A 144,179-nucleotide genomic window follows, 5' to 3' on the forward strand; every position below is an offset into this window, starting at 1 on the left:
ATCTTGCTTTTCCCAACTATGAATACAGAATGACAAATACACTTTAGTCTCTTATACATGGGCCAGTTCACCTGTACTATGTCAACATAATCAAAAGGACTAAGGATGAACTATTAAAAATTGCACTCTGCTACAACACCAAAACATGGATTCCATCTAATAGTTTTGAGTTATTTAATAATAACATTGAAGTGATTCTGGGGAGTGGAGATAGCCAGACACAAGGCAACAAGTTTATTTTACTGGCCTGAAGGTAAACGTAAAACCCCAGTAGCCTTATCCATTATAATGGAGAGAGCATCTGGGCAGCAAGGATTTCTCCGTGGGTATGCATGAGGAAGTCTCCCTGTTATGAAAATCACCTATTTCATAAGTGTCCTTTCCAGAGGAGGAGTAGGATTTGAAACAAAATCCAAGCACTTCCTTGCCTCCTTCCACCCGCACCTCACCGCCCCCACCCCTCACCGCTTTCTTTCAGAGCACTTTCCTCCACAAGCAAAAATCTGAATAGTCACTTTTTCCCTCTGAGGAATGTACACATAGATCTGATAAAGAAAAGTTCAGACTACTGAAATTTGCACCCATAAATTACGTTTCAGACAAGAAAGCATTGCCCAAGCCATGCTGAAAATGTCTCCTTAAATGTTCCTTCCTCCTAAGCAAGAGCAGTCTAGTTCATTCAAGGTGACTCATTGAAATATATATCGAAGGCCAAGTGTCGTTCCACTATTATTTATTATCTGAACATAGTCCCCAAACAGAACAGGAAAGCCACAATCCTAAACTCGAGAAGTTTGAAGTGCACTCACGACAGATCTGTTCTGCTGTTTCTGAGAGGTAAATTTACTCCAGAAGCTTTAAAATCTTAATTCTCAGGTGTAACATAAAAACAAACCAACTCCTGAAGAGCAGTTACCGGTTCCACATACCAGCTGTCTGCTAAAGTTAAGGATGTTGGATGTTTTCTGCACCAATATGAAGCAATTAGGCTCGATTGAGGTTTAATGATTCTCCAAATGCCTTTTTTTGTTCTGTTCCTTTGTCCTGAGGGTTCTTCCTATCACATCGGACCCAACCGAGGGCGGATGATAAAGTGCACATCTTTGATTGGGAGGTTTGAATAAGAATTCACTCCTAACAGCTTTTTCCCCTGAAGGAAATAATACTATGAAATACATAAATAAAGAAGCAAACAATTAAGAAACTAACTGTCCTATTTCCTTGATGAAAACAGAATTGTCTTTTTTTTCCCCCTCCCTTTTCTTATTTTATTTTATTTTGCTGCTTTTCTATGGGCTTCTTCCCCCAGACAGCTCCTCCTGGGCAGGGGGGCAGTTCAGTCTATGGAAGGTTTCAAATGCTGATGTTTAAATGTTTTCAACGAATATGTTAATTACAATGGACAAGCCTTTAGCACTCTGCTGAAACAGCAGCCTGAACATTGTGTATTTAGCAGATCCTATAAGGTGATGACAGCTCACAAGGAGTTGATAAACGCCATTCCTCAGGAAGATAAATGTAAACCAATCCTCAAATCTCCGACAATGCATTCACAAATCAAATTATTTTGCAATAACATTTTAAATTTAAGGGACTGTGACTTTTTAAAAGCAGCAATAGAACTTGGGCTTGGCTTTTTTTTATAAGCATTGAGAAAAACATGACAGAAAATGCAAAAGTCAAAACAAAAGAAGGTTAGGAGGAAGACATTAATATTCTCTACTTGTATGGGTCTCAGCTCCCTGCTGCGATGACTTCGCTTGCTCATCGTAATAACTGACCCCCAGCAAACCCAGAACTGCAGAGCAAGTCCCTATCTTTTTCAAAGTAATAACAACCTTAAAAGATTTGAAGCAGCAGATGCATTTCAGAGCTTATCTAGCTAGGGGGCTGCAGCAAAACTACTGTGTGGACACTCACACCAATGTGGAGCCTTTGTTTTGCTGGGACTTCCTAGCCCAGAGGCTCCACAGCGGGCTGTAGGATTTGGGCAGCCACTAAGCTTATAGGTGTCAGACCTTGTTCATCAGAAAAGGTTCCTTAACAAACACAGGAACCAGAAGAGGAATAATTGAGCTCAACATTCCCTTCCACTGGAGAAGCAGCTGAGCAGGAGTGTGAATATTCTCTCACTTTCCAGGTGCACAGTCACTAGGGAGCTGGTGACAATATAGATCAGATTTTTCTTGCACAGATATGCATATCACAGAGTTCCCACACAAATCTGTGGTCCTCAGGGACAATGCTTGGAGGACTTAGTACTCGAAACCATTTTAGAAGTCTGACACAGGACCACAATTCTGCTTAAAGATGTTTCAGGGGCATTATACTCTTTTTACAAATAGATTGTGATATAACATTATGGCGGTTTGTGGGGTTGGGATTTTGTTGTTGTTTTGGTTTGTTTGTTTGTTTGAAGGAATGAGACAACCAGCAGACTAGAACAAGTCTTAGTGGTTTTAACTTTCTGTGGAAACCTCAGCCTTTGCCATGAGAATGCTAGGTGTAATTCTCTGTTAACTTTAGAAAGCAACCTATGTGGGAGCCATGAAATGGAAGCTGCTGACATGCACACCACTAAAAAAAAAAATAAAAAAGAGAAGGGCCATAACCCATGCTGCTTTCTTTTTGAATGTAACTGCATGTAAAAGCCAAACAAAAGCTCAGCACGGCCTTGGAAGATGCTTGGCCGGTTGTGCTATGTAATACTGTTGGCACATACAGATTTATTTTTGTTCTGTTTTTTCCTTCCTTCTCAGTGTTCATACACTAAAGGACTCAGCTTCTTTCACATACCTGAAACACATAAAATAAATGTTTTCTGTACACATATAACGTGGGTCAGTGAAGGATCAAGAAGTTAAGGGTCTCCACTGAAGCTCTGCTTTGTGAATCCTGAAGTTCAGTTCAGTGATGTTTTTTGGGCACTGGTTCTAAAAGAATAATCCTTTGGATGGAATCTTTCCAGAATACCTCCCTTAGCTAAAAAGCCACGCCATAAACAAAAATGGGCTGCATCTTGAGAACACTGTTCTCAAATGTAAGGATAATTGTGGTTTGGGATAAGCAAGGAACCACTTCTGCGCTGGGATATCAGAAACTGAAACTGTGAATAAGCAACACATGTAATAGAGACCCAAGACACACATAAGTGTGCCTCAAGTCATGACAACACAGTACTTTGTTAGAGCTTTGATGAAATCAAAGAAATTGCACCACTGGTATGTCTGGCACACTGCGAGGACACATACTAAATCTGCTTTGTAAACCTCCTACTGGTACAGAAACACTGGGACGTTCCACTTGCATATACAATACACCATCACACAGTTGCATGAAACATTGTCAAGTTCGTGCCTGGCTATTATTTCTTCTGGTGCTAAAAAAAGATAAATAAATCAGGGGAGCTGCATCTATCTCTCAGAGCCTACTGGGAAAGGACGTGTAGGTGCATGAAGCTGTAAGGCTGGCAGTGCTTTGAACAGGCACTGCCTGCTGCTATCCCAGCGTATTAAAGAAAACCTGCTATAATCCAGTTGCAGGGTCCCTGAATGCTTTTACTGCTGGAGTTCTGTCCCAAGTAGCAGCTAAAATACACTTTTTTATTGATTCCCCAAAATTGGCAATTACTGATAAGTGCATTAATAAGCTTATAGAAGTGCTCATGCAACCGTCTCATGAGGCTCCTACAGCAAAAATTCTGTCTTAATTGATAAACTTAATGTATTATATCTGTTGATCAAGCAGAGCCACGTCTAAGGCAGAAAATTCTCATTCTGATTTCAAGAAGGTGCATGTGATGAGAAAACCACTGGCTCTACATAGTTCAAAATTCTTTCATACCAATTGTCCCACTTGTTTGGCTCTAGTGGAAGTTTGAAATAGGTACCATGCTCAAGGATTTGATTGGTACAAATTTCAGACATATATTGTGTGAAGCCATTTGGAGAGATTCAATGCTTTGTTTTTTTTAATCAGCATCTTAATGACTCATTTGGCGTGCTCACAGGCAACCTCACACAAAAATGCCTCGAGCAAGGACTTACAGAAAAAATGGTTGGGGTATGTGTCAATGGCTGCAGAATGGGCAGCTTTACAATTTGTTAAAAGCTATTTGGTGTCCGTGAAAGACTTCTGACTAAGAGATACTTCCTATTATTGAAAATATTTGGGGGTATTTTCACTGGGAAAATTTGAAACATTTTGTCATCTGCTTACACAAGGGAAATTTCCTCATTGCTGCTGATGTCACGATTGGTTCAGCTGTAGGCATAAAAGGTGGGAGTCTTTGTTTAGCCACAGCTCTACTGAATTTCAGCATTTTTTTTACATCAGCTGCTTTGACCACAGGCAGCAGCAGCAGCAGCAGCAACAGCAACAGCCAGTTCCTCAAAAGGTGCTATGCAGAGATTGTTAATAAATCAGTTTTATGAAAGAAGTTACCAATGTCCACAACAGAAACACTGAAGCACAGATGACACGATTTTCTCAACTTCACAAGTTAATTAAGAATCCCAGAATAGAACAGGGTCTTAATAAATGCAATTACAAATCCTACGGACTAATCTATCTCTATTTAATTTTTTTAATTGGTATGTTCCACATGCAATTTCTCTGTTCTGAACAATGAAGAGTCTCCCAGATTCCAGCCAAATATTTTGTCCCACTCAGGGCACATAACTGCTTTCTAATTATTCACCCCATTTCTTCTTGTAATATGGCACCCAAAATATTTTCAGTTGTAAGTATCCTATTCTAGGATGATTGATTTTTTTCTCTCAACATATTAACATTTCAGACTTATGAGACTCAGAGTAAAAAACCTAATATTTATGCTCTAATACATCTCCTTTAATTGTAATGTAAGAATGGTGCTAGACAAATACCAACATAAGCATCGCAGCTGTAGATGGTACATTACTCTGCATAAAAATGTCTTATTTATTATTGTCCTGAAACTCCCACACATTAAAATATTTCCTAGCCCAACTAACCCTACAGAGACCATTTCTAGGAAAAGCTTAGTTTCTAGCTAAGAATGATATGTTACTTTTGTTTTGTGAGAGTACTGTATCTAATACTGTGGCTGTTTAGATCTTAGGTCATGGCAAGAAGAGAAAAGAAGATATTAACATATCAATGAAACACTCTCCTCAGGAGCCGTGGAGTGGGAACAATATTTGCATCTACAGTTTGTTAACAGCACAGGCAAAACTGCTAGTGAAAATTCTTAAATTAGGGTTTAATGTGATGGTCTCTGTTTTCAAAAGAGAAACAAAAAGCCACCATAAAACCCATGCGCTCAGAAGTGGCTTGTTCTGTGTCAATATCACTGTAAATCACCACCGAGGACCTGAATTTCTTTTGGTTAGGTGGAGAACAAGCTTCTGTAATAACTGCCTTGCTGCAGTCTTCTCTGGCTCCCAACTAGGAAAATTATGCAGTTAATCTAAAGTATAATTGCTTAAGATGTAGCAAATTAATTCTATTATTTAACTAAGAAATTACTACCTGATGTAGGTGCAAAAATCACCTTAATGAATAAGGCCTCACAAGAAAAGCAACTTCTCCCTAATGCTGACAAATCTAATATTTGGAATATTCGAGGATCTTGCTGAAAACAGAAGATCCTATCACTACTTGATTTGTTTTCTGACAAACATCTGTTAATAGTGTCCTATGCCTTGGAGCTTGAGAAGCTGTGTTTTCTTTTCTTGCCTTAACATACACCTGTGGCTATTTCTGATAGACATCAAACTTCTTCTGACCTTAGGAACATGTTGTGATAATGAGTTTCATGGAATATTTCTGCTTCCTTTAGCCACTTTAAACATGCCACTCAACTGTTAGGCACCTTTATTTATGAAGTACTTCTTGTTAAAAGAAGACTGAACACAGTATTCCAGATGACATCATGCCATTAACAATTTATATTTTCTTTTCTATCACACTCCTTATATGGCCTAATATTTTTTAAAAGAAAATGAAATCCTAACCAAATGTTGAACAGAGATCCCATTAAACTGTCCTCAATAATGCACAGGTCTTTTTTCACACTTGTAGAGTTCACTGGAAAAAAAAACCCAGACATTTTCTTTGGAACCACATGTTGATGGAATTGTTAGGATGTTCACTAACCTTAGTTATATTTAAGGATGATGTTAGAATGAATGCAAATATGAAGACATCAGAGTTTTTCCACAAGAGGGAATTGTTTCCTGGAGAATGCTATCTGCTTGCCCTCCATCTTCCCAAGCATTATCCTCTTCTTAAGTCAAAAAAGAGCAAAAGCTGAAGAGAGCTCAGTATTTCTGAAGTCACAGACACGTAACTAAGAAAATAAATGTGGAATTATGGAATTTGGCAGTGCCAATCATTTCTGAAAGGCATTAACTGAGTGACTTTATGGAGTGTCAAGAACTTAGCTAAAATTTTAACTTTCAGACTAAGAGTTCAGGGCCCAGAGTGTAAAGCAATAAGCACCCATAGGTTCTACAAAAGCCACCGTGGACTATAGCACTTCATAAAACTCAGTCTCCATGTTGTTTATTCCATTTATTTTTTAAAAGATTTTCTTTGCTTTAGTCCACTAACAACTAATTAAGCTGCCTCCAGATTAAGAGGCTGAGCCAAGAATTACAGGATATGCCACATGCTTTCTCAAGGCAAATATTTACAGTTGTTTGTTGAGTTTATGCCTTTGACGTCTATCTTCTACACATAGTCCATTAAAAAAATGCAACATCACAAAAATCACCACATGACATTATGTGAAAGATTTGCTTTTTGAAAAGCAAGATGTATTCAACGCCAGCTTGCAAATTGTTTTGCAGATGCTATTTCTATAATGCTGGCATGGCTCCTTTTAGCAAGGGGGGTTGGTGGTGGGGAGAGAGAGAAACATAAAAGACTTAGATCAAAGATTCTTTTTTGGTAGGCAAAGGCTTCTGGCTTCTTTTTCCTAATAGAAAAAGTTTGTGATATCAGAGGAGACCGCACATCAAGCAGGGTTATGCAGCCCAGCTTTAGCATTCTCTTTATTCGTGTTTTGTGCTTGCTGCCGCTCCTTTGTCACTGTGTTGGTGTTTTGTGGGAGCCTCTGCAGGATTTAGAGAACACGAGCAGAAAGTACTGTAGAAATAAAGATGTCTGGCAATTTGTCACTGTCCTCAATAAGACTAATCCAATGAAAGTCTTCAATGTCTTCTGGGTGCGTTCTGTGAGCAGAACACCTTTGTGCCTAATGGTGGCACGGCAAATGCATCCCTGTGCGGGAGAAAGCAAACTCCTCAGAGCACTGCCCGGTCTTTCTAAAGTCACATGCACCTCTGATTTCAACAGAACTCAGTGAGGGCTAAGGAAGAATCAGACAGTTATGGAAATAGGAATTGAAGGTTAACAGTCCTATGTATAGCATGAGGCTTTCCAGAGCACTCCTGATTGCCTCAGTTCTGCAGCCATGCAAGTTTGCACTGAAGCTCCCACTTGCTCCATGTGCAATGCCTAGAGTCCACGTGTCTGACTGAGGCAGTGAACAGATGCTTTCCCGACAGGTTGCAGACAGGCAGCGTGGCCAGATTGGGCAGTTCCCAGCATCCCTGCACTGACTCCAGGGGCTGCAGGCTGGCTGAAGGCAAGCAGCCTCACACACGAGTGTGGGTAACACTGCAGTACGGACCTCTTCCAGCTAGCTCAGCAAATGGAGCTTCTCAAGTTACTTAATATGTTTAAGTATGGACTTCAAAAGTCCCTGATGGGAAGATGATGACAATGAAGGACATCATACAAACAAATAACCTAACACTGTAAACCTGTTTGAGGGCTGGAAGAAGTGTAGAGAAGATTTTTCTCTCCCTCACCCCTATGGTTTTCAGGAATAGGTCTTTGAACTTCTGTATCTGAGCACTTATATTTTTATTACAGGAAATTAAGAACTGAATGATGTGTGATTCAACCCTAGATCCCTGGACACTAAATGAAGCCATAGTAAAACATTTTAATATGAAATCAAAACCATAAGCTTGACTTTCTCCTACTTCTGACCTCCACCCTATGCAGGGGCAAGTACATACTTAGAGCCAACAATTGCTCCTTGGTTGTATTTGGCAGGAAGTCTTTAGGCAGGTTGTGTGCTGCTTTAAATTAGAATGCTGGCCATGGAGTTACTAAGAGCAGATCTCTGTTGCATAACAGAAGGCAGCTCAGCCATAAGGTGCCTGGCCAGCGTATGCCTGTGTCATGGTAGGATATTAGTGTGGTTCTCCACTAGCACACACTGCATGTGCACTCATATGCCTGTCTGGTCTTGAAACCCAAGTCTGTGAGTCCCATTCCATTAATTTCTTTAGCCTTCTCCTACCACAATAAGATGAGACACTGAAGCAGTCTATCCTTCTGAACGATAAGTCAAGAAATGAGATTAGACAAAAGAAGGTTGCTTCATTTTTTTTTTTCTGGCTTTGAATATCACTACTTAGGAAGAACAAATGAAGACACTTGGTGTCATGCTGCTGCTAGCTGAGCTGGCAAAGAAAAACGTGTGAGAACTGTAAACGTTAGTGAAAGAACTCAAGCTAATGTTCTAATCAAGTGCAGTTAAAATCTGTAATGTCCAATAAAAGACAATCAGTGTAACTGGAAGAATGCCAAACAACTGAACAATACAAATTTGGTTTTCCAGGGAGGGCCTCTCACATTAAACTAAAAAATCAACAAAGACTGCAGCCTGACATTACAGCTAAACCAGTCCAATGGCTTATCCTACTGCAAGCTCCCTTCCCCTTCCCTCTGCCAGCTTCTCTGACTGCAGAGATCTGGTTCAGGGAGTTAAACCAGCCAAATATTAACATTTTTTTCCTGACACTCAGTCTCGTACCAACACAGGGGAGCTGCAGGAACATATATCTGTGCACAAAGGAAAATCTTATCATTACACTTGGATGTTACTGGTGAAGAGGAAAATAGAAGCACCCTGCCTGTACTCTTCCCGCTGAACTGGACTAGGATTTGCAGCAGAACAGGCCACGGCATGTGTTCAACAGCAAAACAAATGTATTGCTTTGAGCTTATAATTGAGTTGCAGTTGAAAATCTGAATAACTAATAGTAGCAGGAATATCTCACATCTGGACTTCAGAACGATTGTCCAGTGGGTCATTTACTTCTGTGTTCCTGGTCTGCCCGACCTCCATGGGAGAGTTTGGAGTCACATTAAGTAGCAGTTTTATTCCGGCAGCCAAACACAGTGTTTCTCTTGGTCTTTAGAAGTCTGAAGAAGCCACTCCAGCAGTTCTCTGGCAGATAAATTTGGTGTATGTCTGTAAACTGGGTCTCATTTATTCATTAATTAAGGCTGTAATGTAAATGCAGGGGAATGCATGTAATGGCAGGACATTAGACTAGATGACTTCCTCAGCTCCCTTCCAATTTGAGTCATCCTACAGCCTTAGGATCCCATGAGAGTGATTTTTTTCCCCTTTCTCTTTCCCTCCCCAACCTCTCCTTTGTATATAGAAACTATTCACCTGCAATCCTGGAGAAAACAGCTCTTCCACTTTCCTCATGCAAGTCAATGAGGCATACAGTGGTAAGCCTGGGAGGAGGGGGAAAGGGAAGATTTTCTTCCGATCTCTTTTTTCAGGCATGGCTAGCTAAATGGGACACCTAGCCTCTGCTCCTCACTCTTCATAGGACATCCCTCATTCTGCCCTACATGTCAGCTTTCCACTCAGGGATCTGCTCCATATTCATGTACCAGATCTTAAGGGCAGCCTTTTCCTTAGTTCTTTATTAAAATGGAAATAAGGGTAAGCAGGGATACCAGTGTTAAGCCAGTTTTATGCCACCTATATTGGAGTTAGAAAATAATAGTTCAGAACACACAGAACAAAAGCCACTGTCTGGCACTCCAAAGTGACCTAGTCAGCTGGGCACATTACACCAGAAATGTAAATACAGGTGATGCAATGACAGAGAGTGGGACAACTATCCCTTACACAAGTCAGCTCACCTAGTAACTAAAGAAAGTGTACATTACCAACATTAGCAGTCTTGGTTACTCAGAGAAGCAACACCACCAAACTTGTCAAACCTGGGTGACAAAGGCAGTCTGTACCTTTGCCCAGTGCAAGTGGGACCACAGGGTGAGAGAAAGAAATGAGGAAGACTGATTAGCACTGGAAAGTGATAACTAAAGAGAGTAGAAACAAGACATGGAGAAGTGAACTGGTACAGAAAGAGAGACAAGGAAATAGAGGAAAATAAAATAGAAAACAAAACCATGCCCTAATATCCAAAGAGTGTTTTTCTGTTACTTGAATGTGAATGAAGGGTTTGTCCTTGTTCTATGTAGTCTATGCCTTGTTTTACACTCCTGTCATCACATGTGCTGTCCAGATTGCTCAAATTTATGGTCAGAAGCTGAGAAGATGCACAGGGCAGCACCACAGGGACTGTTGGTTTTGGTGCATCACCTGCCAAAAGTCTGTTCCTGCTTTGTGACCAACAACTTAAAACATAATTAAAAAGGGCACATCTTTTGAAAGAGATGATGTTACTGCTTCAGAACCAGTGCATCCACCTGTAGTGTTTGGTTTTCCGTTCACATTTAAAAGGATGTGAAATACACAGATATAAAACTGTATTAGAACAAAGAAGCCCAAGGAGACAACTGAAAGAGGAAGTGAAAGGCTTACAGTATAAAAATAAGAATGAGACTTAGCATTTGTCTCTGACAATGTTTGCTGATACTTCCAGATTGAAATGTCATATGGAAATTGTGCCATTTCTGCCTTAGATATAAGTGGATTTATCTGTCAGATGCTTTCCTCTTATGCTCCATAGTCCACACAGAAATGAAACCAAGGACTTCTAAGCCTTCCTGGCACAAAGCCATGAAGCTAAAGCTTTACCACATTATGGGAAATCTTGGAGTAGTTTTTATGTCCATTTTAAATTAGAAGTAAAGGAAATTTGAGTATATCAGGATTTTGCCATGAAACCAAATACATCCTCTGTCAGCCAATTGTACCAAAAATGCTCTCCCCAGCCATCTAGTCAAGAAGTTCCCAAGTACAGCTCAGTTATTTTCTCTGAAGGCTCTAACTGTGTGGGACCACAAGGGCAGAATCTCATGATACTATGCTGGTTTGCATGTCTGAAACATGCCTACCACCCAAACTTCCCTCACATGTCGGAGGAAATAGTGGCAGCTACTGAGCTATGAGTACTATGTGACCATTTCATATCCAACAGAGAGAACGTGCTACATTATTTCCTTGGTGTACTGCTTTGAAATAGCTTGTGTGTTACTAGCAGAGCTGGGCTTGTGGTTAGAAATTCAGTTTAGTTAATAGTTCATGCTGTGATATCTCCTAGAAGCCCTGAACTTGAACTTAACTGATCAGAGTCATAAAGTATCCCAAATCTTTCACATTCCAGATAACTGACTTTGAGAGAAAATACAGATACCAAATGCAGATAGCAAAGAGAAGGTGAAAGATAGCAATCAGGATAGGAAACAATCTTCTCCAACTCCTAGACTCCCATGTTCACTAGATTGCCTGTGCTTGAATGGCCCAATCACCACACAACTCTCATGTCAGCACCAAGTATTTATAACCACATTCTTGTGCAAGGTGAGCAAAGTTTGGGGAGTGCTTCTCAGTTCATCATCAAAATGTCACCCCAGTTCATACTGTGTATTTGAAGCCCTGGTCCAAGTTATTTGGGTTATCAGAAGCCCATTGACCTTTCCTAAGCACCTTGAAATCCATTAGCAAGACTGAAGGACAGAATCACGAGGATTATGACAGTTGTAACATATAAGTTGCCTTTCCTTAATTTCCATGGATAAATACAGGACACAAGTGTTGATGGATTTGGTTTAATTAAAAAATATATTCTAAGAAGAGAGCTTAAGAGGTCTTGTCCTGCTTGCTGATGTTATTTCAAAATGTATATCTGAACCTGAATGCTTTGTGATAGATAAATACAAACTTAATGATGTAACAGTATCGCAACAACCAAGAAGACCAACGTGTGACAGTCAAGAAAGGCAGAGATTCTTGCCTAAACATCATAAACAGAGGGTGTTGACTTTTTTGACCTCCCTCAAAAAAGGATTTGCAACTTTCATGTTACTGAAGGGACATTCTGGCAGCGTTCAAACTGTTCTGCCACTTTGACTAAGGCAAGAAATTTCAGTAAACTTCTTCAAATGAGACAAAAGTTTTGTTACTGTTAAAAAAAACCCAAACAAACCCTAAACCAAAACAACAAACCAAAACCAAACAACCAACACCAAAAAAACCCAACCCAAACAACACCCCCAAAAAAACCCCAGCAAAACCAAAACCCCACCACAAAACATCAAAAATCCACAAAAGAATTTAAGTTGAAGGCAAAATATTTTTAGAAGTGCCTAGTTCTTGTCAAATCAAAGGCAGAATAAAGCTCCATGACCCCTCTGTTGCCGACTGCCACTTTTTAAGGCCCTTATAATTAGAAACAATAATTTCAAAAGGCACAAGAAATCCTTTGCTGATCTTTTCAGAGTCTTTTCAGTTACACGATATAAATCTCCTGAATAAATTTCCTATGTTTCACACTGTCATTATGTTGAAGCTTCTCTAAGATTATTCCTAGCAAAAAGAAAGTAGGAATTTATAATAATTGCTGTTGTTTTAATACTGATTTGTGGATTACTTATGTATTTGTTTGTTTATTTCTTCTAATATGGTCTCTCAGAGATGACTGGAATGTACAGGAGTAACCCAAGACTCAGATTCAGAGTTCAAAGATAATTTTATCATAACCCTCTCCAAAAAAAAAAGCAAGTCTGGTAATTTTTCCTAATTCCTTCTGCCACGAAATAGAAATGCTTTCTGGTTCATTGAGCAAATTGGTGGGTCTGAATTCCAGAAATTCAGATATCCTCACAAAGGCAGCATTATGACCAAACAGGTTACGTGTTCAGAATTCTGGCTGGGTGCCACTTTGTTAATAAATACAAGTGTTGAATTCAGCTGGATTTAAAGATTGTGTTCTTTGCTTGAGCAAGTCTGAAAGTGCCAGAGTTGTAAAGTTAGCATTGTGGCTTGTGCTTTGAAACTCAGAGACACCAGTGCAGATAAAAACTGTCTCTGATCCTGCAAAGAGAATCAGATGGGCAGGTCTCACACTGAGCCCAGCTGACTTCAGTGACCTAAACTGGTGTTTTGCTGTGTGGCACTATAAAAAGATTGCACAACCCATAACAAACTAAGCACTCAGATAAACTACAGAACATGTTTAATCTGGATGTTAATTTTTAATTTTTATTTCTTCAATGGAAGACAAAGCACTAAAAAAAAAAGTGATTATAGATTAGAGCTAATATTCTTTCTTGTTGGGCTATCTTTGCTCTGCTTCACTAAAAAGAATTTAATGTTCTTCAGTAAAATGTCTTATATTCCATCAACAACAGCAATCAACTAGAATGCCAACAAAACCCTCCTAAAAGTTTTTGTTTGGTGGTTTGATTTTTTCCCCCCTCCAGTTAAATTACAGCTGATTGATGGCCTTAAAAAAACTATTCTTGTGTCTTAATTAGACAAGATAACATATGGATTTGATATCATACAATGGCAGTTATCAGAACTGAACAATTCTAGGCAAAATATTTATTTTCCTATCTGCTCCAGTTCACTAAAAAAAACCCAAAAACCACCAAACAAAAACAGAAGCCTGAATGACTCAAACTATCTTTTGCTATTCAAAATTAGTCTATACTATTTACAGTTAATAACTAGACGGGTTTTTGGTGGATTTTTTTTTTTGCTGTGTGCAGAATGATTAGATCTGTTTTACAGATTAAAACCTGAGGCACAGAAAGGCATCTAACACTGCACAAAGCCAGCAGCAAACACCATCCATCTTCCTGTTGAAGCACAGGATCACACTGGTGAGAACGGTCAGATTCTTTGCAGGTGACTGCTCGCACGCATTGGCTTAAGGAGAGTGGAAGCTGGATTTTATGAGTACAGGTACACAAACACACATACTTTGTGTCTGTGCCAACACTCAAGTTTTAGCAGTACCTGTTTCTACATATGTAAGACTGTTAACAACTTGAGCTTTGTTTTTAATTTTGTTGTTGTTTTCTTTTTTTTTTTAATAAATTTAAGTGCCAAGGAAATATCATCACCTAATAGCCTAGAGGCAATTCACAGAATCATAGAATCAGTCAGAGTTGGAAGGAACCACAGGGATCATCTAATTCCAACTCCCCTGCCATGGGCAGGGGCATGCTACCCTAGATCAGGACACCCTACCCTAGATCAGGATTCCTCCTTCATTGTGCATCTTAGTTGCTTTTATATTCCCTTTCACTTTTCCTAAAACTGTGAAACTGCATTGGTGTTAGCAAGAAATTATTGTCCCTTCTCCTCCTCCTCCTCCTCCTCTCAATTCTGGTACAGTTAGACTCAGACATGAGTGAAAGCTTTGTTTCATGAGAAAGACAATTATTTGATTTGAAATGACTCAGAGAATTCTGCTCTGAATGGCTTCAGGGAAACCTGCTCATAAATTCCTTTTGTTATTAGCAAAGATAGTTTATTATTGGCATAGTGAAATAAAAAAATACATCTGGACTGTCACTGTCTGTGGAGAGATATCTGGCTCTCCCATCAGGTGCTGAATGTTCTGACCTCTGGATTAAAGCATATTCAACACAGCATAGCTCCCTGTAGAAAGCTGAACCAAATCTTTGCAACCAGAAGTAGTGAGATGCAAAGCACCTAGTGGGAAATGTAGAAAATCCCTACCCCTGAAATTACAAGGACAAGATACTGAGCATGGCCCAAAAGAATATGGTGAAAAACTCCTGTTGGGATTGTGCCTCAGTACTAAGGGTGCTAGCTTAATCCGCTATTGTTGCTGGTGTTTGTTTTTAGCCTTTTTCTCCTTCCCCACAAAAAAACCCAAACAAACCAACAAACCTGGCTGCAAAATTGCCAGTGCCCGTAGTGCTAGAACATCTGAACTGGTGATGCATCAGCCCAGAAGCAGGCAGAATTCGTCAGAGTAAAAAGAAAGATTTCTTCCTGGGCTGCAACTGAGTTTAGAACAGGATCAAGACAGTTTGAATTTTGTGTTCCAGGGACAGCTCAAGCCATTATTCACATCTCAGAGGTTCCTCACAGCCACTGAAGGATTTAATTGCAGCAGCCTAATGAAACTCTGCCGTGCCCCCTTCTTCCTAGGGTCGGGACACAGGGGGCTGGGGGAGGGGATGAGAGGTGAGGGAAGAAGAGGAAAACATAAAGATCAGAAGTACATTGCTTATCTGAACAGTTTGGTAGGTGCTTTTCCTTACATTGTGGTAGCTAATCTGGTCAAAATAATCCAAAACACCTAGTGAGAGATCACTGTTTGCACAACGAAACCTTGAAGACATTTGTTCTCCTTTTAGACACCACCCACATACATGTTTGAAGGTTTCCACACTTTTTCTCCAGTTAGGCACATTTAAAGTCACAAATGCTCTAGCTGAACTTCATCATTTACATTGCTACACGAAATCAAGCTTTTTTTTTCCCTCCAGTAAATGAAAGTGCATGTCAGCATACCTAAGCACACACTTACACACAAAATGAAAGATAAGGTTTGCAGAAGTGCATGCAGGTATTTACCGAGCTGTGTATTTTACTTCTGTATTTGTATAGCTCAGAAATAGGAACGGTGTAGCTTTAACTTGGTTATGCTTATGTTTTTTATTCAAATACTTGGGAGTTGTGTATATTACAACATTTCATCACAGACGTGCTGTAATGTTCTCTCTAAGAAGAGCAGGGAAGCATTTTTATCCATAAAAATGTCACTCATGAGAGTTGTCTCACCAAAATGTTTTATGCTTCTCAGGTAAGGATCAGTCACAAAAAAAAACCTGGTTTAATATTTAATCAGTGTCAAGGCGCTGCTGGAAGTTAATGCCTATCCAAATCAGAGATCTAATGAATTTATTTTGGCATTTAAAAATACACAGAGAAACTTCTCTTATTCTAAGATAGGGCAAGAAACTTTTATTATTTTCTTTTTACTGATAGTGTATAACACATCAGTGGACAGGGAAAAAAAACCCTGTAATGACAACTCTGTGTCTATTTTTGTTCCAAGATACACTTGAATCTACAGAGCAAAGTTCTCAGGTTGTGCTTTTTCTTTACAGGTTCACTTTCTATTGCTCTGTCTTTGCAGAAGGCAGTGGGAACTGAAAGGGGAATCAGATATTCCATGCAGCCTGGATGGAAGAATTTTGCTGTGATATAACTTGATATGGAGTTTATATGGTTAACCTTCAAAAATTTCTCACTTTCTTCCCAGTTCTTAGCCTTAATAACACTTTCAATATGAGCACCCCTATATTTCAATGCTGTAGTCAAAAGAGAACCACAAGGATCTTAACAGGCAGAAGAATGTTTGTTCCTCCTACCTCATCATCTAAGTAGTAAAATGTCCTTAGACTAGTCAAAGATGGTTTTCAGAGACGTGAAAATGTTCTGAGGTAAAAATAACTTTTGCCTTCTCTTGGCTTCAGAAGCATCAGATCAATTCAATTCACTGTGAGAAATAAGGGGTTTGCAGTGATTACACACATTGCAGACCTAAATGTCTTTTCCCAAAGTACTCCCTTAACATTAGACCAGTCTTCCAACTGCATTCTGCTTGCCTGATAATTTATTATATTTGCTTTTCACTTTCCCACTTTTTTTTTCCTGAAGTGTAGCCTACTAAACCCAGATAAAAGGAACAAAGTTATTGAATTTTTGAGAGATTTACAAAATATGAGAGATTAACCTACCAAATATTCAGTGCCTTAGCCAGCTGAGCACTGAGCTTATGTTTTTAGCTGTTCTGCTCCCTTTTTCTTCAGGAAGTGCAGAGTTTTAAAATTTGGCAGATAACAGTACACAGACTCAGGTATTTTTTAACCCAGTGATACAAAGGAAGTGGTTTTGTTGCTAACAGGTATCTTGTTTAGGATATTAAGCTAATGAAAGTTCATCACCACAGACTGCACCCCATCCGATCTGACCTCAAGCCTGAGTCACTGAATGAGGAGGTGTGTATTTATAACAATCTTTCCTAATTCTCCAATAAATCAAGAAGTGGAACTTATATAGATGGGTAGATTTAGAGGATGGAATGACAAAACATTTTTTGAAAGAGAGGTTTCAGTGCTGCTACATGCATGCAAATAACACAACAGTTCAAACTTCAAATCATGTTTAGCTTTTCTTTCTTCCAGCAATCGCTCATCGTTTTTAATAACCCAGAAAAATTAGAAGAGACACAAAACACTACACATTGACTTTCAGTTCTGAAGGCCAGTGTCTCACCAGAAGATTAGCTGCTTCTGCAGAAATAGTTGATTTTAAGGTAGTAGAGGGAAATACAAAAACATTGGTAGGTGTGTTAATCACAGCAACTGAATAATTGGACTGAATAAATACCAATCAAAGCCACTCCTACGTTTCTCAGGCATTCCTATAAAAGTCATCTATACAGTCAGTACTTTTCTAGTTATTTATCAGTGTATTTAGTGCCTTGCTACAGTGGGTGTGGTAAACACATTGTAATCTCTCAGGATAACCTGGGCACCTTGCAAAAGACACTTTCTCTCCAACCTGAAATATTCACTTTTCCCGATTAAAATGGGTAAAACAATTTACGTTGGTGGTTACAGATTAGATTGTCTGGTATGCTTCAAAAGCCTGTTTACCTGTGATTTAAAACCAGTATCTTTTGATCAAAGAGATAAGCTGTCTCCATGCTGTCTGGTGATCACTACTTTCCTAAGGCCTTTTCCCAGTTTAGTTAACTTCTTTTAGTTTTACTGGAGTATGAAAGGATGCCAGTTTCAAATTTGTCCATGTAAGTTTACATCCAATTTTGCCGGGGTCTATCATACTGCATCGGAGATAATGTTTCAGCAATGTAAGATTTAACAGCTGCTGCCAAGAGCTGCAATCACAACAAACCCCCTCATCTTCTCGTGAATGCTGCATTTGGGATTATTGCTGGTTAAATGGAGGATCTGTTGGAAATATTGAAAAGAAAATACTAAAATTCATATCTTTCTGATAAATTCAGCTTGAGACCTGCAGGGAAATTAATCAAAACTATTTTTCTTAATGACAGCATGAAGTAAAAAGGAGACGAGAGTTTGACCTGACTTCCTTTGGTGCTTGTTTATATCATTGGAGCAGAAAGAATCTCAGTGCTTGGCAGCCCACTTCCTGAAGGCAGAAAAAAAAATAACCTACATCTACTGCAAAATTGTATTGAGATCGTGAAGCTCTGATATCACAAGTCATTGATCTGGTCGAGTGTTAAAAGACAGACGTGAGACTTCCCTTTTTCAGCTACAAATTCCAGCACAGGAGACAAGAAAACAGCTATTTTCCTTGCCACTAGAATACGTTAAGCACTAAGAGAGGGAAGCCTGGGATGACATTTTTCCTTCTTGCAAGAGATCTCCTCTTTATTTCTTTCTGATAGCAACAAACACTTTGTTAAATATAGAATGCTGTAACTGAGAGACTCAGAGGGCATCAGCACTGATAAATATTTACTTGAAAATATCATCAGAGTTGAAACTTAATTGAAATGCTAAAGCTTTGTTTGCTTCCCCTGCTTCAGCACAGCTGAAACAACAAAACCAGTCAGGCAAGCTTTTTTTTTTGGTCAGGTATGTGCTGAATTACTGACAAAAACCTTTGGCGTTCTTAGAAAAGCTGCGACACCCAAGAGATTGCTTCCAGCTCCAGACAGAATGACTTCATTTAACTATCTTGGGTGCTCTTTTTGTGAGTGCCTTTCAGGCTTGGACCAAACGTGTATCTATTTTGTGAGCAGGCACAGAATTTAGTGTGAAAACACTACTGGAACACTCTTTTCCAAAACATTGGAAGGATTACAAACAGCAGTTTAAGGTTTCTACATAAGCAGTTTGTGAGTGTAAAGGGACTAGGTTTTGTTTTTGCTGTAAACCTCCCCCTTCACGTGAATGAGGACCGTGGAGATAAAAACCTGTGTTCTTTATACTCCACTCCTATTTTGTTTGTTTTCTGGCGAATATTACATTTCAGAAATTCCATGGTGGGTTGTGACATTTTGTGGAAAATTCATGTTTAGTAGCTTCAACTTCATGTTTGGGAGCTTTGGGTTTTAAGCTTTAATTTTATTATTTAAATATTTATTTTAAAACTTTTTTTTTTTTTTTTTAAAGTAGCTGTAATTGCACAAGGGCAAACTTCCACAATGTACTTTTACACCTCTTCTGCATAAGTGTCAAGTAGAAGCTGCTATCTCCATTGTACAGAAGCAAAACTCTAACACAGATCCTCAAAAACTACCTAGGCATTTATCTTTTAATCTGCTTCCCAAGCTGTAGACCTGAGTGGTTGAGCAAGCTTCCACTGAGCTCATCCACGCATAACCCATGGCTGGGCATTTAAGATCCTCCTGATGTTAGCTGGTGCTTTCCTTGGGTCTAGGCGTTCCAGGTGGAAACAGAGGTTGATGGGCAAAGACGGAAGAGATGTTTCCATATGTAAAGGAGAAGGAGCAATGCCTTAGAATAATCTGAATACAATTACTTTTTTTTCCTGCTGAGTCTAAACGTTGCTATTGTTTCCCTGTGTTATCTGAGTTAAAACTAGTGACAGCTAGTATATATTGTAATGTTATTCTTTCACTCTGGTTTCTACTGCTCCAACACTGCTTTAGCCTGAAGGAATATGGACTGGAGAAAGCTTATAGAACAAGAATCAGGAATATGAAGTCTAAATAAATGAATTACTGCCAGTATTCCCAGGCAAACTGATCCTCCAACTGAGATGAGGGGGAAGTAGACATCCAGCCTGCTGAGATACTTAAAAAAACCCAGAGCTGACCAAGTTCCACAGTGTGGGAAAAATACGTCATACTAGAATGTATTGTATATCCTGGCTTCATCTTTTAACATTTTCCCTTTAGCTCTGCAGTACTAGAAACATATATAAAAACAGCACACAGGCAGAAAAAAACAAATCAAGAAACAAGAAAGAACTCTCACCCCTGGCAGGTTGTTTTAAATTAAATACAAAGGCCTTCATGAAATGGCACAATAGTTATGAAAACTGTGACACCTTGAAAGATAGCAATCATTTGCCACACTAATGTGGGGTGTGGATGACTACAGCACAACAGAGGTTGTTCTGGCTTCTACAGCAGTTGCAGTAGGTGAGAAAATGAAGGAATTGTAGAAATACAACATTTTTTAAAAGAAGAGTTTTGTCTGAGCAGCAACCAAGCTAAATGGACTGAAGAGCATGGCATGTTCCATGGACAATGCTTATGCAGAAAAGTTTCTTTGTAAGGCTTTTCCAGTACAGATATCTCACCCACTATTTCAGAAGGAAAGAGGAGGAAAAATTCAAATGATTACTCTGTGTAAAGACTCTCTTCTGTTTCATAGAGGAAAAAAAAGTATAGCAGGATGTGGGCGACTCAAAGGTTAGCCTTTATATTAAAAAAACACATGTAAGAGATGGGGAAATAAAATCTACAGAAAACATGTGTAAAAAAATTCTGGAACTCTCATTAGAAATTTTCACCCACACAAAACCAGACAAATAGTCATGTTTTTGCCTATCTTTCAACAAGCCTTTTTTTCCATAAAGAGCTTTTTAAATGGCTGACAGCATAATAATCTCCATCATGGTAGTGTCTCTTTGATTGCTGTTCCATGAGTTCTCAGGTAAAGGATTTCAAATCAGCACAATACAGCTTTCATGGCTTCACAAGGCCATACTCAGTACAGCGCAAGACAAACCGTCAGACTTTGACCCTACAGTATGAAATCACACATTGAGCTCATTTAGGGACAAATGCAGCACCTTATTCCACATTTATTGCCACCTACGGCAATAAAGTAACAGTAAAATGATTAATGTCAGGGATAAAGGGCTTCTGTTGTGAAGTGCTGATCACACCAAGGTCTAAATGTTAGGCAGTGTCCAAAGAACATGACAGGCACAGGACCTGGATAACCAGAGGGCAGCAGAGGTGTGCAGAGGCAGAGCATGTGTCATCCACCTTTTACCCAAAACATTTGGTATATTGAGCACACTTATATTGAGCACACTTCCTACCAAAAAAAAAAGAAAATAATCTTTAATTCTCCTTATAAGGCTTCCTCTTAGGATATTCACACCTCATTCTGCAGATTTGCAGTCCTCTCTATTTCAAAATGAAACTACAAGGTTAATGCTGGGTTTGTGGCAGTTTTCCAAGAACTAACAGGTTGTGATGGAGCACCTCAGAAACTCAAGAGCAAGCCCGTAGAGCTCTGTGTCTGCAGTTATGTTCATGTGTTCAGAAAGTGGAGTAAGTGCCTTCCCATTTTGGAGAATGACTCTAGAAACCTACTGGCATTTTAATATGCATAAATTTGTTTGATCTCTGTCCTGAAGCACTTAGAATTTCTGACATGGTAGTGTAATGGTGGAAATTTCAGTTTTATGTTGCTTTTTTTCCCAAAGTAAAATTAAACCCCACACTATTTATTGGTGGAAGTTTTCACCATTCACCTAATATACCAGGGAGGTTACAACGATGTTATATAGTATGCTGAAAGAATCTTCACATGCAAGTGAAAAAAGCTGAATGCAATGGGTGGGTGAAAAGAATCACAAGTATAAACACTAGACTGCAGAGGAAGATAGCCCATCCTGATAACTGAAAGCAATTCAAACCCCACAATTTGAGGGCGCTGAACTCTGCAATCTCCAGAACAAAAACAGCATAACACTCTCTGAACACTCTGTGGCCCCAGAACAGGGAATTCTGTACTGTTTACCTATGTCCTTCTCCTACCTTCTCTTTTAAAGTATTTAGTTTGCCATTCTCAACAGAGTGAGAATCAACCTGCATAGAGCTCCTGCAAATCAATCCTCAAGCTAAATACCACTGACAATCTCATGCACCCTGTAGCACAGGATGAATTTCACTCCCACTTCTGGACTAATCGATTAGTGTGGTGCAACTGGAAGCTGAAAAGAAGTGCTAGAGCTCCTTCATGATATATAATTTGTCACCAGGGTCTTATGCTTTTGTTGCCACAAAGACGTAGCTAACAGATGCTGAGGAGGGCAGCTAGGCCTTAATGATTTATTTTTCATAATTTGAGACTCTCAGTTGTACCTTCTTTTCCCATGGTGGACATCTATTATTAATATTTACAAGCAATTCTCTAGTAAGCAGGTAAAGGCTCGTAATCAGAATCAAATTACTGTACTCCTGATGATACTTTGTGAGATGAGCTCTTTATTAGGAAACAAAAGCTTCCAGAGAGACTGTTTAATGATAAGTACATCAGTTTCTTTAATATTCTGATGGTAATTGCTAGTGAGACAATTATTTTTCTTGCCCAATGATTTTCCCCCCCTAGTGAGAATTGTTGTACTCAATGCTTAGAGCATGATAAAATTATTTATAGTTCATTAATAGACAATATTGCTTTTCTTTTCATCAAACCAGACCTGCACATTTAAATAAGGATATTAAGTCAGCAATCATGCAGTACATAGTTTTTAATATTTTTTTTAATGTCAAGGAAGGAACACTGTGAACCTGGCAAATACTACTGGATGAATTGAGGAAATCTGACTCCTAGTTACAGCTTGCTGCTCATGGTAGCGTGAGCAAGTCTCTATCTCTCAGCACATCTGCTTCGTTTCAGTTTCCCACATGTCAGACAAGGACAATTCTCCCCCATCATTGTAGGAAGCTCTGGGAATTTAGAAATGAATGTAAGTAAATGACTTGCACTCCTTTTAAACTCCTGTCAGGCAGTATTGAGGACAACAAGCAGTGATAAGGCATGAGAATATGATCATAATGATAGGACAAGCCTGGTGGCTCTGCACTCCTGTTGGCCTTCTGGTACCAGAAGGAGATCTACATCAGTGACTATAATTTTTGAATGCCTTTTGCTCGTGACATCCTTCAACCACTTCACCTTATGCAGTCTTCTTCACCTGAGTAAATCTGTTAAAAACAGAGTGACTAGAGTCCTGCACTAGATTTAGGTGGATGGAAGTAATAATCAAACTTGGCACATCAACTCCACTGTCAGCCACACTCACACTGGGTGATATTAACGAGAAGAAAGTGCTAAGCAAATTGGTGTTCAAAAAGGCAACAAGCAAATCAAGAAAGCTCTCTCATGGATAATATCAACACAGTGTGCCTCTCACTGGAGGAGGAACAGAAAGAAACATCAGCTGTATGGGTAATTTAAGGGACCTGCTTCACTTTGAAATATCAAAACAGCCTTCTCCCCTTGTTTGAGCTTTCCTTATGGCACTGCAGATTAGCATTAACCCTGCTGTATGATGAAAGGCAGCGTGCACCAAGATTTCTAAACCCTTATAATTCTTCTTAATAGAAATGTATTCATTCTGAAGTCCTTTGATTGAGTTTGGCCTGTTTGCCCCATAAAGCCCTAGTCTTATTTCAAGTCAAGCAATCGGAGTAGTGGGAAAAGCAGCCCTGATGCTGAGCAAGCAGACCGAGGCAAGTACTTTTACTGAATGTTCAATGTGGTGCCAGTAATTACTGCCAGTAATGAGGGAAAACAAGCTAACACATCCATCTGCAGTTGTATCGTAGTATCTCAGCACAGAATACTGTTTGAGTTTCCCTTCTGTATGTTTTTGCATGCTAGGTGCTGATAAAGATCTTTTCCTCTAGTTTCATGTTTGCATTGTATTCTTGTATAATGGCCAAACCTGCTTGGCTACAGATTCCTCTGTCTGTCCTGATTAATGTCCTCCTCTTTGGACCCCATGAGGGAATCTGGGAGCTTTTGGTGCTTTTTAGGCCATTTGTTGCATTATCTGGGCTGTCATTCTCTATTTCAGCTGTGGATTGCTCAAAACCCAGCAGTCTACGCTATGCATTGCTTGAGGTTTTACTTCGCTTTTCTCTTTTCCAGAGCAGCTTTTCTTTGAATTGGTACTGGAACTAACTTTAGGAGCATTCACTGTTATGAGAATATAATGTAGATATTCTAATGTCTCTTCAGTCAAGAATTTCAAGCCCCATATCTGCAGGGAACCAAGAAAAAAGCACAGCTGTTACATACTCCCTAAGATTCTGGGTTTGTGAATTCCCCGTCACCTTGTGGTAGTGAACAAGAACTCTGGATGCCTGGCAGTTTTTTAAATGAAGAGACATCTACTATGTGGCACCAAAGGTAATGAAAAGAGCATAAAATGCAGGCATTCCAGACCCAGTGTGAGGCAATGCAGGGGCAGCAAAGTCTCTCCTGGGGGACAAAATAACTACCAGAGTGCTTAGATATTCATTAATTCCTACCAACCTTAAGAAAAAAAAAAGGGGCAAAGCACAGTGCAAACCAAGTAACACCTGTCCTGTGGAGTAGTATTACTTTAGCCTGAACAACCTGGCTGTATGGGAACACTAGGCATGAAAAGGTGAATTAAATAAAGTTACTTTGATGTGACATCCCCATAGAGACTGTTGCTACAGCAACAAGACCTTTAGTTCCTCAAGTCGCTTAAAAATAAATAATACTAGTAAAAAGAGACTTTGCTTCTCCAGCCAGTCTGAAGTTTTTCAAAGAAGAAAGTTTCACCTGGAAAGAACTCAGGATGAGTGCTGCTAACGCTTGTTTGTAACACACCCAGCAGGTGTACAGCATTGCAGTAGTCTGATCACAGCCTTTTTCCTCATTCTTATTCTGAGGCAGTTTATCATCCTTTTAATTAACTGCATGTATTAAGGCTCCCACCCCCAATGCAAGAGGAAAAGTAAATAATGCATTTGGCTACAATGTACTATTTCAAATGGCTGATAGAGGAATGGGGGAGGGTGCGTGTGTGAAAAGTGAAAAGTATATTTATTACTGATGCTCGCTATTAAATTTGACAGATAGCATTTGCCTCCAACCTTTCAAGCCAGAAGTGGAACAGATGTTCATGAAAAGCCAGTTAATTTCCTGCCATTTGTGAACTGATTAGAAACTGAAACATTAGCACAGTGACACTTCTTTATTTTTAATCTTGCTCGTGTTTTGAAAGGAAAAGAACCACCAGGAGCTAAGGTCTGGTTTTCAGATAGGAATGGCAGCATATTTTGTTTCCTCTTTTAACCCAAACCCTCACTGTTACGGAAATAGAAAAAAAGCAAAACTGACACTACACTGCCAGTAGCAACCTGGTGTTGCAAACTGTCGTCGTCTTCTGCATAGCTGACGCCAGCACAGTGAGTGAATGAGGAAGAGAACGTAGCTGCCGCTCTCACCCACCTAGCTATTGTTATCGCCCAGTAAATGAACAAAGGCTCTGAAGCTGTTTTCCAACACTGCTAGTAAACAGGCAGTTAAGCTTGTGCAGGTCATTGTCAAAAACTGAGTGTTCTGCCCTGTACGGAGGAACTTTTCCAGCTTTAGTTTTCAGAAGTGTTGTTACTGAGTTGCATTCATATGAGCCTGAACGGCCTCTGCTTTAACTGTTCCCAGAACAGAAATTCAGGCCCAAACACAAATCTAATATAAGCAGGTTCAATTCAATACTGAATGCTGCCCCCAGATCTAATTCAAGGACAACTCACTTTTGTTATAAATATTTATGTACTATTATTAATCTCAGTGGGAGAACTTCGGGCATGCATTATCAGTTACTTACATACTCCAAGCCCCAAGAAAGCTGAAGCTTTTACTCTCTTGGGTCAGATGTAGCAAGTTACTCAAAAGTAAAACGGGTCAGAAACTTTCTGACAAAGAGAGGTTTTGTTGGATAATCACAATTTGCTAAGCCTGAAACATGTTATTTAAAACATGCCGGGGTTTGATGAACAGCCACCAAGGCTGGGGCAGGGTCCAGCCCCGCCAAGCCTGGCTGAGGCAGCTGCTGTCCCAGCCTGGCTGCCCGGCCGATGTCACTGCTGTTGGTGTCAATTTTCTTGGAGAGCCGGAGGGGGGCGGGGGGGCAGTGGGCTTAGAAAACTTCGTCGCCTCAGTACCCACAGCAAGTTCAGAATCAGCCAGCAAATAAAAAATGGAAAGAAATGCTTGCAAACTGGAAATCCTACTTTTCAAGCCAGCTGTACTCAAGAGCAATTAAGACAAAACAAAACAAGTTCCCTGTATTTGAAATCGAGATTTAAGAGGAAAATCAGTCAGGAAAGATTCTTCCCGCCCAGGTCAGCACAACGGGCAATATTCTATATCCCTTGCTTATGTTGTGTGTACATCTACAGTGGGAAAAGCACATGCTTTCAAGCATAAAACAGACGCTTTGCTTATCTTTGCTTATCTACAGTCTGAGCGGTGCAGCTGCCATCAGACAACTCAGTTTGCAGTAGATTCTGTCGGAGTGTGTGCACTCACACATGTGTGTGCACATGTGTGTGCATGAAGTCAGAGTCAAAACATCACAGAAATGCAAAGCTGGCATACAGTGAGAGCTGCTGGAAAAGTTTCATACTGGAAGACAAAAGCTAATGGGTTCCCCACAAAAACTTCCTTAGCTCTGCAATATTTCACCCAAGGTGTGCCTTTCTGTGTACATCTGGAAAGGTATGCAATTGTTTTTCTGACCGAGTTTCATGTTTTAGTAACAGGTGGTTGGACTAATCCTCAGAAAACAGCATGCAACACACAAAGCTTAACTCATTTTGAATACTGCTTTTACCGTACTGAATCAGCACACACCCAGCTTAAAGGTTATGAAACCTGTTGAGTGAAACTCTCCAAGTTACTTACCTCTCCCCTAATATATGAACAGTGAGGATGTTACACAAATATTCTCATCTGTGTTTTATGCTAACCCTTTAGGCCACACCTTCAGTTGGAATAAATCAGAGTAACTAAACTTATAATAGCAGGACATTTGCTTAAAAATAAAGCAAATTACTTGCTAAAGCCAGAATTTTCATTATTATCTCCCAGAACTTAGCCCTCTTCTCAAGATCTGCTAAAACATGTACAGTTCCCCTTTAAATTCCTTTCCTTACTCCACTTTCAAGTTTTCTTTACTTTTTAATTCCTTTCTTCTTCCTACTTCTACTACCACTCCTCTGCTTCCTCCGTCTTCTGGGGGAGGGGAAAGGGAAGAATAAGTGCTTTGTTGTTACTCCCCTCCCCCAGCTTGTAAAGTTTTCTTCTCATATCCCACTGGAAAATAGCATTTTTCCCAACCATTTGAAAAAATACGGTAGTTTTTAATTGACAATAAGATATTTGAAAACGAGAAGGGGGAAAAAAAAGGCAAGCTCTGTGGGGAGAAAGAATGCCTCACTTTTTTTTGTAGTTGTTGGCCACGTGATGTGCAGCTCTGCTGAGTGGGACTTCGCATCAATGTTCACATTCGTGAGCGGATCACTCCCACCCGTGAGAGTCAAACAAACTGAGATAACTGCAGTGGGAGAAGCCACTCCTGCAGCGGCTACTGCTCCGTCTTCTTCAATTACTCGCTTTGGAGGCCTTTTAGGGTTTTATTTCTCTATTCTGCAGGAATTTCCTATTCCCAGCTATTTCAGTCCCTTCCATGTTATAAAGCGATCATCAGCTGGTAAACAATTCCTACTGACAGGAAGTACCATTACTACACTTGAACACTTAATGTTCCAGACAAGGAGGAAATGCAGGGCAGCCTGCACCAACTTCCCTGCCTACTCAAAGACCATCCTAATATCAGTTTAGCATTCCAAGCAGTCTCTTCGGCATTATCTGCTTTATTCCTCCTCCAGCCTCAACTAAACCCCAAAACCTAGTCAATTGTTTGAAAGGGACAATTTATTGTCTCACATAAGGTCAGCTGCATAATGAATAATTTCACAAAGTGTGTTAAATTTAAGCACCATCGAAGACCCTGGAAATAAAATAATGCACATCATGATTGAACTTTAGAATTACACACAACTAACCACTGAAAGGAACTCTGAGCTGGCAGGGAGTGGATTGGTAAAAACAACAACAACAAAAAGCAGGCTTAATTTTCACAGTTGTTGCAATCTTTACAGAAAACTTTTTATCTAAAAAGACACCTTAATCCTTTCAAGATTTAAAAAAAAAAGTTTATTACCTTACTCGGTATATTTTAATATTCCTGCATGAACTCATTTTGTGTTAAAAAAATCCCCCCCTTCTCCCCCCGTCTCTTGCAGTGCCCATCTGTTTATAGGGTTCTATAGCTAACACTGGGGATATATGCTGTGATTCTGAGGAAACTGATCTATTTAAAAGAGGAAAAAAGTGTAGTATAACTGAAAAGTTGAATCCATGTAATTTGGTAAAGTTATGACTAAGGGAGGATATGATAACAGCCTAAAATATTTGACATGTGTAAACACTAAAGAGCAGCACGAAAAAGTGTGGGTTGAAATGAAATTAGACTGAATAGCAACACAGTCTCCTAGACTATGGAATATTTTGCTAACAGAAGTGGTGTTTGAATCACTTAAAACTAGACTGGACAAGGAACCGGAGAACATACTACATGGTTAGAGACACAGCTACATCAAAGGGTGATTTTCAGTCTATGAGTCACCGTGACAGCTGTGCCCCGCTGGGAAAATGCAGATCACAAAGCTGAGGATGAAGCACATGAGCACCACAGACAAAGCTTTCTCTGTCGAGGGGAGCTGGCTACGCAGAGGTCTTCAACGAAGAAATCAGGCAAATCCAGGGTCTGAGCATCTTTAGGACGCACTGCAAAACTCTCTCCCTTAAAAAGTCTCTCCACTAGGAGACATGCACAATACTTACAGTCCCTTCTACTCTGAAAGTGCAACCAACTGAGCAAAATGAAGTAAAGGTAAAAGAAAACATAACCCAAACACACAACCAGTGCAACTTTTCTATAAACAAAGATCTTATCCCTGAAGAACTTTGATCCTGAAATACAGAAATGACCAACACTCCAGGAAGTCCACATGGACTCTCCTTCTGTGTAATGGTGCCCACATACTAAATAACCTCAGAATAAAAATCCTTGCTCCAAAAGAAGAGTTATTCCAGAAAAAATTTAAAATACGTATTCTCTAGCAGTTGATTTTCTCATCTAAACAATCTCACAGGTCCAGAGCACAAAGAATTCTGAAATGGCAGGGAAGTAAGCAGACCATTTGCTCAAACTTATCTCATTTTTTACTTTAAAATAGGAACTTAAAAAAGTTCACATACAGGCTGTCTAGTACACACTGATGCTTAAAATCAGGATATTGAATGGAGATGAACCGAGGGATATATGTTTATACTCAGAGTCTACCTGTATGTCATGAAATCAAAGCTTGCTAGCATTGTTTTATTGTATTTCTGTTGTATAAATACAACCTACTCATCAAAGCCTCACATAATCAGTAAAGCCTGCTCTGATGATTTGTGATGTTTGTGTGCTTCAGGTAACTTTCTCTATGTTTAAACGACTAAAATGAAAGCAACTGTTCCAAACAGGCTCCGCAAAACTAAAAGCTGTAACAAAAGAAATCCTCTGTATTCATCCAAAATAATTGCAGCTGGAAATTACCCATGACCAATTTCATAATTATGAATTTCACTTTCATCTGAAAGCTAATGGGAATTTGGAAACATGCAGGGGTCATACTTATAGTCTTATAGAAACAGAACTACTCCCAGTGCACCTCCAGGAAAGCCCACCCTGCTCTAACAGTAATGGAAGTGGCCAGCTGACAGCATGGATTTGTGCAAACAATAATTCTTGTGTACCAGCAAATTCACCTAAAAATTAGAAATATATATTTAATACACTGTGGCTTTAAGTTGTACTACTCTATTCCAATCTAATTATATATATAAAAAAATTTTAGTCCTACCTCTGTTCTCAGCTACACCTAAAACCAGAAAATAAAACTACATAAAGTTTGACTGAGACACTGAATTATTTGACTTATTCCAAGTGTTAAAAAGGTCTCATATTTTTAGACTTGAAAACTCTGTATTTTGCTTCTGAGAATAGATAGCACTGTAGTCTAAACTACAAAATAAACAGACAAACCCAAATACCATGTTTTTCTCTGAAAATTAGTGTAAATGTAACCTTGTCAAACGTTTCCAGTTTTGACCTGAAGAGAATTCTGACACTTCAATGCCAAGAGTCCTGCATGTAATCAGCTCTAGTTTCCTATGGATGAATTATCCAATTTGCAGATTAAAGCAGACTTTGCCGCCTCCAGGAACACCCCTTGCTGCTGAGTGTGTGACACAGAGTACAGGCTACACTGCCTGGCCTTATTTTCTGTTTTGTAATTTATAAGTTTTAAAAGAGGAATTGAATGTATATAATTTGTACAACCTGACATCTATTCTATATAATGGGTTTTGCTTTATGTAGACATCTCCCCATATCATCCACCCTCTTCATTTCCAAAGGTAACTGAAAGTGAACCATGAGCAGCAAGCATCATTTTGTCAAATGGCTGAGAGCTAGCTGCCAGACACTGTTTGACCATTTGCTTTTTGCCTCAAGTATCTTCCTATTAAGCATAATTTCATAAAAAAGTCTTTTTTTTTGTTTGTTTTTGTGTGTGAGCCTTTCATTTAAACCAATGTTAAACGATGTGGCTGAGATTATTAAAAGCAGTGTTATGTAGGCTACAGGAAACAGCTGTGGGAGTGTTTTAAATCTCATCCTCAACCATCATTCATTTGTACTACTTTCTTCTTTGTTGGTACACTTGCTAATAGACAATAATGCTGAGGCCATGACAGCACACCACCACAACTGAAAAGCGGTATTTCTGTATGGTCTGATAGGCCTGCAGTGTTCCTGTCTCCTTTGCATAGTTTCATGTCTAATTTACATTATCTTAATGTGTGCAGTTAGTGCCAGTGTGGCAAAGCATAGCCACCTGTGCCCATAGCTGAACAGTCTTCATATGAAATCCTTAAACTGCCTTTGCAGGAAGATGAAGAAAGTGGCCCATGTCAATACATCAAATGAAAAACTGTCCAGCTTCAAAATTTCAATGTAGCTTTTAAATCAAAGATCCATAAAGCATTACCAAAGAAATAAAGCCAGGTGTACAAATGCAGAAAAGACAGACTTGAGCATTTCTGTTCTTCAGAATACTGAGGAAAGTCATCTCCCTCATGAGTACAGATGTGAAATGTATATTGGGTCAAACAGTCAGAAGGAAAAGGGTTCTTGGGACAATTCTCAAAGCTGGGGGTTGATTTGCATAATAGATCAGATAATTTGCAAGACCTGCAGTCTCTTATTTCTGTCATGCAACAGGGAACAGAAATAACAGAATGTGACTTGTGGCAAATCACGTGACAAAAACTGAACAACATGAATCTCCTCCTGGACTGCCTGCGGAAAACATTGGACAGTGTTTGTTTGTGTAAGCTATTTGATGACTCACTGTGAACAAATAGACTTGGATCAGGTGATTTAAAACCCCCAAAAGGGTTAAATTAGAATGAATACAATTATCATCAGCAAATCTTTAAGTGGATAATTTTATCTCATTCCACAAAATACTACTTCTATCCTAAGTGGCTTACCCCATGCCTAAGTTGAAGGTATTAAAGTATTTCATGATAAAATGAGCAACACTGAGCAGCAGTTTGAGTGAAGGAGGAGGAAGTTTTGAGCCTCTTGTAATTCAGGTTTGGGTCACAATTTATTCAGCCTAGTCTGCTCTTTCCAAACCCAAACTTGAGTCTCACTAACAGTAAATGTTCCTTGTGCAAGACTCTAAGTCTTCTTTTCTTATTTTTTTCCTTAAGCACAGTAATTTTCAAGCATCTTCTGCATGGAAACAAAATCAGCAGTTTCTCTTTCTATAACTACCTCTGACATAGATAGCACCAACGGCTCCTAGCACAAACAGGCAGGAGTTTTCAGATATGTTATCAGTCACTGCACACAGGCTGGGTATAGATCCCCAATTTTTCCTGGACACACCAGGTTCCAGAATTAGGCTTTCTGGCTCAATTCTTCTGTCACTTGGTAGACTTTGAAGAAGAAATAGCTCTTCCTTCTTCATAGAATAAATAATCTTGTAAAAATCCTTGGTCACTCGGTTGCAATCAACCACTCTGTACCTTGCCTAAGCGTATGCTTAGCTGTGCTTGGTAGATTGTTCACCTTTCAGTACTCTCTTTCTCCCTCTTTGTCTCCAGTTTTATCAACAAGCCTAAAATAAGCAAGTTCTCAGGGCACAGATGTGCTCTTTCTAAGAACACAGGTATCTCTTCAGAAAATCTGCATCAAGATGCTCAGAAAGCATTGCTGCATATGGGAAGTTGCATTTCACAAGCCCTCTCACGACACTGCCTCTCATGCATGCCAGTAAAACCAGGGCATAGGCCCTTGGAGGTGAGCACTGTATTTATTTAGTCTTTAAGCTTTGATAGAGTATTAGCTGCTGTGTGATCTTTATTAGAAGCAAGGAAACGCTATGTAGCTCGTCAAGAAGTGGTAGTATGTGTGGTTTTTTTTGTTTTGGTGTCTTTTTGCTGCTAGCAAGTTCTGACAGCCCTGCAAACAAACATTTGACCATATACTGTGTGTCAGTGCAGAGCATGCATTTGATCGGGCTCTTTATTTCAAGCTTGCTTTCTCTTTAGCTCTTTCCTGATCATAAGCCCACTCTATCTGAAAATGTGCCCTTCCTCACTATGCTTCTTGCTGCCTTATTAATCACAACTTCTGTTGTATCTGCTGTATATGCTTGTACTCTCCAGGTATGTGAACGCTGAGAGGGAAGCACGTAAACCAGATTTATGCTGGCTGCCCAGACTGACCCTGGTTACACTCCCTGTTTTGATATAATAAATCAATACTTGCCTTCAGAGGAAAACTGGGAATTAGCTTATCACTGAATTTTAAAACACAGCCGGGTCCCTGTCCCCAGTCAGCTGCTCATTGGTGCCATCTCAGAACTTGCTGTCAAGCTGCTTTTTATATGTCTGTCTCTGGTTTATTTGGTCTGAGATCAGTGGTCTTGAACCCAAAAGCAAGAAGGTTTCTGCCAGCCTCACTCATTTGTCCACAGCGGCCTTAAGACAAATCTCATAAGCAACTTGGGCCCCAAACAAGGCAGGAGGTAACAACTCTTCAACCTCAGCCAGGTGAACATGTACATCCATGACATTTGCACACAGGTACACGTCATCCTGCCTGCATTTGTCCTGGGCACTGCTCTATGCTTCTCTAGCACACTGATAGCTCAGAGCTCCAGCCTGTGCCGTCTCCTCCCTTCCAAGACAATGACTGACTTACAGGAACGGCACTACTGATAACATTTGCTTCACAGAAATGCATCAGGAAAGCATAAGCAGGTTATGCCACCCTTCCATAGACCAGGAAAAGCTACAGGGAAATATAATACACTTTACTAGGCCAACTGGCAAACTATTATCCTCCTTCTCTTTCCAGACTGTATTAAAAAACATAAGTAAATCTTTCAGGCTCTGGTTACTAAGCCTTTGTCCATCGTAAGACTCAAATATATGAAGGATCAGAAATATATAGCAAGCTTTCCAGGGCTGAAAACAGCAGTTGTAAGCACAAGGAACGGCAAATTATTTCCCCCCCCCCGGCCCCTCCCTCCTCCTATTATCTAAGTATCTGCCTCCTTCCAATAACTTCTCTTTTAACTTCGGAGTTGTGTTTGAAGGGTAAACTGCCAATTGTTTCAGCCGACAACTTTAAGTACTTCTCACCAAAGCACTCTCAGTGCAGTGATGGGCCTGTTAGAACCGAATAAAGAACCTGAATATTTGCCTCATTTACACAAAAACTTGATCTGGATCGATGACTCATATCTGCCTGAACCAGAACGCTGACACCAAATACCAGGAACTACACCAGTAGGAAGCATCCTTTAAAGCCAGAGTTCAGCATACACATTTTCCATTATTAAACTGAAATACACATTAGTCAGTTTTAGAAGTGTTGCACTATTTTCAGTCTCATAGTTCCTGAGACACAGACGCAAACTAGAATGTTATTGTGTAAAGTATTGTACAAAAAGATCAAGATACCTTACAAATCATAGATTCATGGAATGTCAGGGGTTGGAAGGGACCTCGAAAGATCATTTGCTCCAGCCCCACTGCCAGAGCAGGATCACCTAGAGCAAATCACACTGGAACCTGATGGTTCTTGAATATCTCCAGAGAGGAAGACTCCACAACCTCCCTGGGCAACTGTTTCACAGTGAAAAAAATTCGTCCTCAGGTTCACATGGAACCTCCTATGCCTCAACTTCCACCCACCATCCCTTGTTCTGTCCCTGGGCATCACAAAGACAATGCCTTCTCCAATTTATGGTTAAACTAGGAAGTTAAACATTTTCCCTTACGCTGGAAGGATGTAACTGCTAGTGCACGTTCTATACAGATCCTGCTGAGTGTGCTCTTAAAACCCAGGTGAATTTTCACTAGAAATAATACCAGAAATACTGGCAAATTGTTTCTCAGTTTCAGGTTAGGGCAGGGGACATGAATACTTTGGACTGGTGCAGCTTTCAGGGTAAGACTACTTCCTCTAAAAAGTGTCTGACTGTGGTGGCTTCTCTGCTGATGTTACATAGATTATATGATAAGGATCCCTGTTGTCCCAGTATCTGCAAGGCTTTCTCATTAATAACACAACTGTCTGGCCAAGGTCTGTGCATTGCAACAGGTATGACTGCACTCCTATTTAACTCATGCAGTTGTGATTGCATATGGTATTTAATGAATTATGTACATAACCTGGCAATTATCTACTTCACAAAGTGGTTAGACAGTTATCTTGACTTGTATGTGAACTGAAAACACAGAACTGACTGTACAACTGTATATACGTATGTGACAGATGTAAATCACAAATCAGTTGTCTTTGTCTGCTTGCAATTGTCAGCCACCAACTCTATTTATACTTTGTACCAGACACGCTTCAGTTACTTCTATTAGGTAACAGCTTTCCCAATTGGGTGGCAGTGTTAGGAAGGAAAGGTTTGCAGTAAAAGATTTCATAGGTCTCATGCAGAAAATTGAAAGTTGCTTTCTGAGAAGGATATATCGAGAATAAACAGGGTGGATTTGGTTCAAAGCAGTGTGGTAAAGTATACAGGTAAGCACGTTTCCTCCTCAACAGCCATCTGGCCCAGTACAGGCTTTTGTTCCGTTCTTGTCATTAGCATTGTTTTTATTTCATTCTTAATATGAACGAGGCAGTAAGAGAAGAACAATAACACATCCACAAGAGCACAAAAAGTGACTTCCGTGTTATGGTGTCACCAAATCTCTCTTGACCTTTTTGTTTCTTCTACATTTGAAAGACAAAGAGAGAATGGAGTGGGGAAGGTGCCTTTTCACATACATAAGGCACTTACTCACATTTATCCTCCCTCTTTTTAATTTAAAAGCACTTCTGTGGCACTGGCTTAACATTCATGTCACACTGTGCATAGATACAGTTGTAGACAGTTATTATTTTTTCTGTCCTAAGTACATTTGTTTCTGCAAAGCCGCAGATGAAGAAGCCAGAGCTCTCTCATTTCCCCTTTACCATCAACCCACTCCCCTTCACTGACACTTCTTCGCTTTTGTCTGCCCCACTTCCACAGTCACACACCCCACTTCACCTCTTAATCAGTGGCATCTTAGAAAATATACCAAAGGAAACCTCATCTCCAGTGATATCCTGATCAGTGCTGAGCAGGAGCTCTTCTGAGCCAAATACTAGGAATTAAACCATACACTGGCATTGCTTTATCCTTTGTGAAGGAGAGTAGGATTAACAGGAAACCTGAACAGAGATTACTGGACATGGCATCCAGCTTGAGCTGTAAAACCGGGGGGGGGGGAGGGTGGGGGGAGGGTGTGTGTGTGTAGAAATTATATATATATGAGTAAACAGAGGAAGAAGCAGGGTGGCTTGGAGGTGTGCACTGTTATCCTGTGCTCAGCACTAAGCTCTAGCTCGGATAAGCCACCATTTCGCTGAGGCTGCAGAAGCCTTATTTACCCAGAGCACTGCTGTGAAGAAATTGCTCTGAAAACATTTTGGAGGACTTTTTCATTAGCCTCCCTTCATGATCAGAAAAAGCCTTCTAAAGACAACAGATAACTTGGAACTCACTAAAATGGTGTCCCCAGTATCTCCCCCTCTAGTGACATCCCCACCCCGGCACATAACACTTACAGGAACCAGACTGCTCTCTCTCTCTCTGATCTCCATGTAAATTTTGATCCTGTAGGTTTAGGGTTTTGTTTTCTTTGTTTGTTGGTTTGTGTTGTTATTTCCCCCCACCCCGAGGTTTCTATGAATGGAATAACAGGGAAAAAATAACAACAAGGACAACAAACACCTAAAAACCACAACCAAACACAAATCTGCAAGTGCAACTGCTTGAATAGTTTTAGCAACTGAAATGTCCAAGAAACTAAGTCCAAGTGCCCTCTACTGGCATTGTAGGGAAAGATGTGGCTAGAAACTGGGTGGAGAGAGAAAAGGGTGGCAGAGCGGAGGGAAGTGATATTAAGCAACACTAAAAGGAAACTGTGTCAATAAAGTGGGTATGGTCTGAAAAGTATAATCACAAAGCAGAGCTATGAAATGGTTGGCAGGCTACGCTGTTAGTGTAATGTACGGTACACGCCAAAAAGCATATTACTGGTATGAAAGCAGTAACAAGCCAGGATGTTGAAACAACTTCTGTTTCGGGGGTGGGGAAGGGGAGATAATGCAACTCTTTTTAGTGCAAAGTAATGTCTGTACTTCTGATACAGAAGATCACTTCCCTTAATCCCTTTTTTCTTTTAAAAAAAAAAAAAGTTATGGCTTTTAAATTACACACTGGACAAATATTGAGCGAAGAAAACTTGGTTATTTAGTAGTTAATGTCTTTATGTTAAAGCAGAGAAAAGCAGTTGTGCAACAATGATATTACCACATGAATCTAGTCCTGGAAGAAATTATATCATGTGTGCCTACGGGAACTTAATCCGTGAGGTCCCAGGAATGCTGGGATTGTATGTGTGTACATGCACGCACACACACACACTGACAAAACAGTTCATGGAAAAATCTGTTTCAGACAGTCATTTTTGGATAGAACAACTCATTCTTGCCCTGTGTGTGATTTTATTGGTACCACTGCACTGACATTTAGTCAATTTACAAGATCAAGAGCAGTGTGTAATAACACGATTGTAAGGCATACAGATTTTACTGAGTTCAGCAATCCACAGGATCTTATCAATTGCCCAATAAAAGGTTAAACAAACCTAACGTTAAAGGCAAACGGATTAACTGCAGTAGAACAGCAGGGCTATGGAAGAAAAGAATTTAACAGAAATTCAAGCCACAAAACTGTTCGTTAAAAAATAGATGTAATTCTGGGAAAGTACTTTTCAATTTCTGTAATAAGAGCAGTGACTTTTTTTCAGCTTTACTGAAGAGATCATGTCAAAAATGGAGAGTCACACAGCATTCACAAGACACAAAGGCACTGGAGAGGTGAAGCCCAGAACAGGAGAGCTGGAGGGAGATGAGATTCAGCTACCGCATGAGGAAGCAACTTGGGGAAGTGACAATTTTGTCTGTTTTTCTGCCAGGAAGGCAGGGGAGGAGACTGCTCTCTACAGTCTGAATAGAACTGGACAGCATCACGATTACTCACTGGAAGCCTGATGTGATGATTGCAAACCTGTGTATGGTGTCCTTTTTCCCTTGCTATTTCCAGAAGGAGTTTCAGAAATGTCACATGCCATGTAATTCAGAAAGTAGTTGCAATATTTATTAGAGTGGGAGGGAACAACGTCCGCTCAAGATGTGCAGAAACGACAACAAGACCTACAAAATCAGGTTTATGACTTATACTTTTTCTTAAACATATGTATTATGCATTTGTTAGACAGGAACTTGAAGTAAGGATCACATCAAGATCCCAGCAACAGATCAGCCACAAAATATCAGCCTAAAACCAGCTTAAAATCTTGGTCAGCTTTCTGATATTGAACAAAAAGGAAAAAAAATTAAGTACAAAAGGTCTCCTGCTAGCCTGTTAGCTTAAGGTCTTTCGGTATGAAACACATGTTGATATTTGATTATTTCCTTTAATAGTGTCCATCTGTGGAAAGGACTGCAGTGCCAATACACATGCATGAAAGCAGTAATCTTATTTTCAAAACCAGGGATTGTTTTATCTGCTTCATCTTTAATATTTCACTGCCAAGAACAGGCAGTGCACATGGTTCTGCAGCAGCTTGTTTGCAGTCCATTTCACTGTGTACACCTCCCTTTTCACATCCTTCTTTTCCCACCTGATACATGTCTTTTACACAGTGCAATAACATTAGCTTTTATATAGTGTTCATCATCTGGCCCAAGTCTAAACCTCCTTGTGGCCGGATATTAAATCATAAACAGCTCAGGACTAGTTCTGATAATGAAAGTTAAATATCTCACCAAACATAACAGGCAAGGGGGAAAAAAAAGGAAAAAGCCTCTCTTGCCTAGGCGTGGACATATCTCACTTGAAAACCAACCACATATGAAGCAGGGCTATGGTGAGGCTGGAAACATTGTCCCCTGGAGATAGATACCAAACTTGTTTTGTGATGAAATGTCTCAGGGGTAATAGGCACTGGGGAAAATGAAATTAAACACATGTATGTAGCTGTCTTTTCACGTGTTCTTTGTATACTACTCTGGGAAGAACATGACTTGTCGCTGCACAGTTCAAGGTCTTCCATTTGACATGCAAGTTCCAGGTTGGTGAGCTCCCACAAACAGAGAGGCAGAAACAAGCCACACTTGGCTCCTTTATGAAAGATCGTGTATAAAGCCTTCATCTGTCTCACACTACATTTCCAGAAGGCTATGAGGAAAACAGCCTTCAACAAGGAAAGGTCCTGAAGGTGGCCTGTGTTGCTTTTGCAGCACCATTATCTCCCTTCCTAAGTTGGGAAGTATTTCAGTGCATTCTGTCTCTGGCATTAATGTAAGGAAGACCAATTACATTTACAAAGTACAAATAACTGTAGGAATAATCAAGCATTATCTGACTGGAGGTGTCTATTTTGAAGGTAAATATTACATTAACTTGCATAACCTGATCTTTCCAGTCAGAAATAGTACTTTTTTCTTCTATTGACTGTTAACAGCAAGATTCAAATTCAGAACGACAACTGGAATAAAGATGTTGCTTTAAATATCTGAGATGTTTGCTGGTGAAAGCAACTGGATTATTCGTATTAGTTTTAATTACCTCATCTTGCAAATTGATATAGTTCAGAATTACTTCATGTTCTTTTGTTAGTAGGGCAGAGATCAACTAAATGTAACAAGAGGAAGTCAGACATCAAAAAAAGTGCACTTAGTTTATTAAATTCAAACAGTGCATGAAGTCTGACAATAAATTTTTGATCCCCAAACCATGAAAATGTTCTTCAGAAGCAGACAGCAAATTGTCCTCAAACTCACAAATCCAGTTCCAAACTAACATCACGTTTGTCAGCTTTTGTAAGAACTAATGCTAGCGTCTCTTGAACTTGGGGGAGTAAATGAAAACTAAATGAGAAGGTTGAAAATATGCTAATAATGTCAGCTTGTGATGACCTTTACAATATCTCATTGCTAAAGAATCAGCATTCATAAAAGGTTAAGTTCTTTGAGAAGTTACAAGCTGAATACTCCAAAATTGAAGCATGCATAATCATTAGTGGCTTAGGAAATTCTTGGCAAATGTGTGTACATAAGAACAAAGATACATCTGTGAACAAAAAGCATAAGGAATACTTTCTGCAAAGCCCTAAATACTATTTCCATCCTGGAATATAGACATTTACAAGTAATTCTGCTAGTAACCGGGAGTAATTTTAGTACGATGTTTGTTTCCAAGTGCTTGAAAGCACCTACTCTTGGGTAACAGACTAGGAATAGCAACTACCAACTTTACCCTGTCTACAGCAATTATTCCCCCCTTCCCCCGGGTTTCCTGAAGCTAGGAAAGAGAGGCACAGACTTGATGGAGGGAGAGTAAATTTTTCTGAATTCTTCTACTTTCAGCATATGGTTTAGTCTCAGTTTCCTCCAAGATAGAACAATATGCTTTACAGGAGACAAAAATGACGAATGCTTATTTTTGGGTTCAGTTAAAACAAACAACTTTCTCTAAAAACACATGCTTTGTTTCAAAGTGACATTTGTTAAAAGCTTCAGTGTCCATATTATATTACATCACTGCTGGTCAGCTATCATGACTGACATGATGACATGGGACAATGAAAGAAGGCAGATTTGCCTTAACCCTCTCCACACCATGTCTCTCTGAACACACCAGAGATATTAGGTTCCTTTTGCACTCTGCAGAAGATAGACCTACAAAGTTAAGACATGTAGAGTTTTTTGCTTTTCCTTGTTAATCCAAGAAACAATATTTCCTGCTGCCTGGCCCAGGCAGGCTTTCTGATGCTCACTGGCCAAATCCACCATATTCTCTTACACCAACATACCCAATATAAGTGATGCTTGGGTGTCTCAGCGAGGCTTTAAAGCAACATGTCCCTACTTAGAAAAACACCAGTGCATTTTACAGGGAGAGGCAGTTTTAGAAAGTAAGCTCATTATTTCTATCATGAATGGTTCTATGTACCTCTGGACTTCAGTAAATGTACATTTTAGCATTACCATTCACATTTAAATAAATATTGATGGAGGTCAAAGCTGTTTATGTTCTCAGGGTTGAAGTTAGGTGTCTAAATCCACATTTAGGCTTCTAATAAAAAGATAGGAGATTGTATCTCTTCCCTGGCTTACAGGATTACCTATTACTTCTGAAAGGCCAGGTTTAATGAGGGCTCAAGCTAAGGCCTTGTCACAGCACTTCCAGACAAATCATGCCACAAACTCCAGAGAAGACTAAACCTGGGACAGTTTATCAAGGACTAGTGTCTCCTTAAAAAGCCATAAATAGACTCCACGTGACAAGCTGAGCACATACTCCAGACTGAAAGAACAAAACAATCTCACACTGGCCTGTCCGCCTGAGGGATGATTTCTAATGCATACCTCTTACTTGGTCCTGTCCAAAACTGGCCTTTCTTCTAGCAGCTCATGTGGCAGCTCTATCTCCTTCCTCAGTCCCTTTCAAATGAGCTTAAAACTTCTCAGCAACTGATAAACCAACTGGCCTGACTCACCCCACTGCAGTAATTAACCCTTGCTAGGTCTTGGTGGGACCTGCAGACCCCACCACAACAGCAGATTGATGGAGACAAAAGCCTAGTTTTCACTTGGCAGTTTTACTGGCAGGTTTGTGTGGAGGCGAGAAGATGGGAAAAGAGAGCCAAAAATGATTTTCAAGTACAGTCACAACATCGATGAAAGCCTTAGAGTAGATTTAGTCACATTGGAATTGAATTTGTGTAGCTTATGTCTCTGGCAGCGATGCTCAGCTAGCACAGTTGCAAGCACTTAGCCACAATCACCAAAATGCTTCTAGTGTGTGCCATTAGTGGGTTCTCTGGCTGCAGGCAAGTGTTTCTCTAATATCTAAGACCAAATTCTGCTCCAAGACTGGGGGATTTGAATATAAATACACCTATTTTGTATCAATAAATAAGTGCTAATAAAGTTACTTAGCTTTGATTACTGAATTTGAGGGAGATTTTCTGCTAATTTATGCTGCAGAAATTTATTACATTAGTGGCTCCACCTGCATGTTCTCCTATTTTTCTGGCAGCTGGGTGATGGGATATCTTCCAGTCATCTCAGATCACATCCAGGGATTTTAGTTTACAGAGATAAATAGACAAATATATAAAATACTCCAGCTGAAGTTACTTCTGCAAGTCTCCTACAGCAGTTCCACTGAGAATCACCCAGCAGGTATCTATTTATCTAGATCAGAGCCTGATCTCCTCAGCAATGTAGCATGATGTGCATTCATACATAACATAGTATCACCTCTAGAGTGGTGGCAACGGAAACTTATGGTCGTATATTTACTAGCAAGAGATTAAACCATGCAGAGATAGGAGTGTATGGTCTCCTGTGTAGAGAGTGAGTGAGAAGGCTTTGAGAAGGAAGAGATAGAGGGGCAGAAGCAGGCAGCAGGACATCTGTAGGCTAAATTCTTGCTGTTCCTACAAGACTTCCATTGTAGCTGCAACTACAGCTCTGCCCACTGCCCTGTTAACCCATGCTCCCTCCCAGCCCACATAGGTAGAGGCTGAAGCCAGCTGCTGGTAAAATCCCACATTTTCTTGAAAACTTTCTGTGCCTTGAAGGGAAACTCCCTAAAAGAAGCCCTCTATGACAACCTGCCTGCCAAGGAATTCTGACAGCAGTGTTTTGATTTGGGCCTTCTAAAGTGAATGAGTGATATGAAGATTTTAAGTCCTACCAAACAGACATATGTTCTTATTTCTGTCAGTCTTTTGCTCCTCAAGGGTTATATAATCTATTTGTGCAGGAGCAGGTCATTTGATAGCTATATGCCTTTCTAATACCATGAGTCAGTGGTTTGAAAAAAAAAAAAGAAAAAGAAAAAAAAATTGGTTTAGGGCAAGCTCAATTTCATAAGCAAAATTTTCACAAGCAATTCTTTTCCTCCACTTATGACAGCCACTGCCAGTGCTGTAAAGAGAAAGCTTCCTGTGATGACAGTGCCTCATCATACTGGATCTCACTTAATCAAATAATACGACTTCAGTTTATACCAAGAATCTATTTCTCTGATTGACTAGAAACTGCTGACAGGAAAAAAAAAAAAAAAAAGGAAAATAAAAAGAAGTGAAAACTCTGCAACTTAATCCTCGTTTCCCTTATGTTTTCCAAACAACTCCGATGAACTAACAGCAAACATCCTTAAAATTTGAGAAGCACTGCAGCAAAGATGAGTCTGCAAAACTGTAATCATGTTTTAAATGTCTTGAAGATTGTGTGCTGGGTCTGTCTTTATCATTTCCCATGCACTGCAATAATCATAAATGACCTTACTCTGACTCTGTGTGAAGGTAGGTGAAGGGGTAGTGTTGAACGCTGCATCACCTGCTTACAGTGGGATGTGATAAAGAGGGAATTTGGACTTTGTACCTTTCCGGTTTCAAGTCAAATTGTGACTGCTTCCTGTGTAGGAAGCTGTTTTCCTATGCGGTCTAGTGGGTGACAAATTTAATAGGAAATGATTAAGTAAAAGCAAAGAGAGCTGATAAGAGGTTTATTCTTCTTCAAGGCTTTTGATAGTTTGTTTTCAGAAAATAATATACTCTTTAAGAAATTTGTATGCATCTTCAGTCTCTGTCAAGGCTGCTGCAGAATTTCCTGTTTTTGTGTTCTCAGTGCTGCTAAACTGCTGAAGTTGCCAATAAAGACCTGGGTGTGTTATTCAGAAGAGGTGGAGCCTATAGCAAATCCAGATTTTTCAGATACTCTCAAACCAGTGTGCTGGAGCTAGACCTCCTCTGTCTCTAACCTCACAAATGGGCTCCATTCTTGCAGTCACTAACCCTTTCTGTTCATTTTCTGTCATGCTCTGTTTTCTATGTGTGAAATCATTACTTTTGTTGCATAAGTCATTTCAAAGCTGCTGTAAACATTTGCTTTTAAAAAGTTATTAAGGTAGTCTTAAAACATGTTCTAAGCCCTGGGAGCAGAGCTAGTAACGTGTAACACACAAACCCTGGAAGCAGCTTTTTGTTACTCCCTTAGCTGTCAGATCCAGGTCTCAGTGTGAGCAAATCGACCTCTCATATCATAAAATGAAGAATCTCATACTTATGAGGGGCAAGATCCTAATTAGAATCCCAGCTGGAAAACTGCTCCAGTTTAACACCAGGCTGAGGGGAGACGCACGTCTGGCTCTGTCAACTGGGAGAAAGTCTGTACCTTCTAGATATTTTCAGAGGTGTTTGTCACTTTGCAAACCTCCCAGGGAGTGACAATATAGCGTGATTGATGGATGCATGCAATTTAACAGAACAAATGCTTTCAGCAGACAGGTGGCTCAAAAGAAACTTACTATTATAGCAGGACAGTAGTGTAATTATGATATTTTTCAAGCTTCTACTCTGCAGGAGTTGGGATGCACATAAACTCCTCAGCAGTCCTCGTGCTTTGGCCAGGGCATGGGCGGCAGGTGGACCAGGCTGAGGCAGCCAGAAGCATGTGGAGCAGGCCGGGGAGCACTGCTGTGCCATGCCTGCCCACAGAAACAGCCATCGCCGTTCTGGCACCAACCTTAAAAGCAGCACTTCGTCCTCCACAGGTTGCAAGCAGTCAGGTCTCTTTCTTTCTGCACCCACTAAGTGATTCCTTATAGTTTGCAGCCATGCTGCAGCCACCGTCAGGCCCCATTCCCACACTCCCGCCGGGGAATAACCAGGTGGGGCCACAGTAGCCTCACAAACCCACTGTCCCCAGGCACCGACACGGGCCAGGCCCACTCATAGAATCACAGAGTCATTGAATCAACCAGGTTGGAAGAGACATCCAAGATCATCGAGTCCAACCTAGCACCCAGCCCTATCCCAGCAATAGAACAAGGGGACACAGTCTCAAGTTGTGCCAGGGAAAGTATGGGCTGGAAGTTAGGAGGAAGTTGTTGCCAGAGAGAGTGATTGGCATTGGAATGGGCTGCCCAGGGAGGTGGTGGAGGCACCGTCCCTGGAAGTCTTCAAGAAAAGACTGGATGAGGCACTCCTCAGCACTGCCTCAGCTTCTCTTTGTCCCCTAAAAGGCAGGGAGAAATGTGGCAACTCTGCCCTTCCCCTGTCCAGCCTGGGGACAGGGACAGGTGACCTCGGGCCAGGCAGCTCAACACGGAGACAGGCCTGGCCAGGCCTTGCTGCAGCCATGGCCTCCAGCAGGGCCCCTGAGGAGACGCCCGTTCTGAGGCACACACAGGACAACCAGTGGACAGGACCCCACCAGGCTTTGAGCATTTGTTTCAAGCAAGGGTCTGCAGGCAGTGCTTACACAAATAAATAATGGCTACGGATAGCACAAATACCTTTTCCGTGAGCGCTGGCAGTCAGCTGCGAGTTACGCACAGAGCTAGAGGGCGAGTGTGGAATGGAGGCGGAAATCGCATTGTTCTACTCGGGCTGTCCTTTGTGGGAGTCAGCACAGGGCAGCTCTGCCAGCAGCTTCTACGAAAACCTTGAAATGCAGTGGAGCTAAACATCTGGACAGCTGCCAGAGAAGAACAATTGAGCTCAGATATACTTTTGTAGGAGATAATTTGCTTTCAAGTTACAAACACCTATGGCACCCAACCTGCTGTGCGTTTGGTGGCTTCTTGAGGCTGACTCGCTGACAGCTTGTCCTGGCGACAGCAGGGTACGTGGCAGAGTCCCGGACCTCGCATGGCAATACACACTGCTACTCAGGGGGAGAGAAACATCTGTCTCTCGGGGAAAAGCACTTCTTACACAAAACCCATCAATTTAGATCCACTCCCTGGATTTTTTGTATTTAAGAGATGGCATTAGCTTCTTCTGAAAATTCATCTGAAATGCACACACGAAACACACCATAAGCAGCGCGATCTGCTTCGGCTCCCCTCAAAAGATCCTATCCGTAAACCCAGAGCTTATTTGCTGACAACAGAGCCTAAATACAATGCATTGCTTTGGCTGCTCTTTTCCTTTGTCTTGGGCTGCAGCCTCTCCCAAAGCTTTGATTTCTCAATTACTTGTTAAGCTTTACTGGGCCTGAACATAAAAGCTGTACTTTCATGTTTCTTATACGGCATGTGGAATGCGGAAGCTCAACTTAACTGTGGATGAATCTCCTAAGACCTTTCTTCCTCCTGGGGCTCCACGTGTTGCTGCTTTATGAGAAGGCTAACTCTCTTCTTCAAAGCTTGTGCTGTTTCTGTTATCAGAGAGGAATCAAACAAATCGGGGAGTTTCTGTGTGGGAGGCAGTGCCAACAGTAACCGTTATTTTATCTGCAATAATAGCTCGGTGGCATAAGGGGCATCCACAGCCAAACCTAGTGTTGTTCTTGTTTTTCTGCCAAGAGGATTTCCTGAATCCTGAAATTAGCCCTACTGCCAAGTGATACGGTCAAACCACATGGTCAGCGCTCCTAATTGCCTCGGGGACACAGACTCAGTCAATAGAGACCTGCTCCTGAGAGTGTGGACTAAGAGAGAGTTGGTCTCTTCCACAGATGGCCTGTCTAACCATAATAGAATATCTGCACTGTCTGCACTATAAAAATGTATATACAGTCTATAATACAGTTGTCCAGAGCATATCTTTACTTGAAAACTGCTTAAATGTTATTCTAATACAAAGCAATTACAGCAGTATGAAGTCGGCAAATAGCATGAAAGCTTATTCCTCATCTCTGATAACTACTCACTATGCTGACATCTGGCACTTTCATTCCATGTAACCATGGCTGTTGTCTCACTGTACGTAGTTTTACATGCCTTGATTTAATTAAAGCCGTATACTCTCATAGTGCAGACAAAGCCTAAGACTTTTTCTGCAGTGGAGTAAAGCTGGATGTAACATGCAAAATTCTTCTGCCATGCTACCAAGCATGGGGATGTACAAAAGGACACTGGTCCTAAAAGGATGTAGAAGCAGGTCATTAGGCATCAGTTTTGAAATCTGTAAGCAGTGACTCTTGATTGATATCACTTTATATGGCATCAAAGGCCCATTATGCTAGGGAGGAGAACAGAAAGTACTATTATAACTAAAGGACCTTTTGTCTGTGCTCTCCAGGCACAGAGGCTGCAGCAAGTTTTGGTCGTAAGTGGCAAGTCCACAGATTTGCAGAGGCCAGTGCAAAAACGCCACCTACCTCAGTGGCTTGTATTGAGAAACGTGGTTCTTTTCCCTTTGTCTTCTCTGACTGGTTAGAAATGTCATTCTGGGGATTTTACAGAATTCTCATCTGATTTGCAATTGTAATCTTTACTCAAATAAAGAAATAATGACAGCTATTCACTCCACAGGTAAGGATTTTATGTGTTGATTTATGCCTTAATGCCACATGACTCATCAGAAAACAGCAAATAAACTTTAAAATTAAAGCACCAAATGATTTTTTTGAAAGGATAAGCATTTGTTTATTTAATCATAAAGAGGTCAAAATATACAGTACTGTACCATTCAGATGCTAGTATGGATTAAAATGTCAGGCCCACTGTTCCCTGTCCAGGTTAGCCTAAGGTTGAATAAGCAGAAATCTTAATTTATGCAAAATTTGTTAGCTACAGTTATTAAAAGAGTCTCATGAAGTAGGGAGCTGTGTGGACAACTTTGATTTTGTTTTTCATTATGATTAATTACAAGTATAGATATAAACAAATACCGGGTGAAACAAGTTTCCTATCATCTGAAAAAGCATTAATAACAGGATTGTAGGTACAGCCTTGGAGTTAAAACTGGGGTGGAGGGGGATGGGACGACGAAGAGTGCCCCCTTGTGTTCCTATTAGAACCTTAAATAGCTTTTAATTTGTTATCCCACCTTGTCAAGACAAAAGAGAAGTTGTCTCAATCGTGTAAAGCCTCTGCATTTTAGCATTTTAATTTACATTAATAACCAAGATGAAGCATAACTTTATAACCACTGATTCTATTATACTGCAGACTTTTTGCTAATTTCAGCTCTATTGAAAACCACAAAAGGTAACTTGGATGTTTTTACATTTAAGTATAACATTTACCAAAGGAGATTTTTTTTTTCCTGTCTGCTTTAAAGCTGTCTAAAGCTGAGGATTTGTTGCTCATGCCTTGCCGCACACACTGCATTCCTTTGTCACATGCATTTCCCCCTGCCATTTAATTCACTGCCACTTTCTTACTTTACATACTCTACCCTCTATAAACTTAGAATCATCCACATGACCTTTCCTTAAATATACTACACATTGCTTGATGATCTTTAGAGTTGCTTTCTAACATCTAATGAACAAATCCTGTAAATGATATACCATAAATGATACACCAGTGTTTGCTTTAGCCTCAGGCATCTGATGACAGCCATGTAAAGGAAAATAATGAGTCATCTCTACTGCAAAGGAGCTTACAGAGAGCTGCTGATCCTTCAGCAGCCAAGAGTATTCATTACTTGGATTTCCCGGCAGGTAGGATAGACACTGGATCTGTTTGCACTTCTGCATCAGACATCCTTTTGGAACCCTGTGGAGTAACAGACAGAAATTTAGAAAAATTCTCAAATATTTCAAAGCAGTTAAGTCTGAGATTATGTGTTGAAATTTTGCTGTAAGATACTTTCTACTCATTTTGCCTCTCTGCTTTTCTTAATTCATCCTTTAATTAATATGCATGAATAAATGAGAGCCGTAACAATCCCAGAAAGCTACTGCCTGTGACTTTGCCTGAATGTGTTGGTTATTTTAATATCATTTTCCCACTCCATATGGAAAGCAATTGTCTTTAGAAACCAGACTAATGCACCAGAGATGTGTTGCTGTGTACCTGTAGTATGGTATTTTTGGCTCAACTTTCTCTAAAATTTCCCTGGTTTAAATAGTTCACTGAAACCATGCTAAGAAGTTCTTCGGCATGATTAATAGTGTATTATAGCCAGCCTTGGTCTCCTCTAAGTTAAAGGAACATTAAACACTTTCATGCATGACAGGTATTTGACAATACCAGAGTGATAAAGCTTTTTTATGCTACAAACATAATTCTGGTTTTGGAACCAGTTCAAGGCACTAATCTGGCTTAGATGAAGGAAATGCACAGATCTAGCTATACCAACTAAATTTTTGACTAGTAACTGATAAAAACTTGGCTTTACCTTAAGATGCCTTGACCTAATTGTACTGGCCTTGAAGCCATTGAAACTTCAGAATGATAACAAAATGGGTCTACAACCACTGTTTCAAAGGTCACTGTTAACACTGCATAGGCTGCCAATCCTGCTTGTAAACAGATGTCTAAACCATTACACGCTAAACAGAAAAAACAGCATGACAAAGCTAAAGGTGACTGCTGTGTGCTTTCCCTACAATAGGAACTGTGTGGAATCACATGAGAACTGTCCTTTCACACACTATGTTTCACACTGGAAACCTGACTCATCAGTTCAGGACACCACAAGACTACTTTGTGTCAGACTGGGACTATCAAAGATCTCAACTTCCTCATCCCTTTCAAGGAAGCAAAAACAGTATGATGTGTTTTTTTCTTTTTCTTTTTTTTTTTTTTTTGCTTGTTGCAGGCATTTTTTGTTTGAGTGTTTTGTTTGATTGTTTTTAAATACTGATTAGATTTCACCCTGCTGATATTCTTTTAAATTTCACCTTTGAAAATCTAAGTGTAAAAAAGAACAGCCACAGATTACAATGGACTACAAGTCCTAAACTAACTGTGATCTTGTACAACCTAGCTAGGAGCGAGGGATTTGCTGCTTTGTACAGATGTTGAGTTTGGAAGATGCTCTAGAACAGTATGATGGGTGGGTGTTTTTTTTTTACTTACATGGAGCAGCAAACAGAAGATCTAAAAAAAAACCCCAAACAAAACAACCCACCCACAAAAGTGTACTATGTTCTAATAGCCATCAAACAATGCCACACATTATAATTCCAAAATTAGCTAGCAAACCTGAAAACCTACACACCAGTGAAAAGATTTCCCACATTACAAGGGTAATGGAGCCTGTGAACTGTGGCTGTTCCTGTGTGATGATTTAAATCAGTTCTAGACTGATCTAGGAAACCAGATGATACTTTTGCCATTTCTCCTACAAAAGGTGGGAGGAAGAAGTAGAGCAGGAGCTCATTTCAGATAACTCCCATTTTGACTCATTTAGTACATTTGAAGAAGTATCTTATTTGCTTATACTACAGTCTGCCTGCTGCACCCATTTTCAAGGTGGTTGCTGATTAAAGCAGGAAACTTTGAGGGAGCTTGGCTGATAATTCTTGTTAAACTGGAATTTCCAAACCCAGTGTGAAATAAAGAACTTTGTTCCTGCCCTTTTAACGGGCAAATTCCAGCTCTGCCCTCAGATTCAGAAGCACAGGTAGCACTGGCTCACATCTTGCTCTCAGTTACTTTGCATAACCCCTTTCAGCACAGTGAAGTTCCCTATATTTGTGATAGCAAAACTGGAATATATTATTTTGGGCAGAGCACTTTAAAGTGCTCACAGAGAAATAGGATGTTTTAAAGCATGTTGGGGTTTTTTGTTGGTTTTGGGTTTTTTTCTTTTCTCCAGCTTGTACCCAGGAGAATTTCATGTCAGTATACCAGATACTCTGATCAGAATAGGTCAGAATAGTTTCCACATGCTGAGCACTCCCAGCTTCTGACAACTTAAGTATGAGTTATTCCAGCTCAGACAACAATGTCATTAATCTTTTTCCCCCCCTTTCTTTTTCTTTCTAATCTAATCTTTCTAAGACTCACTAAATACCTTTGCATTTTATATAGCTTATAAATTAATCTCTTTTACCATAGGAACAACCACGGAACCTTATCGTCTGTGCTAAAACCACACAGCCGAGCTGTAACACTGTTTGCTTGTGTAAGTGGCTCCATTTGTATTGAAAGTTTCAGCATTTGTTAGCCCAACTGGGAGCAGATGCTTGAACTGCAGTGTGTCAGCTGCATTCCTGCACTGTGACATCCTCTTACTCTGTGCCCTCTCCCAGAGGAATCAGGTTCAGGAGAGAGTGGTGTTAAAATAGCTGTTATTGAAATATCTCACCAGAATTTATGAGGAGCTTGGTGTGCACAGGTTATGTGAGCAAGCAAAGTCTGCTGGATCCCCTGTTAAATCTCCCCTGTTTCCATTTTATCAGCAGGCTTAATATTTCTGCTGAGTTGTTACCAGACATTTGAGCTGTTATCTTGAAATGGAAATTCTGGCATTGGCTTGTGTGTGATCTAATACTTCTAGATTAATGATTACACCTTCCCAGGGCTTAGTATGATCACCTAGGAGATGTGCAGGTTTGAGTTTTTTTAGTAGCATTGCAGAACTAGGTTCCTTAGGTGTGGGTAACCTTGGAGATATTTTAAAAGCGGCAGTAATTTTCTGTGAGATATTTTCCATACTCGATCTGATTGTTGTGGTTTTGCTTGCTTATTTGTTTTCTCCCCATTCAAAAGCACAACTGGCTGACCAAATCAGCTGTACTGTTCAAAAAACCAAATAAATTAAAAAGTATTTTTTGCTAAGTGCCATCTTTTGTTAAAGGGAGACAGAAACTGCTAGCCTCTGTAACTGCAACAGAAGATAAGGGACTATAGAGCCAAACTGTCTGGCATGCTACTCAAGCAAGAAGAATATCTCACAGAACATCTCTACTTCTACATTTATTCTGCATTTTTTCCCCCAAAATGGTCTTTTTACTTCTACACAATCTCCACTCTTGATCAGAAAGTTTTTCCTTGCTGTTTCAACTGAGACACTTTTCCAGCCTCTCTGTGTGTCTTTCATGAACTTGCACTTGGAAAGCATTTTTCCTCTCAAGCTTCCACTTCTTCATATCTCCCTTTCTGGAATAATTCTAAATTTGTGTTTATTGCTAAAATCGATGAAAGATTCTTTTCAAATACAGCTTGAATGAAAGTGCACTTGTCAAAAGATAAACTCTTTTCCACACAGTATCTACAGTGAGAGTTTTGACAAAGGAGGTCTCTCAGCGTTTCATTTCACCAAATATCTTCAGGCCAGAGAAACAAATGTCAATTATCTCCAGAAAGAATAGAGGTAGTTAACATTCACCCCATATCTAGATAACCTATTTTAGAAAAATGTGGCTATCTTCCTCCTCTCCAGCTGATGTAAGAGATATGTTTAAGAGTGGTTCAAGTAAGAGAACTCCTGATTTCAGTTGCTGGGGAGAGGTTGCCAATACCTACAGTGGGATACAACACCTACACACCATGCTGCTGAGCATGGATCAGATGTTACCTGCATGCACTAGTGCTGTGCAGAGAATTTGAAAGCAAAAGGGTTGAGGAAAGAGAAGTGTGCATGAACATGCATTTGATAATGTTGGCCAGGTAGTATAATTCACAGATACATATAAAACAATACCCTGACCTTTTCACATTGCATTAAACAAAAAGATTTCTTCTCATGACTCTACTGGGAACCAAGGGGAGTGGAAGCCCAGTGCAAGTTGGTAGCTAACGTCAGGGAAATTCATCTGATTTGGTAGTGGATCAGGACTTCACCTCAGAACAACAGAGTGAAACAGAAAGCAGAAGTAGCTAAACTGTTACTAACTGATATTGCAGAAAGTTGTTTTCCTTTGTTCTTAATTCCCCTTCTAATATGTGATTATTTTGGTAATGCAAATTGCCCCCTGTAGGATACATAGTAATTCTGTGAAATGTGTGCAAATTAAATGCTTCTCATGATGTGGAAAAACATCTGCCTCTGAATGAGTCATAATGCTCTGCATAGCAGCCTAACTTTGCAACCTGGTGTCCTAACAAAGCTAATTCTCAAATCTGCATTAACGTCTCAGTCTATATTGCTTGACTTTTCCTCTTTCAGGACTATTTCTTCCCTTTGAAGCAGAGAAGGGAGGGAAGGAGGAAAAGCTCTATGTCTCTCAGGGGGGCAGACTCACCAGGAAACGTTGCAGGTAACAGTCAAATCTCTTTACGTTCCTTACGTCACCCGAGATTCACAATGAAGCTCAGTTTACATCTGAGGCTTCCAAAATATGCTAAAAATGACCTTGTAGCTCTGTGTATTCATCGCTACTGTGACAGTGTGAGAAAAGCAGAACAAACTGTATCCTTCCAACTGATTTATAAAAAGTGATGGAAAACTGCCTTCTAGCAGAGGCTTTGAGAGGCAGTTAGGCAGTCCCAGGTTTAACCTGTGGTTCTGTTTTCACATATATAATACTCCGAGGAACCACTAGCTGCATCGGTAATGCCAAACCTTATAGAAACCCAGATACCTAGCACACTGAGTTCTTTTGCTTCTACACTTCAAGTATTCTAGTAGGGGCACAACAATTTTAGGGTAAGATGTAACAAAATAAAGCCAGAAGAAAAAATGCCATGCTGTGCTAGTTTGAAGCAAGCTGGAATGTTTTGGTAACAGAACTAGATAACGGGCAGTGAAATGAAAAACAATTGTGTCTACTTCTCTCACAGTTACGCTGAGAACTCTGGGAAGAAGAGAGACTTTTTCTCCATTTTGTCTCTCACTCTTGCTTTTGCCTTAGACCTGGTCACATCTCATTAACCCTGCTCCTACTAACCTTGCTCCCTAACCTCTTGGCTGCACCTCTCTTCTTCCTGAGAACTGGGGTAAGGTTGAGAGGGCCGGGGGGAGGTGTTGGGGTGGTTTGAGAGCCCCTCCTGGGGACTCAGGTTTCTGGGAGGGGAGTTGTGCTTTTGTATTGTTTATCCTTTGTATATTTCTGTATATAATTGTATATAACTGTATATATTGTAAATAGCTGCTTGTAAATTCTGCTAGCTGTAAATAAATTGCTTCATCTATATTCCCAGGGTCCGTCTGAGTTAGCTGGGGCAAATTCAAAAGTGTGGGGGGGCGGGGTAACCCCCAAACCATCACATTTTTTTAATTGGCTTTCCCAACGTGGGGCTAGATATTTCAGTGAGTGGAAATCAGCTCTGGGAATTAAGATGAAGCTAATCAAGCAGCTATTGTATTTGGTTGGTGCATTGCTCTGGTCTGGTTTTGTTTACTTGGCATTTAATTGGATAAAAGCTCAAATTGTTGCTTATTTCATTGATCTGGCTTATAATAAGGCTAAAGCTAAGGTTTCAGATATGTTCTGGAGCTGGGGTGATTTGATTCTTGGTTATGCTGGTTTTAATATCTCTGAGAATATTACCAAGGACATTACAGGAGCTCTGGTCAATAATGTGACAATCAATGGAAATTCTGCTTTAAATATGGCTCTAATGAGAGTTATTCAGCCTAAGACAGGAATTCCAACTGTTTGCATAGGTACATGCTCTTGTAAAACTGTTTTTCTTCTCACAGTTTTTAATATTTGCCTCATGATTTTAATATTCATATTAATTTTGGCATTATTGGTGAAAAATTCAAAACCAGTTTCTGTAAGAGCTAGGAAAAATTCTGTGTCTCAGAAGCAGTCTCTTTCACAGCAAAACAAGGGAACACAGTTATCGGCTTCCCCCTTGCCAGCCTCTCCACCCTCCTCTATAGGTTCTGGGAACACAGCCAGTGTTCCCACCACTAACATAAACACTGATAACAGAAACAATAACAATCCACAGAGTTTAGCAGGAGCCTCAGGAGCACAGACAGGTACCCAAAATCAGAATGTCCCTAGCAAAAATGAAAACAAGTCAGGGTTGGCAGGCATCCCAGGAGGACAGGCAAATAATCCCACTAATGTTAATAATACTACTAGTGCTGGTAACGCTAGCCCAGTCAGTCCAAATCCTAATGACACCAGCTCAGCCAATTCAAACCCCCAGCCAGCAGACCAGAACCAAAATCCTCCTGTTAAAAGCAAGGCAGATTTGAACTCACAAGCTCCAGGTCAGACCCCTAAGGACTCAAACCCTCCAAGTCAGACTCCTAAAGATTCAAATCCTCCAGCAGACACATCCAAGTCTGTTGCTGCTCAGGCCCTTCTGGCACCTGCTAAGGCAAAAGCTAAGACAAAGAGTGGTTCGCAGGAGGATGTAAGAGATGGGACCTCTGGTGATCAGCAGCAAGAGGAGGAAGAGGAGGCAGTTAGTCTGCGAGACCTTGTAGATGTGCTGAGACAACAATACTCAAGTGAGAGGAGTGCTGTGAGGTTAGCTGCCAGGAGAGAGGATGGTTCCAATGAGTTTAGGAATGCTATGAGGAAGATTGTGTTAGGCCAGGCACCACCAGAACAACAGGAAGAGGAGGAGGAAGATGACATCCAAGGCTCCAAGGATCCACTCAGAGAGGTCAGGGAAGTTAGGAAGGAATACACAAGGGAATCAGGTGAGCCAATCTTAAGCTGGTTAGTGAGATGCCGTGGCATTGGTGCTAATGCTCTGCAGGTAGGAGACAAGTCTGCCAAGCAGCTGGGACCACTCACTAAGGAGAGTGGAGTGGACAAACACCTAGCAAGTCCTCTTGGTAGGGTTAGCTTGTGGACACGCCTTTTGTTGGCTGTGGCTATGAGATATCCTTCCCGAGATGATTTGCCATGGGCTGCCAAGAAGTGGAACACCGTTGAGCAGGGAATTAAGCTTCTGAAGGAGTTTGCTGTGAAGGAAGTGCTTTATGGAGATCATGGCACTCATGAGCCTGACGATATTCCTTTGGGAACAGGTCTCATGAAGAAGCTGATTAAGCTTGCTCCTTCATCCTATGCTAACATCTTGGCCAGTAAGTTTCTAGCAAGGAGTGATAATGGAAGATCTTTCACTGTTGGTGAATTCACTGACCAGCTCAGGCAGATTGAGGATAGCTTGTCCCATTCTGGTATAATCTGTGCCATAAAGACTATGACTACAGAGATTAAGAATACCATGAAAGAACTGAAGGAGGACCTTACAACCTCAATTTCCAATCTGGTAAAGGATACCGTTCCTGCATCATCTGAATGGGTGAATGTTTCTGCCATCAGGAACAGACGCCCACCTCCTGCAAGGCAATTCCAGCCTAGGAGGAGACAAATTCCACCCAGACAGCAGCAATCACGTGCGTCACTGTGGATACTTCTGCGTGACACATACGGTGAGAACATGAACAAATGGGATGGTAAACCTACTTCAGCTCTTTCAAAGAGAGTCAGGGATCTGCAGAGTGGCAGAAACAGAGGCAATAATGCCAGGAAAGTAGCTGTCACTTCTTCAGCTCCTGAGAGCAACTGCAATTGTTCCAACAGTTGCAGTTCCTCTCACAACCACACCAATCATTGTGTACACCCTACATGCCATGTTCAGCATTAGGGGTGCCCTGCCTCCAGCCAGGAGGAGGAAAGGGACAGTGGAGAGAACCGAATCTATTGGAATGTATTCGTTAGGTGGCCTGGCAGTTCAAGAGTTCGGAAATACAGGGCTTTAGTTGACACAGGTGCTCAATGTACTTTATTGCCATCTAATTGTAAGGGGACAGAGTCCATTTCTATTTTTGGAATCACTGGTGGATCTCAAGAGTTAACTAAGATACAGGCTGAGATCAGTTTAACCGGTAAAGAGTGGAAGACACATACTATTGTAACTGGTCCTGATACGCCTTGCATTTTGGGAATTGACTTTTTGAGACAAGGTTGTTTCAAAGATCCTAAGGGTCACAAATGGGCTTTTGGAATAGCATCTGTAGAGATTGAGGATGATAAATTGAAACTGTCTATTAGACCTGAACTTTCTGATGAATCTGCAGTTGTGGGACATCATGACATAGAGGACCTGGAAGTGCCAATTGCAACTCAAACTGTTCATCATAGGCAGTACAGAACTAACCGTGACTCTTTGTTGCCCATTCATCAGCTGATTCGTCAATTGGAGAGTCAGGCTGTCATCGAGAAAGCTCATTCACCTTTCAACAGTCCCATCTGGCCTGTGCGCAAACCTACGGGCGACTGGAGACTGACAGTTGACTTTCGTGCCCTCAACGAGGTGACGCCACCCATGAGCGCAGCTGTGCCAGACATGCTGGAACTCCAGTACGAGCTGGAATCGAAGGAGGCTAAATGGTATGCAACCATAGACATTGCTAATGCTTTCTTCTCTATTCCCATAGCAAAGGAGTGCAGGCCTCAGTTTGCATTCACCTGGAGAGGAATCCAGTACCAGTTCAATCGTTTGCCTCAGGGGTGGAAACACAGCTCAACCATCTGTCACTCAGTCATCCACAATGCACTGGAGAAAGGTAAAGCTCCAGAGCACATCCAGTACATCGACGACATCATTGTGTGGGGCCAAACTGCTAAGGAAGTCTTCGAGAAAGGTAACAAAATCATTGACATTCTGTTGCAAGCAGGTTTTGCCATTAAGAGAGACAAGGTCAAAGGACCTGCCAGAGAAATTCAGTTTCTGGGAGTGCGGTGGCAGGATGGTCGCCGTTACATTCCTCAGGATGTGATTAACAAAGTCTCTACCATGGCTGTTCCCACCAGTAAGAAGGACACACTTTCTTTTCTTGGTGTGGTGGGATTTTGGAGACTACACATTCCTGGTTTCAGTCAGATTGTCAAACCTCTGCATGATGTGACTCGTAAGAGAAACAATTTCGAGTGGGGACCTGAACAACAAGCAGCCTTTGATCAAATTAAGCGAGAAATAGTCCATGCAGTGGGCCTGGGACCTGTGAGATCTGGTCCGGACATTAAAAACATTCTGTACACGGCTGCCAGTGACAATGGTCCAACTTGGAGTCTCTGGCAGAGAGCTCCAAATGAGACACGTGGTCGTCCTCTTGGATTCTGGGGACGTTGTTACAGAGGTTCAGAGACAAATTACACTGCAACTGAGAAAGAGATTCTAGCAGCCTATGAAGGAGTGAAAGCAGCTTCTGAAGTGATTGGAACTGAGTCACAATTGCTTTTAGCTCCTAGACTGCCAGTTCTTAACTGGATGTTCAAGGGCAAAGGTTCATCACCACATCATGCCACAGATGCAACCTGGTCCAAATGGATGGCTTTGATAACCCAACGAGCGCGAATGGGTAATCTTGACCGACCTGGTCTGGTGGAGGTGATCACCAACTGGCCGGAAGGCACAGACTGTTCCAAACCTCCAGAGGAGAAAATAACTCGTGCTGAGGAAGCTCCTCCCTATGGTGATCTCTCTGATCAGGAAAAGAACTATGCTTTGTTCACAGATGGTTCCTGTCGTCTTGTTGGGAACAAGCGAATATGGAAGTCAGCGGTCTGGAGTCCAACCAGGAGAGTTACCGAAACGAAAGATGGAGAAGGAGAATCCAGTCAGTTCGCTGAGGTAAAAGCTGTTCAACTTGCTCTTGATGTGGCTGAACGTGAGAATTGGCCTATCCTTTACCTCTACACCGACTCGTGGATGGTAGCCAATGCTCTATGGGGTTGGCTGAAGGACTGGAAGAAGCATGGTTGGCAGAGGAAAGGAAAGCCTATTTGGTGTGTTGATCTATGGCAGGACATTGATGCACGGCTGGAGAAAATTCCAGTGAAGGTGCGGCACGTAGATGCACACATGCCTAAGAGCAGAGCCACTGAGGAACATCAACATAACCGGAAGGCAGACCAAGCTGCTAAGATTGCTCAAGTTGATACCAACTCTGAACTTGACATTGACCTTGATTGGAAACACCGAGGTGAGTTGTTCTTAGCTCGGTGGGCCCATGACTCATCTGGACATCAAGGCAGAGATGGAACATACCGATGGGCTCGTGATAGGTCAATTGACTTGTCCATGGACGCTATCACCCAAGTCATCTATGACTGTGACATCTGTGCTGCTATTAAGCAGGCTAAGCGAATCAAGCCCTTATGGTATGGTGATAGATGGTCAAAGTACAAGTATGGTGAAGCCTGGCAGATTGACTACATCACTTTACCTCGATCTCGTTCTGGCAAGCAGTATGTGTTGACGATGGTAGAAGCCAGCACTGGATGGCTGGAAACCTATCCAGTTCCACATGCTACTGCACGTAACACCATTGTTGGTTTGGAGAGACAGATCTTGTGGAGACATGGAACTCCAGAGAGAATTGAGTCAGACAATGGTACTCATTTCAAGAACAATCTTGTGAAAAATTGGGCCAAAGAGCATGGTATTGAATGGATCTATCACATACCCTACTATGCACCAGCTTCAGGGAAGATTGAGCGCTACAACGGTTTGCTGAAAACCACCCTAAAAGCCATGGGGGGTGGAACTCTAAAAAACTGGGACAAACATTTAGCACAAGCTACCTGGTTGGTAAATAGTAGAGGTTCAGTAAACAGAGCAGGACCTGCACAATCAGATTTGGTCCAAACAGTAGACGGTGATAAAGTTCCTGTTGTACATGAGAAGAATCTGTTAGGGAAAACTGTTTGGGTATTTTCTCCTTCGGGCGAAGGGAAACCTGTCCGAGGGGTGGTTTCTGCTGAAGGTCCTGGTCATACATACTGGGTAATGCAGGAGAATGGTGAAATCCAGTGTATTCCACAGAGAAATCTAACCTTAGCTGAGAGAGTTTAAATCCAAGCTGTTAGGAGTTTTCTATTCCAGGTAACATCGGCGCCCAACACTGAGAGAATCTACAACAGAATCTACAGTACGTGAGCACGAACCCAACATCACCTGGGAGTCCCTGTTCTGAGCTTTTGAATCACCTACATCTGATTGAAGTGTGAACTGAACTTGTATATATTGTTTTAGTGTAAATATTGGTTTAGATTAGATTGGATAATTCTCAGCGATACTCTGAGCGAAGTAGACAAGGGGTGGAGTGTGCTAGTTTGAAGCAAGCTGGAATGTTTTGGTAACAGAACTAGATAACGGGCAGTGAAATGAAAAACAATTGTGTCTACTTCTCTCACAGTTACGCTGAGAACTCTGGGAAGAAGAGAGACTTTTTCTCCATTTTGTCTCTCACTCTTGCTTTTGCCTTAGACCTGGTCACATCTCATTAACCCTGCTCCTACTAACCTTGCTCCCTAACCTCTTGGCTGCACCTCTCTTCTTCCTGAGAACTGGGGTAAGGTTGAGAGGGCCGGGGGGAGGTGTTGGGGTGGTTTGAGAGCCCCTCCTGGGGACTCAGGTTTCTGGGAGGGGAGTTGTGCTTTTGTATTGTTTATCCTTTGTATATTTCTGTATATAATTGTATATAACTGTATATATTGTAAATAGCTGCTTGTAAATTCTGCTAGCTGTAAATAAATTGCTTCATCTATATTCCCAGGGTCCGTCTGAGTTAGCTGGGGCAAATTCAAAAGTGTGGGGGGGCGGGGTAACCCCCAAACCATCACACATGCACATTTTTTTTTCTGTGTACTTTAACAAGTCTATCACATTCTGTGATTGCTAACACAAGGTACTTATCTTGCGACCACTATTATGGTACCCTACCCGCCCAGTCCTCTATCTTGATTTTTTGCTTGCAGGGATTTCTCAGCTTTCAGAAACTTCTCAGCTGCACTGAACCACCATCACACAGGCAGATTACTCTGGTAAAGTGGCACCACCTCCACTTTTCCTTAATAAACACACTGTAATTTGTAGGTGGTTCAGTACTTGCTAAAGGAATAGTTGAGTCATCCTAGTAGCCAAGACATGAACCTCTAAAACAAAGGTGTGGGAACGATTACAGGTCTTGTAGTAAACCATACCTGCCTGTGAATCAGTACCCCGAGGCCCGAGTTTTCTTTCCTTAGCCCCAAAACTTGTTCTTTGGCCTTAGTCCTGCAAGCTGCTTGTAAAGCTGCACTGCATCTGAGCACAAATCTCACATGGGTAACGGCTTGCAGGCTGGGTACTTAAATCAGCTGAAAAATGACTGAAAAGATAAGATCAACTTAACGTACAAGGCCCTTAAAAAACCCTCCAAGTGACTGCCTCTTCTCTGTCTTCTTGAAGGAGGGTTCCTTTGAAGCATCTCCTCCGTTCTGCATGGAGTCGGTCTCGGCTGCTTGCTGCTCCCTGGAGTCTGGCTGTTCCCTGGTTTCCTGTTTGCTGCCTTTCTGCTTGCTCAGCTCCACTGTAGACTTCTTGTCTTTTGAACTCTCTTTGCTCTTTTGGCCCACAGGTTCACTTTCAGCTGGGGCAACTGGCCTCTCTGTGGAGTTTAACGTCTAAAGCAGTTTCAAACAAAGGTTATTTTTAGTGTGAAATGCAAACATTTTGGAAGGCAATCTATAAATATATTACAAAATGAAAAGCCACCTGGCAGGGAGAAATCCTGCTGTCCAACAGGTTTTCATTTACAGAGCTTGGGACAAACTCCTGCAGCCTTGACTTAGGGAAGGACTCTCAGGGAGCTGACAGAATGACTTACAAAGCCTGCAAGCTCAGATCATCCCTGCATAGACCGGCTTTATTTACACATATATCTATGCTGAAGCTGTTTCAGGAGGCAGAGAATACGCATAGAAAGTTGCACAGTCACAAACATCCACTGCCAACTAAGACTGCCAGGCTTTTGCATCCCAGACTGTGAAAATATAATGAAAAGATTTAGGACAGAAAAGAAGTAAAAGACACCACAAAGGAAAGGACAAACCAAACTCTGCTGTAGAACCACAACACTCCACCAAAAAATGAACAACGCAGGGTTTGGCTATGGAAGGCCACAGCATCATAGAGAAGTTCACATACAAGTGCAAAAGAAGAGATAACAAATATTCCAAAGACACAATGACAGAGCACCTGTTAGAGCTAAGGAAAAGATCCTGAAACTCTGGCAAATATGGGCTATGTTTGAAGTTTACAGAAGAAGAATCAGATATGGCAAATGAAGGGTAAGACAACGAAACTGTCACTGTTTGCAGAGTAGCAAAGGACTAGCTGTGTTTTTGCTAGACCTGTCTGCATATATGCTTTTCTTTCTCATGCAAAAAAATCATATTGTCTTATTTATTAAAACAATAATTAAACTAGCATACACATCTACTGTGAGAAGCTGGATATTTTACATCTTCCTGCAGGGCACAGCACAGAGCTTAATACTATGCTATTTCACCATCCTCAGGGATTTTGCCATTATAGTTTTGAAAGATTTGGTGTTCTTCTAAAAGCTTAGGGTCATACACTTACATGACAAGCTTAGCTTTCATTAAAAACAAATGCATTTTTAGACATCACGATTTCAGAAAAAAATCTGAAAGCAGAAATTCTAGAGAAACAGAATGCAAATACACCTCTCCTAGCTATTAAAACAATTCCTCAAGCCACTCTAATTTTGGGTAAACAAGCTTGAGAGAGGGCAGCAATACTACCACTGACAGTCTAAACTTGATTCACCTTTCTTCCCCACCTAATCTTCAAAAAGTCCCAACACTTAAATTGTAAAACCTGCAATCACGTTGTCCATTCAGTCTTGATTGGTTAGCTGAAGTCCTTGACAAAGTATTTGCTTGTATTTGACTATTTCCTTCTCCAAAGGACAGACCAACGTGGGTATATATTTACTAACAACTGGATTTGTCTGATTTTAGACTTAAAAAACACAAGTCATGAAGCTAGTCTTTGCTCTACTTCTGCAGAAGATACATGAAGACAGCACATGACACTTAGGGATGCAGGTTATCAGTAGCCCCATACACACAGGCACCATCTGTTTGTCAATAGTTACTAAAGCAAATTCATTAACACCAGAGTAGAGGAGAACTGTCATCTGGGGCTGCACAGACACTGCACACTACCTGCATCTTGTTCACCTTGCTTCAGGAGAGAGACTTTCTTGGATGCACTTCTGAGTGCCCAAGTGATGCAGGAGCTCTGCCCAGGAAAGTTTTGCATTCTCCAGCATTGGACAGTGGTAGGATTTGGCTGGGCAGTGTGCTGGGCCATCTTGTCTAGACTGTGCTATTGCCAAGAAAGGTTGGGCTAGATGATCCTTGAGGTCACTTCCAACCTGGTATTCTACGATTCTCTGCCAGCACAAGGACAAAGGGAACCTCACAACCCTGGGTTTAACTCTATTTCTCTCTCTCTCTGTGACTCATTTTAACTACCAGATGGGAAGCTCTCTGTTGCTGAACCTGTCAGTTAGTTTGACAGGGCCCTTCTTACTCTTATTTGCCTTCATCTGCTTTTGAAATATTTCTCTTTGGTACAATTGCAAATGTGCACATTCAATTAAAAAATAACCACAACACCCAGAATAGAGCTATGAGACTGGATACGTCTGAGGTGCCAGAACAACTTCTAGCCCCTATTAACATTCTACGAAACCTGTGGGTTTATTCTGTGAGAGTAAAATCAGTCATGTTTGGCACATGTAGATGCCTCATAGTTATAGCATTGCAGCCAAATCTGAATGGGATGCAACAGGACTATTCCTTTCAGCAGGTTTCAGCCTTTGATGTTAGTAAAAAAAAAAACAGTTAAAAAATGTATTCATGATACATTTTCCAGGCAAAATAAGAAAAAAAAATCCAATCAGATAATCTCTTTGAGGTGTTTCATATTAACCTTGAAAGGCAGGAAATTGGCATATTTTATATTGATGGGAGCAGCTCAGGAAATACAAAGTGAAGCCTATGAATAATGAAACATGTTAATGTTTCTTATTCTAAAGGGTGATCTGCACCTGACAGATTGCTTTTATGCTCAGCAGTAACAGTGTCACTAAATAAATAATAATAAAAAAAAAAAGATTAACAGATAGTGCTTTTCCCCATCACGTTACAGCAGGAGACCTTATTCCAAAGCTGCTTTTCAAGTGCAAAAAGGCAGATCCCTGAATTTCCACAGGTTCTGGATCAGTGCTGTAATGCACTTCTGCAGCACGCAGAATGGCAGTGACGAAAGTGAAGGAGAAACACAGCACTCCAGGACTGCAATAGCATAATTTAAGGAGATCATTTCACAAAGATCCTAATAAAGAAAAAAAGTCATCAGCAGATACATCTTCTATGAACTCTTGTGTGTAATAAAACTGTGCTGATTTATGCCAGCACAAGTGAGGGAAGATGACTAATAAGTTGTTTTAAAAAAAAAAAAAAAAAAAAAAAAGGAAGGAAACTGGCTGCTAATTAAAATAATAAAAAATAGATCCATGACTGTAACTTTCAGTCACTTAGATCATTTCACAAAGCTGTTGTATGAAATAAGCAATAAATGTCACCAGACCTGCTACACTTGGGATGCTTTTAGAGAAATAATTCATAAAGATTAATCTTAGTATCATGTGACAGCAGGAAAACAGGAAGAAGGAGAAATTAATTTTGCTATTAATTAAAAGGGAGAATAAAAAAGGAAATTCTGGAAGGTCAAATTTCAATACACTTTCAGTTTTGCTCTTAGATCTGTCTATACATGGAATCTGTGTGTTATCTCTTGTTACTGAACGTGATCACTCTGGATATCTTGACAAGGAACAGAGTAGGGTTTGACTCTCAGAAAAGGCAACAGCATTTGCATTTCTAATGAAAATGTGATGCTTCTAAAGCATTTTTAAAGCCATAAAGAGTATAACATTAAAGTCACAGCTGAAGTTTTGGGTCAGCTTTCATGAATACCGAATGAACAAAACCAGAATATATATATATATATAAAAATTTCCTGGATTTTGTTAAAATACAGTGAATGGTTTTCATTCTTGCTTTCATTTCTCTTTAGAGTTTCCATCTAAATGGTCCTTCCTCAGCAGACAAGTAAATCAACAAAGTAAAAATTATTCTAGCTGTGTATATTTAGATTCGCTGCTTAAGCCCAAGGTACATGCAGAAAGTAAAATGGCAAAAGAGATAGGAATAAAACTGAATGCAACCTCACCAATTAGTTTAAGAAAATGAACACACCTGGGGAAAAAAAATCTCTTAAAAAAAGCCCTGCTAGCTGCCCTTTGAAGTCTTAATAGTATTAATAGGTAAAATAGACATGCAATATGTACACATATGAAGCACAGTGAGCCTGTAGCACTTTTATTTCAGTGATTTTTGTATTTCAGAATCTAAAGTTGTATGGAAATAGGTGGCAACAACCCATCACCGGAAGAGAAAAAAATCCAGGGACTTACTTGGTGACTGGGGCTTGGGCCATTTACCTCTTCTGAACTGGTTGTCCATCCATCACCCTTGACTGACTAAAATAACAAAGGATTATAGGACTTCTAACTGAGTTCCTGTTTGAGGCATTAATTCAATATGAAAACACAAAAGTCAAAAGCTGCAAGGTTTGCTTTAAGGTTGCTCTTCACAACACTAAACCAAACCCAGACATTTCAGAAACTCTCTCAACACTTTTGAAACACCCACATCTTCTAGGTAGATTTTTCCTAGTTCTTTTCTCAGTGAAGTGATTGTCTCCAGCAAGTCAATTTTTCTGTTAAGACCTGAGAAATATGAATGAGGTCTCAGCAGACCAGAGATCCTATCAGCCAGTAAACAAGACAGTGCTATCAGCCCTGCCACTGTAGTTTTCTAGGAAAGAGCTTTTGCTTTCTTTTCAAAGGCAAACCAGCCTTACAAAATCTAGTGGGATTTCCTTTCTGTTTAATGATCCTACCAAGTACATATCCTGTGAATAATTAAAACTCACTCAGTTTCATGGGTATATTTTGATATTTTAACACCAGCATCCATTTTTCACATTTTCTGCTTTCCAGTTCATGCCTTCTGCTTCTGCACATTTAAGTAATGGCTGTTCTTAGTGTCCAGCCTCCCCCAGCTCAGACAGTCAGAGCAGGCCCTGAGGCTGTGGCACAAGCACATCATTCCAAACAAACCTTGACTCTGAAGTAAATCTTTAAGGTACAATCTTCTATCTACGCTTAAAAATGAGAAAAACCTGTTTGACATAAAAAGCTTGATGAGAAGCAATTACAAGATTTGTGACAAAGTTTAGTTAAAATTAGTAATAGATGAGAAACCAAAGGAATAGCATGTATATATTTAATTCAAAAGCATGTCAGAGAGTTCAATGTAGCATTCTTCTGAGTATCATGTAAGCCACAGGGCTTAGCAGAAAAGCATAAAATGAACTCCAGAATTTCAAAGTGCCCAAATTTAAATGTAATTTTTCATTGCATAAGTTCAGTGAAAACAATGAAAGGATGTGACTTTTGTTCTAAAGATAGATGAGGCGGATTTGTGGTTTTCTGCAGCTTGTAGATTTGTTACTCGAAGCGCAGCACCATCAGTTTGATCATATGTATGGTGATACTGGGAGGACCTACATCACACTCTGATTTTCCTGTAAACCCACAGAAAATCAACATGTAGAGCAGTAGCACGACAGAAAACTAAAGCACTCCAGGACAATTCACTATTTGTCACAAATGGTGGGGAAAATTCTCTTTCTGGAACATGCTGCTGCATGGTCTCTTGCATGTTTACGCTCGTGACTCATTATCTGTGCAAGAGGTTGCAGAAACGGAGGGGAGGAAGCACAGTGTGGTCTGTCTGAACATTACAGGATAGAAACTCAGTCCAGAGTGTAAGAAGATGTATTGTGATAAGATCTAGTTTGCACTTCTATTTCAGCAAGTTTTTAAATGTCTTCAGAAAAAAAAAAAAAAAGTTAAAAACAATGGAATGGCAACCACTTTGTTACTTTTTTTCCTGGAGAAAAAACAAAACCAAAGGAAAAAAAAGGCAAAAAGAACAAACTCTGCTTTAGCCAGCCTTTAGTAATACCCTTAATACCACAACACAAATTACAAAGTAAAGACCTTGAGGTCTTTGGCTACACAAAGTTTCCTCTTGCCTTCAGTAAAATGTGTATGCAATGATCACAAGGATTTCTCGCTAGAGCACTGCTGACCTCTTGTCCTTGCCTTTGGTCATTTAGGATTGCTGCTGCTGAAAGCTTCGTGAAAGGGTTTTCTGCCTTCTGCAGCGATACCAGTGGATCAGCATATCATTATATGTAGGAGGATAGAGACAAGCATTAGGTTTGCCTTATGAATAATGAAGGAAAATTAACTTGAGAGATATGAAATAGTTATCCTTGATTCCAAATGGTATTTATTATGTAGAAATTTACTTAGGCAAGGAAGAGGGCTAGCACAGACACTGCTGCCAAATTGGAAAAAAAAAATCTTTTGTTATTCCAGAAGGATATATTCTCCTTGGGAGTATTTAATTAATCCAGAAATAGGACATTTCATTTGCAGAGACCATACCCAATGCTATCTCAGACCAATAAAGCTGCCAGTCAGCTTTCTGGCTGAGGACAAGGGCTACAGCCTCACTTTAAAGTTGGCAGTTCTGCTCATTTTGATACACCTTTCTTATCCCTGCAAAATACCTAATTTTGAAGAGATTTATCTCACCTAGCTTTTCATCTCTATATTCCATGGAGAAAAGCAGAAACTTTAGGATCTCACACCATCTGACATGTCTTTGACACTAAGGAGCTCTCAGACCTGCTCACCTCTACCCAGTGCCCTTAGAGGGAACCTGGAATAGCTAGCTCAGATGTAGCCATTGCTGTCGACATGTGTGTTGGGTCTGATAAATGATAAGATAGCTGTTTGAGTTTGATTAACGAGACATGAGTAACTTTCATCTGGAAGCACAAGATTTTGCACTCATGTAGGAGTGGCATAGATAAAAGAGCAGTAGTGTTTCTTCATCTCTTATTGAATCACAATGCTTTAATACTTTATGTCTTTCTGTGATTTCCCAATAGTTTTTTAGCATTAGTTAACCCTCTACCATTTTGACCACAGCAATGACTTTGAAGACCTTTGTAATTGCAAACAAGTCATCACAAATAAGAAGAGACATCTGTAATGAGTAAGTCAGCAGGCAGTCTTTGAGATATACACTGCCTTTTCCAAAGTAAATTACTCCGGGCTTTCACAATGCCTATACTTGTACCAATAGTGGCAACTACGGTGCTAAATGGATCTAAATGTCTTCTTGTTAGAACAACTGACTTCCCTGTCTGAGGCTCACAAAAGACTGAAGTAGAATTTAACTTAATTTCTGAGTCCCAGACTTGAATCTGAAGAGGATAAGCCTCCTTTCCTTAGGCACTTGAGTGGCTGACCCATGTAACATAGCTGTGGATGCTATCAGAATACTTTGGGATCATTTTCTGCCTCTGGAAGAGAAACCCAGTAAACAGTCCTATTAATGTAGAATTAAAAGCCAATCTCTTTTTGCAGCCAGAGCGATAATACATCTATTGCCTGAACTTGGACTGAACAATAAAGTATCAGTAAACAGAAGCCTGGCTTTGATCAAAGAAGTCCTGCCACATTCCTTCTCATCAACAAGCATGGTTTGTTTCAGAGACCATAAGTACATGTGCTTAGTGAGATTCTATCTTTTAAGAATTCATGGCCTGCTCCACCTGCAACAAGGCAGAAGTGCTCCAAGAGGACCTGCTGGGTGAGTCAGTGACTTGTCTCACACGGAGGGCATGGTTTGTATAGGCTCTGATGCCACTTCAAGGCATTTCCCCACACCTCCAGGAATCTCCTTCCCCAGTGTCACCTGTGGAAGGTGGAACACCACAAGATATATTCAGGCATTGGCTGAGATTGGTCCAGAGTTGCAGGTGAAAAAGGTTGAATGGATGCAACCACAAGACATTCTTTCCTCCCCAGCATTTCACTTCAGAGGCGCTATGGGCTGGGTTCCTCACACAGGTAGCAGGTGCAAGGTGATGGTCTGATGTCAGGCCCTTTACTGTGCATCTCAAATGTATATTCACGCTGTGGCCAGAGCTGCAGTGTAAACTTGTATGTCTGACCTAGTTTTAAATTAACTAGGGTTAGTGGGAACAGATGACCAATGGCATTAGCATGAGAAATGGGGAGGCTGCAAATGCTAGCCCCCTCACAATGTGCAAATTGCTCTGCATTGAGCTTCACAGTGCCAGAATTATGCTGCTTCCAGGACGTGAGCTGGCAATTGCAAAGCTGGCTCCGGAATTCCTCCACTTTATGGCTGTTACTGTAGAGTAGCCAGACCTCAAGACAAAACTACGGTAAAAATTGACCTTTTATACAGGAAATTATACCTTCCAGTAGACAGGCTGCCAGCATAGCTATTCTGAGCAGAAGTGCCCTATTAGACAAGTCTGAAACACTCAGCTCTCAGCCCCACAGCAGATGAGCTTCCTCATCCTTTCCTTGTGAGAAAAAAAAATCAAACTTGTGTTGGAGTCACAAGCATTTCATGCACTTGCAGCATTTACCACTAGTTTCAGAGCTTTACAGAAGCTAGTTTAGCAGTGGCTCGGGATCCTTCTGTCTGCTTTGGGAATCAGAAATAGTGACTGACCAGTCAGCGCTAAGCTGTAGGGCAGCTACGTAGCTCTGACTGTGCTGAACAGCATGGCAGCAATCCAGCAATCCAGAAAACTTTCAGAGGAAACAGCCTGGGACATACTTCAAGGACAATAAATTCACTAAAATAATCCACTTGCAAATTGAGAGCCAAAAGCAGAGCAGATGAGTAGTAGAGATTTCAAAAAAGCTGCAAAACCAGTTGCACAGTTAACACAGCTTTGTTTCCCAGGTAGGCTGAGGTTTGCCTACATACCAGCCAAAATCTGGATAAAACGCCTGCTCTGATTAAATCAGTGTTACATTTACTGCTTTAAACACAGCTCTGTTTACTTCCATGGTGACTAAGATGGGTGTGGAATAGCTTTATTTTTTTTATTTTAATTTTTTGGTAGGCTGAGATAATCTGAAGTCGTGGTTGCAACAGATACTAGTCTTTGATATACTCTGGCCCTGAGTCAGCTTCTGCATGCCCAGCATGTACCATGGTGACAAGCCTCTATGCAGGATAACTACAAGTCCCCCTGGATAAAATAAGGTTGAGATTTTCCCAGACTGACTAATTTTGTAGAATCTCATGTGGGTGCACAATTCTTGGCTGATACTAGGAATTTTTAGCTTGGATCCTCAAATAAACTGGAGTGGCTATGCAGTGATGTAACTCTGAAGAACAAAAAGTAAATGCACCCATTGTGTGTTGAACTGGTAATTAAAAACCTGAACATGACCCAAACTTCAATATTTTGGAAATAAAACAATAAATCAGAATTTGGGCTGTTGCACGCACCTTCTGTGAGCTGACTGACAAGTTTTAGCCTTTAGCAATGTGACTGCTCACAGCTGTATGTTCTAGCCCATACCTGTGAGCAGCCAGCCTGGGCTATTTATTGCAGTGTGCTGTAAAAAAAAAATCACATTTTAACTTTTTTTAACACATAAGTTCCTCTGACACCCACACTATGTAGCTGCCTGAAAATAAAAGAGCATTGATTAAAAATAGAAATCTTCCATACACATTTGTGAACCATGCCAAAACAGATCAATTACTACAGAAAGCCTCAAGGCCTCCTACAATTTTAAACACAGAAGTGTTAGTTCTAGACTTGGATTCTTTTCTTTCTTGGCCACTTCTCTGAACTCTTTTGAGGAACAGAGTCTGGCTGTTGCTAGTATACAAAGCCATCAGGACAGCTTCATGCCTACAACTACAGGATGACAGTAAGCCACCGTATCACCTTGGTGTTTTCCTTCCTCTCTCCAGCGTTCTGGGAATGAGGATTAGAGTCTTTGTGTTTAATTTTTCCGTCTCATGTGTTACATCCTTGAACTATTAGCTGTATCCTTTTGCATGCCAGTTTAGCTAGCCTACATAAGCTGCCAAAATAAAACAAATTCACTACTAAGAATACACCTCCTTCAAGCAAGCCCAGAACTTGGAAAGACGCCGAGCTGGGACATCAACGCTGCCGGGGCTAAGAGTTAACTCATCTGTGGGCACATCTGCCCAGGTCTCACATCACCCCGAGGAAGGTGCCTGTGAAGATGAAGGCTTCCTCGGTATGACTTACGAATGGTGCCGTGGCATTCCCCTCTTCAATCTCCACGGGTCACCTCGATGCGGCAAACACAGCCAGGTCGGAGCCCAAGGAGCTGTGGCGGCCCCGGGGCCGTTCCCGAGCGAGCCACAAGAGGGAGATGCAGAACGCGAGATGAGCCGGGGGGGAGCCCGGGGGGAAACCTGGGGCAGGGACCAGTGGAGGCTGCGGAGGCAATGGGCTGCGGGGTGGGTGTGCAAGGTCACATATCTCTGGAAACTGGCAGAGCTTCACCCCTGGACTCCCACAGACATTAATTTTCGAAGGCTTTTTAAAGACACCACCCCCCACCCCCTGTCAAGACTTAGAGGAAGGACATTGCTGAGCTCTGGAAATGCAGTGTCTTTGCTTACCAGTTTAAAAAACTTCCTCAGGTTTGCTTTAGGAGTTTTACTTTCTTCTCTTCTAGGTTTCACTTCTGTGGCTTCTGGGCTCTTACTCTCGTCTTTGTCAGGAGTCACAGCTTCTAAAGGCATGTCTGCTTTTTCACTGCTCACAATCTCTGCTTCTTCTGATGCATTCTGGAGTTATTGTGGGAAGATATTAACAAAGTGGAAAAGACATTCAGATTTAATCAATAAGATTTTGGGTTTTTTAAAGAGGTTGCCATCAAGGTGCTTCAGCAGTGCAGTTTGGAACATCACAAACAACTGTGGTGTGAAAGCATTCTCAGCCTCACTGTATCTAGCCAGGTTTCTTTAGGAATTTAATTTATCCCAACTCAAAGCAGCAGATGAGCTGGTGAAGTTTTAAGCACTTCTTTAAATTGAAGAAATAGCCTTTCTTGAACCACAGGACCAGTTCCAAATAACTCATCTTTGATTATGATTTGCAAAGAAAACTTAAACAAAAAGATTTACAGCAGTATATGCCATGAGTAGATGACACGCAGCTAAAACCAGTAAACCCAAGAATGATCATGCACAGCAATTTGCACACAAAATAAAGAATAGGATTAAGTAATTAAAAGACATTATGGACTTTATTAATGGTCAAAACTCTGCTTAGCACCCTTCTTAAAGAGTGAACTACAGAAGTGCAATGTTCCAGCCACGGGGGTTTTAGACTGGTCACACACACAGAGCACTAGCTCCTCCTCCCAGTTGCAAAGATATTACTTCACTTAATCCCATGGGTCACCGTCATTCTCTTTGATAGTGTTGACCTTCATCTGAGTTCAAGGAGAGCTGCTGGGTACTCAGCAACATTGCCTTTGTAGAAGGATTTTGGGTCCCACTGAGCTTTTGAGAATTACTAGAAAGTTCCTTCTACTATAACAGTACTTAAATCACAGGCATGTGGTTTGTAAATTCCTCTGAAATATGGATCCCCATAAGATTTATTGATTAATCTTCTGCATGTCTCATTCCACAGCCTTCTCAAAGCTGTCCTGGGAATGCTGGATGTGTTTAAGTGAGGCAGATCCGTGCAGAGTAGAATACGTGAGCAGGAGGCACAGTTCTGCTGCAGGAGGTGGAGACACAGCTGAACAAGCATTTGTTTAGCTGACTATTCAGCCTTCTATAAATGCCCTGGCAGGTAACATTCTCCTGCCCTCAAGAACTGCTAATAATTCCCACCCCACTGTAACTGCATAAAGAAGTGTTTTCTTTCTGCCACAAACAGAGGCTAATATGCTAATAACCAAGTAATTTGACATGGGACAAGCCCTTTGTCATTTTGCAGCCTACAGCAAAGAGGTAAAGAACGTTGGAAAACCAGGATAAGCCTCATCCTCAGCCTTCAGCACTAAATCAAACAGGAGCAGTTACCCCAGGTATTGGCACTTCAACACATTGTGCTGCTTAGAAATACAGCACAGTTCCAGCTGAAATGTGTGCCATGGTTACTGTAAGAAAGAACTGCTGCATATAAGTCTCCAAAGGACATTTCCCAGTTTTCACATGTACTTACAAGTCTTCACGTGTAATTGGTACTCATAGTTATTGTAACCAAACTAATCTGGGGCACATGAACATTAGAGGAATGCAAGAGATGATACTACATATTCACTCCAACCCCAGATCCTGACTGAGAGTGGCAAAAAATGGATACCTCCTGCAGCAGCAATTTGCAGTACTACCGCTCTCACACACTTTTCATTTTGGCTTCCAAACGGTGATTCTCATGTGGTATCTTTGGTTTAATAGCTCCTGATGGATTATTTTTCTATAGAAATCTAGCTAAACATTTTCTGAGTTGATATATCAAGTTCCTGCCTTCCAGCAGCACTTTATGGCAATGGGTTCTATAGATAAAGTATGATTTTTTAAAGAAAAGTAATTTATTTTTATTTGTATTAAATTATTTTATTTGATACTCCACTGCTTTTATTTTGAGCAATTACTGATCTTTCCTGGTCACTTTTTGTGTCACAGTAATCATTCTGTATGCTGCCATCATCTGCCTTTCTGCCAACACCTTTCTGAGCAAAAAAACCCAATAATCCTAATTATGTAGCTCTTCATTCAGAAACCATTCGGTATCCTTATGCAGTTTTCTCTCAGCATTACATCTTTTACTTCCATTATATTATTTCAGTTGAAGGGGAACCCACATGCAAGATGGGGACTCACCATGGTCTTGAGCAGTGTGAGAGATTTTGCTTTGTTCTTTACCCCCCTTTTGTGGAAGAAATGAATATTTTGGGGGTGGGATAGAGGAGGAATAATGATGAGGAAATAAATATTCCTTGCCCCCTGCTGTCTGAGATGACTGCAGCACAGCCTGCTTCTCCATGGAATTGCAGATTTAATTTATATTTATGAACATTTTGGAGATAATCAATCTATAATAATTTTAATCTATATTGCTGCCTGTTCACACATACATGTAATCAATTCACCATCTATTTGCTTGAAGGAAATGATTCATTGTGTGAGTTGAAACAGTGGCTCAATAAAGCAGCAACCTAGCTTCTAGGAGCTCATCATTCAAAGATTACAGTTTGGGATCATATTACTGTTACGTGGTTACAGCTGCAACCCAAATGAGTTTTGTCTCTCAATATATGTCTATGTAACAGTGTTAGTGTCACTACTGATAACAAATGCATCTTGGGGCAAAATGCCAAGTTCTGGAAAGCATTGTCTATTTCAATAAAGAAGAGAGCTAAGTGATAGCTATAGAGAAAGATTGATTTGTCTAAAGTAATCAGTGACTTTTGGTACATTACTTGATGGATTCCATAGAAAGCCTCAGGAATGTTTAGATCCTGCTTTAGAATAAAGTTAAAAAAAAAAGTTTATGAATTTAATTTAGATACAGAATGTACAAATGCAGCTACTCTGATTAGCTACTATTAGGCACATTGAAGTTGTTGCAGAGATTACAGGTTATCTTCTTTGAGATCTTAGGCTTCTTATTAAAAGAACTATGAGAAATTTCTTGTAACTATTACCAGGGATCTCTCTTGTATCTCCCTCTCTAAGACCAAATTGACTAATGCTGTAGATTTTCTTTTATGATGTTATATCTCAAAAATATCTCTGGAGGCCTAGTCCAGCTTCCTGCATAATGTTGCTGAGGAACTTGTCAAGTTGAGCATTTAATATTTCCAAGACTGGAGCTTCCACAACTTCTGTGCAATCAGATAAAAGCATTCAGACCTGCTGGGACAAAAAGGAAATTCTAGAGACACCACAAAGTCCTATTCTAAGACTGCTCAAGGTGGCAGATGCCTAGAGACTGGTGACACATGACATGGTATATTGCATACCACAGAGAGGCAGAGGATGCCTATGCCTAGTCTCTTGTTAGATGGGAAAAATCCTTCCAGCAAAGAAGGTTTCTGATACACTTTCAAGAATGAAGTTATCACCTTTTTTTTTTTTTTTAATCCCCCCCTCCCCTGTTTCTCCTAAGAAATTAGAAAGAAAAAAAATCATTTGTGCTTTCAGGAGAATCACCAAGGTGTTTCTGGCAGGAAAGTGTAATAGGAAGAGCCTGACAAAGATGAGGTCAATAAAATTTTAGTGGTGTTACACTAACCTAAACTGTTCTCTAGAGCAATGGGCTCAGTTTCTTTGCTTCGCCTGGGAGAAAAGCAAAAGTGGTGTCAAGTTTTGTGATTAGCTTTGGGAAGAAAGTGCCATTTGTATATAACGATTTGCAAACAGCCCAGCTCTAGCAGCTTCACGAGTCGTGGATGAACAAACATTTTCATTAAAGTTACCTCTTTATACCTATAAATTTCATCAACTGAGACTGCTGGATCCAAGGCTTCAAATTTTGCCTCCAGTTTCCTTAAACACAAATGGTAATAAATTCAGCCTAAGTCAGCAGCTATTGTTGCTGTGCACCACGGAGACAGAAGTGCTGCTGGGTTATTTTATTTAGGTTTTTTTTAAAGGCACTCTGCCAAGCTTAGAAAACATTTCAAGATACATTTGTTTGAAGAAAGATGAGTACCATCTATTTCGCTCCCTATTACAGAGCTACCTTTGTTTTCTTTTTGAGAATAATCTTTTAATTTGCCTTTGCTGGTTGTGTCTTCTAAGAGTGTTTTCTGAGGCTTTTTATTTCACTGTGTCTGGGAAGCATTCTCCTATCTTTTAAATGGCAGTATCCCTTTTTTTTTTTTTTGCAGTAATAAGCTTACTTAAAACAGTCATGCTGCAAAGTTTGTGCCTGCTTTGAGGCATCTTCTGGGTCTTACAAACCCTCCTGTTGTTTTGGAGAAGTATTCACTACACCATTTTCTTATCTAGGCTCCATAAAAAAATGTTGCCTCATGAAAGCCTAAGTTATTTTTTGACCTGGATAACTGATAGGTGTCTTCCTTTTTGTTGCTCTCTCTTAACTCGAGATCGAGATAAACATTATACCTTGCTTAGATTTTGTGCTGGAGTCTGAACTGGCACTCTCCACTGCATCTCATTAAACACAAAAAAGTTCTTCTGCTTTTCTTGGTTCATACCTTTTTTTATGAGCAGTTTTTCTTTTACCTTAACAATGTGTATGAGAGACGACCTCTTGCTCAAGAAATTTCCACTTAAAAGAGCAGTTATGTTTGAGATCTCTTCCTGCCACTCATAGACTCACAGGCAGGAAGCAGGAGGGTTAGAGAGACTTTAACTCACCTTCCTGCCCTCCTTTGCCAATATGAAGATGACAGAGGTTTCTGCAGTTAAGGTAGCTCACCTTTAACTATCAATGTGCTCTCAGACCTCCACCCTGAAGTCACCTGTGACCTGCAGCTGCTGCCTGAAAGTGTCACTCAGAGATCTTGGGCTATGACAGCTCAGACTATTAACCAGTTCATATTAACCACTGTCAGTTTATGGTTAAAGCACACTGAGCTGTGAAGCCCAGGAATATTGTTCTGACTCACAAATCCTAATGGTTTTATTCACTGAGTTGAAGAGGTGAGAGACCCTCCATGTTGTAAGGCTGTCAGCTATGCCAGTGACCAGGTTGTGAGATCATCCTCCAAAGCTCATTGCATATAGTCCTTGTCACTCTCTCAACCAGGGGGAAATCTCTTTCAAGTTCCTTCATCTGTTTACCCAGCGAAACTCACCCAAAATCCCCTTCTCCCTTGCTTGCCAGGTGGTATATTCCAGAATGGGAACAGGTAAGCTACTTTGGGAACTCGATAAGTCCTGAACAGTTTGAACATTTATCTTACACGCTCCACCTGAATAGTTATCTTGGCTTTCCTGTGGCAGAGTATGGTTGCAGACTCAAGCTATCAAAAGTGTTATTCTGCTTCACTTAATGGAAACCACAAACTAGTTAACTGTTACCAGTGCATAAAGTAAAAAGGGCACAAGTCTCTGTGTTTGTGTGGCAACAGACTTGCAAGAGCTTAAAATAACAAAATAAAAATCACCACTTTTAAATACTATTCAGAGCAGTCTGAATAATACTCCCTCAATTACTTTCTTCCATCATTTACTGGCATGCTTTGATCAGATATAAATGAAGCGTCATGTTCTTCTGCCCTGATCAGATATCTACAAGGTCTTGAAACCAGGTTTCCAACTCAAATATGTGAAATTACTAACTGTATTTTTTCTATTCATATTTCTTAGTATTTGAAAGCAAAGCAAAACAAAACAAAAAACCCCAAACAAGCAAGGATGACAAACGGTTGAGTAACAGTTAGGAAAATTCTTGTGCAGACAGTTCAGGAATCAGGACAAATACAGTCAAAGTGGTTTCCATCTAAGGAGCTGAAGAAGGATTTTTCTTTCTTTTACATATTTATTCGTCTGTAGTCAGAACATAACTGCAATGTGTTGACAGGCACTTCATTAGCTTTACTTTGAAGTGAAAGCTCATCAGAAGATAGATATTTAAAAGACTGCCTGGAAAGAGAGAAGCTGGATCTGAATCGTGGAGGTATTGAGGGTTGTCATTGCTAATTTTTAGATCAAAAGACAGACTACACACCACTCTAAATTGTACATCTATTTAGAATAGTTACCAGTACCAATTCTTTACCTTAGCAAAAAGGGCAGCACACTAAATATACCAAAAAGGAAAGATAGAATCACTGCAGAAAAAAGACCCCAGAAACTTCAAACTAAGCTGAGTTTCAGGCTAACCTGTACTCTAAGGACTTTTTTTTCTCCCCTTTTTTCTTTTAAACTTCAAGCTGACTGAGTCACTGGGGTCTTTCATCAAAGGAAATATAATCTCATTCTCTGTCAAGAAAATCCAGTAAAGCAACATCAGCCTTTTATATGTAAGGAATTAAACAGTCAAGCAGGCAGAGTTTTGGTTTTTTAAACTATTTGGATCAAATTCAGTTCTCTACTTCAGAAAGTTTACAAAATAGTTTGGTCTCAGCATGACTCCACACCCAAGAATTTCTAACTAAGCAGAAATGGGGTCATTTAACAAGGTTGGGATTTCACACACTATTGTAGTTCAGTGCATTTGCATAAATGATTTAACTAGCTCTTAATGTTTTCAGAAGCAACCAAAACCTGCATGGAGTTGTAGATAGTGTTCTACAACACTACCCATTCACTGACCTATGCAGATGATGAAAATTCAACTCAGCATTTTGAACAAACAGAAGTGAAAGACAGTTTTGGCTGAGGATTTGTTCCTCTGAGATGTGTACCAGGACTTCTCGTTCATGCTGCTATTCATGTTAAAGAAACACAGGGTAGGGAGCTAAATCTAGCATAGTCCTTAGCTGTAATACCAGCTATGGGGAGCTGACCCTCGCTGTGGGCAGAATCCACGTTACACAGAGCAGTAAAATAATTCTTACTACAGTCATTTGGGCTAATGTTTCAAGATAAAGTTTTGAAAGTAGATTTGAAATCTGACAGAATCAGATTTTTTTTAATTGACTCACCATCACCACCAATTTCACCTCCAGATGAATGTTTATCATTACTTCTCTGTGAGGAAATGTTCCCTTTTTAGGTGTTTTTTTTTATTTTTCAAACACAAAAGACCTTGTTACTTCATTATGAAATGACTGAACTTGAGACTAGATGTATTCCTCTCAGTTTTACACTGAAACTGCATGAAACCATCTGCCAGAAGGCTTCTTTTTTTTCCCCCTTGCTTCATCCTGATGTTCAGCATACATCCTACTTCCCATCTCTTTCTCAAGTAAGCCAGACTACTCAAAGGAGGAGGTTTCTGTAGCAGTAACTATATAAAACCCCTCCCTCTTCCTCTTCTACAACTTTCCTCATTCAAGTACCTGATTTGATCAGTTCCACAGAAAATTAAGTCCCAAGCAGCAAATGTTTCCAGCTTAGATTGTTTTCACATGTATATCTAAGCACCTTCTTTTTTAAAAATGTAGGTAACATACCCAAACTATATCTCCAGGATCACTGCTCAGCAGGGAAAATACAGCTAAAGAAGATGCAAGGTGAGCTGCTCACTCAGCATCTGTGTGTTTGGAAGCAACTCATTTCAGGGATTTGAATTTGAACGGCAGCCCAGGCAAGCAGTTATTCAACATACAGTGATTCAGTAAAATTTAATACAGCTCTTCTCTTAAATGAAACAAGAAAATAATAAACTTTCAGCTTATGAACCACTAAGGACCATGGAAACAGGAACCACATTTTCAAAGTTAGTCCTAGTTTTAGTTAAAATCATTATTTAACCTGAGGAAAAAATCTTGTCTTCCCATTCTGGTATAAAACTTCTGCTATTGAGGAAGAATAAGACTCATCAGATTCTAGATTTTCAGATATTTAGAACTAAAGCAAACAATTCTTGTAAAAATGAAATGGATTTTTTCAGCTATTATCTCTTTAAATGATGTTATTTGGTAAACAAAGCTTTAATCTTCATGGGGTTTTTAACAAAGGTGTTGAAATGACAAAGAATAAATGTGCTTCTTCCATGATGTCATTAAAAACATAAAAATACTACAGACAGGTTTAAAAGACTGTTTTATAAGATTCTTCTGCAGGATTCTAACTACCATTATTAGCTGTGTGCAGTTGTGACTGCCCAAAGCTCACATATATGTTGGTATGTGCAAATGGACGCACGTGGGCTCTGCTCTGCTTTGCAGCTTTGATTGCTGTACCATAACTGTGCTTAGCAATAATTCCAGTAGCTGTGTGAAGATGCAGCTGTGGGGTGGACCAGCTCTGAAATACAGACATACCTTTTTCCAAAAGAGCTTGGTCAGTGGCATAGGAGTGGATGATGCTCTCTCCTTCATTACCTCTTTGGGGGCTTCACAGCCTGCTGCATGATGCTGGGCTGCAGGCTCAGGAGGTTTTGTATTCTGCTTAGTTGTCTGCAGGTCTTGAGAGGAAGGGACATTTTTCTCTGATTTTACAGAGATAACAGGCTGCTGTTCAGTGCTCTGTAAAGAAACAGGAACATGCAGGCTATTGGAAACATGTGAAGGACAAGACATTTGCAGCACATTCAGGTATCACCTGGTACAAAAACGTAAGCTGCACAGTGAACCCTGACTGCACAGGATACACAAGACAACAAGGAGATGCATCCCTGTCCTTCTCAATGAAGTAGGGTCTTGAAAAGAGGGAACAGATTACTTAGTAACCCACCTTTCTTAACAGAGATGATTAACATAAATTAAAGCACTTTTAGACTGAAAATGACAGTGAGAATAATTATTCAATATTCATACAGATAACTTGGATCATCCTACTCACTTTGGTATTAGTTGTCTGTTGGGTCTCTTTCGCGGCCTGAAGGGAAACAAAACACAAAGACAAGTCTGTTTCTGGCAATGTCAGTGCTCACAGTTACACAGTTCAGGAATTGTCTGTGTCAAATTATTTTATTTTTAGTGAATGTTTGTGAAAGTCCTGGCTCCTGCAACCATGGAAACTGCTCGCTGGCGGAGGCAAGGCTGCCTGGAGGGATTGCCAGCTCCCATCCCTCTACCTGCAGCAGTACTGCAGCCCTGTGTGGAATTGCTTTGTGCTCACACTGCTGTGCTTGCAGTCCTCGACCTGTTCTTTAAAAATGTGTATTTCCATATACACTCCCAATTTCTCCAGAAAAGACATTACACAGGACTTTAAGACAGCAGAAAAGACTTTTTCCTGAGCTGAGCCTGTGTGCACATGTATAAGCCAGAGCTGATCCTTTTCCACTAGGGGATTTGCATACCAGCCTGGGACGTGCTAACATCACCTTCAAGGTGAGAAGCTTTGCTTTCTGGGACACAAAACAGAGGCCAATGACTGCCTGGAAACGAAGGGCACAGGACAGCAGTGGCTTTGTAACTCAGAAGCAGGAGTCACAGCTCAACAAAGAGAATCTCTGCAGGTGCTGGAGGCTGGTTTAAGTCCATCCACTAACACTTTTGTGCATTAGGTGGGATTTACTCTTTTGCAAGTGGAAATATTTAGTGATGTGTCTCCTGGTTTCATCAAAATACACACAACCAGGAGGGATTCAGTTTGTTAAACTCCTTCCTAGGCAATGGTACATAGCACTATCTATTCACACTAGCATCCAGCACAACTTATGCTGAAAAGGAGTATCTGAGCTGGAAAACAGAGGAGCAGCAAGCCACAAACTCAAGTAAATGTGAGCCCAATGCCCTTGGATTTAGGCAGCTGGCCATATATTTTGCAGATGTATTGAAAGAATAGGCGAGAATTATTTTGCAGGAGCCAAGAACTTTTTGTAGTTAACTCTAATGAACCATATCCAGAGCCAGTGATAAGTAGCATAATGCTATGAGATGACTTCAGTACTAATGTTGAAAATAAGTGATTAACACTTCTCTTCCAAGTAAAAATTCCATAGATCAGTAGAGTTACATTGGAAAAGTGGCATGCAATGCAAATCAAGTCCTAGGAGGGACTCAAATGTCAAATGCCATCCAAACTCAGAGTTTGAGGTCAAATGGCCAAGTCACACTGCATAACCTTACGCTATGGATTTATATTAGTGTGCACACTGCTGTTTGAAAACAGCATTCACAGGTTGGTTTAAAGTTAGTATTCATGTAAATGCAGGAAACTGAAAAACAATGTTTCTGTTCACCTAATTTTCTGTTCAGTAAGACACAAAGTGCTTTTTGGAAGACTTGCAAAGAGAAAACGTTTAGGGGAAAGAGTAAAATCCTTAAAATAAGAATTCATATACTAAAGTGATAATTTCAAATAGTGGATTTCATTACCTATTAATCTAGTTGGCACACCGTGGTAAGGCATTTCCAATGAGAGGACATAAAAACAGTTATTTGCTTGCAGGAGGCAATAACTTCAGGGCCTGCCTGTCACATAAGCACTCTGATTTGAATCTCCACTTTCAATCAGCCTTGCAAGGCAACTGTTGGCACCGTTTGAATTTGTCTCCTTTACTCTTGATATGTCATAAATGATACCTCACTTATTGCCTCTGTATTTTGTATGTGGAAAGAAAGCTATGAAAATAAGCTTTGAAACAAGAAAAGAATATTTTAAAAGTAAGAACATTTTATAAGACTAATTTTATTGGTGTAAAAATTGAGTGCTGTTGCATTCCTTCAAGATAACTGCTTTCATTCCAGACCACAATTCATTAAAATGCTATCAAATTACCTAGTGAAAACTAATCAGCTTTTCCAACAACTCACTGCAAAAGAGGCTTAGCACCTTCAGAATGCTAGCCAGGTATAGAATCAGTCAGGGTTGGAAGGGACCAAAAGGATCATCTAGTTCCAGCTCCCTGCCATGGCCAGAGCCCCATCCAGCCTGGCCTTAAACACCTCCAGGGATGTGGCTTCAACCACCTCCCCAGGCAATCCATTCCAGGATCTCACCACACTCATGGTGAAGAACTTCCTCCTCACATCCAGCCTGAACCTACCCATCTCCACCTTTGCTCCATTCCCCCTGGTCCTGTCACTCCCTGATAATCCTGAAGAGTCCTTTCCCAGCTTTTCTGTAGGCCTACCAGGAAGCCTCAATTAATTATGAGCAGAATATTCATATTTTAATGGTATGAAATATTAAAAGGACTAGATACTAATTTAGAATATTCAAGATGAGATCTTAACTTTAAGTTGTTGGTAAGATCTGTGGTCTTAAAACCATTGAAGGAATAACAATATTCTCAGTAATATGCAGATGACATTATTATCTTAAAAAAATGAGATCTTAATTTTGGTTGTTGGTAAGAACTATGGTCTTAAAACCATTGAAGGAACAACAATATTCTCAGTAATATGCAGATGACATTATTATCTTAAAAAAATGAGGCAGCAGAGAGAATATTTTTGGTTTGAAAATGTCTTCAAGAACTGTCTTTGCTTTGTGTCCCTGCTTATAAAGCCCCCTACTCACCAGACTTTCTATGTGGGTGTTTTGGGTGAGCATTAAATATTAATTGCTTTCCTCCCCCGGTGGAAGGGTCTCTGCTTCTTCATTCTTTTGAGCTAAAACACTACAATTCTCTGCTTCCCTGCCATAGAACATTATGACAGATTATCTACAGAGTGCAGAAATGCCCAAATATGGACCTTGAGACAAATCTGCAGTGATATTTTTTCCCCAAAGACAAAAAGCTAATGTCCTCTGAAACAACCATTTACACACACACACAAAAAAATGCATCATGAGCAACTTTAAAGTATTCTTGAAAACCAGAATTTTTCCTCTGAACTAAACTTAGAATTTAACCAACAATTACTTTTCAGTTCTCAGTGAACAGTAACTACTTCTGAAGGAAAATCTATGGTTTAACCTTCTCTGTGCCATAGCAGATCTCCTAGTTCACCAAATCACCAATTTTCATCCCATGACAGTGCCTGCTAAGGCAATGTGGATCCTAAAGCCTTGGCTGTAGTTGGACTGACTTCTTAAACCTGTCCTACAACTGCAGGTGCTGTTCCCATCTGCACGAGCCATTGTTTATCAGTACCTTTTATTTAAGTGGGTAGGGAAGTTTAGTGAGCATTAGTAACTGGGGAGCATGTAGCAGGGAAGGTTAGATGATTGGTTTCAGAATCCTGAATTCACAGATGGTACAACAAGAGAAACATTGCACATGAGAGTTGTTTCCATAACTCATGGCACAGAAATGCCCACGCCAGTGGTGTTCAGAGCACTGCCCGGCTGGCCTGATGCTGATTTCAGTTACCAATTCAATAACTTTTCTCTGTGACAGGAGCCATCTGTTACTGCTCAGGGTTCTGCTCTTGATAGGGCTTCATACAGACCTTATGTCTAAAGAGTTTACTAAATGTACTGTGTCCTAGCTTGGGGCTGTCTGCCTTCTTTTTCTTGCCTCCTTTAGTTTGGGAATCTGCTGCTGTCTTCGGAGCAGGTTGCCCACCGTGGCCTTTTTCCACCTTCGATCCCTTTTGTACAACAGCATTGGAAGTTGACAAATATTGTCAATTGACATATTGACAAATTCTTAGTTCATGAAAGACAGTCAAACACTCATATATGTAACACTAAAAATACAAACATTTTCTTTCTGCTCAGGACAACAAATTATGGGATTTTGGGGTTTTTTGTTGTTGCTGGTTTTGTTTGGGTTTTTTTTCTTCTCTTGAGTGATTACTCAGGGTTTTTTTCATCTCTCTTTCGTGTGAGTACTAAAATAAATATAAAAGCTCAGACAATCCATTTGACTCAAAATTAAACCAATTTAACCCTCATTACCTGAGACCCAAGTCCCACAATGACTTCTGCATTTAAAATTCATAAGTAACCAACTGAATCTGGGATTTAAAAGGCTGAAATAGGTGAATATATAAACCTTTGAAAATATCTTCCTTCTTTTTATTGCAGCATTAGAGACTTTAAAGTGATTTGCATAATGCATTATTTATGAAAAAGGAGTATGAATATTCATGACATGCTACATAAAATATGTCAAGATTGCACTAACATTCATGGAATTAGTTAGAAATGAAAGTATCAGAAACAGTGATGATCAACTGACACTATAAGTGCTGAATGAGTGCTGCTTCCTATTCATTCCAATCCAGGTACCTTCAGGGGACACTTGTTTTGGTAATCACTGCATAGCAGTGGTAGAGAATATATCTCTAAAAAACCAAACAGACAGCACATTGAAAAATCCACTACAAAGGGCTATAAAATAAAGAAGTAGTGACAGATGTCTATAGTGGGGGTGGGGAAGCAATATCAGGTTATTTTTAAGAGGCCGTAGCAGATCCTGCAGCTCAATGAAGACTCAGTTACTCAGTACTGGGTAGAGGTGAACCTGTTCAGATAAATGGCTTTCAACAAATCTTGGAAAAAAATGAGCAACATTTGCTAAAATGTTCCATTTAATTTTTCACAGCATTGGAAAAAGCTATTTTAATTCATAATCTAAGTGCTTCCCCAACACTTCACTCTTCAAGTTGCTGTTTTTGTCATTTCCCACCTCCCCCCACCCCTTCCTCCTCTCCAGTCTTCAACCCAACCCTCTGGATTTATCAGTGCAGGAAAAAGCTTGTTTTCATGTTATGAACAGTAGGGGGTTTTCTCCTTTCCCCACAATTTTAACCTTTTCCAGTAAAGTAAAAAGAAGGGGAGATACAAACCCAGACATATTCAAGGTTGCATTACTGAGCTTCAACAACACAAGAGTCTTTGTGGTAACTGTACTGTCCATAACATGAGTAATCACAAATACTATAGGGCAGCATTCTTCACTGTTCAGTGTCTCCTCATTAAGTTTTAAAGCAGAAAGATGCCTTTTATTGCCTTGTACAAAGGAAGATGAAGTATTTCTTACCTCCTGTTAGCTACTATCCTGAACTTAATTCTGGCCTCCCTTAGGCAATTTATTTCCTGATTTAATTAAGAATCAGGCTAATATGCAGTAAAGAAATACAAATGGTTTAGTGGGTCTGGTGGTTGGACTTGGTGATCTTAGAGGTCTTTTCTAACTGTAATGATTCTATATTTCAGTGACAAATGACTCATGCATTCAGCCTCTGGTAAATTAGCTTGCCCCTCTACAAGCTTCATTCTGTTTTCTTTTACATTTGAACATGGTAAAAATGAAAGTTTTTTTACTGCATGGATGCTTTAAAGCAAGTTGACAAAAACCTCCAGAACTATGGAAGTGCATTGAGACACAAACTGCAAAGAAACAACCAGCCCACATACAGTGCTTACAATGTGAAGGACCAAGTACTGTGACTGATCACAACTAGGACGGCAGGAGGAAAGTTCCAGAGTACAGAGTATAACATCTATGTGCACGTAAAGCTGAGACATTGGTCTTTAGGTTGCTTCATTCCAGGCATCTGCGTTATTCCTACGAAGTGCTTTGTACTATGAAGAGCCTGTGGTTAGCAAAGTCAAAACTGGCCCTTGTTCCTTTCACTACTCTGTACTATTTTCAGTATTTCCAAACACACAACGGTACAGGAGCAAGTTAAGATCTGCTACAGAATGGTCAGATAGGTGTTTGGAGCAGATTTGATCCAAATGCCATGTTGGTTAGTGTAAACTTGGAAAGGATCAATTAATCCAAGGAAACATGACTCAACTCATACTAAACTCCTGTATTTACACGGATGAAATGACAGTCATGAAGGGTGCGCCCAGGCTGTTCAAAGTGTACATGTCTTTAGCCAGCTGATTACAGCCAGGGGCACTGCTGATGACAACATGTTGCTACAAAACCTACCGAGTACAGCTTTGCAGGTGCTGCACAGCTCTGTGTGTCAGCAGCAGGGAGCATACTGCCGTGCTTTGCAAAGCTGAAGTCAGCTGTGGCTATTTCTCAGATTTACTGAAGGCTTTGTCTGTCCTCCCAGCCATAGGAGAGCACTACTGAAAGACACTGGGACTGTCCCAGTCCTGATGTGATAACCAGAGGTTCTCCCTGCAAAACCAGTATATGAGCAGCCAAAATGAAAGCATGACCAGGACTCAAAGGCACAGTGGTCCCCCCACGCCAGTCAAGCCACTGGAAAGCGCCACAACACTCAGGAAGGGCCCCTCAGACTGCACAAGAGGAAAAGCCTCACTTAAGAACACATCATTACCCTCAAGAAAAAGTAATTTCTCAGGGCGAAAACTTCCATTATTTCATTTTACATGGCAGATGAAAAACCTGCAGGTTTTCTATACAATGGTTGATAAGTGAACCCTTTAAACACTTTAACACAGTGAAAATGTCATTCCTTGTATCAGAAAGATAGTGAAGATAAAGGAATTCCTTGTAAAAAACAACTCCCATTAACTTCCACATAACAAGTTTGCATATCCTGCTAGTCACCTGGATTTGTTTACCCTCACAGGTGTGATAGCCAGCCAAACCCAAACAGCATATTTGTTTCCAAATTACACTACCCCTGCACCAACCGTCACCTGTCACAGGAGCACATGAGTGAGCTTGATAAAGCCAGGTATGCAAACGGGGCTAACAGCTGGGTTTTCAGAAGTTGTGAAAGAGCTACAGGTCTCACAAGCAGTGCCATTTGATAGCTACCTTTTCTGGATATCTTGGAAGACCTTGGCCCAGGGTGATGATGTCTAGAATGATTGAGCTATAATCAGGGAGTGATGTGTACACTCCACATACTCACCAAGCTTTCTTGGGAACACTGACTTCACCATTTTAATATTAGGCTATATAAAGAAAACTAAGTGGGCCAAACCAACCAACCAAACAAAAAGCCTAGAAAACAAAAGTGTGGATGCCTACAGTGATTTTAGCTACTTAGTAGTTCCACAGAAAAATAACAATGCATGTTGTAGGATTTTTATCTTTCTGTTAATTACATTTTATTGAAGGAATTGCAAGAAAAACCTTAGTTATTATAGGCATAACAATGTGCAAGGACATCTAGTGTGGAGGTTGTGTCAGTGATGTGCTTGCAAGCTGATTAAACATCAGAAGACAGAAGGCAGTTTAATACAAATTGCCTCACTTCTGCTTCTGTTGAAGCTACTGTAAGTTCTGGCACTAACAGGGCAAGAAAGAAATGGAAAAAAGTCTTTAAAGACATTTTTCCATTTCAGAAGATTGTTTTCTACTGATTTTTTTTTTTTTTTGGTGGTTTATATTTTTCCACATTTTGGTGGGGTGGGGTTGTTTTATTTTCTAATTGCATTGGATCAATCTGGTATTTTCAATATTTCTAATAGCAAATGAAAACTATAATGATGAAGTTTATCTGAATTCTCATGTAAAATAGTATCACTGCTCATGCCCTCCCTAAAAGAAAAGTTTCCTTTTACCAGTGGAATCCAAGAATAGATGGTCAGCAATATAAAAACAAGAGTTCATATTCTGCCTGGCACATGCAGCAGCATTTCTCAGACTGATTCTGTACCTGTCTGACCAATAGAGATTTTGCTTCCCAGCAGGAACACCACACACTCTGGTAGTTAGCCTGATGCACTGTACTAGAACAGTTTGAGTGCTCAGTTTACTCTGCTTAAAATGAGATGAGGAATCTCTGTATGTAAAGGGGAAGAACTCTACATGGTCAGGTAAGAATACCTCTTTCTGCAAGTCTGAGTCCTACTCAGAGCATCTCCATCACGTTGGGATCTCCTTCTGCTTTTTATTGATTTCCAATATTGAAAACCAATCCTCTTCCACCCTCCTGCACCCCAGGAGTGACCTGACAGTGGCTTTTGATGCACTGCAGGGCAGGACATGGGACCAGGCTTCTGCTCACATGCCTGTCCACCTAGCCACAGAGCTGCAGCAGGCAGGGGGACCTCACTTGTGCTCCCCACCAGGATGTGGCAGCTTCACCAGGTGCTGGGAGATAAGGACAACACACAAATGCACAACTGGTAAAGAAAATAGCAGCAGCTCTGTGAATAATGGAGTTAAGAGTCAGGTCATCATCAGCCTTGCAGAAAATGCTACATTTCAGACCTGATTTTAACATATGATATGAAGAACTGCACTATTAATCCTCATCTTGCTTTCATATTTATTCAAAGGAAAAATCATTTTGATTACTTCAAATGATAACATCAGCTGGGGAAAGAAGCAATACAATGAAGAGGAAACACACAAGTCAAAACCACCTAATGACTAGCAACAAAATGAGGAATCTACCTACCTTGTCTTCAGAATCACTTTTGGCTTCAGCTTTGCTTGGGGAAACCTTAAATGTATTTAAGAAAAACAAAGTCACACCCAACTCAGTCTTTCAAAAGATAAGAAAGATCATATGTTTGAACCCAGTGGTTTTTTTTCTAGCACAGAGGCGAGGGTACAAATATTGCTTCCTCCCCCTCCCCACCTTCCTCCATGTGGGAATATTTATAAAATGAATGTTTCCTCAGCATTTCTTAAAGTCAATGGCTAAAATGAAAATTATCTAGACCAAAGATATGTTATTCAAGCTTATACATCAATTAATCCATAAAAATGAACTTTTGGAGATATTACAAAATAAAGCTTCAGCTTTAAGACAGCTGAGCGCCTCCAGGTCTACACTATCTATGCACAGGAGGAAGCTTCCAGAGTAGGTCATCATCATTTGATCATAACTGCACTGTACCTACACGTCTTGGTTGGGGTGTTGAGCAACCTGTTCTAGTGGGAGGTGTCTCTGCCCATAGTAGGGCATTGGGACTATATGATCTTTAAGATCCCTCCCAACCCAAACCATTCTGTGACTGTCACACCCAAGTCATTCTCTAAGGCATCTGTTTGGCTTCATTACTTCTCAGTGCCTGTGAGAGCAAACATTGTGTTTAGCTCAACATGTCCACGTGGGATTTTTATAAGCAATTTAAAGTGCAACTTAGAGATGAAAAGCAAAAGGCAAAAACTTACCAGTGTTTTAAGGAAGCTCATGACGGAATTATCTGTTGCAGCAGTTGGTTGTAGTTTGTCTTGTTTTACCTCTGCCCTTTCAGGTTGCTCAGCAGTAAGACAGTTGACACCAGCCAAGTCCTGCCGCAGGTCTTTTTGGTTGCAGGCATCTATCTCCTAAAAAAAAGGGGGCAGTTTCCTTAGTCCTAGCTTGTTTAATTTCCAGTGGAATGCAAAAAGTAACATTTGTGACTTGCATTATGTTGTGCTGAGAGTCATAACCCTGATTCCAATCATACTTCTCCAGCCTACGTATTCAGAACAATGGAACATTTGTACATCACTTTCCCCTCTCTTTTAATATATTCAGCATTTGCAGTTGGTTGGAGGAACATTGTTCTCAGCTATCAAGTACAACAAACACAAATAAAGTTACACACAGCATCCCAAACAACACTGCTTTTCTCTTCTCAAGGCTGAACTTGTGAATAGGAACAAACGCTGAGATTTTGGTCTGTGATGGCTCAGTGTCTGATTGTACCACAGAAAGATTGCTTCCGATATTCTGCATCCTGCAGTTCCAGAAATAATTCTTATCTAACAAAACACAAATGTGGTACAGATTAAAAGAAGAGGGGAGGAAAAAAGGCAACAAAACAAAGTAATACTGCTGCCTCCTCTTTTCCTGGAATTACAGTTCCCAAAGCCCAAAAATATTCCTCCAGTGCCCAAGCACCCACTGAAGCGTAACACTAAGTTACTCAGTTTCTGTTTAGACACCTAGACAGAGGTCCACTTGTTTGTTTGTTTGTTTGAAAAAAAAAACAACCAACCCAACCAACCAAACATCTTCTTGAATGAATGTTAGAGAGCTTGGTGCCCTTTTATGCTGAATTTGCCTGCCATTCTGGCCACTTTTGCCTTGAGCCTGCACAGGTAAAGCCAATGCAAACATGTGGGGAAGAGCAGCTTGAGACAAGTCTTCATGTCCTAATTTAAGATTTCATTTTTTAATATTTAAGAGTTCTGCATCTGGCTAGTAATGCTTATGTGCTACCAATAATCCTCCTCTTCTGTTTAAGTGTCTGCATTTTAAGGACAGGGCTTGATCATTAAATTATGTCTAGCATAATAGTGGCCTTGACTTTGCTTGGGGATTTGAGACTCAATTGAATGGACAATCATAGTGTCATAATTCTTCAGCAGAAGTTAACATCCCTAACTAATTTGTCAACGGCACACATCTAGCCACCTAGGAAGCAATGACTAAAGATGTTGTTTTTGGGATACTAGCTGCCCAGATCACTCCAGAGGAAAAAAAAAAATCAGGACAAAAAATAAAATTGATCTTCATGTGTCTCAAAAAACCAGCATCTTTGAATCACTGCTCTCAGAGCCTGTCTGGAAGTCTTAAGCGGCACCAAGGGTTTTTCCTAACCTGTCAATTAGATACAGTTGTTCAGTGTCATTTTTCCCAGGAAAAGTTAAGCTGAAGTTGTACTTTCAAGAACCTTTACCTCTACTGAGCAATTAAAGAAGTGTCACCAAGGGTTTTTCCTAACCTGTCAATTAGACACAGTTGTTCAGTGTCATTTTTCCCAGGAAAAGTTAAGCTGAAGTTATACTTTTGAGAATCTTTACCCCTACTGAGCAATTAAAGAATCCACAATATTTGTATAGGATTTGCAGAGGACATGCATTTCTGTAGGACATTAAAGGAAGGAATAGACTAAAGAGGCATAAGCATTTAAAAATTCAGAGGGTTAATTTGGCATGAGGAAAGAGGAGCATGGACTGGCCAGTCTCTATGCAACATCTAAGGAGTTAAACTATGCAAGGTTTTACTTGCAAGAACAAACTTCTTGTCTAATTATCCACCCACATATTCCAAGTTTACCCAGGAAGGAACACAGCACAGTAGTTCAAACTGCTTCAACAGGCTATTTAGAAGTTTCTTGCAAAGGTCTAACATACCAGTTTGTCCAAATGACAGTTACAGGCCAGAGGGGCTCCAAGAACAATATGTCCCATGCAGAATGTGCATGGCCATGCCAGCTTCAGCTGCCCTGTTTCCAGGGATGTCATCTGAAGACTTCTGGTCATATGAAAAATGCTGGCTCTATTTCAGATGTTAAAGGGCCAACAAAGGCCTAAGGCAAGAGACCAAAGAAACAGGAGGCAGATCTGTTGCTGAACAAGACTAGTTTTGCAACTGGAGCACTTGATGCTATCAAAAATAAGCAAATCAGGTTTTTCACACACATAATCCCCACGTCTGGTGTTGATCTGAACTCTGTTTATGTGGAAGGGATCCTTTTGCTAAGCACCGTAGCAAACAGCTGTTTACAGCCCGAGATAAGTAAGGACAACTGCAGAGGTGACAAGTACTACCTTAGTCATCAGATCTTCCAGGGTAACTTCCTGCTAAAGGCTCTCTTCAGCCTGCAGAAGTGAGAGCTATTGCAGACTACGCAGAGATTGAAGCACCTTCCCACTCAAATATCTCCAAACTCCAGCTTGTAGAGCACAAATGGAACCCCTGATGGCCCACTACTGCATAAGGAACTCTAGTTCAGGACTCCCAGGTCAAAGTTGCCTTTAGCTACTGAGCAACAACTCAGATCTAGACCTGAATAGATGCTGTGATCCATCTTGTGCTTTTGTGGGAATACTGCTGTAGGAAGGAGCACAGACTCAGGCCATCAGCATATAAATCAGGGAGAGAATGTGGACTCCTACAATGTCACATTTTCAGAGCCGTAGTCAAATAACCACAAAAATCTCTGCAGCAGCTCCCTGCATAATATGCTGCGCAAAGCCCAGGAGGCAAATAATGAAAGAAAATGCTAGAAATAACAGGAGAAACTCAGTATTAGAACCTAACAGATACTATGTAAATGTTCAATTCATTTCTTTGAGGAGTCAAACTTGGGGATAATAAACACCTTAAATACTTATACTGTAGTTTCAGTTCAGTCATTAGAAAAACATATCAAAAGATTGTATTCCTGCCAGCACTTTTGTTTGTATGAATCATGGCTCAGAGAAACATTTCAGGCATATAATTTATCTTTTCTTTGGCTTACATAGTAAATGCTTCATGAATTCATGAATTCTGCCCTTGTTTTAATTATGCTGTGTTCTGAATGTAGTTTTGTAAACCACAAAAATAAAGAGTGGTTCACCAAACACAGAATGTTTGTGCAGCTCTTAAGCTACAACTGTGGAGCCTCTCTCTTACTTACCAGCAATGCTGTGTGTTTTGTGTTGGCAGTCAATTCAGGGAAACTTTGCTTTGCTTTTAGCTCTTACAGATACTACAAGTCATAATCCAAAAAAAAAAAAAAAAAAAAAAAGAAAAGAAAAGAAAAAGAGAGAGAGAAGGAACTGTTGGCAGCAATATCTGGATTTTTAGTATGATTATTTGGTAACAGTTTGTAGTTACTACAGAAACAGCAATTAAATTAGACTTGGTCATTCTCCCATCCTACATGGGAACTAGCAACTTTAGAGGGAACAGAAGGCAAGTGTGCTGCAAGGCAGAGCCACAGCCTTTGTTTTAGAAATGGAGTTAAAATAAGTTGGCAACATTTCAGAAGTGTTGATGTATTTTTCCCAGAAAAGGTCCTTAACTTTTCTCTGTCCTCAACATAGACTTCTTGTCTTATTTGAAGACAGTTAAAAATTACTGTCCAGAAGGTCAAGGATAAGGTTAAAATGTCACTCTTGTAATACAGTTCTGACACTCCTTCACGCTGAGCAACTCTAACCCCAGTTTCCAGTCTTCAAATTTCAGTTGCACAGTTTTAAGCCCACATGTAAGAGATGTACAGGCACTTTTGTTAAACAGAAGACTTGTCCACAAGCAGGCTCCCCAGCACCAAAAATGCTGTTGTGTGGGCTGGGATCCTGCAAACACTTACACACATAACCTACAGCTGACGAATGCCTGGGATTTCCATGTTATTCCCATTAGTGAGGTTCAAGACGTGGATAAGCACAAGTTGAAGACTGGAACAGAATTCAAAATTAATAATATATTTGGACATAACTGTTATTTATATATAAAAAAAAGGTTGATCTGAATGAACAATGCTTCTAGTATCTGTTTGAACTGGCAGAGTAAGATTTAGATTATTTCTCTCTGTCCCCTGATGGTTGCTTATTACAAACACTTGCCTGCTTGAGCTTTCCCAACATGACTGTTTGCCTCCAGCAAATGTTTAACTCTGACTTCTGGTCAAAGCTATTTCAGATTATTTAATTACAGAGAGTTTCATACTGTACAGCTTCAACAGCACGACCTGTGACCTTTCTGTACATCGCAAAATAGAAAGTGATTAATTCTGCATGGGATTGTAAAAGTAACAATTGTTGCATGCCACAAGACAAAACTTACTCTGTGTGCATTTGTCAAGAATATCTGCAGGAATTCACAGTATTGAAAAGCTTCAGACTCCCAAGCTGCAAGCAGAAGTGCCAGTATGCACTGAATAGATTATTCACTGTGAATTATTCAGGCTGTTCTGTTTATGTAGTGAAGGACTTGGTATTCTGCTGGGTTGAAGCTATGGATTCTATAAATGCACGCATACAGCTGTCTGAAATACCAGCGATGGGTGCTGCCTTTGAAGGGCAACTGTTTACTCTTACAAATGAATCCTCAAATATTGCAGTTTACGAGTTTATACAAGACTTGTGATGTTCATGTTTGAGGAGGTATAAGACACGGAATACAAGGTAGAAGAATCGAAATCAAAGAGATTTTTGGGGACAGCCTGTAGTGTCATCAGTGCAAGCAGCTGAACTACGTTCAACACTATGCAAAGCATCAGCAATCATACAACTGTATTATTTGTAAGCCTGAACTAGGCCAATGAAAGCAGTTACTATTAAAACAGCATTTACATGTAAATTCAGATGAGGAGGCCATGCAACTAGTTTCTCCCTCCTGGTCCTGATGTTAGATAGGATTTAAGCTAGACCACCAATTAGTGTGTTACCGGCACCTTTCCAGCAGAACTAACATGAGTTATTCACAAATTCACAGGTGGCATGAGGTTGGAAGGTACCCTCATAAGGTCATTTCATCCACTCCCCCAGTAGTAAGCAGGGGCACTTACAGGTAGATGAGGTATTCCACTTATCTCCATTAAGGGGCTAGATTTTTCACTAGTTAACTACTACCTGAAAATTAATTCTATGATATATTTGCTGATGTTAAACTTTGTAGGAAGTGTAAAATCTAAACTCATGTCTATTTTCAGCTCCTTGCTTTTATTAGTATTCTCTCTCAGATAAGTACTTCATTTCTTATGTCACATTCTCATCCTGTTAAATCAGTTCTAAGAGATCACATTTCCTTAACTGAAAAAGAATAAATGAAATCACAATAGCAAAGTGGGAAAAAATTGCTACTGTATAATACATCTTATCCTAGTATGTAGGATATGCAAAGACCTGCTATTGCTCAAGAGTGACTATTTTAAGAATGGTATAAAACATGCTAAAGAACTGCTTTAAAACTGCCCAGTGACAGATTGCAAGATCCTAAAGCTTGAGAAACAATTTTACTTTCAAGTGGTTTTGTTTTTATTAGTAGTTGGCTGCTGCTCATTATCCTGGCAACTGGAGAATGAACACAGCTATCTTGCTCAAACCTTTCAGAGAAATACAAACAAATTTGAAGTCAAGGTCAGATGCCAGCATTTAGCCATGAGGTAGACATCAAAGCTATTCATGATTCCTCCACAGGTTCTTCTCCCATACCTGCATTCAGCCAGCCCCACCAGGGTTACCTCCATCACTGATTCACTCACACAGCATCCCTTGTCCCGTGCCATTAATATTCCCAAGAAGTTTCATTAAGAGTGAAATGGTTATTCCTAGTCAAGCACTTGCCTTCCCTTGGGGGACACCATTTGATGTGCTCTGTAATCCAGCAGCTTCTCTCACTGTGATGTGCCCGTCAGGAAGGTCTGAAGTCTCCTTTTTCTCCTGGGTATCAATTTGCCTTTTACTCCTTTCGTTTCCTTTCTCCAGTTTGAAGATCCTCTCAAAGAAGTTCACTTGTTTGGGCTTTGAGGTGGTCACATCCTCTCCCTCAGGTGTCACAGATGCTGTGAGATCGATGTCATGAAGTGCTGCTGCTGGTGGGGCCTGGGTCAGGTTTTTATGTGAGCTTTCCTCCCGCGCAGCTGCTGCGGGAACCTCCACACTGTCACTTGGGGCTTTGTTCACCCCGGGTGCCTCCGAGCTGACATCAAGTTTCGCCGATCCAACTGATGAATCTGTAGCTGGATCTTCAGTACGCCCTGGTACAGACCATGAAAATGTGAAGACAGAGCGGGACTTAGCAGATGGCAGAGCTCTCCTGGCAGCGCTCCCGAGACTCTGCCCGCCCGCGTCGGGAACGGGGCTCTGCTCCATTGTCTTCGGGGAAGAAATGGCCACATTATCCTGTGCAACACTTGCCTTTGCATCCACTACAAACAGAAGCATAGAACACTCATTATCCAGCACAGCAAAGAAGTTACACTGGCTGTACAATTAATCATGGCGACCTCACTCTTTAATAAACCAATTCCAAACCGTGGAGCCTTAGGGAGGACCACACAGAATAGAGCTTGTTCAGAGACCCTGTTGCCTTCCTGTGCTAAATGCAAGCTGCTGTTCATCTATCAGATCTGCTCATCTGATTTTCTTTCCTGTCATTCCCAACTGAAGTTAGAGCAAATTTTATCTTCTCCACAGCTCCATCTCAGTGACCAAAATCAGATAATAGCCCAGGCTTTTGACTGCTCAACTCAGTGGACATGCTGAGGATATTTTACCTTTCAATTAAAGAAGTGATATAAACCAAACAAACAATTCTATAAATCAATACATCTTGAGACACAGTTAGGTACTAATGTATTACACCTTTCCTCTCTCAAAACTAAATGGGAAAAAAAAGAATGGAAACGATGAGGACTGATTTCATTTCCTGGCTTGCTGAACTCCACAGAGCTTTGCAGTCATAACTTGTTTCATTCATTTTCCCAACACTGTTCCTTGCCTTGCTGCCTGCTCTGCGTAGTGTGGATTATACTTCTAGTTCTCTACTGTCTGTAGGTTAATTTAAACCCGATTCAAGTGTTTAGAAATGACATCCGAGACAGGCTCCTTATTTTTACATTTCTAACTCTTTACCCACGAACATTATGGCTCTTAACACATTCCCCCCCCCCCCTCCCCCCCAGAATTCTCACACTAATTCCCTTTTGTCTATACACATGGCCATCACACTTCAGATGTGAAAAAAAAGCCCTTTCATCTTAAAAAATATAGTCTATTATTGTATAATTACAGTGCACTTTGATGATACAGCTGAGTTGAAAATCCCTTGTACTGTGTATGCAGACAGGAGGAGAAAGTTCCTGCTTTACATAAGGAAAAAAAATAATCTCTCTTGTATCTGTTTTGTGGATGGGAGAGTGAATCACGGATTATGTGCTCTGAAACTCTGGTAAACAAGAGGAGGCTTGTTGAGAGGTGAACCTTACAGCTCCCCTCAGTTTGAGCTCCTCAGCCCTGCTCTGTCTAGAATACAGATATCTGTTTTCCCTGTCAATCATCACCAGGGTTTTCAAGGATGAATTTAGATCTACTTAATTATAACTGTGAAAACCTGACAGTCTCAAACTGACTTGCTAGATTAGAATTTTTAAATTGTCAGTTTCAATGCAAAATTGAAATTATTTCAAATTAGAATTGCAACAGTCTAGTCAATATTATGCCCTTCACATTTTACTTGAGCAGAAATAAAACCCCAGATACCAACACAACCTGACTAAAACTCTGTCTGTCTTCCACACTATGAAAGAGTGTTCCATTTCAGCTTTTAAATTCCTTATAACAACAAGGAAGGAAGAACATTTTTAGATGACAGCTTTCAAAACTACTCCTTTTGTTTTTCACACCAAAATTGCCCCGTTTTTCCACCCTTCCAAGGATTTTTGCATCAGGCCACACAGGCAGCAGCAGGCACTGTGTAACCTCTGCCTGCATCCGGTTGATACTGTCCTGCAGCAGTGCCCAGGGACCCTGGTCACGGAGAAGAAAAGAGCCCCAGCATCCAGGTGTGAGATCCTCATCCCAGTAGCCTTAATTCAGTGATCAAGAGTCTCCATTGGATCCTTGTTTCACAGGCCAGGGTTCATACTGGCTAGCAGGATATGGGAGATTCCATAAACTCAAAACACAAGAAGAACCAGCATGCCAGCCTAAATCTCAAGTGACCTTACTGAAATCCTTGCTGGCATTGGAGGCAGCTGCCTCCTATAATACTCTATGAAAAGGGAAAAAAAAATGATCTGAAGCAATGATTTCTATTTATAGTTGGAAACTTGGGAAGGAAGTAAAAAACAAACCCTTCCCCAGCTAAAGAAAGCAGAAATAATATCCATTGGAAAATTATTGTAATAGATGCTGAACTTCTGCTTTATGTAACAGATAAAAAATTAAACACAGGAAAAACTGTCCTTAGTGTAAAAATAGGAATATAGGCTCATCATTAAGAAAACCAACCAAACAAAAAGTAGCTCATGAAGCTATCAAGCTCCTTTTATCTCTAATTATCATGGGAGGAATGAAAGACCTGGAAAACATCACCAGCAAGAGCTCTGCAGTGTGTCTCTTGTGTCAAAACAGTTCAAACTGTTTCATGGAAAGTCTGTTCAGACACCAAGCAAAGCAAATCCCACCACCAGAAAGGAGACACTATTGTGGTGGGTCGAACAGAACAGTTTGATTCATGCCATATTTGCAGCAAAGTATGAAAGAGAAAGGCTCTGAAATTGCAGTATTTGAATGAAAAGTGCATGATATTTTTGTTTTTAAGGAGATAAAGAAGTGCCATTCTTTCCAAAATTACTCCACAATCCAGGTGCAGAATAAGGAATAGAAGCAAAACATCCCAAACTCTAGGCCAGGTCTGTAAGTAGATCAAAGCTGCTCACTCTGAATGAGATTAATAACTGCTCTGAAGCTAAAATCAATATACAATTTACAGCACTGCTGCGAGGTTGCATTTCATACTACTACTGCACAGGCACTTCCCTTTCAAGTATTTAACAAAAGACAGTCACACTACAGAGGGTTTGTATTTCCTTTCCCTTCAATTCATCAGGATATGTTAAAAAGGCAGCACTAGAGCTGCACAAAGTCTCTCCTGTAAGAGCACTCAAAACAGGAATATATTTTCTGAAATCTGCTAGATTAGATGGACTTTATTCCCTGATTTATAAGCAAAGCTCTACAGAGAAGAGTTACAGTTAGTGCAGTGTTATGTCAATAGCATTTTCCTGCTCAGAAATAATTGCTGACACACTTTCTTCCCCTTCTTTTCATATCCTTGACTTTAATATGTTAAGATCTTCCATAGGCTGAAGATGAAGAGCAGCAAAAACACAGAATTTTGCTGGCACAGAATGAGACCGAGTCTGCAGAACTAGCACTGAACTTCAAAATGTAAGTGCTTCAGTTTTAGTAGTCAGAGCCAGCAAATAAAACATAATCATGGACAAAGTGTTAAGACAAGCATAAGCTGTAAGCTGACCCTGTGAGCTGCAGAGCTGACCATATAGGTATGGAACTATTTCTGTTCATTACGAGACCTCATGTGTGCAGAACCCCATAGACAGGCAGCAGAGCTCAGAATATAGGTGCACAGTGCCTGTGGCAAAGCACCTCTCAAATATTTTAGGGACCAAGATGCAGCACTTAACCAGAGGGAACAGCAGGCATGGGCAGGAATCCTGAGGATGTGACTGACATGAAAGGAAGTTCAGAGCTGCCAGACCAACATAAAAAGGCTATGAGAGCTTTTGTCAGCTGATTTGCTATTGCTAATCATGGGGAATGTAACCAGACTTCAGTCTGGTGCACGTAACAGATGGCAGCCAAATTCCCTCAAGTGGGACCAAAAGGAATTCCATCCAACACTTCCAGATTGCCTTCTCCCCTCCTTCACTGTAACCTGATTTTCTCTATACTCTTAGTTTACTCTTTTTATTCTTTGTAGGAACCTAAGCCATGTACTAGGTAAGTATCTATTTTCAACACTGTTTGCCCAAGGTAAATCCTTCAGATGTTTTCTTAAAACATCCTCCTCTTACTTAGCCTTTGATTTGTAGTCTGGTTTCATCTGTTATATGCACTTTCAAGGGCTAATAATTGCATGTAGGGGACATGTAGAATAAGGTCTGTGATGTCTTACATTCACAGCTTCTCAGCCCCTGCCATTTATCCCACTGGCTGTTTCATAGTGCAACAGATTTCTAGCTGTTGAATGAACTTGAATTGGCAAGGTCTTCAGCAGAGACATCTCCTGTAGGCTACTAGCATACAAACATGCCATGAAATAAATGCTTGAAGAAAATGCTTTGTTGCTTTTGACATTAATAATAATTAAAAAAAAAAAATCAGATTTTGGAATCAAACAGAGCAAGCTATTAGCTACAAATTTTAGTGTCTTTGACTATTTTGAATACAAGCCAATTATAGAGAGATATTTTGCTTAGCAAAGTAATTATATTACCACAGCATTATTTTGTTCCCTGGAGTTCAGACAATCATGGAGACAATGGATTTTAATGACCATGAAGGAACCATCAAGGGCTACAAGACAATATTTGGAACCAAGAAGCCCATCAGAGCAGGCCAGCACAACGGAATACAATACCCTGAATGAATTACTGCAGCAAATGCTAGGCTTAAATAAGTCTAAATCCCTAGCAACAAAGGGTGGAATTTCTGTTTTACTATATATTAAAAAAAATCTATCAGAAATGTAAGTGTAGGTTCCTTCTCGTTCCATTATTTAGAATTGGCTTGATATCATAGTGATACAGTAAATGTAGAATTTTCAGATCTCAAACCATCTCATGTTTGTGTGGGAGACGCCCAAAGTCTTGTTCTATTGTGACAATATTAAGTGGCTTCCAAATAAGACATCATCCCCTATTCTTAATAAAGAAAAACAACCAAACTAATATTTTGCAGTCTTGCTCAACTATTCCATGCAAATAAAGCTGATAGTAGATTTATGCTCCAAGAATAATTTTGCTTCACCAAGTTATCCAGAACTGTCATTTACCCAGACTTACTGAAAGTAAAGGAAATAGGTGTAGGGAAGCCAGCAGCAAGAACAGTAATGATCATTCTCAAAAACAATAGCTAAAATAGCTCAGAGTTATTGCAGTACACCCATTTCTGTTAGTAGCAGCATTTGCTGAATCATATTTATCCTCAGCAACAAAGGAATTGCATCTTAACTGGAATTGTCTCCCTTGTGTAGTCTTTCTTTTCATAAGCAACTCATTGTTTTAATGTGCATGTAGTTCCCACCCAAATACAAACAAAATATTACCCATTTTGTTCTCCTAATATACTCCTACTCCCTGTAGTGCAAATCTCAGATATGTGTGGCTTTTCATTCTAGTCTTCTTCCCTTTGCCTGTTATCCACCACATACTTCTATTATTTCAAACAGGCAATCACAAAACACTAGGAAAAGTCAGAATCGAATTTGCTATCTTTTTGCTCGCAAAGCAACATGTCCTATAGTAGCAGTAATGGCATCACTATTATTTGAATAGCATTAGGGGAGGAGAAGGTGGATGCTATCACTCTGAGCAATGTCTGCAATCCTGATAATCAGTAGAAGCAGGAAAGGCAAATTATGGAAAGAATCCCTAAATCCCCACATGTGTCAGCCTGTTTGAGCAGAAGCAGCAAACGTAGGGAACTAGTCTCCAATCTGCTCACCCAGATGTGAAACAGATGGTGGTGGGGGCTCTTCCAAATAACATTACTTCCTCTGGTCATATTAAGTTAACTCTCTGGATTTTTTTTTGTTTTGTTATATTAGCAGATATAAATTTCATAGACTCATTTATCAGCTACACCATTTAATGCACAGCACATGGGCTGATCACTGGCAATCACAGAAATGCAAACTAACAAGACAAAGACCACAAACATACAACTAACACTATTAATAAATTCCTCTTGCTTCCCTTATTTCAGGTTACAGAACTATTCTTGCTTTCTTTTATTTTAGAAACACTACCAGCTCTGTTTTCTATAGGAATAACTTCCACCTCCAAACAGCACTTGCACTTTTATTTTACCAGGTTCTTTCTTACATGATACAAACCAGTGAGATCTCAGTGGTATCCAAATAGTTAATGATTGTAACTGCTTTTTTTGACATTAATAAAGTTAAAATATGACAGAACAGTCCAATTTTTCAACTTGCTACTTAAACTGATTTAGTAATTACATTAATTAGGTAATCCATTTAAGTAAAACAATGCCATATGCTTCATTTTATACATTAAAACGTACATTTAGTTTCTAGATCTTTAAACAGTGTAAATCATCTGGCTTTTATTTACTTCCCAGAACTCTGCTGGTTTACACCAATAGAAAAACAGAGCTACAGGCTTCTATTTTCTAGTAGGCAACCACTTAAACTGACTTATTAAAGCTAGATGGCATTAGAAAATTAGCCACGGAACAGAGACTCTGGACTGTAATCAGTACCATCTACATATTGCCATGCTAGTCTTAGGTTATCTTTGTCTAAGCTTAGATTTTTCAACTGAATGTAACAGGCTGAGATGGATCTCTTAACAATGAATAATATTTTCTTACAGAGACTAAAGATAATGGTTGGGGTTTATTATAATCTGGAAACAAAAAGAAATCTAGTGCAAGGAAAACACAGGTAAAATTAACATGGCAGAATCTGCAAGCGAAGTGAACTGAAGCAATGATGCTCCAAATGAGTGATGCCTGAATGCTGCTCAAAAAGGCTCCAAAGCCGGTAAGTAGTGGAAGGAGGAATTCATGATGTGCTGAAAGATGAGGAGTGAGAGGCACATTTCTGTAGATGGGAGCAGTCACCCATGAATATGTGGAGAGAAATTTTCACAACTACTTGTAGCCAAATCTGTAATGCTCAGATCATGCAGTTCATGCTAGATTTTCAAGATGCAACACTGGAATGAGGGTTCAGGTGTTGGCAGGCACCTTTTTGTGGTGAGCCCAAAATTCAACCTGCCACTGGTGTGGTCACTCGAAGACCCATTTGCTGTCCTGCTACGAACATCAGCTAGTTAAGTCTGAAATAGGATACACTTACCAAGCAGTGATTTACCCATATGCCCACCAGCTATGCAATTTCTACAGAAAGAGAAACAAGTCATCATCCCCACCCTGCCATGCTCCTGTTGCCCTGGCAGTCACTGATGCCATCTAATGCCTCCTGTAACAGTAACAGGAGAGAGGTGGTCAGGGTCACAACACCAGCTTTGTGATACCATCTGAATTAATGCTGATCTCTTCAGAATACTGTCACTGGCTATGCTGCATTCCCAGCTGTCACTCAGCCAGCTCTAGAAACTACTGTGCTATGCCCAACTATTCTGATTCTCTAGCATTCAAGCACAGGCAGTTGCCATAGTTGAATTTTGTTTACTAAGGTATCACTGCAGGTTGGACATACTCTGCTCCCTTCAAGAAGTCTGCTCCTTCTCAGGTGAAAACAAGGTGGGTTTCTATATGGGAAAGTTACCACTAAGTGGTACCAGGAGTGGCATTTTACTAAAGCACGGAGACATCTGTTATAACCACATGACAACAGGTATAATGCCTATCACCTTACAGTGCTTTTCCAAGCCCATCACTTCTTCTAAAGGATAAACCAGACAAAAATCCCTATATATATTTTGTTGCTAGTAACTAATTGTTTGGTATCTTTGAGGTCTTGGGTGACCTGTTCTAGTGGGAGGTGTCCCTGCCTATGGCAGGGGGTTGGAAATTGATGATCTTTGAGGTCTTTCCAACATAAACCATTCTATGACTTGAAGTCAAGGATACGCATTTGCTGAAGAACACAGTACACAAAATGAGAGGTTTAGATGAACAAACAGGTGCTCACCTCTTCTGTACTGTAATACTTCACACCAACCAAAATCCTCAGTCTACAAAACCACTTTTTTTGAGGACCAGGTATAGAACCAAATTCTTAGAATCATAGAATGGTTTAGGTTGGAAGGAACCTTAAAGATCATCCAGTTCCAACAACCCCACCCCCCACCCCCCCCCCCCCCCATAGGCAGGGACACCTCCCACTAGAACAGGTCACTCAAGGCCTCATCCAACCTGGCCTTGAACACCTTCAGGGAGGAAGCATCCACAACTTCCCTGGGCAACCTGTTCCAGTGTCTCACCACCCTCACTGTAAAGAACCATTTCCTAACATCCAGTTTAAATCTCTCCTCTTCCAGTTTAAACCTGTGACTCCTCATCCTGTCATTACAAGAGTTTGTAAATAGTCCCTCTCCAGCCTTCTTGTAGGCCCACTTCAGATACTGGAAGGCTATTATAAGTTCTCCTGAAATCCCTCTCTTCTCCAGGCTGAAGAGCCCAAACTCTTGTAGCCTGTCCTCACAGCAGAGCAGCTCCAGCCCTCTGATTGTCTTTGTGGCCCTCCTCTGGTCTTGCTCTAACAGTTCATTGTCCTTCTTGTGTTTGGAATTGCACACAGTTCTTAGAACAATTAAACAGCTTCAAATGACTTAGGAAATATTTTCCCATTTTACTCTTTGTTATCTTTCAGCTTTCAAGCTTCTGAAAAAAAATGTGTCTATTCATAAGTAAGAGCTGAAACATGGGCTCATCTTTTAATTTGACACCACATACAAGTATTTATTTTTGCTCCACTATTAAAATCTCTCTGCCTGTCTGGTGGCAAAAGTGCTGAAATGTCCCATGACATACCTTCACCATTCATTACAGGAGAATGAGACTGAACAAATGCAACAGATCCATTTTTAATGTTGTCAGGAGAATCAGATAGAGCCTGAAATGGCAAAGAACACAGTTCTTAGGGCAGGGTAAACATGAGATTTAAAAGCTGCAATACGTAACAGTCAGGGAAGTTGAGATTGGGTAGGCCACACTTACCTGGTAGCTTTTTACTGTGCATGTGTTGCCTTCTTCAGTTTCCTCTGGGATGCTCATTGTATTCCCCATAGTTCCTGCAAGGTGAAGGGGAAATTAAAAGACCCAACACCTACAGCAAATAGTCCTTTCTTCCTCATTAATACAGCCTTATTCAAATTAAGAGACAGACAATGGTGACAGACTTTGACAGGCTGTTTCAATTCCTAATAAGCCCTCCCTGCTTTCACAAAGGCACCTGCCCTCAGCAGCAGCCTGCACTAGCCTTGTTCACACCTAGTTAAGCACAAGGGCTCACAGCTGCTTCTGAAAAATGATACAAACCAACAAACTTCTGTTTCTTGGTGAGAATTGGATGCTATCACACCTGCATCATTCATAGGCAGTCAGCAGAGAGTAACATGGATTCACCAGCAGAATAGAATGAAAAAGACTAAAATATGTGAATAAATGACAGGAGCCTGGTAGAGAATTACAGTTTTGCTGGGTTTTAAAAACAAAACAAACCCCAAAACAACAACAACAAACACCCCCCCCCCAACCCCAACAACAAACAAAAGGGAGAAAAGAGGCAGGATGTAAACTCTGAACACTGACCCTGCATGTCCTGCAGTTATGTACAAACAAATCCTCTGGTGAAAACTCACCTGTGGCTGTGGAAATATTTGTCCTTCTCTAGACAGCTTCACCACTCAACTGCAGCTTACAGAAGTAACCAAGCTATGTTTCCTTCACTAGTTTGAGCACTGACAAGACTGCAGCTGCAGCAAGCTAGAGACATTATGAACCAGCCACTGACACATTCATCTGTGGTCCAGGATGTGTTTTTTGAGGTCTTGTATTGCTGCAGGTGCAGTACTACTGATATCTCAGCTAGCCAGTTTAAAATGGCCTTCTTAACATTCATACCTACTGAAGTCACAACTCAGAACAATCCACTTTTGCTTTCTTTCCTATCAACAAATACACACAAAACTATAGGTTTTGTTATTGCTGCTTTGTTTGTTTGTTTTCTTAACTTTCTCCCTTGGTTCAAAATACATTTATGTACCCTTTGAACTTCTATGCTTTAGGATCATAAATCATTTTGAGGCCAAACACATTCCCTGATTTCCCATTGGAATGGGCTGCCCAGGGAGGTGGTGGAGTCACCGTCCCTGGAGGTCTTCAAGAAAAGACTGGATGAGGCACTTGGTGCCATGGTCTAGATGACTGGATAGGGCTGGGGGATAGGTTGGACTGGATGATCTTCGAGGTCTCTTCCAACCTGGTTGATTCTATGATTCTATGAAGGGCAAAGCAGACTGAAGTCAAGAGAAAGGTTCCTATTGTCCTTAGCTCAGGATGAGTATATGTATCAGGATGAGTATATGTATATACAGTTAAAACTAAACAAATAAACAATAAGGAAAAGTTATTCTGAGGCACACCTTGAAAGGAGAGGGTCTCCAAAGAGAAGAAGGCAGAGCACTGGAGCCTGCTCCAGTCTCAATGCTCATGCAGTTGGATGCTGTGTGCAGTCACCATGGGCACCAACTGCTCCTCTGCTTTATTACTGCTCTAGTTTATGTCTGTATGGACCAGTGAAGCTGCAGAGGTGTGAATGAGAGGAACTTCTTCAGTGTTTTGACCAAACAATCATTGACTATTGGATAAAAGAAGGAAAATTTTGCTAAATCACGTTTACTAGAATTTGAATGAGAGGGCTGGGGCCACAGCTCTGCTTTCATCCCACAGCCTCAAGTGCCTGCTTCCAGTTACTCTTAGACAACTCAGGATGGTTGTGGCTTTTTTCCTGCACTCCAGCCTACAAACTTAACTTTACAGGAATGGTCCAGATATGGCTTCTATTTTACACTGCATTCTACCTGACATGACATCCAAGCTGGGCCTCTCTCCAGAGCTGGGTACTGTTCTCTGATAAGTGCTTAATGCCACTGAAGCTGAAGCATGAACTGCAGTCGTGTGCTGCTGAGAGCACTGCATGAGTGGTGTCTGTAGGACTAAGTCTTGATTTCAGAGTGCAAAGTTATTGTATGGGGGTTTATCTTCTCAGATGATATTTCCACTGTAAGTCAGAACTCCTGATTTATGGTGGAAAACAGCCAGCGTTTCCCTGCGGATGTACAAGAGCCTCCTTTCCTTGCTGTGTGATTCTGTTTCCTAGCAACATTCCGCATTGTCGTATCAGAAGAGACGAAAACAAGATTCAAAACCCACTGCTTAGTATCAATGGTAAATTTAGTATCTGGTTGAATTTGGAGGATTTACTTTTGTTTTCCATTCACAAGGTCTCCTGGTTTATGCCAGAAGACAACTTAAGCAGAAGATTGCAGGTTAAATGTTTTCTTTTTCTCATGTGCTGTAAAATCAGCACATATCTGTGAGGAGTGAGAGAAGCAAATTCTCTTCTCTTCTCTTCTCTTCTCTTCTCTTCTCTTCTCTTCTCTTCTCTTCTCTTCTCTTCTCTTCTCTTCTCTTCTCTTCTCTTCTCTTCTCTTTTCTTTTCTTTTCTTTTCTTTTCTTTTCTTTTCTGCGATGATTCATAGCTTGATTCTCAATTACTGCAGTTTCCTGTTGATGCAACTCTACTCTTGTCAGGTAAGTTATCTTGAAATGATACAGAGCAGAGATCACAGGCTCTGCTCTCTGGCATACTTTGCTCTAGGAGAGATTACTCATTCTCTACAACCAAGTTTAGAATTCTCACTGAAGTAAAACACACACAGTGGCCATGTGGGATTTGAAAACATTTTCATTCACCAGAACCCTCTCTGTCATAGAAAGCTGGACGAGATTTGGAGGCTATTTTTACCAAAAATGGGACAAACCTGCTACATAACCCTCTTGGGAATATGATCCCAAAACACCAAATGCCATTCTCCACCATGCATATATATATAATACGTCTTCAGGGTTTCCCCCTCCGTGCAAGAGTGATTGATGAATGAATTGCAGTGAGTGTTGCGTTGTGCGAGGAGTATTACCACTCTGTTCTGGGGAAAACTGGCTACTACAGAATGATGACAAGTCTGTGGCCATTCCTCTGGCTACAGAGCTCAGTGAGTGGCACAGCCTCACAGTCCTGGCCCGGATCCTTCAGTACAGTTAAGGAGACAAACGCGTGTGCTTCTGCCCTATTTTGAAGACAAACCACGACAGGTCACTGCCACCTATAGACAGAACTGAGTAACAGCAGGAGTCACGGTCGTGCACAGGCGAAACGGTATCGAACTGGCAGAACTTCAACCAGCCGAGCAAATAATGCCACAGCTATTCGCTTCTGCCATCCCGTCTGGAAAGTGCTGCTCTACAGATGACTGCACCTGACTGCACCCATACGTGGCTCTAGAGCTGCCTACAGGAGCGGCTCCAGCTCTGTCATTAACATGAAGCGGTTATCTTCCCAAGGTGCCCAGGCCTCCAGTTCACATGAACAAGTCTGCTTTTTTCTCACATTTGAAAACCCTTCTCGTGAAGCAAAATTATTAAATGAGAAGACAAAGAAGTTTTCTGAAGTGTAACAGGTTTCCACAATCTCATTTGGGGTCTTTTTTCACCCAAGTGTTTGCAAAGACCACCATTTGGAATGAAGGCTGCCAAACGCGAAGCACCAGGCCCCCTTTGGCACCAAGCTGATATCCTCACACGGCCACATGAATTTTCAGAACATGTTGAGGACTCTCAGTGTGCAGGGACTTGCCTGAGAGCTGCAAATCAGAATCAGGTATTATCAACCAGGGAGGGCTTCTGTCCAGCTGTGAACCCTACACTATCCGTTGGAATGCTGACTTGATCTCTCCATTGGGTGTTTTTGCTGGTTTGGTTATTAACTGTGGTTGTTTACAGGTGGTGCCGCCGATAGGAAGGACCTATTTGTGCACTTCGTTCTACATCTGAAAAGCACAAAGATGATCTCTGTACTAAGCTGTGAGCATCGAGCAAATCTCCACCAGACCTGGGAGATGTTGCTGGCAAGTCATCTATTTTATAAGAGAAGGTTTGACAACATTTACAGTGATACAACAATTTTCTGAGGTCTGAGAGGGGAAAAGAGATGATGCTGATGCATAAATACTTGCTTTCAAAATGAGAAGAAACCCTTTCGAAGTTGAACAAGCTCACTGTTGTCCTTAGGCTTCCTTTCTAGATACAGATTCTTTTATTAAGTTTCAGGGATATTTATCCTTGCAGGGGGCTCATTCAGACCAGCTGGAATGCAGCCTGACTGGTTTAAATAGGAACATGAATTACCAGCCTCCAGACCAGAGACAGCTCTGAAACTGTTCCTTTACCAGATTATGCTTCACTGCTTCTATTGTAATGCAGAAAATAACCCAAAATAAAAACATCATTTACAGATTTTTGTTGTTGTTGTTTACACTTTATGAACCATAGTGTGCCCTGAGTGTGAGCTCAAAGCTGGAAAAATCTCCCTTTTTCTCTCACTCTCAAAATGTATTGCTTTGGTGCTGGCAGAGCGGTAAAAGCTTCACAAACAATGAGAAAAAAAATGACAACAAAATCCATGATCTACTGTGTACTCTGGCTAAAGCCAGCTAAGCCTGACCTTTCTAATGTATTGACCCACCTAGATTATTACAGTCATCTGTGTCACAGGGGCTATTAATATAAAAAGCACACAATTAATTCCTCACTAAACCTTGCCATATGTTCTACTTAAATATCAGAAAAAATACTCAACTTTAGTTAGTTCTCTTTACATCTCATTTCACTATAGATAGGTCCAACTCTGCTGGTGTTTGGGGAAGGCTTCAATAAGCTTAAATATAATCACAAGACAGAGGAAGGACCCAGCACATATTAGTTTGTGCAGAAAGCAGCCTTCTTTTCTGTTGTTGTCACAAGGAAAGAGCTGAATCCTCAGTCTTGGAGTCTATCCTTGCTCTTTATCCTGCCTTGTGGAAAACAGGTGAACATGAGGGCCAGCCTGGGCCATGCTACAGAGGCAGAAAGTCTTTCTCTGATTCATGTCGAAGTTAAGCAAGGACTAGTAATAGGCCAGAGTTTTAGAAAGTCTCCTTACCTTCTTTCAGTGCAGGTCTCAACTGCTCTCCTGCAGAAAAAGACAGTTCAGACACGTGTCAGGTATGACGAAACCAGGTGACAAACACATCTGAGCATTGTCCGTGGCTAAGGAGGAGACATGGACACACAATAGACAGTAGTGAAAGGACAGGAGAAGGAAGGATTGAGATGACTCACATAGAGCAAACAAGAAACACCCAAGAACAGTATGAATAGCAACCTGGCAGCTGGTTGTCCACCCAGGACATGCAGAACTACAGTCCTTAAGGCTCTGTGGACAGTTCTCAATACAATCCTTTCAGCTACAGCATCGTAGCCAAATGGGAAAAGCGAAACAGTTCAAACACTCACACCAGGGCTTCCAGGGAGATAATAGTTCAACAATGCCACAGACGTGAACGATCTCAACCTGGCCGGTAGAAACACCCTGCCAGAAAGCTTTTATTTAAAATTCTTCTGTCCTTTTGCAGAAAAAGTCACTGCACCAAAAGGAAAAAATTATATCAGGCACTTCAAAACCCAAACACGACAAGCCAAGCACTCACAAGAGCTCCCCAAACTCTAACATAAGAGCACACACAGGACTCATGGGTGGGACAGAAGTGGCAGCAGAGGAAGAGCAAAAGCCAAATCCAAGAAAAGCCAAACCAACAGCAGCAGGAGCAGCAGTTACCTGGGGCAGAGTGGACAGGGCACTCAGTGCTGGAGCTGGTTTGGGTGAAGTGCTGCTTGCCCAGCCCTGTGGCTCTGCCCCTGCCACCCATAATCAGCTCAGGGAGTGCTCACAAACACTGGGTGCAAACACACAGAGGGGTGGAGCAGTCCACCTTTCCAGCCCTTCTCTAAGTATTTTCTGGTCTTGAGTGTTCTGGCCACCCAAACCTGTTCAAATGCATACTTTACTGTATGGCTTCAGGGCAGCCCAAAACAGTCTGAGGCTGGAAATCAGGACCTTGTCCTGAACACCTAAACCTCTTCCAAATACAAATTTTTCCCACAATAGCAGAAAAAAAAACCCACCAAAGTATATTTAAAGACAGAACTGTTTGCTGTAGTTAAAGTGGGTCTTAATATCTTTCCATGATGTGCAAACTGACTAAGTGTTTATATTTAAACCTATTGTCACAATTTACTGCTCCATGACATGAGTCACTAAGCCCACGTTCAGACTGGGGGTGTCTGGAGCAGAGAAAGGCATTTCTGTTCTGAGTTTTCACACCACCCCAGCCAGTAAAACTTAGTTTCAGGAGCTGGGGTTCCCACAGGCTGCTGTAATATCACCACCAAAACCAAAAAGAAATCCTTATTTTAGACAAGACAATACCATAAACCAGTTTGGGGACTAGCTGGAGATCCTGCTGCAAGGCTCTGAGAGAGACCATGCTCCTCCCCAGCACAGTGGGGTGACAGCAGCAATGCTGTTAACACCCTCGTGATGTGAAGATACTAAAAACACAATGTCAACTTCACCTTAATTATTAATGACATATCCTGAGGCCAGAGGTTCCCAAAAATTCTCTTTAGGCTCTCTTTCATCCAAGCCTGCTGTACATAGATCACTTGACTGTCAGCTTCCAGTGTTCAAATATATTAATCAGCTTGTTCCAAGTAGCACATTCTCACCACAGTGTGTGTCACAAGATTCGAATAAACTGGAACACCACTGCAATCCCCAGGATCTTTTCCCCTATTGACTTGCTTATATCATCTGGATGGCACTTTTATTTCTGAGTTGTTTTATGGGTTTTAATATAATTCTGTTATTAGCCATGGTAAAGAAGCAGAAAAAGATCTGTAACAAGGGTTATGTGCTGGCTGCGAATGGTGTCAGATGCTTCAGAGGAGGATGAAGAAATTGTAAGCGTGAAAACAGAGCTTCTGATTACATCCTCTATGAGTGCATATTCTGATTCTCTTGAGTTTACAATTTCCCCATTTATTTTATCACCTTAGATATTGCAAATCCTTGTCTACTGCAAGCTTGGCTGATGACTTAAAAGCTCAGTTCTTTCCAGAGAAAGAATATGATTTTGGATAAGGCCTCTGGGTGGAACATGTAGTGGTGGCAACAAAACTTACCTGGAGGCTCAGGCACAAAATACTAAGCTGGCTGCAAAACTAGTCACCCATTCAGTGACTCTGGACTAGATTTCATTGCTCTTCCACCCCTCTCCCCCCCCCCTTTTTTTTTTTTCTTTTGGGCTTGGTTTTAAATATTTTCATGAAGTAATTTTGAAATGCAAGTTGTAAATATTTAATTCCAGAAATCCTGAATTTCTGTAAGAAAGTGTCATTAAGATTCAGCATAGGATTGCTGCACCATATTTTGTTTTCCATGGATCTACTTGCTCTTAAAAAGTCATCAAATTCATCTTAAAAACCTTAATGTGCATCATGAAAAAAATAATTTGGATTATCATTATGCTTCACCTCATGGCATGTGCTGTGAATATATGAATAAAAATACTCCCTTTCCTCAAAACAGGCTATACTTAGAGTTGAGCCCAAACAGATGGTACTATTGCTGAAGGATGTTTGCATGCCTTCCTTTATTTTCCACGGAATTGTGTTTGCCATTATTCATCCAGGCATTTTTTCCCCTTCGTGGCTTGAATCACACAGGAATAATTTAGATACTTTTAAAAGAAAAGGTCACTGCCTAGCTTTGGGCATTTAACATAAGCACCTAAGTGAGGGCACAAATGTCCTTTGGATGCTGCATAGGCTGTGGTGGGCAGATCAGAGGTGGTTGTGACACCCACGCAAAGTGCCTTTCTCTCTCAAGCCTGATCCCTGAATTTTGGCAGCGGGATCGGATACCTGCGGCCAAGCAGTCTGAATACTGCCAGTGTCCCTGTGTGTCTTTCCTCAGTATCAAGGCAATGTTTACATTGAGATAAAGCTGTTTCTCCCTTCCTCCTCGTAGCTCATCCTTCTCTGACCTGGTTTGGCAGCACTAACAACAGAAATAACTAAAGCAAATATCAGAGGGAACGTCTTTCTGCTGTGACTCCTCTAGCATCAGCGCAATTACACTGAGATCTAATTTGATGTGCACTTGCTGAGATGCTCTTCTGGATTACGCTGATGTAACCTTATTGAATTAGAGAGATCAGTGAGGTTTATACCGATTTAATTTTTCCCAGTTATGTGACCCTAATGGACAATTAACTATCCATTCTTTGAGGTATATTTCAACTCTGGTTTTATTATTCTTTTACAGTCATTTCAAAGACATCACATGGATTCATCAAAGACAGACCAGAGGGCCACAGGGTGAGTTTTATTTTGCTTCATGCTTGGGGATTATTTAACTGTGTGGCAGATGAAGGGGGATGATGGGTACAGAGGAGTATTCTGTCCAGAGCAGAGGAAACTGTGAACTTCTTTCATGATTTTCAGTGACCAAAATGCTATAATGGAACTGTCACCAGATACATCTCTCTCCCCTGCAGGAAATGCTCAGCTTGTGCATCTGACAGCTGCACAAAACTTCCTGTTAATTAATGGCACAGAGCTCCCAACAATTACATATGATTAACCAGCTTCTTTCATTACTGTCCAGAACGAGAGCCAACACCATTCAAGCGTTGACAATTGAAGAGTGGACTAATAGTGGTCTATATTTGCATTTGCTTTAGCTATATGTAGTATTGAAGGGGGCTGATGTGTTAATTTAAGGTGAGAACTTCCATCTGGCTGTTATAATCAATATTTAGCAGAGCAGGAGAGATGAGCAGCAATAGACCCTCAGAAATGCTAGAGAGAACTGAGAGAAGAAATCTGCAGGATAACTACTGAAGGAAAAAACATTTGGCATAACTCAGGTTGAATTCTGACAGTGTCAGATGAAACACAACCAAAGCTTTGACTCATGCTTTCCTGTTACAGTCTCAAGAGAATGGATGAAGTAACTCATGGACTTCTTTCAGATGAGGGAAGATCAGCCTAACATTTGCATTGCTTAATTTACCCTAGATCCCAAGTAGGGAGAGTCATGAAAGCCACTTAAACCTCAGAGCCAAGCCAGCCCTCAGAAGGACTCACCTGCCTTCAGCACCCATGCAGGTTTGGACCAACTACCCAAAGGATGACATGCAGGTCTGCAGGGTTTACTCTGTATTGATGGCTGAGTAGCAGCCATAAATGGGGATGAAGTGTGAAATAAAAGATGTTAAATTTACAGTGGAATATTCCAAGTTCATTGAGTTCAGTTTCATTCCTGTCCCAGTAGACTGTGGGAAGGGTAGATTGGGTATGTTCTTGCCTTTTTTGGTCAGAGAAACATGCTGAGGTACAAGATGTGCAGCAGGGTTGCAAGTCTCAAGTAGGCGATCTGGTTCCAGCAAACACTGGAAGGAATGAGACATCAAAGGAAGTGGCATTAGTGATCTAGAGTTGTTTCTCATGGAAACTCAATAAATCCATCAGGAGCTACAAAACCATCTCCTTTTCCATCATTCTGTGGTTTGAGCTTAATCTGAACATCCAAACCATGTTTAGTATCATCTGAAAATCCCAGTGGGAATTTCCCCTAATGAAAGTGTTGGCCAAATGTGTAATTTCATACCATGCCTCAGGGAAGGCTGTCCTTGCAGAGAGAGCTTTTGCACACTGGTACAGTCATTTCAGAAAGAAGGGAGAGACTGTCCCACCTGACTCTTCAGGGCAGATCTTCAGATGTAATCTTGCATTTCTAATAAACTTTGTGCATGATCTCTGAGGTTTATATTAATCAGATCAATGTAAGTTATTGCAGTAACCCACTGCTGAGTAGACTTTCAGAAACTCAGATGCAGTGCAATGACTGATGTTGTTGCAGACCTGGGGCTTCAACAACTGGCATACCCCCAAAGGTGCTAGCACTCCTAAACACCTGATCTCTGGAGTGAAATCCATAACCCTCAAGACAGATATGAGCTCAAAGAGTGCAGACTTAAAGTCCAACATCACATTAGTGATGCAATCATCCCCATCTTTTGAAGAGCAGGTGCTGTTTTGAACTAGACAAAGAAAAGCACATCTGAAATTGTGTTCCAAAACTGAAAATCTTGGCTCAGGGTTACAGGGAAAACTATTTCTGCTTAAGTTCTGCTTAAGCTTTCAGCTTTATTTGATCTGGCTCCTTTACAGTTAGCAATTCCTTGTGATTACTGAAGAATTATGTTTTCAGCAAGTAGGTTTTCCCCACTGTCTCTTATGGAGTCCATATTAATTGTTGAATCTGTCTTGTATTTAGCCAGTGCAGTCTGAATGGGTAATGAAAAGGAGAGAATAATTGCTTCAGTGCAGTGAGCTCCAGGGAAGCAGAATCAGTAGTAATTATTACCATGCTCCCCAGACCTCTCAGCAGAGACTAGGAGCAAGGCTGCAGCCTGCGTTGCTGTGGTCTCGCTCTGAAATCACTCCGCCAAACCAGTGGAATTCTTCCAGATCCACACTAATGTGAAAGCAGAATTTGGCTCATGTGCTTCAGCTGAAACACCATGCTGAATGAGAAACATTTGTCCATGCTGCTGACCAAAAAAGGCCCAAACACGATTTTTCAAACTGTAGTTCACTAATTTCTAGCTTCTCCAGCTGCTGCCTGTGGTTCAGAGTGTTGCTGTAGGAAGAGAACTGGTAATGTTGTTGTCTTTTCTTCCCCCACCACCAAAAAAAAAAAAAAAAAAAAAAAAAAAAAAAAAAAAGAAGAAATGAGGTTTATGCTGTCACTAATTTACTATTTTTTTTTTCAAAGAGGGAGAATTACAAAATATATACCAGCTATTTCTTCACGTGGGAGCTTCTAGAAAAGATAAAAGGTTACTGTGTCAGGATGGAAACAGAGAGTTATTGTATACATAGTTCCTTAGTGGGCAGGACAGGCATTCAAACCACAATTATTCTCCTGTATGAGCATTTTATGTTTCCATCAAATATGCATTGATGATAACAATACTATGTTAAGTATTTAACTTCATTAATACAGCTTCTGCAAAGGCTGGGTCATGAATTTTGCCAGCTGTCCCAACTTTGAAGCCTGCTGGCTGTGCTTTCCTCTGTCAGTCTCTCCCATTTCCAAATCCTTAGATATCAAATGTGAGGAGCTTGGCTAACTAAGAAGAATAAGAAGGGAGAAAAAGGCCTACTGCAGACCATGTATTTAAATCTTCAGTGAAAAACTAGCATGGTTACAATCTACCTGCAGCAGCATTAGTGTAAAAGTAATTATATTTAAGAGGGTGCTGGATCCATGTGGATCATGTCTATGATGCTTCTCTGTCCCAAGGAAGACCCAGTTGTCAGGTTAAGACCGTAGCAGCAGATGATGGGATGGATTGAGCTGGAGATAAGTGCTGGGTTTCAGGCAGAGGGTGAGTGAGGTTTTGGCTTGGCCAATGCCTGGTGCCAACTGCCACAAAGTCACCCTTCATGTCATATTCTTGATTTCAAATCTTTATTCCATGACCAGCTGCCCTTATAGCTTTGGGCTGAGGAACATGTCCAGGTTTTCTTATAATTTCTTTTCTTTGGATTTCTCCCAAGAAAGCAGTATTGATTGGTCTCTTAGACACCACGTTTCAGCACTTCTCACTCACAGAGCATGATCTGGGAAAATTCTATGTACAACTCCAGTTGTGAATTCCTGCAGCTGCTGTGGTGTGCAGGGTTAACACTCCTTTCCAGCACAGTAGAGGTCCTTAGGTCACCGTAGCAACAGCTGGAGCCAGTTTTTCTTCCTGGAAAAATATGATTTGCTAAACTTCTCTCAAGTGAAAATGTAAGCATGGATAGCCTTAACATTAGTATAGTGAAGGGATGAAAGCTTTAAATTATATAAGGAAACAGTAAGTTCAGTGAATGGTTGTGAAGTGTTAGAATATTGTATCATTTTCTTGCTATCACTGGAGATGATCTTCCACTGAAATACCAGATACAACCTCTACTACCTCCTTCACTGCCCCTTTTCCTTTCTGAAATCATCATCTCAGCACTTCAGTTAAACTCAGTGACCCCACCATATTACTCAGCAACTTCTTGATTGTCACAAGCTAGAGCTTTATTTCAGGATAACTCCCAGCTTTAATAGAATGAGCCTGTCCTTCAGCACAGCTCCATGGAAGGCAATGACATTACACCAGCAGATTAGCTCAGCAGATAGCTGACAGAAACAAGGCAGGAATTTCAGGCAGCACAGGAGGACTTCTTATAAATCTTCCTGGTTCTTGAAACCAGTTGTTTCACATACCACAAAAACCAAACAACCAACACCACACACACACACACACAAAAAAAAAAACAAACCACAACAACAAACCAACAAAACCACCAAAAACCCAAACCCAACCCAAAACCCAACATCACAAATCCAAGAAAAAGACACACATTCTGAAAGTTCATACTTTTGTTGGTTTAGTGGTGCTTGTGCTTGAATAAGTTAGAAATAACTTCATATGTTTGGGTTTAAAAAAAAAAAAAAAGTTGTCCATGTTAAAAACAATAACTGTCAATACGTAAGAAAGAGGTAATGAGGAGCTATGAAACACTCAGAATTTGCACTGTAATTCAAGAGATCTGCAATCTAATCGTGATTATTTATCTGAAATACTCAAATCAAGTAATATACAATTTCAAAGGGGAAAACACCGAAAGTAATATCATAACTTCATCACCAACACCCACCTGGCTCCAGGCTCCTTTCAGGATACTGTAGAGGGTAAGAAAATCTCCCTTGAGCCTCATTCTCTCCAGGCTGAACAACTCCAGTTCTCTCAGCCTCTCCTCACAAGACTTAGGCTCTAGGCACATCACCAGCTTCACTGTCCTTCTTTAGACATGCTCTGGCACCTCAGTGTCCTTCTTGTGGAAGGCTCAAATCTGATAGCTGACGACTACTCACAAAAGTAAGCAAACTGTAGATCAGATAATCCCAGAAGCAAATGTGGGTTGAGTGTCTTGCTAGTACAGAGTGATTTCAGTTCGCCTTTGAGAATGGTGCCAAAGAGAATGCCTTCTGGGTGGAAGAGCAGGTCTGTTGGCTATCTTCAGTACTGCCTTGGGTTGAGACTACACAGTGAATGCCTCCTCTAGCTCAGTCCTCTGGTGGGGTGGTGAAATGTCAGCAGCACAGATCTAGGTAAGCAGACTGTAAGAAATGTAAGTCAGTCCTCTCTGGCAGTAAACATTAACTGATAAAATAGAATCATAGAATCAGTTAGGGTTGGAAGGGACCACAAGGATCATCTAGTTCCAACCCCCCTGCCATGGGCAGGGTCACCCTACCCTAGATCAGGCTGGGCAGAGCCTCATCCAGCCTGGCCTTAAACACCTCCAGGGACAGGGCCTCAACTACCTCCCTGGGCGTCCCATTCCAGGATCTCACCACTTTCATGCTGAACAACTTCCTCCTCACATCCAGCCTGAACCTACCCATCTCCAGCTTTGCTCCATTTCCCCTAGTCCTGTCACCCCCTGATATCTTGAAAAGTCCTTCCCCAGCTTTTTTGTAGATACTGAAAGGCCACAAGAAGGTCACCTTGGCGCCTCAAATGGTCTGAATGTCTTGGCCAGTGACACCACATCTGACTGATCACTCCATGTGAACACGGGACAGGACATCCTCTTGCCTTCTCATCAACCCTAATGTGCATCTGGCTGCACCTCAGGTGCTCATGTTGATAATTAGGGCGATGTAAAGAAAACTGCTTGGAAGCAATTACACTTAACCTCGCCCCACACAACAGCACAGGGCAGGGTGCTGCCAGAGAGATTCAGCACAACGGGAACCACACAAGGGCAAAGGTTGTGACATGGCACAGTCGAAACACAGCAATGCCAAATTTACAAGCACCTGTTCCTCTCTTGCCCACACAGGATTAGGTGTTGGTTTAGGGTTTTTTTTCACAGCTTTTACTCAGGCTACTCCCAGACGGAGCTGTTTGCAGAGCTGGGAGTTGGTGTGTGCCAGCACCCAGCCCTGCCTCTCGTTGTGACTAAACTGGGCGGCACCGTGCTGTGTCCCCACACAGAGCAGAGGCCCTCTGTGGGCTCCCAGGTAGCCCCAGTAGCGAGTGCCCAACCCCCCCGCCGCGAGGGAGACAGTGGCGACTATAACGCACGGGACAAAGCAAAAGCTCTAAAAGGCGCCACAAATTCCATGCTGCAGCAGCTCCGAAAGCCTGGGTTAATTCACTCTGCCGCACACGTTTCGCCCGTCCCAATAGCAGAAGCGGGAAGGCGGCGCCCAGGGCTGGGGGATGTGGCGGTCGGGCGGCAGATGTCAGCCGCGAGCCGCGTTCGGCGCGCAGCTGCGCCGGGCCGGGCCCCTGAGCCCGGGGAAGCAACGACCGGACAGGCCCTGGCGTCCGACAGGGCAACATTCGCTTGAGAAGCTTCAGAAGCCTGCGTGCGAGTTGAACCTCCCTACTCTCTGACCACCCCAACCTTCCTAAACAGCTAAAACCATGCCTAGGTAATGATGTTTTGTACTGCAGATAGCATTTTCTGCCTACTCACAGTATCACAGTATCATCAGGGTTGGAAGAGACCTCACAGATCATCAAGTCCAACCCTTTACCACAGAGCTCAAGGCCAGACCATGGCACCAAGTGCCACAGCCTGCCCTGCCTTGAACAGCTCCAGGGACGGCGACTCCACCACCTCCCCGGGCAGCCCATTCCAGTGTCCAATGACTCTCTCAGGGAAGAACTTTCTCCTCACCTCCAGCCTAAATCTCCCCTGGCGCAGCCTGAGGCTGTGTCCTCTTGTTCTGGTGCTGGCCACCTGAGAGAAGAGAGCAACCTCCTCCTGGCCACAGCCACCCCTCAGGTAGTTGTAGACAGCAATAAGGTCACCCCTGAGCCTCCTCTTCTCCAGGCTAAACATCCCCAGCTCCCTCAGCCTCTCCTCGTAGGGCTGTGCTCAAGGCCTCTCCCCAGCCTCGTCGCCCTTCTCTGGACACGCTCAAGCATCTCAATGTCCCTCCTAAACTGGGGGGCCCAGAACTGAACACAGTACTCAAGGTGTGGTCTAACCAGTGCAGAGTACAGGGGCAGAATGACCTCCCTGCTCCTGCTGGCCACACCATTCCTGATGCAGGCCAGGATGCCACTGGCTCTCTTGGCCACCTGGGCACACTGCTGGCTCATGTTCAGGCGGGTATCAATCAGCACCCCCAGATCCCTCTCTGTCTGGCTGCTCTCCAGCCACTCCGACCCCAGCCTGTATCTCTGCATGGGGTTGTTGTGGCCAAAGTGCAGCACCCTGCACTTGGAGCTATTGAATGCCATCCCGGCGCTACTGTGAACGGTGAGAGATGTTCCCAGTAAGAGAAAATGCCTTCAGGTAGCAACATTTTCCATTTAGAATATTAGGATACAACAGAGGACACACATGCACACCCCAGCCCCCACCTTTGGTTGTGTTTATGCTGCATAGTCCTGTCATACATTCAGAGATGACCCCTCCACACTTAAGCAGCTCTGTGGAGAAGTGAGTGAGAGTTAACTCAGGGTTGACTCAGAAATGAAAGTATTTCTCCAAAGGGAGAAAAAGCAGTGCTCAAAGGAGCTGGAAATTCATGCATTACATAACCCACTCCAATTAATTAAAAAAAAAAAAAACAAAAAAACCACCAAAAAAAAAAAAAAAACAACAAACCACCAAAACAAAAAAACCCAACCAAAACCAGATGTCAAGAATTTACAAAGTGAAAACAACACTTCAAGTCATTGGAATACTTCTTTCCCCCCACCTTGCCAAAACTGTTCACAGGATTTAAATAGGTTCACCCACATTAAGAACCATTTCCCTCCCACTTTCTTTGCCAGTGTGATATTTACCTGCTGAAACCAATTTGCTTTAATCTTTATTAAACGCAGGTGAATTCTGGCTAGAGGCTGACACAGTCTGTCTGTGCCTGTGCAACCTCACTGAACCACTTTGTATTCACCCATTTAGAAACCGGCCAAGCCCACATGTTTCAGCACAAGACCCAAACATTTGAGCCAGACAGAAGGTCGCTCTCTATTGCCACTGCTGTGATGACAGATACCTAACTCCTGCACTTGTTTGTACTCAACAGAGTGCTCCAAGTGAATGGGAGCCTGTTGTCTGCCAGTGCTAGTAGCAAGTGCTGCTACTGCAAATTCTGCAGATGGATTTAGGCAAATATGTTCCTGGCTAGTTACAAGTGAATGATGCAGACAGCTGGAAGGAGTACTCCCTGTCTGAATTACAAATGAGGATTCTTGAAGGCCAGACTCTCACTGGTGTTTCTTGCCCATAGCCAAGGCTAAGCAGTTGTTCTGTCACCCTGTGACCCCTCCCTAGCAGAAAAGGGAGATTTTAATTTCATTTAATTTCAGGTTGAAATGAAAACAAATTAAATAAAACAGCCAAAGCAACTCCAATATAAAGTGTACAAAGTTATGCTCAGCCCAGTGAATGCAGAGCAGCCACAAACAGGACAGCAGTCCTTGGGAGCAGGGTCACGAGAAGCCAAAAAAGGAGAAGAAAACCCCAGCAAAAAGCCTCTCCTCCCCTTGCAGACTTCTCCCTTTATCCTGAGCATGGTGTTTCTGCTCTGAGATACACCTGTAGCTATCTCAGGTCAGTTGTCCTGGCTGACTCCAAACGGCTAATGCCTGCAGCCCATGGCTGCCCTATGGTTCTGTCCCAGGACACTCAATTAGTCTGAGAGCTGGTGAGAGCTGCAGGCAGATGGTTGACAGGAATGAGCTGTTCAGAGAAGTACATTAGACATAAGAAAGAGAGGCTTAGAGAGGGCAGTGTTAAGGAAGCAATATGCAGGGAAAGAATGGAAAATTGGCAATCATCACTTCTCATTGATGCTGTCTGCTGCAATAGTGACTCATTGGGGAGTGCCTGGAATGCTGTGTCTGGTTTGCAATTCACTTTCCCCATCAATCTCATTAATGAGGTCAGCTACACATATTATGGGACAAACCACCACAATTAACATTTCTTATGGACATAGAGTTTTTTGGATTTAATCATTAGAGGGCTACTTCACATAGCTGTGTCATCATATGGCTCTTTTATATCCTTGATAAGCTGCAGGACTCAATCCCCTGGTCCAGATCATCAGTAAAGATATTGAACAGGACTGGGCCCAGCACTGATCCTTGAGGGACACCACTGGTGACTGGCTGCCAACTAGATGTGGCACTATATGTATGTTTGTACGACTCAAACTGTAGATGACATTTCTACTGTTTAATTTTTAACCCCTCTTCTCCAGCAGTCTGCTTTTCCTTCATGCCCCTACAATGCACGTTTGTCTCCCTTGTGTTATTAAAATGGACAAACTGTGGTGACTGTGGTGGCCAAAGGGAGAGTTTGGCTGCAGAAGAGCTGTTCTTGCTATGACATACTCATGGCCAGGTTTGTTTTTAGCATCTCTAGTCAAGTCATAAGTCAAAGCTGTGAAAAAAATATGTAGGTATCACCAGGTCATGAACATACTGATATGTCCTTAAAAGAAATTGGGTGCTATACACAGCATGTTATCATTTTAATTACCTTTTAAATGAAGATAAACAATTTAAACCCAGGAGAAGTTAAGAATTTTCTTTGACATTTGGCTAGTTAAAAGTAACTTAAATGTTTCTTTAACTGGCTACTACATTTCTCTCATTAGCACAGATTGGACAGGACAGGACATGAGTGTTCAGCTGTTCTGATCAACTCATTGGCCAGCCAAAGCATTTATTATTTTAGCTTCATTTCCTTGTTCTCATTTTCAACAAAAAGTACAATTTAGGCATGAGAAATCTAAAGATGCATCTACCTCCTCCTCTTGTCCAGACATGGCCCCACTATGTGTAAGCCATGCAGTGACTCAGAGTGTCTCTCAAACCACATAACTGGCTATGTTTGGTCTGAACTAGTCTCATTCTAAAGTTAGCTTTTTTTTCAGATCAGGTTTTTTGTGTTCTTAAATTTGTTCCCTGAGGTCACAGAGTCCATGCTGATATTTTCAAGTGGGGTTAATGATTTAATGTGACTCATATGTCCGTTCTAACTCATTCAGGTCACACAACAAATCCAACTGATGACTCAGGAAGCCTCTTTATCATTGTATTTAGGTGATGTGTGCTTATAGTGCCCAAGATTTCTAACAAAAAGAGAAGTAATATATATTTGGCAGGGTTTTTTTTGTCCCTACAATCTCTTTCCAGCTTTGTGAAGTGATTAGATAGTCCTTATCAGAAGTAGACCACATCTCCCAGAAAACATGGAGGTTATGGCCTCCCTGATGCTGATAGTGGGTTGGGTTTAAAGAGGACATAGTGGTTAATGCATTTGTAGTCAGCATGTGAGTTCAGCCACAGGGGACACACTAGTAAGAAGAGCAAGAGAATCTGTGGCACAGTCAGGGTTGTTGAGTGCAAAGACAGAATCATTTCAGGCCTCATCTGAGCATGTTCACATCCAATAGAAAGGAACTCAACAGTTTTAGTAAGCTTTGGAAACAACCTTTATTGTGCAAAGATTAGTAAGAAGAATATTATAGAAATACTTTTGTGTCCTGCCTGTGATGGTGTGCACAACCTTGGCACTCAAATTTGAGCTCAAAGAGAAGAGCAGCCCTCAGCTTAAATGTATGAGTGCATCCCAAGTCCATGACAGGATGAAATATTTGCACAACTCTTTTCATCCTTCTCCTGATTTCCCTGGGGTATGATACAAAAATGCACCCTAGGATATTCCAGGTAAATGTGGTTACCACCTGTCCTGCAGTTTAGATGTAGCCAACAAGAATTCTATTTCCACTGGAGAAGCATTTATTCAGTAGAATACCTCCATGAATAATTTCTTTAATTTATGAAAATTATCTAGAACATCTTTTTCTGGACATAGCCAAAAGCCTTTAGAGGAGGCTTAGGGCAGACCTCATTGCTGTCTACAACTATCTGCAGTGAGACTGTAGCCAGGTGAGGGTTGCTCTCCCATGCAACCAGCAACAGAACAAGGGGGGACAGCCTCAAGTTGTGCCATTAGAGGTATAGCCTGGATGTTAGGAGGAAGTTCTATCAAATCACAGAGAGTGATTTGCCATTGGAATGGGCTGCCCAGGGAGGTAGTGGAGCCACCATCCCTGGGTGTTCAAGAAGAGACTGGCTGAGGCACTTAGTGTCATGGTCTAGTTGACAGGATAGGGCTGGGTGCTAGGTTGGACTGGATTATCTTGGAAGTCTCTTCCAACCTGGTTGATTCTATGATTCTATGACTTGGCTATTGAATGCTGCAAATGGACACTGAAAGCTGCCTTGGGCAAAGGCAAAAAAAAAAAAAAAAAAAGAAAAAAAAAAGGTAACATTTTTGCTTTTTTAATAACTACAAAGAACTTGGTTATGATGCATCAAACCAAACTAATTTTTGGAATGGTGGTGAGCTGGAATTCCTGTAGATACTATTACCATCTGTCACGATCCATGTTGATTTGCCAGAATCAGAAACAGTATACATAGGAGCAAGGGTCTTAATTGAAATTAAGAATGATCTGGAAAAGTTGAATCTCAATAGATACCACTCAGGCAAAGTATGGACACAGAGTCAAAATCCAGAGGTGGCTGGTAAAATGAGACTTCTTTATCAAGTACCTTTAGCAATCTTTAGCAACAGAACAAGGGGACACAGTTTCAAGTTGTGCCGGAGGAGGTCTAGGCTGGATGTTAGGAGGAAACTCTTGACAGAGAGAGTGATTGGCATTGGAATGGGCTGCCCGGGGAGGTGGTGGAGTTGCTGTCTTTGGAGGTGTATAAGAAAAGCCTGGATGAGGCACTTAGTGCCATGATCTAGTTGATTGAATAGGGCTGGGTTACATAGGTTGGACTGGATGATCTTGAAGGTCTCTTCCAACCTGGCTGATTCTATGATATTAGAATAGCTTATATTTCATTATATAAAATGTAAGTCTTTGTTATGTTGGTGAGAGATAGGGACTACTTCTTTGTGGGGTAAGTTTGATTTGGATTTCTAAGAGCATTGCTACTGTATTTGTGAATCCTGCAGTTTCACATTAAAACACTTCCAAAGAGTTATCCTGGCATTTACCTAACTCCGGATCTTTAGGAGTTATAAATAACTGATAGGAAGTACTACACGTACCACCAGTTTGTGTAATATTTAAAGGAGGTCAGTGTGCAATGAACTCTTCAGGTAACGGAGTCCAGTAGACAATTATTGCCTGACACTTCGGTTTTCTATTTGGATAATTTGACCTTTTAATTGAGCACTTAACCTGAAAGTTTACACAGTTTGGGGGCACTTGCAGGGAAAAAAAAACCCATCTCTATTACACATATTTTTCTCCAAAAATTCCAATTAAAATAAAGGGGGGGAAAAGTAGCCTTCATCTAGCTACTGGTGTTAAAGCTCACAGGAAAAACACAGGAGTGGTTTGTAGCTCAGGCAGCAGTGCCCTATTTTTCTGCAGGGCAGAGTGGGTCACGTACTCATGCCAGTGTTGGGATAGGCTGCACTCTTTGGCCTTTCCCTTATCGTGTGAGGGATTCATGCTGCATATTTGTTCTGCATGCACATGGTAGACTCAGTGTGAGCTAAGTTTGCTGTGCATACTTAACTCTGGGTTGTGTTTTCTCAGAGCTTGATGCTTTTCTGCAAGCACTGGCTTTGCCATGTATGTGCAGTTAATTCACTCAGCAAATTCTTAAGGACATGCTGGGTAAAGGCTTGAGGAGGCAGCAGCCAGGTCTACTCAGTGTCTGCTGCCCAAGCAATTACGCCTGCCTGCAATATGCTCCTAGTGCATTACCAGACTGCTCCCAAGAAAAGGTGTTTCCAAGACTGGGCTGAGTACTGTTTTAATTGTCTTGATGATCTAGATAGTGGCTGCAACTTGTAGTCTGAGCTGCCTACCTAAAGATTGAGACTGGTTATAAAGAGAATCCTGCTGAAAGCATGGGTTGTTTGGAAAAGCCACAATTTGATAATGAAAAAGAATACCCTGTGTACTTTCCCCAGCAGCTAGTTAATTGGGCAGCTCTTATGGGCTGCCCACCTGGTAAAATGGGTTGCAACACTATCAAGGATCTACGCAGGGTTTCTGTGGCCTCAAATTCCTTCTTCCCCCACCCTTAATAGAGTCTAATAAAAGATAAAACAAACTCTTGTCCTTTAGATCAATAGCTGCTGAAAGCAAGGGCAGTGCTCTTACTCATAAGCAAGCTTGATGATCCCAGTAAACTTACTCATGCATTCTCTGACACTATTATACTCTGGTTCAGATCATGCAGTTCATTGTTGGTAAGAAAGAGGGACAAACTTTTGCAATAAGTGCTTGTGAGTTGATCATCATTTTCCTAACTGGTTGCCCAAGCAAATTAATGAAAAACCCAACTACACTTTTGCACAACACTGTCTACCCAATACTTTTGTTGGGTGCACCAAACCTGGACCTGAAAGACTTTGTGCAATGTGTAGGTGGAATTGCCAATGGGGAAAATAAATGAAAATGCAAACCCAAACTCAGGTGTTAGGATTTGGGATTTAGGATGCTTCTGCTATTGGTAAGAAAGAGAGTGAAAGAGAAAGATGTGTGACACAGAACAACTTCTAGCAGAAAAATAGCTGTGAAATTTTAAGCAATTCAGAAAGAAATGGTTGTGAGAGAGGATCACAGAATCTAGTCCAGCCTCCCTGCCAGAGCAGAACCACCTAGAGCAGGTCACACAGGAACACATCCAGGTGGGTTTTCTATGTCATCAGTATAGGGGACTCCACAACCTCTCTGGGCAGCCTGTTCCAGTGCTCTGTCACACTCGCAGTGAAAAAGCTTTTCCTTACGTTTATGTGGAACCTCCTCTGCTCCAGCTTGTACCCATTGCCCCTGGACATTAACGAGCAGCGCCTGGCACCATCCTCCTGACACTGCCCTGCACATCTTTATTAACATGAATGAGGTCACCTCTCAGTCCTCTTCTCCAGGCTAATGAGCCCCAGCTCCCTCAGCCTTTCCTCATAAGGGAGATGTTCCACTGCCTTAATCATCGTTGTGGCTCTGTGCTGTAACAGTTCTCAAAACACTGGTGTAGCAAAGGAAAAACAGGGGCTATAAAGACTTTCAAATCTTTGTTGCCAGTTAAACTCTGAATGTTTTTAGCATCTGCACAGTAAGTGGTCTTGACTCAAACCTTACTGGACAAGATGTCCACAACTGTCCCTGTCTGAAAAAAAACAAGCAATTAACATAAAAAAAATAATTACAGCCTCTCTCCCAGAAGTGCTCACCAAGTCACTTTCCATCATATACCAGAAGTCATGGCTAACTGGTGAGGTCTCAGCTGACTGGAAATTGGCAAATGTGAAACCCATCTACAAAATGGTCTGTAAGTAGGATCTGGGGAACTACAGACCCATCAGTCTGACATCTGTGCCAGCTAAGGTCATAAAGCAGATAAATCTGAGTGCCATTATCAGCATGTATATATTCATATGAACTTGCAATGGAAACTCACAGTCTACATGTAATGATTGCATCAGCTCATCCTGGCTCCAGAGTAGTCACAAGACACAGACACCCCAAACCCTGTGCTCTCACTCTTCTGGCTACATGTAGGAGCATTTTCACCTTAAGGCGAGGAATGGAATCTGCATGCTCTGTGTTTTGGCCACAACAACCCGATGCAGAGATACAGGCTAGAGTCGGAGTGGCTGGAGAGCAGCCAGACAGAGAGGGATCTGGGGGTGCTGATTGATACCCGCCTGAACATGAGCCAGCAGTGTGCCCAGGTGGCCAAGAGAGCCAGTGGCATCCTGGCCTGCATCAGCAATGGTGTGGCCAGCAGGAGCAGGGAGGTCATTCCACCCCTGTACTCTGCACTGGTTAAACCACACCTTGAGTGCTGTGTTCAGTTCTGGGCCCCCCAGTTTAGGAGGGACATTGAGATGCTTGAGCGTGTCCAGAGAAGGGCGACGAGGCTGGGGAGAGGCCTTGAGCACAAGCCCTACAAGGAGAGGCTGAGGGAGCTGGGATTGTTTAGCCTGGAGAAGAGGAGGCTCAGGGGTGACCTTGTTGCTACAACTACCTGAGGGGTGGTTGTGGCTAGGGGGAGGTTGCTCTCTTCTCTCAGGTGGCCAGCACCAGAACGAGAGGACACAGCCTCAGGCTGTGCCAGGGGAAATTTAGGCTGGAGGTGAGGAGAAAGTTCTTCACTGAGAGAGTCATTGGACACTGGAATGGGCTGCCCGGGGAGGTGGTGGAGTCGCTGTCCCTGGAGCTGTTCAACGCAAGATTGGACGTGGCACTTGGTGCCATGGTCTAGCCTTGAGAATTGTGGTAAAGAGTTGGAGTTGATGATCTATGAGGTCTCTTCTAACCTTGTTGATACTGTGATAAGAGCTGGTGGAAATCTTGCTCTGAGTGTCTGTGAGGAGGAACGTTTAACTTGTAATAGGAGGGAAGAGCAACTAAGTATTCTGTGTGTTTATTATTTGTCTTTATCCTGTCCACTCTGAAAAATTAAAAACAAAGGATGCTTTGTCTATGTGAATATAAATATGGATGAATCTCTCTAACCTTACAGTAAAACTGGGGGTGTTGAGAGATCAAACAGAGGAGAAGTCCACATGGGCTTAGAAAAACAAACATTTTTTACAAATAAAATAGTCAGATGATCAAAGTTGCTGGATTAGTTCAAATATTATTCTTGGAGCAGTGTAGCAAGCACTCTGTCTCTGCTTCTCACTTAACCTTTCAATCAAAGCACCATTAGACCTGAGAGTGTCATAGATTGCTCTGAAAATGATGTGTCTCTCTTGGCCTATTTTTCTGCATTTCTTCTAAGGTCAGACAGCTACAATGGACCAGTTACCCACATCCTGACACCAACTCCCACTTGCTGCACCATAACCCGTGGCAACGTTTTTGATTTACACAGATGTCCCACATCACCTTTGTGTAATGAGGTATCTTAAAATTATCTGAATCCTTTATTGCCTCCTAAGCATGACTCTACCTTGCTTTTCACACTCAAACCACCTCCTAACACATTAATATCAGGCAGTTTGGGGAAAAATACGCAGCTAAGACTTGTGAGCCTGCATCTGCTTCTTGTTACTGCATCCACCCAGTCCCTGGGAAATACCCTCCCAACAGCCTGTTGTTGCTACTTTCCTACATCAACAAGTGGTTAATGCAGGAAGCTTATGGCAATTTGGCCATAATTTGGCCTGAATATTCAGGCTGTGGCTGCCAGGATCACTGGCCAGGGGGAAATTTGCTACACTGGGACCAGTCAGCCCAGTCTGCGCTCCTACACATGGCATGGGGCTGAGTCACCACAGTGCCACTGTCAGCATCACAGGAACCTACTTCTTCCTCCTCAGGCACTCTGCAGAGGCCACTATTGTTTTTTAAGCATGAAGTCATGAAGTTCACAGGAGCAGATTGCAAAGAAGGGGGGATGCATTCCTGTGCACTGTGAGACTGGTTACTTATTAAACCTTTTTTCTATTAATAGCAAAACACCATCAAGAGGTTAGGAGTGCAAGTTCAGCCAGTGCATTTTCCAACTCAAGGATGCCAAAAATAGACACCCAAAAGTCCAATCTGGATAAATATTTAATTTTTTTAGGAAGAAAACACATACTATACTAACTCTGTGAGCCCTGGAAGCACTGATCCTTGATACTCACTTGCTCCTCAGAAGCTATAGGATAAACAGTCTGTTAAGAAAGCAGCATCTGCTTTATTTGTAATCTCTTTTGGTGCTGTTTTCCACTTGATATACAGTGAAGTTTTTTTCTGCTTTTCAGCCTACGAGTTGAAATGAAGTTCAGTGTTTTAGTGTGTTTTATTAACACAGTCAAAATGAATACAAAGCAATTCTTAAGTCAATTCTAAACAACAACGACTAGAACAAGTATATGATTTCAGTTTCAGTGTTATAAAGCTGCCAATATGAATCCTGTGACTGCAGCAGCCCTATGTTTAGCATGTACTAATATAGCTGAGAGCCTACCTGTTAGAGAAGGTATTCCACTTAGGACTCAGACCTACAGTTCTTTGACACTTTCCAACAATCTTGTAAGTTGACAAATACTTTCAGCACTCAAGAAAGACAAGACTGAATACTGCACTGTATAAAGACTAACCTAGAAGTTGTTCTCCATGTCACGCCATAAGTACAGGGAAATTATATCAGATTAATCAAGGGAAAATTGCCATAAAACTCTTGAGCCAATTAGCAAAGCACAATTAAGTAGCAAATTGTTGGCATGAGGGAAATTCTTCCTCTGGCTGGAGCTCAAAACAACTGCAGAAAACATTTTAGAGATGGCATTGCCACATTTGTTCCCTCAGGTCTTCCTTCATAATTGACTCTGGGGTTGATTCACTCAGTACAAGAGTTTTGAAATAAGCCTCTTTCTTAGGACAGAAGAATTCAGCAGATGACACTAAACAGTGTTACAAGTTACTTTAGGAAAACATTTAGCACAGGTCAAACCAGTTGACTGAAAGAGATCTAACATCTCATTCAACCTAGCCTGGTTGTGTGGGAATTAAAGGAGCTACCCTATGTATCACTAGGAATGTCACAAAAAGTTCAAAAGCAAAAATACCACAAAACCATACTCTAAAGTCTCATGACTGCTCCATGCAGCCGAGATGCACAGGTCATCTGGCTTTCCAGCTGCCAGCTCTTAACCTCCTGTAAATAAGGATTTGTGATAGTTAGACTTTCACCCCAATAATTAGTGCCACTACCACAACTTCTGTGCTTATTCATTCACAGGCCATTCAAAGTATTTCATCTCAATGGCAATGCATACATGTGGGGCCGTGCCTCTTATCAGGCCAAAATCTAATGATGAGCAAGCTACATTAGTAATAGTTCTTAGACAACTAATTCATTGTTATCTGAACTTCCAGAAGCGAAGAGGTTAATTCTCCATTTATAGGACGAGTTGAATAGCACAAATACTTGGCAGAAGAACTGCTCCAGATTCTGCCAAATGAAATCCTGACTAATTTCACCCCATGCCCTTCCACAGGAAGAAACAGTGACAAAACCAAAAAGGGCCTAGGAAAAAAAAGTGTCATAGTGGCTATAGCCTATCTCCCCCCAGCAGGCTCAAGACATTGCAGAGTTTATGAATCATCACTTTGTCTAGACACAGTCTGTAGAATTTTTCTCTCCTTGAAAACAATCAAAAGAGATGTTATGTGACACGTTCCCTTTCTTCCCCCCTCATCTCAGCTACTGACATGACACCAGGTTCCTATTCTTTTGCACTCACTCTCCACATAGGCTTCCTGGGGCAGTAGCTGTGCTAAAATAAGACTTCTGGGCATAATTTGGTAGTGCAGTTACAGACATGTGTTACCTTCATTGCCCTGCCTGGTTTTGTTCAGCACATCTCATGGAAGATATGGTGCAGATTGAGAAAACAGCCCAGGGAATGCTAGAAAGTAGGTAAAGTGAAACAGGCACAAGGGGATTATCCAGGAGCAAGGGAGAAAGGTGTCTGACAGGCTGAGATAAGAACTTGAGGGTGAGAACTGATGAATCTCCAATTTCTATCCAATGGCATGAGGTGAACATGGAAAACTGCAGCATGAGATGAGAGGACAGTGCTGCAAGGGGAAGCAAAGGAGATGGAGTCTGCAAGCTTCTGAGCAAGTACAGAATTAACTTTGAGTGAAACACTCTCACCTGGGCTTTTAAAATAGCTACTTCTTAAATAAATTATATCATCTATGATTTCTATGTAAGCTAAGAATATTGCAAAGTTGCACACAGTCTGTTGAGAATAGTTCAAAGGGCAGGCTTAATTGAAGTATGGTGATCCGTGCAGATGTCATAAGTAGACCTCTGGCTCTGGATTAGCAGTTGAAAATGAACTAGTTGATTCTCTGTCTGCTTTTCCATGCACGTTTTGGCATGTAAAGGGAGCAATGTTTGCACATTACTGAAGATTCGTGTGTCGTCCAGACACCAAAAAGGTTATGAGCCTTGAAAGAAGTCCAGTTTAAAGTTTTCTGATGAGTGACCTCACTCAATCAATGAATTTTTTGTCCCTGCTAACTCAGCAGTGTGAAGAATTGCATGTGTCTGACAAGAGACAGTTAAACTTTATTCTTTCATTTGATCACAGAGTTTCACTGGGGTCCTCTCAATTGTATAAGCATAGAAAGGTTTTATAGGCCAGTTTGTCTATCCAGTCAATCAGAAGTTTGATACACAAAGAACTAGGGATACCAAGAACATACCTCTGGAGATATGCAGTGTACCTGCTCCTTTTACACACAAAATGTCAACAGCTGACTCAGCATCTACAAGATTTCAGATGGCTATTGCTCATGCCACAACCATTCATTAAGGAGTAAAGGATTGTTACCATAATGCTCAGAGATGTACAACTCTTTGGAGGAAGGAGTATCTTTTAAAAGCAAGCTCAAGAGCTTCTTGGACGCACAGAGCAACTTTGTCTAAGGTTTTTACGTTGTTTAACTGTGCTGAATCATGCCTGATAATGCTGTTCCTGAAGATATTTGGACAGAGCTGCTTTCTTAAAAGCAAAACATACCAGGAGATTAAAGCAGTTTTCAAGAAATCCTCTTTCAAAACAAAAATTAAGAGTTGTTGACATAATGTTGAAAGCAGTTAGGAGCTCAGCTGAAGGATAAGTCTTTGTCCTGAAATAATTTCTTGTAATAGCCTTACTACTTCTTAAAAACATTTGCAAGTTTTCCAAAAGTTTCTTTTCCATAATACTTGCATCCACCCAGATCTGTTTTCTGACTCCCAACATTGATTTAGTAAAAATAAAGATCTTCATTCTCATTTTGTTCAACTTTTCACATGAAGCAGAATTTTAAAAGTCAAGATCATCCAAATGAAGAGCAAACCTAATTGCTCTTCTCTTTCAGGTGCAACAAGAGGAACCAGCCCCATGCAAAGTGTGAACATGCTGTCTACATTTGTCTGTAGCAGGATTAAGCTACAGCAGTTGTTTTATCACCCAATGACCCAGCTGAGAAGGGAGGTTGAGTAAAGGACTGAAGATCCCTGGGTTGAAAGGAAAACAGATTTAACATGACAGCAAGACTAATACCAATACTAATGCAAATATGAAGTGCAGAAAGTTGTACTCAGCCCAGTGAATGCACAGGCGTCACAATAAATAGGAAAGGGGTCTTTGGGAGCAGAATCATGAGCAAGCTTCCCCAGGAACAGCAACCCTTGAGAGGAGGAGGAGGAGAAGAAATGACCTCCACCCTCAGCAAACTTTCCCACTTGAATGACTCCAGAGATAGACTTCACCACCTCTCTGGGCACCTATTCCAGTGCTGCAACACTTCCAATGCAAATACATTCCTCCTTATGTTTAGATGGAACCTGCTACATTGAAGTTTGTGCCCATTACTTCTTGTCTTACCACTGGGTGCTACTGAAACAGACTGATCTCATCCTCCTGTTACCCAATCTTTAAGTGCTGATAAACATAGATATACCCCCCGCCCCAGCCTTCACTTCTTCAGGCAGAAAAACCTCAAGTTCCCCACCTTTCTTCACAAGAGAGGTGTTGTAGTCACCTAAGCATCATTGTAGCTCTTTGCTACAGAGGACAGCAGATGTTCACACTTCAAACGGTGCATTTTGTTATCACCACACTGATGTGTCTTGTCAATTTAACTGCCCTTGTATCTCCAATGCTATGCAAGTCCTGCACCCATCTCCCTCCTCAGTGGGTGTAGAGCCAGAAGAGCAGAGCCTGGCTGAGGTTGCCCTGCTCACCAGCTGTGCCTCAGCACAAGGGCTCAGGCTGGTGGCTGAAGCAGCCAATTGCAAGATCTATTTCTTCCCATCGTCCTTGTACCTGCTATCTGTCGAGACATTCATGCTGGCGATTTTTTGGTGATCTGTCTGAACACCCTCTGATTTAAACTTCCCTTATGAGCATGTTATTTCCACGATGCACAACTCATACCTTTGTTTATTTGCCCAAGAGCTCAAATTTCCCCCAGAGCTGACATTTGCTTCTTCTGTTGCTGTTTTCCCCTGGATCACACTGAGTTCTCTATATAGCACAACACTCCTCACATCCTCAAAAATCTATTCTCTTTTCCAGTGAAGCACACTGGGTGCCAACCACAACCCAAAAGTGTCTCTAAGTGGCTTCCCAAGGGACTATGGAATATGCAGAAAAATGTACACTCTGTGTTTCTAAGCACACCTGCCAGAACCCTGTTGTTGGATCAAAGCACAGATCAAATACTTGGCATCAGTCACATCCCTCTCCAAACACCTCCACCTGCAGGCAGTACAATACACTATTTTAAAATGTTGATTCCATTCATTTGTATCTGCACATAAATAAAACTCTCCCTCCCCCGCAGTGAACGGTGACTATCTGCACGCCATTGGCTCACAGCTGGCTCTTTGGTTCCTCAAGCGATGAGCTGATCCTGTTTCTCTTTCAGTTCTGCCTTTAGGCAAGAAAAAGCTTTGCAAGAGGTATGAATCAACTGTATTTGGAGCCACCCTGCTTCCTGGAAAACGTTCTCAAGTGTACCTTCCCATGCATTAGTTGCCAGACTTTCCTCTGAGCATGCCTCTTTGCTGGAAATTTGTTTTGCCATGGTTTAGCAACAAGGACATCTTTTGCAATTAGTTCTTTTCTGATCTGTTTGAAGCAGAAGAAAAGTTCCTAAGAGGTGCTTTCATATCTGAAGTGAAACTTCACCTTTTTGAAAACAAAATGATTAAAAAAATCCAACAAAACCCCCAAACCAAAAAAGCCCAAACTGAAGGCAAGCCAGGCAACCAAGCAACCAAACCAAACAAAACCCCCCACCAACCAGCAAAACCAAACAGAACTCAAACCCCCAAAACAAACAAAAACACACTCCAAAGAACACCCTCCACAACAAAAACCCCAAACAACAAAGTGAACAAAAAAAATTTCCCCTGGATTTAAATGGTTTAGTGTCACCTAACTATTTAACAACCTGAGGGTCTGCATCTGAAAACAAATTATTCTGTACCTTTATTTTTCAAGAGAAAAAAAAAAAAAGATATTGAGAATCACTCCCTAGGTCAATTTGTGCAACTACAGGTCCCTTTGACTAAGATCATAGAATCAAACAGGTTGGAAGAGACTTCCAAGATCATCCAGTCCAACCTATCACCTAGCCCTGTCCAATCAACTAGACCACAGCACTAAGTGCCCCATCCAGTCTTTGCTTGAACAACTCCCGGGACATCGACTCCATCACCTCCCTGAGCAGCTCATTCCAAGGGCTTTTATTGCAAGTTAATAACCACCCCTCAGAATAATTCACAAAACAACCCCATCTCTTCTTTTGACTTGCTGTGAACAGCTTCCAGTGACAAATCCTTCCCCTTTTTTCAAAGGGGCTGCAGAATGTAACTCTCAGACAGATCATTAATGCAACCAAAGCCCTAGATGCCCAAACCAGTGATGAAAGCATCATTTATAGAGAGGCTTCAGGCAGTAAAACAGCTTTACAAGGATGGGCCTGAACACTTCTTGGAACTCTCTTGCCCTTTCTCTCCCTGAAAATTCTTCCTCAATCAACATGTAAATGGATGTTTAACAGACGGGTGAGCAGAAGCTTTTACAAAGATGCAGTACTGCTTCTGGGTTTACTAAAGCTGATAAAACAGCAGTTCTCTTTGCTGCACATGTTTCCCTGAGTCTCCACTTTAAAGAGAAAAGTTCACTTAGATGTGAACTTTGAAACACTACATTTTCCTAGGAAGGCCAAATGCAGTGTGTTCAGCCACAACAACTCTATGGTTCTATGTTAGAGTGACCACCAACCCTCTTCCTACCTAACTAGGGGGCCACCAGGCCCTTCAGCCTTTGTCTCCTTCCCACTCAGTGTGCACCATGGTACTTACCACAGATAAGTACCAGTGATGACAGGAAGAGAGCCCATCTAAGCACAGCTTCAGGCTTCTGCCTTTCCGGGGAGGGGGGGGGAAGGGGGGGGGGTTAAAAAGGGGAGCGGGCAGGGAGGGCAAAGTGGCCACACCTGGGGTGGGAGGAGACTCTAACAGAGCCCAGGTGCTATGGGATTTGGGGAGAAAAAGGGGTGGATATATGGCAGGGTGATCTGGTATAGGTAGTCCTGCTCTGGCTGGGGTTTGGGCTAGATGGTCTTTCAAGGTTCCTTTCAGCCCCTAACATTGTGTGCTTCTGTGGCTGCATGAAGACTACCTCCTGTTTTCTTCTCTTTGTTGTATTGGGGTTTTTGAGGTGGAACATGCATTTAGTCTTTTCACTTGCACTGAAATGAGATTGTCACAAGGAGCAACACGTATTTAAAGCTTTTGTAATTATTGTTGTTCTGGCTTTCAAATGTAGCCAGAAGGAAGAGTGGATTGTCCTGAAGTGGCTAAACTTGGCATCTTCTGAACTGAGCAGATCTGTGTGAAACCAATTACCTTCATGTCTGCCTCAGAATCTTGCTCCCAAAGTTTTGCTTGTTTTGCTTATGCCATGCAGGACCCCTTTAAAATGACTAAAATTTGAATCCTAACTGAGGTCTTCTCCAGTGCTTTATGGTAGGACAAAGAGTTTAATCCTACCAGTTTGCAACCTCAACATAACAAATGTGCTGACAAAGTGCAGTTGGGTGGCTGCAGCCTGTGGTTGAATGTTCCTGCGAAGCTACCAGAGCAGCTCCCAGTTTTAGGACTGAAGATAGCCTTTGCCCATGGACCGAGCTAAGTCTTGGCTGACCAGATCTGGCTGATCAGATATGTGGTTACCTTTGCCCTGAACCAAGTGGGACTGGGCTTGATTCAGTCATTGACTTCATTTGCAAAACTATTTGTGATTCCTCTCGGTACAACTGAGATAACAATAAGGGCTTTTTTTTTCTTCAGGGAACTTTGAAGTCGAGATAAGTGCAACCTCTGCTGCCTGAGGGGTGAGTTTTTCAAAGACTTCCTTCCATTATTTCCTTTAAATTTAAAGAATATTTTAAACTTTCTTCACCTTGAGCCAACTCCATGCTGCTGGAAGTTCATGTGTCAGTGAGGGTACCCTTTAATTCAAGTTAAGCAAGACATGCACCATTTCCCTGCTTCTCTCCTATGTCCTGCTTTTATGTGGAACACAGTTCAATGGCATGATGAATCAGATGTTTTTTGATTTACTGTCAAGATTCTGGGCACCTAAGCTGATAGCAGAGGGTAAAGTATCATAAATGTGCGTACCAAATTGGGAAGACCAAGGGGTAATTCTCCTACTCAGTTTCCCTTTATTGCCTTGGCATGCTCCCTGCCAGCACTGCCTCCGCTGCCTTCCCTTCTCATCTGCCACGTCGTGCCTGGAGTTCATTCAACACGCTTAACAATTAGAGGCAAGAAGTTCCAACTTGTCAGGAGGAACATGCCCAAGAAAGCAAAATATAATTTGCCTTGATTAGAAAATGCATTCCATTCCACACTTGTTTTGACATTGTGCCTTGGAGAAAAATATTTTGTCTCACGAAGAGGTCTCATTGTTACTTTCCCTGTCAGGAAGAGGATTGCTCCATAATTGTTTATCTCTGTTCAGACTCCTTCTGGATTCAAATAACAATAGCTCAAATGTACCTTTTTATGGTGTTGCAAAGCCACAGGCTACTGATTACACAGCTGAGAAAAAAAAATCTACAGTCAAGTGTTGAAAGTCATTGGAGTCCTTCCTCTGCTAGCAAAGAATATAGGAATATGGAAGATAAGGTCCAGATAAGCATTGCATGAGGTGTTAATGCAGTTCTGGATAAATGGACAAAAAAGAAGTGACCAGTGATATTCATGTGGATAGTCAGGCTGCTTTAGATAAGTACATCATGATGTTGAACCACACTGAGAGAACTGGGGCTGTTTAGTCTAGAGAAGGCTGAGAGGATATCTTATTCATGTCTATAAATACCTGAGGGGTGGGTGTCAGGATGAAAGTGGCACTCTCTTTTTGGTGGGGCCCTGTGGTAGGACAAGGAACAGTGGGTACAACCTGGAACACAGGAGGTTCCACCTCAACTTGAGCAGCAACTTCTTTATGCTGAGGGTGAGAGAGTACTGGAGCAAGCTGTGCAGAAAGGCTATAGAGTCTCCTTCTCTGGAGACTCTAAAAACTCACCTATATTTGTTGCTGTGGCCTGCCCTAGATGATCCTGCTTTGGCAGGGGGAGGCTGGACTTGATCTCTGGAGGTCCCTTCCAACCCTTAATATTCTGTGATTCTGTGCTCCCAAGTGTGGTTTCTATCCATACCAGTTACAGTTCTCTGCCCAAAGAATTATACTGATTCTGTACTGATTGATCCCACTTTTATGTTAATTTACAGTTCTCAGTGCCAAAAAATGTATTCCTGGTTTGCACTTTGGTGCATGAAAGGGTTTTAAGGCAGTGGGATCACAGTCCTGAGCTACAGTTTCAGAGAGTGGAGTGTCAGCAGTATGGGCAGAGAGATTGGGATGTGTACTGGTTCTGTGACAAAACAATTTAGCATCTCTCTTTTTTACTCTTTTCAAGGCTGATACTCAGAAATACCCAAGAATAAATGTAAGTGGGAAAACTCTAATGCTCAGTTTCATAATTAGATACTCATACCTTTTCCCAAGACATGCCTGGGAAGACAGATTAAAAAAAAGTGAATTCAGCCACCCACACTATGGCACATCAATCCACAAGTCATCAGAACAACACACACATGCAGGGGGAGAGACTAAGGAGACTGCTTGTAGTTTCAATATCAGTAGGTCTTTTGTTTTGATTATCTGTAGTATAAAACCATTTTTTTTTCTTCTAAAGCCACAACCCTCACATGAATTTTGAATATGTGTGCCACAAATGCCATGCATGTTAAACTTTCTCCTTTCATAAACATTGACACTGCTTTACAAACCCCACACGTGCACATGCAGCCCTCTGAGGTCTCAATGATGTTTTATTTAACATTAAGCACATGCCAAGTTCACCTCCTAAAACTTATTCTGAAGTGAACTTCAGATATGCACATCAGGCAGAATTAATTTTTCAGAGCTTTGGTTCTTCTGGCCCATCAGTTAAAGCTAGCGTTGACACAGAGATTCTCTCCCTAGCTGTTGAGAGCAAAGATCCTTCCCAGTGTGGAGGAAGACAAACTGGAACACATTATCTGACATCTGATCACAGCACTGGAAGGTGTATGCAGGGACTGACTCAGAGCATGCTCTGTAACCACCAGCTTATAATGAACAGAACACCTGTGAAAAATGCCAGATTGTCAGTCCTGAAAACTGCCATTCTTTATTGACAAAAATAGCACAGATTAGTTGGCTCCAACTTTGTCTGTATCATTCCCACAAACATGCCTAAAGCCTGAACAGAATTAACTTCCTTTTTGGATAGGTGAACCTTGTCCACTTCCTTGTTGAGAAAGTTAATGTAAAGCCAATTAATTCAATTCATTTTGTGATTCAACTATTTTTCTCCAAGGAGTGGCTGTAGAAAGCAGTAACAGAGAAGTAGCCCTGTCATTGCATTTCTAATGAGTAAATAATTACAAAGAAGCCAAGCACTGACTGGAATTTATCCAGCTGACCACAGGTGAAAGATTCCACAGGCATTTATAACTCTCAGGAGCAACATGCTGGTTTTCATACTTCTGAAATACTAGAAAACAAAGCCATATGAGATTCTTAGTGTGAATGTCTGGCTTGGTCACTCATTATCTGGGTAGTTTGATAATTACCTCTTTTCTTGATAAATTGCTTTGGACATTTACTTGGAGGTAGCAGATTAATGAAGTTCTATGAAAACTTCAGGAACTTGTAAACTCACAAAGCTTCCGGAACAAAATTTTCCAGGTCAGTGGTTATTGTACTTTTAGAAATCTGGAAGACAGCAGACATTTCTACCTCAGCTGGTCAAAACTTAGAGCAGCACTGGTACAAATCTTTGAGTCCACTAAATTTAAGTAGCAAAAATGATAAGCAGCCTAGTAAGAATGAGCCTGTGATTTACCACACAGAAGCAATAAAGGATTTTGAAATAGCTGATAACTCGGCTGTCAAGGTCAGTTCAACTAGATAGCACCTCTTCTCTTTGGTTGTCTTTAAAAGTTAAATCGTCAGAATCTTTGTGAACAACGTGCTATGCCTGGAACTGGACAATGGTTCTCACTTTCTGTTAACACTGGTTTCATCTTGGCACAACTCCATTTGCTCTAAAGGAGTAATATTAGTATATAACCCTATAAGAAAAGGCTCAGTGTATGTTATTGTTATAGCAACCTGGGTAGATCTTCCCACGCAGTCTTGTACCTTAGCATGAGCTGCCAAAATTCCCCAGGGATTGAGTGAGCACCTGTGGTTCCCCAGCCCTCTCCAAGCTCTGGGACCCAGTGCTCCGAGCTGTCAGATTAGTTTCAGCAGCAGGAACCAGAGTCACTCTAAAGCACACATTGCAATATGGGTTTCAGAACAGCGACATTCTCACACAGTACCGTATGATTTTTCTTACACCATCATTCACTCAGCCCGAGGCAGCCTTTGCTTGGCAAAGGCAGCGTGGTTTTGATAGCTGTCAGATCTGCTGTCTGCGTAGCCATCAGGCTGTCAGTCTCAGTGCTGGGTGGATGGATTTTTTTCTTCTAGAAATAATTTCATCTGATTCTGCAAAGGTTCAAACTATTTCCATCTTTCCTCGAAACTTTATATTGATTTTATTATGCCATAATGCAGAGAAATATGACAATACCATCCCTGGAGACCTCAGTACAGTGCATGCTGGGGAGAAATGTGTTTAGACTATGCAGTGGATGTAGAAAGCCTCCTAACATGAGCACTCATTGAGGTCTGCCAAGATTATACAGAAGGAAGGGAGCTCAGTACGGATTTAACACATTCCTGAATACTGAGGCTAGCCTGGATAGTAGGCATAGCAAGATTAATGGCACAAAAGGAGTTTGGCATCAAAGCTTTGTGCTGCAGGGCTTAACTCCCCTGTACTTGCTGTGGTGGTCAGTTGTCCAGCTAATGCCCACCACACCTTCCTGCCAGGAGCTGGGCATTGTAAAGTTTCCCAGCTAGGGTATCATTATAGTGCAGAATCAAGCAACTCGGGGGTATCATAAAGCAGATTTTTTTTCACTGATGAATTAACATTAACTTGATTTTGTGGATCTTCAGGTTCAAGCCCAATGAGTTCAGTAAGCAAAGGGATGAAAGTATCACAGTAACTCTTTTCCAAGAAGCTGGCACTAATGACAAGGTTTTTGCAATGTTATGAAGACTTTCCAACCAACTGTGGCATACTATTGATAAAAAGCAAGCAAACAATACAACTCACAAAAAATCAAACTCCATTTTATTACAAAAATGACTTATCAAATAGACTAGAAGTATTCAGATAATGCATAAAATGGTTTGCACATTATAATATGACATTTACATGTCTAACAGAAGCAAGCAAGCATGCAAACAAATGAACAAACCCAAACCTGTAGGAAACTGACCTACAAATGCTAAGAGTTTCAGAATGTAAAAAAATAAAACCAGCCATTCTTGGTTATCTATAAAAGCCTGGACTTGAAACTGTGTCATGGGACAAATACATTAGTGATCATAAGAGCTAATAGAGAACTGCATGAAGGGCAGTGACAACTTTAACCTTTGGATACAGGCATTGAAATCTCCACAAGAAGTAGACCTCCCCAAAATGTTTAGGAACCTCATTTCCTGTGGTTCTTCAAAACACAGATTTTATATTACTCATTTGACAAAGTATCTATCCTGTTAGGATAATCATCATTTAATAGAGACAGAACCCATAGGATTCCAGTGATTCCATTTATGGATAGGGCCTTTCATGTAATAAAAGACCACTAAGGTTTTATAATAGAAGTGATAAAATGTCTTTTTATCTGGGAGCTGGAGCCATGAAACTCCATAGGAATAAGCAGAGTACGTAGCATGAATGGTATTGCAACTGTTCAAATCAAAGCCCTGCACAGGCACTAGGAATAAATCCTGTTATCTATCATTGTTCTTTGTTTCCCTTTTACTAAAGTTAGGGAAAACATACTTCTTTCATACTCTTAACTTTTAAGTGCTGTTGTTAGCCTTATTACGTACTACCACCTCACTTCAATGTCACTAATTTAATTAATGACATTGGTGATTTGATAAGGACTAAATGCACTTCCTTTCCCTTTAGCTGACTTCTCCAAGCTATTAAAGTCTGAGCTAACAGGGGCAGTTCAGTCGTGACTGATGCTCCCCAGGTGTCCTGTGTGATACCCACACGCTGGAAACAAGCTCTTTGCAAGCTAGCCTGTTGAACAGCTTGAGGCTATAATAATTTCACTGTGCACCAACAAGACCTGTACGTAACACTCCACAGCTCATTATCAAGTTCCATCCTGTACAGTCCCTCAGTTGCACTAAATCAGTAGATTTACATAGGTATATGGACATGCATGGTATTTTTCTTTCCTTTTAACACTGCTAAGAACAGCCAAACTAGCTAACCAATAAAACAGTATGGAGCTTTTCTTGGTACTGCTTCTGGCTCAGCAATTGTTCAAGGAACATGTGTTGCAGTCTCTCCACTGGTTACCATAGGCATTAACTTTCCCAATCAATGTATATTTTTTCAGAGAAGGTGGCAGCAGAGATGTCATTTCTTTTTTTTGTGAGCTGCATTAAAGAGAAAAAGAATTATTTAAAAGCAAATAGCACTGAACAAACTTCAGTTAAAGGAATTGATACCCTTGCTCAGACTATACTGAATGAGTTTTCTCCTATGATGTTTGCCAGTTTAAAAATATCACCCATAGTATTTAGATGTATCTAATTTCTAATTTAAGAACTTGTAGAGCAAGGACCTAGATTTCCAGTTTAGATTTTTACACAAATAAGCCTTTTTGTTAGCTTATTTGTATAAGGTTCTGAGCAGGAGAAGACTTACTCTCAATTTTTTTAAACCAAAAATGCGTAATGAGTTGCAACATTGAATGACTATGTGCAAAGAAATATTTTATTTCCTTGCCTTTCTTACTAAAAACAATCTCTTATCCAAAGTCTTTAGTGTGCTGGGGCACTGTTCCTTCACTAAGCCATTGTCTTTTTAAACTGCAAACTGATGGTCAAAATCAGGAAGGTTTTTTTAGAAATGCAGTGGAGACCTTATAGCAGCCTTCTAGTACCTGAAAAGGGCCTACAAGAAAGCTGGGAAGAGACTTCTTACAAAGGCTTGTGGTGATAGGATGAGAGGAAAAGGATTGAAGCTTGAGGAGGGAAGATTTAAATTGGATATTAGGAAAAAATTCTTTATGGTAAGGGTGGTGAGGCACTGGAACAGGTTGCCCAGGGAGGTTGTGAATGCTCCCTCTCTGGGATGTTCAAGGCCAGGTTGGATGAGGCCTTGAGCAACTTGGGTTAGTGGGATGTGACCTTGCAAGGGCAGGGAGATTGGAACTAAATGATCTTTAAGGTCCCTTCCAACCCAAACCATTCTATGACTCTATGAATACCATAACAAAATAATATCTATTGTCTTCTTCAGCAGCACATATATTTAGATTTCCTCATTTCTGTTCTGAATTATCCAGAGAAGACATGCTCTTTGTCTAGGTTAAAAACCAGACAGCTTACTGCAGAGCCACAAGGCATACAAAATCTGTCTTCCAAGAGTATTTTCTGTTAGAAGTAGCAAAATGCGATGGCTTTTAATACATCTCACACTGGAAGAATAAAGCTTAGAAAAACATCTGTTCTCTTACACTCACAGTCCTATGAAAATCCTAACCGAGGCCCAAAGGGAAGTCTCATGTACTCAGGAGACCACCATGCACATACCTTATCGCCTGCGAAACGCAATGGGAAGCTCCCGGCTGGGAATCAGGGTTCCTGAATGGAGCGCTTCTACTGGATTGCTGTCAGTTGCTATGATTCGGTACTTGCGAAGGAGCTGAAACACAAACATTTCAGTTAGCATGCTTCGGCTTCTAGATCTTCTGACTAGGTTCAGTGCGGAACAATCAGTGCTGTGCACAGAATGCCATTTTAGGGTATTTACCCAGCAAAGGGCCAAGTGAAGCTGGAGCTCAGCTAGGCGGCGCCCGACGCACATCCTCTTGCCAATGCCAAACGGAACATGAGAGAAAGGATTGATGAAGTTCCTCTGAAACCAGCGCTCTGGTTTAAACTGAGTCCAGCCACTGAAGTACTCTTCATTGCAGCCCAGGGCATGGCTGTTTATCACTAGTACAGTCTATGAACAAAGCAATAAAAACTCTCATTACAAAGTGACTTAGAGGTACCAAGTGAATCAGCCTTCTAATGGAAAGAAATACTGCAGAAATAAGGGTGAGGCTGTTTCCTCAGCAGATGTCATGGAAATCTCTGAAGATTAATTCAAGCACAGAAATGGTCATAGTTTCCTCAGAAAATCATGGGAAAAAATGAAAAAAAAAATTGCCAAAATAGTTTTTGTCCACATCCAAGAGCAGTGCAGGAGTGTATGGGACTTTTTGGTATGAATTCCTTATTCCTTACACTGGAACTCATCCTTTGGCAAAGTAATTTTGAGATTGAAGTATGACCATCTTCAGTGGTTTACAAGGCAGTTAATCAATGCCAAAATATTCTAGTAAGTTAGTTATCTTACCCCTTTGGGCAGCACATAATCCCCCAGAACCATTTCCGTGTCAGTGGTGCGAGTGGTGAATGGCACCGATGGTGTCAATCTACAGTGAAAGAAACAAAATGGGTTCAATTTCCAGCATTTTTTTCTTCCTTTATCTATCGTAGTTTGCCTTAAACAACAAGGTGAACAAAGTTATATATATATATAAAAAAAAACCCCTTTCACACACACACTAGCAGGTAGAAATTTTTGTAAGGGTTTTGTGAAAACTACTTGAGTATTTTACCTCATGGATTCTTTCAGACATGCTTTTAGGTAAGGCATATTCTTCAAGTTCTCAGCACTTGGACTCTCAGTAGGAGACAAAACACTCTCTATTTCCTGGAAAAGCTTCTGCTGAACATGTGGGTTGCGCGAAAGGTTATATAAGGCCCACAGTAAACTATTGGCTGTCTGAAACAAACAAGAAACAAATGTTAAGACCTTCATTTGTGGTGATAGAAACAAGAAGTTGCCAAAATTTCAAAGTGACATTTGTGGCTGGCCACTGCTTTATGATATTTTGTGACCTAAGGGATTACGAACCACTCCAGTTGTTCTCTAGGAATAACAATCAGAAGAAAGATTCTAGGGATTTCAGGTAAAAATTCACTTGCTTTTAGGCCATTGAAGCAATTACAGGATTAGCTCACTCTGAGACCTTGCAGTGGTTAGATTATGGAAGAAAGCAGGGAGTTGGAAGGTTGACCATTTTGACAAAGTCTTGGGAACTCAGATTTACCGTTTCAACTCCAGCAATCTGGAGCTCTGCAATGGCAGCGTACAGCTCCTTCTTGGAAAGTTGTCCCCCAGAGTAGATGTCACACAGGAAATCCTCCTGA

General features: G+C 41.1%; 2 protein-coding genes across 5 annotated transcripts in view; both read right to left on the reverse strand.

Moving 5' to 3' along the window:
* Positions 1–47,086: 47,086 nt before the first annotated feature.
* BCAS1 (brain enriched myelin associated protein 1) lies at positions 47,087–103,794 on the reverse strand. Of its 4 annotated transcripts, XM_064168041.1 has the most exons (12): positions 103,626–103,788; positions 103,440–103,521; positions 94,512–95,095; positions 88,632–88,787; positions 87,910–87,954; positions 83,068–83,208; positions 79,562–79,597; positions 79,042–79,245; positions 70,796–70,963; positions 64,624–64,689; positions 60,467–60,733; positions 47,087–48,188 (listed from the first exon to the last, which is right to left on the reverse strand). In XM_064168041.1, exons 1-12 carry the CDS (start codon positions 103,692–103,694, stop codon positions 48,114–48,116), a joined length of 1,893 nt encoding a protein of 630 aa, XP_064024111.1. In that variant the 5' UTR covers positions 103,695–103,788; the 3' UTR covers positions 47,087–48,113. The 4 variants fall into 4 exon arrangements, with proteins under 4 accessions (XP_064024111.1, XP_064024113.1, XP_064024112.1 ...); XM_064168043.1 differs by lacking the exon at positions 83,068–83,208 and having other exon boundaries at positions 103,626–103,794; XM_064168042.1 differs by lacking the exon at positions 64,624–64,689 and having other exon boundaries at positions 103,626–103,785.
* A 36,205-nt stretch (positions 103,795–139,999) lies between these two features.
* The window catches only part of LOC135188418 (1,25-dihydroxyvitamin D(3) 24-hydroxylase, mitochondrial), a 9,412-nt gene continuing 5,232 nt past the window's right edge, over positions 140,000–144,179 (reverse strand). The window contains exons 7-12 of the mRNA XM_064167824.1: positions 144,080–144,179; positions 143,585–143,751; positions 143,320–143,398; positions 142,729–142,923; positions 142,509–142,620; positions 140,000–141,347 (exon numbers count right to left, since the gene is read on the reverse strand). The exon at positions 144,080–144,179 is cut by the window's right edge and continues 46 nt beyond it. Coding sequence (XP_064023894.1) covers positions 142,510–142,620; positions 142,729–142,923; positions 143,320–143,398; positions 143,585–143,751; positions 144,080–144,179 — 652 coding nt within the window. The 3' untranslated portion in view covers positions 140,000–141,347; position 142,509. The remainder of the gene's footprint in view (positions 141,348–142,508; positions 142,621–142,728; positions 142,924–143,319; positions 143,399–143,584; positions 143,752–144,079) is intronic.

The sequence above is a fragment of the Pogoniulus pusillus genome, chromosome 29, assembly GCF_015220805.1.
Source record: "Pogoniulus pusillus isolate bPogPus1 chromosome 29, bPogPus1.pri, whole genome shotgun sequence".
Classification (NCBI taxonomy): domain Eukaryota; kingdom Metazoa; phylum Chordata; class Aves; order Piciformes; family Lybiidae; genus Pogoniulus; species Pogoniulus pusillus.

Excerpts from the sequence above, each read along its gene's own strand:
- BCAS1 (XM_064168041.1), bottom strand. The coding sequence starts at position 103,694 with ATGGGGAATACAATGAGCATCCCAGAGGAAACTGAAGAAGGCAACACA. Across the intron at positions 88,788-94,511 it reads ATGGTGTCCCCCAAGGGAAG|GAGATAGATGCCTGCAACCA; the intron begins GCAAGTGCTTGA and ends CCTTTTTTTTAG. Across the intron at positions 83,209-87,909 it reads AAAGTGATTCTGAAGACAAG|GGATCGAAGGTGGAAAAAGG; the intron begins GTAGGTAGATTC and ends GTTGTACAAAAG.